Raw genomic sequence first — 144,179 nt, forward strand, 5'->3', positions numbered from 1 at the left:
ATGAAGCCGGCTACTTCCACACTCAAGTCTGTATTAGCATCCAAAGGGTCCATGTCAGGAACCCATGGGAGAACACGGTACACGTGCCTGGCAGAACTACAGACACTCATCAGTGGACATCAAGTATTCAGGAAGTGTTTCTACATTTGCTACTCTGTCATTGAAAAACAAATCCCAGGAAATCAAATATTTAACTGCTTTACTTAATAATGTCCCCAATCAGTCTCCCTGCCCTCAATGGGCTGTAAGCAGGCCTCTACTAGGAGCTCTACATGTCATTCTTGTCCTCCATACGTCTGGTCCTCAGGATGCTGGAGGCGGGAGGAGCAGGGCCTGGGTAGTAAGACTGGGAAACAGCTCCTGCCCAGGCCTTTCACTCTGTGAGGGATATGATGGCCAGAGTGGGGAAAATATAGAAAAGAGGAAGAAAGGGGAGAAAATGAAGGGAGAAAAAGAAGTAATGAGGAGACACAGATGCTGGGGAAGGCTGAACTCTCACTGTGGTAACCGGAGATTCCAAACCACTAATTCAGCCATGTGTCTTCCAGAGTTCAAGCATATTTATGGGAGTAATGGATGAAATCTGTAATATGAGTACAGGTAACACCCGCTGGGAAATTGGGCTAGGGGCTTCTTCTAGAGCTGAAAGCACATTTGAGAATATTTACTTAGGTTTGTTTTTATCTCATCGTTATTCAGTTTCTTCCTCTGTATGCTTTGTGATATATATGATATATTAATATAGTAGTATGTATATATCATTTATAAATAGATAAACATACTTATGTTGAGAAGGATGGACTTCCCTGGCTGCTCAGATGGTAAAGAATTAGTCTGCAATGCAGGAGACCCGGGTTTGACCCCTGGATTGGGAAGATCCACTGGAGAAGGGAATGGCAATCCACTCCAGCATTCTTGCCTGGAGAATTCCATGGCCAGAGGAGCTTGGCAGGCTATAGTCCATGGGGTTGCAAAAATAGGACACAACTGAGCGACTAACACTCACTTTTTTTCATGTTGAGGAAGGTATGCTTAAATTTTTTCTATTGATGGGGTACATGATCGAAAGAGCTTAGAGACTACTCAACCAGAACGATCACAAAAACCATCAAAGACCCCACCATGCTTCCTAGGAAGGCCTGGGGCCTCATTAGGGGCCTCTGCCAGGTTGGCTTAATATAGAAGGAAAAGTCAACTCTCAGCTTTTCTCTAGTGCCTCAGGATCATTTAAAGAGTAAAATCATATGCATTTTGGTGAAACAGAAAAAAATATTATTATATGACTGTTACTATCTAAACTCACAACCAGCATCTAAAAAGAGTTGTATCATCATGGGCGTGCCCTATGCAATTGCGGCCCCTGAAATGCAAGTGGAATTGGAACACAGCCCATGTCCTGCTCACCATGTGCCTTGAGAGGGGTGTCTCTGCCCTCAGGAAGGGGAGTCATTTACTCTCATAAAGGTGTTGCATGGATTACCAACAGCCCTGCTGCTTTTTCTTTCTTTATTTGAATATAATTTTCTAATGGGTTTTGCTTTCATAAATACAGTTTATTGCTTGGTTTGTCTTTGCCTAACACTAATTTTGAGTTTCCAGCCATGGAGGGTATGCCTCATGATGGGGGTGGCAGAATGGGGTCCCAGCTTCAGCAGGTGCAGCCCTTCAAAACACAGTTCCCCACCCCCAAGGCAGAGAACTCAAAAGCTGAATATTATTTTTGGCCCCTGTGTCTCAGAGACATCCCAGTCAGATATCTGACCAAGCAAGTTGTTCCACAATGGAAACACAGCTAACACTTCAGTCCAGCCTGTGTCAAGGGCAGCCTGTTGCCTGTGGCCTGCGTCAATCTCCACTGGACACAGCCATCCGGTTGTGGAAGGTGCCGTTTCACTCAGCTGAAACCACCGTGGAATAATGCAATCCTTTCTAATACAGCCCCAGGGGCTCAGAGCTGTCCACACAAGTCCCCACTCACTCTTATCTTCCTGCAAACTCCACTGATCTATTTATTGGGAAATGTGATGTTTTTCCCCTCCAAATGTTGTCTACCCTCTTAGGGAGTGATGTTGCTTCCTGGCTATCGGTTAGCAGCAAGAAAGGCAGCAATGCTGGGTCTCTGCAGGCGGTCTCTGTGGTTCCTGGGATCCTCAAGCGTCAATCTTGGGTTCCTTCATTGATTTGACAAACTCCTTGACCTCCTCTTCCAAGGCCTTGTTTCTCTTCTCCACATCCTCCCGGGAGCGTTCCACGTTGCGGAGGCTGATTTCCAAGGCTGCTGACTTCTTCTTCTCATTCTCCAGTTCTTCATTGAGCCTCACCACCTTAGCCCACACGTCATAATTTTCCTTCTCGAGGCTACAAAGAAGGGAAGAAAAGAATGGGATGACAAGGCATGACCTCTAGACTCTCCCTACGGCCTTGCCCACCGCCACCCTGTCCATTTCACCTTCCACATCACAAGGCCCATCTCCAGCCTGTGCCTCCTAGTGTGTCCCACCCCGGACAGGAGGACTTCCCAGTAAACCTGAACTCCCAGAGCGTGTTCCTGCTCCTCTTCTGTCATTTATCATCCATCCTGTGACATCTTGTGTTGTTTTTCATGTCGTTTTGTGTTTTGTATCTTCCACCACACTATAAAGTCTTTGAATGAAGATACCACCTCTAATATTTTCAGCCCACTAGAGCCTTACATCTGTCCTGCTCTGTGGAAGTGTTGATTAACAGCTGACTCTCACCCAGATTCTGTGTGTACGGATCACCAGCCCCTGTGTACACACGTGTGCCTTCTCATCCTGCTCCACGCAGACCACGGACCAGAGCCTTCTCTCATGAAGGCTCCTGGAGACCAAGATTTGGAGAATCCAGGGAGCTGCTCTTAGAGAGCAATGGTCTTGCCAGCCCCACCCACCCTTCTGAATCCCACTCAAAGTGCAAAATCTGCTGGATTCCTGAATTCCCAGGATTTTCACTGTTATTGCCCCAAATCGTAGTCTCATCCCAGGTGCCTGTCTGTCCCCCTTCAGGCTGTGCTGAATTAACCCTTTAAAATGAGCATACATGTTACATTTTAAAACCACAGTAGGGAATTTCAGGCCTGTGAGGAGAATGTGATTAGAAAAGTTGCTTCAGAGTTTCATTCTGTGAGATAATGCCTCCATGCTACTCAATAGCAGAAACATTCTTAAATGGAGACTTGAGCTCCTGTTTGAGCCCATCCCTGGGCTCTGTTGGTGGCTCAGATGGTAAGGAATCTGCCTGCAATGCAGGAGACCCATTTCTAGCCTGTGCAGGAGACCCCGGTTCGCTCCCTGGGTTGGGAAGATCCCCTGAAGAAGGGAATGGCAACCTACTCCAGTATTCTTGTCTGGTGAATTCCATGGACAGAGAAGCCTGGCAGGCTATTGTCCATGGGGTCGCAAAGAGTTGAACACAACTGAGCAACTAACACTTTCACTGGCTTCTAACTTCAAGGGCCTAGTCGATGCTGCACGTAATGGCCTCTCATCAGAGCATTGCCTACCTCTGCCCATTTCTTCTTAAAGCCAAATTAGACATTCCTCTGGAATCCACATTGCAGGAAGATTCTTTCCCATCTTCCCTAGTGGCACAGACAGTAAAGAATCTACCTGCAACGTGGGAGAGCCAGGTTTGATCCCTGACTTGGGAAGATACTTGGCAGGAGGAAATAGCAACCCACTCCAGTGTTCTTGTCTAGGAAATCCCATGGACAGAGGAGTCTGGTGGGTTACAGTCCATGGGGTTGCGAAGAGTCAGACACGAGTGACTGACTAACACTTTTACTTTCTGGAATCCTGCTCATCACAAATCTAGTTTTCTTCTCAGAGTTCTCCACATCCCTCTTGCTTAGAGGGCAACCTCACGAGACACTGCTAGATCTTGGCCACTGATTCCAGTGGTGGAGACGTAGAATCTGAGTGGGCTTGGGAGGGTGGCTGACCCAGGTTCAAATCCCAGCCCCATCAATGATTAGCTGTGCAACCTTTAAGAACCTTTTTATACTTCCCAAACTCTTATTTCTTCTGTAAAATGAGGGTTTTACCTATTTCACCTGATTACTGAAGGGATTATATGAGAAGGGATGTCTGAAGCGTGAATATTAGAGCAAGTATCATAGACTGAGTCCTCTTTCCTCTCCCACGGAGGAGTGGGGAACCCCCACTCCCCACCCAATTTTGGATTCAGAGGACTTTGTCCCCTTCAGGAGGAGTGGCCACCTTAATAAATATTTGTAGAGTTGGTGAATGACATTAATACAAAAAAGTTTTGAAATTTCTCTTAATGTTTTAAGGCAAATACATGAGATTCTTTGTGATCCCATGGACTACAGTCCCCTAGACTCCTGTGTCCATGGAATTTTCCAGGCAAGAATACCGGAGTGGGTTGCCATTTCCTCCTCCAGGGATTCTTTCCAACTCAGGGATCGAATCTGCCTCCCATGTGTTTCCTGCATTGGCAGGCACATTCTTTACCACTACTTCACCTGGGAAGCTTGTATTAAGGCATGTTGATGCTTAAAGAATCACTTTTTGGAAATAGCTGGTTAAGCTACTTAAGCTACATACTTACTTTTCCATGACTTTAATCTAAAGTTTAGTGTTTTCACTAATTTGGTCATCTCCTCAATCCCTTTGCCCTTGTTCTTCATTAGGCCAGACTACTTACTATAGAAACTGTTGTCTATAATTGAAGTTTCATGATGTCACTCCTTTGGCAGAGAAAAATCCCTATTTGCTTTTAATATGGAAACAAGTGGCTGCCCAAGCCCCTCTGGGGATGACTTACTTTTTAATCTCTTCCTCATACATTTGCTTCTGTGTTTCTATTTCCTTTTGCAGCTCCTGGACCATCCTCTGCAAAGATTCAAGTTCCTCTTCACCAGAGACTTTTTTCCCAGGCCCAGTTTCAGAGTTTAGGCTGGCAAGAGCATCTCTCTTGGAGTCACAGGCCTGGGGTGAGAGTGCACTGGCTTCATCCCCAGGGGACCCGGGCTGGGTGGGGACGTTATCATAGGTAGAAGTCCGCTGGGAGTCGAAAAACTGCGGCATGCCTTGAGACATCGTTCTCCTGTGCCCATCCCCAGCCTTTGCCTCCAAAGAAGATGACCAGAATTCATTTTTAAAGATCTCTGCTTTGCAGCTGTTGGCACCTTGTAAAGCGGAGGTCAAGAAACATTTCCGGTTTGGGAGTGTCTGAGTCCTTTTTCGTGATTGCAGCTTCCAATCTCCTGGCTTGTCCCTGGATGTTTTGTCTTCTAGACACCCGTCGTTCGGCTGTTGTCCAGTGGGGCTGGTTGCATCTGAGTCACTGGCCTAAAAAAAAAAAAGGCCATGGATGTTACATGGGTTTTTACACAAGTGTCATGTTCTCAGGATAAGGATGAGTAACTTGAAAGAAGGTGCATCTGTGAAACTTCAGAAGACCATCTCTTTTATGTCCTTGGTATTTTCTTTATTATTGTATTTTAGATTAGAGGATAACTACTTAACCATTGTGATGGTCTTTGCCACACATCAGCATGAATTGGCCATAGGTATACATATGTCCCTTCCTTCTTGAACCCCCCCTTCCATCGTCCACCCCATCCCACCCCTCTAAATTGTCAGAGAGCACTGACTTTGAGTTCCCTGCATCTTACATTAGACTCCCAGTGGCTATGTATTTTACATATGGCAATGTGTATGTTTCAATGCTATTCTCTCAAATCATCCCCCTTCTCCTTCCCTCACTGTGTCCAAAAGTCTGTTCTTTATGACTGTGTCTCTTTTGCTGTCCTGCATATACGACTGTCAATACTATCTTTCCAGATTCCATATATATGTGTTAATATATGATATTTACCTTTATGACTTGCTTCACTCTGCAAAATAAGCTCTAGGTTCATCCAGCTCATTAGAACTGACTCAAATGCATTCCTTTTTACAGCTGAGTAATATTCTATTGTGTATATGTACCACAACTTCTTTATCCATTCATCTGTCGATGGACATCCAGGTTGCTTCCATGTCCTAGCTATTGTAAATAGTACTGCAATGAGCATTGGAGTACATGTGTATTTTTCAGTTATGTTTTCCTCAGGATATATGTCCAGTAGTGGGATTGCTGGGTTGTATGGTAGTTTTATTCCTAGTTTATTAAGGAATCTCCAGATTGTTCTTCATAGTGGCTGTATCAATTTGCATTCCCATGAACAGTGTAGGAGGGTTCCCTTTTCTCCCCACTCTCTAGCATTTATTGTTTGTAAATGGTCATCATTTTTGATGATGACCATTCTGACTGGTATAAAATGATACCTCATTGTAGTTCTGATTGGCATTTCTCTAATAATGAGCAATGTTGAGCATCTTTCCATGTGTTTCTTAGCCATCTATATGTCTTCTTTGGAGAAATGTCTGTTTAGGTAAGAAGACCATCTCTTAATTTGTCACATTAGTTGATTTTCTGCCTGGCATTTTTTTTTCAGAAGAATATTACATAAATACTTGAAGGAACTCATGCTCTAGAAGTGAAATGCTGAATAAAATCAATTGCTTGTGGGAAAGAGTCCTAAAATAGGATCTTTTAAAATAACCTTAGAATGGGGAGGCTTTTCCATGACCCAAATCCAGAAACCATAAAAGAAAAGTTTGATAAATCCAATCTACATGGGTTTCCATGATCTCCCAAATTAAAAGTAAGCCACAGAAATCACTATATGCTAAATCAAACAAGAATTAACAAACTAACAAAAATATTTGCAATGCCTATCACAGACAATAGGCTATTTTCCCTAATACATTAAGTTCATAAAATTTGAGAAGAAGAAGACCAATAATCAATAGAGACATAGGCAAAGAACAAGGTCAGATGGCTTATGTAGGAAAATACAACTGGTCCTTACACATAAGAAAACAATGTTTGGATTCTCTTATAACAGTAAAACTTCAAAATTAAAATTAATGAAATATCAGTTCTTTCCTATCAGATGGGAACACCCACCCCCTGAAAGCTAACATACTCTGCTGGGAAAAGTGTAGGGAAATAGATTATTTCATGCATCACTGGTGGAAGTACAAAAGAGGACAACCACTATTTAACAATTTTAATTCAAATTACATATTACAAATCTATTTACTCTCTGACTCATCAATCCCACTTCGAGGAATTTATCTCAGAAATATATCTGTCTGAGCATGAAATAAAGCATGGCCAAGATTATTTGTGGCATCCTTGTTTGTAGCATAAAGGAATAAAAGTAATCTGCTCATCTATTGGGGTTGGCTGAGTAGATCATGATACATGCACAGAATGGAATACCATGTGTGTTAGTCACTCAGTCACATCCGACTCTGTGACCACATGGACTGTGGTCTGCCAGGCTCCTCTGCCCATGGAATTCTCCAGGCAAGAATATTGGAGTGGGTTGCCATGCCCTTCTCTAGGGGATCTTCTTGACCCAGGGATCAAACCTGGGTCTTCTGCATTGCAGGCAGATTCTTTACCATCATACATCTGCCAAAAACACAGTTTATGAAGTTGCTGTCCAGGGTATGCCATTAAACAGAAAAATTCAAGATACAGAGTAGCATGTGTATATGCCTCTGTGTGTGTGTGTGTGTGTGTGAAGGGAGAGAATGAGTATGTTATACCTTGTATAAAAAGGGAAGTAACTAACAGTTTACATTCATATTTACTTAAGTTTTCATAAAGGAACATTGGGAGGACAAAATAGGAACTGATAAAGGCAGGGAAGAATGAGGTGGGTGGAGAGAGCAGAGGGAGCTGAAGTTCTAAACATATCTTTTTCTTTTGTTTTGACGTTTTTGTATCATGGACATATATGTTTAGATTAAATTAAGAAGAAAGAGAAAAAGACTGAGCCCTAAGTGTAAAATCAGAAAGTCAGGGCTCAAGCTGTCATTCGAGGCTTCCAGCTTATCACCTGCGTCAGCAACCCCACCTGGAATCAGAAGGGCCTGGGCCCTGAGATGCAAACTGGGTCTAAGTCCCACTCTCCTGCCATTCTAGTACCATCACCTTGGGCTAGCTGGTCGACCTCCCCGAGACTCAGCTCCTCAGCTCTAACATGTGTAAGATAAATTCTGCCCTACAGAGGAAGGGTGATGACTCCAGACGTGATCTATTTAAGGTCTCCAGCACAGTGCCTCTCTTTAGTGTTACACTAAATACAGAAACCTGTCAAATGAGCAAAATGGCCACTCTCAAGGATGTCCAGGATGATTTCACTACATGAAGTAGGAACATTTCTAAATATTAATTTGATTTTAGAGTATTAGTAAGATGCACTGTATCCAGACAGGCATCACCCAAGAAAAATCACAACCACCACCACCTTTTTTTGCAATACGTTCTTCATCATCCACAGGATTAACAGTACTGTAGGCAACGGACAGCACCTGGTCAACTGGGAATTCTAGATCCATGACTTGGTCACACATCAAGAATCAAGCTGCTACGTAAAGTTCACATGTTCTTTTAAAAAATATTTGTTGCTCTAAAGATGTGAAAATAGTTGAGCTTTGTAAATTGTTGGCCTTAGTCTAAATTTCAGAGTCTGCAGAGTTTTTTGACATTGTGAACGTGAGCCGCAATCCTTCAGTACAGAGGAGGGGGTTGACATTGCTGAGACAGCTTATCAGGGAAAGGGAAATAATACACAAACACATCACATACTCTGAGAAAGAAATCACGTTTCATGGCTTAGCAGGAAACCAGTTCTCTCTGGACTTTCACCCGGAATTTTCAACAACTCTCACTGAAACGTTTACACTGTGGTATACATTAATTTCCCTATCAAACTTCCCTGGACTGTATTTGAAAGAGTTTCCTTTTTAATGCGGGCTTCAGTGAGGACTCCCGTTGCTCAGTCACTGGGGGGTGGGCACACACGTCACTAATCCATCTCCAGGATACCAACAGAAACTAGGTTTTGAAAGAGGCCAGGCTTTCAAGATGCATTCAAATGAGTCTATACCAGCTGCGTCCATTGCCACAGCATCTCCCAGGACTCCCCAGATTGCCAGCCCAGAGCAGCTCTTACATGGAATGACCTGGACTGAAGGAAGAGTTGGATGGAAAGAGGAAGGTTTTCTACACCTTACCATGTTACTTACACTGTCTGTCCTAGAAATTGGAGGGTCCTCAGTGGCATCCCAGCCCACAGAGCTTCGTGCAACTGGAGGTTTCTTGGGGTCGTTTTGGGGGGCAGGGGGGGATAAAGGTGCATCCTTGGACTTGGGGAAAAGGACTTCATGGTCTCTGATCATCATAGTCATCACTCTTTGGATTTGAGGAGTCCCTGAAAGAAAGAAGAAAGAGATTTGTAGTGCAAGACCATGGGTAGGGGGCAGGCAGTCCTCAAGGGTCTCCACCCATGAGATGTCACTAAACTTGACTCTAAAACCACATGGCCCCCAAGGACTTCAGCTATTCTTCACAGGACCCTTCTTAATTACTTGGGATAGGGGATCCTGAAAAGGATGAGACAGAAGCATATGGGACCAGGGTGAAAAAGGGTTGTTTTCAGCCTACAGTCCTCTGCATCGTCTTTGATTAGGAAATAGGGAATACAACAAGAAAGAAAATAAAGACATCTTTCTCTCCTAATGTGGTCCTCAATATGACATCTGATTTCTTACTGCACATATACCTAATGTGTGCCAAGCATACTGTCTCCCCGAAATCATGGCAGACATCAATACTCTGTGTCAGGACTCTTCACTGAACTAAGACACAGCCTCAGAAGTCTTTTCAACACAGCTTTACAAGTAGCCTCTTTCTGAGGTGTCTTATAAAATTACATTTGTTCGCACTCTCTGGTTCAGTTCAGTTCAGTTCAGTTGCTCAGTCGTGTCCAACTCTTTGCGACCCCATGAATCGCAGCATGCCAGGCCTCCCTATCCATCACCAACTCCCGGAGTTCACTCAGACTCACATCCATTGAGTCAGTGATGCCATCCAGCCATCTCATCCTCTGTCGTCCCCTTAAAAGTCCTCCTGCCCCCAATCCCTCCCAGCATCAGTCTTTTCCAATGAGTCAACTCTTCGCATAAGGTGGCCAAAGTACTGGAGTTTCAGCTTTAGCATCATTTCTTCCAAAGAAATCCCAGGACTGATCTCCTCCAGAATGGACTGGTTGGATCTCCTTGCAGTCCAAGGGACTCTCAAGAGTCTTCTCCAACACCACACTTCAAAAGCATCAATTCTTCGGTGCTCAGCCTTCTTCACAGTCCAACTCTCACATCCATACATGACCATAGGAAAAACCATAGCCTTGACTAGACGGACCTTAGTCGGCAAAGTAACGTCTCTGCTTTTGAATATGCTATCTAGGTTGGTTATAACTTTTCTTCCAAGGAGTAAGCGTCTTTTAATTTCATGAGTGTTTAAAAATACTAAAAGACTAAGAAACACCAGCTAAATGTTTTTGTGCTAGCCTACCATACTGTGTGATAACTGGTAAATCTCTAACCTCTCTGCTCTGTTGTGACGCAGAAAATAAACTGCTTGCTGATTTCACAGGGTTATTTTACAGCTCAGATAAGATAATCTACAGAAAATGCTCAGCAAATTGCAGAGCAATTTGGTAGTGATGTCACTGTTATTACTTCCTTTGCCCCTGCCATCACCATGGGACCAGCGGTACCTCTCATGATCACAGCAGGGTCCTCAACCTTCGACCTGATGAGATTCACACCAATCACAGTAGCCAGATTGTCCACGCTCATTTTGTTAACTCCACAGTTCAGCTGGATTTCATGGAGGAACCTGCGGGCAGCCAGGATATCCCAGAGTGGGAGACAAGAAGTTGCCACAAGGAAGTACTTCCAGGTACCAACAAGATCACAGAGGTATGTCTCAACTCTTTCCTCCTGGTCTCAGGAATGGGACCAGTCTGCTTTGACTACAGGAATTTGGCTTTGTCTAGAAAGAGTCAAGATCAAGGAAGACGAGAAACAAGCAGCCCAGCTGCTGAGGGTGGTGTAGGGGCCAAGGGTGGATAGGAAATTACTTTGGCATGAAGCAGGGCCCAGTGCAAGGAGCTAAGAGGAAATGAGAAAGACTAAAATGGGTGCAGACCATGACTAGTCTTCACTTTACAGGCTTATCTCCCAGGCTCTCTGTACATCCCAGCTGAGTCCAGAGAAGAAAATGTTATAGTGAGATTTCATAAATGGGAACTCATGATCCCTCCTTGCTCTCATCCTCAGAGTACACCACTGAGCATCTCAAATTTTCAGCAGGTACTCAAAAACTAACAATGAATTTTCACTATAATTCTACCCAGTTGAGGCATGAAGCTCTCAGACTCATTATTTAAAAAAAAAACACACACACACAAAAAAAAAAAACCCTGAAAAGATCAGCAAAGGGATTTCCAAATACTATCTCTAAAAAACACTTTTAAAGGAATAGGCTGAAACAATATAAAATTCCCAATATGGAGAAATTCTCAGAGAAGGGTGTGGTGTCCAAATGAGGAAACTTTATGGAATATTACCGAGTCATATATAACCCTATTTTGCGACATAGGAAAATTCTCAAACTATAATGTTTAGCCAAAAGAAGCAGGTTACAAATATATATATTATTAACATATATACATATTTCTAATTTGGTATAAAAATTGTTTCCTTATTATTTATATTGATAGATGTGAAGATCTAGCACATTCAGAAGGAAACACACTCAAATGTTAATAGTGATTTTTGCTGGGTGAGTGGACTTGGGGTAATTTTTGTTTATATACAGCACTTTGTATTTTGCTGGTTTCCAAACCAAGCATCTATCTCTTTTATAATTGGGAAACAATAGAAAATATTTTAAAAAAATAAAGAGAAATTCAGCTATGTCTGAGATGGAGATCCAGGTTCCCAACTCAGCCTGATCTGGGTCAATCCACATACCATGTGTTGCCACAAAGTGAGCACACAGCAGGTCCTCAGAAAGGGAACTAAGAAAGATGGCCTGGAATGAATGCCTCTGGGTGCTAAGCTGTGATCCAGAGTCAAGAAAATGGGAGATAATTCTAGAAAAATTATAAGGATTCTGGGTTCTAATGCCTGTCCCAGGATTCTGGGCAGCCCTGGAGTAGGTTTGAAGGAGGATGTATGTTTCCTTTTTATGTTGATCAGATTTTCAGGGGATCCTTTAAATTATCTTGGGGTCACAGGAAACTACCTCAGTGGTATGTGAATAGAGTTGATCTTCCAAAGGTCTGAAACAAAATCTCTTGAGTTCACAGAGATACTCTTTCCTCCTCTAAATGGGGGCTTCTTTCTGGTGTGGCTGAAAATTATGGAGCTGATTCCAGGGGCCTCTTACCTGCAGATGTAGCTCAGGAGGCTATAGTTGTCTCGGGGAAGAAGAGAGAGCTGTTTTATCAACTCCTGCTGGGCCTGGGAAGAGATTTCAACACCAGTGAATGAGGCTGCTCACTTGCCAGCAATGGGACCCTGGAACATAATTGGGGTTTATCTCTGCAGGAGTAACACTTTGGCAGTCAATCCTGTCTGTCTCCATAGTTTTCTATGTTTTTTGAAAAAATGTTTCATTTTGAAATAACTATAAGTCCCCAGGAAGCTGCAAAAACAGCATGGAGATGCTCATTGCTTTTTGTACAGTGTATTTCTTTATTCATCTGCAATTATGCTCTCCTCCCCACCTCGGAGCTACTCTAAGGCAAGAACTAAGTGATAACAATACTCACAATAATTGTTTCGTAAATGCTAGAGATGTAACACTCCAATAAAGAACTGGACCAGAACCAAATGCCCCCCAAGTAACTTCAAATGTATTGAGAAGGAGGGTGCTTCTGAGAACTGGGATTTCAAGCAATATGGTTTTCCTGGAACACACCGGGACACAAGGCCAGGATTACCAGCCTGGAGGGCAGGTGAGAGGTCTGAAGGTTAGAGCTCCATGATGACACTGAACGTCAGAGAGAGTCACACAAGGCGTGCATGTGCCATGAAGAAGGACTGAAAACTTTCTTTCCTCTTTTCACTCATAGTACCTGCAGGGGTTGCCGTCACTATTTTCTTAAGATTTTATTTTAATGTAGATCATTATTAAAGTATTTATTGAATTTGTTACATTGTCGCTTCTGTTTTATGTTTTGGTTGATTCTGACTGCAAGGCATGTGGAATCTTAGCTCCCTAACCAGGGATGGAACCCACATCCCCTGCATTGGAAAGTGAAGTCTTAACCCCTGGACCACCAGGGAAGTCCCGAATCAATAATTTTAAAATGTGACTCACTTGTGACACATATCCCTTGGTTCTCAAAATGATCCTGTTATGAAATCTAAGTTTGTACTGTCTAACACGACAGCAACTTGCCACATGTGACTATTATAAAATATAATAAAATTAGAAATGTCGTTCCTTAGTTACACTAGCCACATTTCAAGCACCTAGTGGCCACATACAATGAGCAGTTACTACATTGGACAGCATAGCTATGTAACAGTTCAATCATTGTAGAAAGTTCTCTTGGTCTAAGAACATAAACTGAGTCTTACAGAAGATACATCATTTGCTATTAATAAACGGCAGAATCAAAGTTAAATTTATTGCAAGTTTTTCTGTGCACCATTTTGCCAGAGAGAGCTTTTACCTTAGTAGTGCTAAACACAAATCTCCCCCCACCCCCAATGTGGGGAGTTAGACCCCTTTAATAGCTGTGTAATACAAACGCATTCATGGACCATTTAGTTTTGCAAATCTTGATTAAAAACCATGAAGGTTTTATCGTTGTCAGTAGGGTTTTACTGGTTTATTTGCTGGTTGGTTAGTTTGTTTAACATGATTCTAATGTGGTTAACTGTTGACTGTAAGGCCTTTAAGGAAACAATTTACCTGAGGATCAAAACTCCTGCTGGTGAAGACCTTTGTGATGCAGTTCCTTTGCAGACAGGAACTGTAGGCCCTGCAGGCAGCTGTGGCTGAAATGAGCCAAGGAAAGTTCCTGTCCTTCCTCTCCCTGGCATATGTTCCTCATATACCCACGCCTGTCATGCATGGTATCACAAAGCTAGAACACTCAGGCCCCGCATCTGCCCTCTAGGTTGATCAGTCTGTCTTTCTGTTCCAGCTGGTTTCAGCAAGGCCATATTGCTTGAAACCTTCTCAGAAGCATTCTCCTTCTCTTACTGGCTTTAAGGTGACTTGAGGGTATTTGATGATAGTCCAATTCTTTGTTGGAATGTGACATCCCATAAAGACTGTCACCGTGATTGGTTTCATTTGACTTTTTGCTGTTGAGAAAGTTCTAGTTTAACAAAGTATCTCACCAAAAGGTCCACCCTGACCCATTGTTGCTTGCCTACCAGACTAGTGTTCAGTAACCATTACCTTCTTCCAAATTAGGACAACTTACTCCAATGACATACAAACCTTTGCCTCATCTGAATTCATGAGCTGCCCACAGAGCAGGAACCCATCGTACTGGCTCCAGGGAACCACGGGCTCTGGGAGGTCTCGGAGGTAGAGCTTCAGCAGGGAGGCCACCGTGTGGACATCTGTATCTCTGGAAGAAAATAAGCAATGCTTTTTGAAAGTAAAGTTCCAGAATTCTCCTCACCTCCCTGCTGGTGATCCACTGAATAAAATCCCAGATCCTCAAAAGGAAATTTTGCAAAGGAGTAGACTTAGCAACATCAGCAGCAGAGTTTAATAAAGACACATTTGACTAAAATATTTTTGCTACTCCCCCTTCTGGAATAACAATCCCCGACACCATTTCCTTTATCTCTTCTATCTAAGTGCCTCAAAGATAAGTTGAAGGTCTACTTTTCCATTAAACCTGTTAAACTGTATAACCTTCATTGCTTTCTTCTTTCTCTAAGTCACTTCAGTTCAGTTCAGTTCAGTCGCTCAGTCGTGTCCAACTCTTTGTGACCCCACGAATTGCAGCACGCCAGGCCTCCCTGTCCATCACCAACACCCAGAGTTCACTCAGACTCACGTCCATCAAGTCAGTGATGCCATCCAGCCATCTCATCCTCTGTCGTCCCCTTCTCCTCCTGCCCCTAATCTCTCCCAGCATCAGAGTCTTTTCCAATGAGTCAACTCTTCACATGAGGTGGCCAAAGTACTGGAGTTTCAGCTTCAGCATCATTCCTTCCAAAGAAATCCCAGGGCTGATCTCCTTCAGAATGGACTGGTTGGATCTCCTTGCAGTCCAAGGGACTCTCAAGAGTCTTCTCCAACACCACAGTTCAAAAGCATCAATTCTTCGGCTAAGTCACTTAGTATACTACAATTTAGCATTTTCTATGTAGTTTATAGTTTTTCATGTGATAACTCATTTATAGCTCTGGCCCATTGCTCTCTTTAATCCCTCAGAGAGCTTAACATAGTTCTGGGGTTCATTCATATATTTACATGATCATTTATTCAACACTTGCTCTCAACAGCAAGTGTTGAGAGAACCTACTAGGTTCAAGATACTAGGTCAGATATAGGGATTTCAGCAGTGAACCCTGAAATACCTGAAACACACAAGACACCTGTCTTCATGGAGTAACAAAGCTGTATAGACTCAAATGTTACCAAGTCATTATAATACTATGTGGTTAGTGCAAAGACAAGGGAAGTTCAGGACCTGGGACTGCATCGAAATGTAGAAAAGGGATATCCAACATAGAATTGGGGAGTCCTGGGAGACGCATCAGAAAAGATTTGAAGAATGATGAGGAATTAGGGCATGGGCCAGGCAGCACATTATCAACAAGGAGGATGGAGGCAAGACTGGGTAAACCATGGCCCAGAAGCCAAATCTGGCCCATTGCCCTTATATGTATATCCTGTGAGCTAAGAATGGGCTTTACATTTTTAAATGGTTGGGGGGGGGGGGGTGTCAAAAGAAGAATATTTAATGGCAAGTGAAAAATCATATGAAATTTGAAGTTCAGCATCCATAAATAAAGTGTTATAGGAGCACAGCCATGCTCATTCATTTTTGTATTGTCTTCAGCTGATTTCATGCTATAAGAACAGAGTTGAGTAGCTGTAGTAGATACTGTCTGACCCACAAAGCCTAAATATTTTATTTGTGGCCCTTTAAGAAAAGTCTACTGATCTCTGGGGTTTATGGAGCTATTGAATTTATCCCACAGCTCTATAAGAGAAAATGAGTCTGAATATACCATAAACTTGAAGCTCAATAGTGAAAAAACATATGCTTATTTCATTCATATCAAGAAAAACTGGTCATGCACCCCACTGTTCATAACAGCACTATTTATAATAGCCAAGAAATGGAAGCGGTCTAAATGTCCATTGACAGATGAATGGATAAAGAAGATGTGCTATATATATGCACAATGGAATGTTACTCTGCCTTTAAAAAAAATCTTATAATGCAATTTGCAGCAACATGGATGGATCTAGAGATTATACTAAGTAAAGTAAGTCAAATAGAGAAAGACAAATAGACGATATCACTTATATGTGGAATCTAAAACAATGGTACAAATGGACTTACTTACAAAACAGAAATAGACTCATAGACATAGAAAACAAACTCATGGTTACCAAAGGAAGAAGGAGAGTTGGGGTAAATTGGGAGTCTGGGATTAACATATACACACTGCTGCTGCTGCTGCTAAGTCACTTCAGTTGTGTCCGACTCTGTGCGACCCCATAGACAGCAGCCCATGAGGCTCCCCCGTCCCTGGGATTCTCCAGGCAAGAACACTGGAGTGGGTTGCCATTTCCTTCTCCCTCCAATGCATGAAAGTGAAGTCACTACTACATATAAAATACATAAACAACAAGGACTACTGCATAGCACAGGGAACGACAGTCCACATCTTGTGATAACCCATAATGGAAGAGACTATGAAAAAGAATAGATATATATGTGTGTGTGACTGAACCACTTGGCTGTGCACTTGAAACACTGTAAATCAACTATGCTTCAATTAAAAAAGAAAGAAAAAGAAAAACTGGTGTTTGTAAGAGACAGCCCCAGTAGTATTTTGAAAAGCTGTGATGTGGTAAAAGGTTCAGCTGATCTGAGTGCTTCCTGGACATCAGCAATGGGGGATACAGAAGTGGATGGGCTGGGTGGGAGCCACTCTTGGAGGACGGCCAGGAGGGGTGGATTTGTGCATGAGGAGGTGAAGGCAGGCATTTGAGGCCTCAGAAACCAGAACATCACGGCTTGACTGTGGAGCTCTCGGTCTTGACATTTCATGTAAATGTTTTCTCTTTGGTTTGTTTTGACGGCTGGTGGTTGGGGCTGCCTTCTGAAAAGACTCCAGCCTTTGCGGCCCGTGAACTCTAACTCCAAAGCAGAACTCCAGCAAGCACAGAGCCCTGCCTCTGCTCCACTGCTGCCCTCAGGAAACCAGGGGTGGGGACTATTCACTTAAAGGTGGGGATTCTGGAAAAGACTTCCCTGCTGAGTCACTGCCTAAAAATACCTTGGCAAAGCCCTCTCATCAAAATGCAGGAGAAGTTCCCCAGAAAACAGCATCTGACACTTTGCAGAGCAGCATTCTCCTAAGTCCAGAAATCTCCTTTGTCCCAAGGCCCCTGAATCACTGTCCACCCAATGGGCATCTCTGGTTTGATTGAAGCCCTTCCCCTTCCCCACATCCTCTAATCTTACTCTGCAAGTGCCCCTGGAATGCCTCTAAGTCCTGCCCCTCCTTTCCCCGCCCTGTTCCAGAAGGCCATCGTCTTTTGCCAGGATTCTGCCCCAGCCCTTATTTGGCTTCCTGCTGCCACGACTCCATTCTCCAATGCATCGTCCGTCATGTGGCACAGCCCCCAAAACTCAGAACACACCCACAGAACAAACACAGAAAACAAAGAATTTGAAGTGAGAAAAATAGTATAGATAATACATCAAGATCCAGAAACTTTTGAAGATAAACACAACAACAAAAAAGTCAAACTTTATAGATAGCTCAATTAGGAGAAGGTAATAGCCAACATTAGAAAAGAGAAAGGGACTGTAACCACAGATACAGGATTGATACTTCAAAGTTATCATCAAAAAAACACAATTAGCCATCTAAATCATCATAGAATATTACAATCCACTGAAAGCTTTCCAGTTCATTTTGTCAGGGGAAGATAATTCCACTTGGCTTCGCTAAATCCTTAGGCTTGTTTATTGTATCTCAGATTAAGTGCCATTTTGTGGTGAAAGCAAGAATACTGGAGTGGGTTGCCAAGGTCCCCCTCCTCCCAGGGGATCTTCCAAACCCAGGGATGGAACCCAGCTCTCCTGCATTGCAGGCAGATTCTTTACTGTCTGAGCCACTAGGGAAGCCCCCTAAATCCAGCAGATCATGTCAAAAGCCCCCTGCTGAAATGAAAAATGATTAAAAAGTGAAACTAAAAATAGATGAAAAAAAATACTGTCAATTTTTCATTTTGGGAGCACTTAACACAATAGAACTATACAGTTTTGTCTCTAAATTTTTGGTTTAATGTCTGTGCCCCCATGGTTACAGGAACTGGCTCAAATATCATGGTTATAGTCTAAATTTCCAGCATGATTTTTCCTGAGTTTGCTTTTTCTTCAACCTAATGAAATGTCCTCATATATATTTATTTTTTTAATCAAAGACTAAAAACAAGTCAGGAGCCAAGTGACTTCTGAGTTCAATGACTGACCCATCAGAGATTAGCCAAGGCCTCTCAGATGGTCTGCCGACCCTTGCATCGTAACATTGACTTTATAATGTGGCACACTTGTCCTTTTCTCACAGAAATATAGGTATGGGAAGTGAATCATATATGGGCAGTATCCAGCCCAGAAGTAACGAGACAAAGACATTTTCAAATTCTTATTTATATGTTTAATGAGAACCAGATACATCTGCAGTAGAACCTACCAAATAAGAGCACCTTTGTTTTCCTTCTTTCTAGTGAGGTAATTCGGGGGATCTGATGGTGGAACTGCACACAAGCCCAATGTAGAGGCTCTAGACAAGTACCCTAGGGGTCACGTGGCCCCAAGAGTCGGCTCTGAAGAGCCTCAGGTGACCCTTCTTACTTTGAATGTGTAAATTCTATTCCTCATTCCTAGGGGGTGGAGCAATCAGACAAGGTGTGTGTAACTCTCCTTCCTCCAGCCCCAAATATTTCACAGGAATCAAAGACTCAACTCCAACCACCCAGGCTGACTTTATAGATGTAGGAGCTCAAGCCTCGGGCAGGTGTTTGGCAACTCCCATAATCACCTCCAGTCCTCCTGGCTGACTCTCATTGCTTTAGCAATAAGCCATCTGCATCTTTTGATCCATGCAAAGCTAGCTAAAAACATAAGAAGAAAAGTCAGTGTGAAGGTAGTGCACTTGATTGAACAGGTGCCTGATGGTGAAATGTGATTTATGGTCCTCCCAGAACGCTCTGTAAATTTGATGCCCGTAACCTGCTCTCATTCCAGTAACATCTTCGCCTGTTGCTTTCTTGTTAAAACATAGCACCTTGATAAATTAACCTGTTGGATGTCAAGGACAGCAGAGACAGACATGATGCTCCAAACCAAGACACTGGCTGAGAATGGGGAGAAAGAGACGGGTCTCAGCAATGCTTCTGAAGGAGAGTGGGCATCATTGGTGACTGGAGTGGGAGGTGAGGGAGAAGGAGGGTGAGATGGGCGACACAGTACCACACTTAGCCGTCCATGGTTGTCCCAGGATCAGCCCTAGTCCTCCATCGTAAACAAGCTCCTGGGGGGATTTCAATCTTTGGAGACTGGTGAGAGTTCAGGCTCCGCTCACTAAACCTCGGTTTATGGGCTGCTGATTTGGAAAGAACAATGGCTCTTTCTTGCCGGCAGGACAAGCGCGTGCAGGCAACTGAGCAAGCATTGCACAACAGGTCAAAAGTATCCAGTGTCGGTGGGGGTTGCGCGAGTTGAGCAGGGCAGAGAAGAAAACTTCAGCTGTGTAGATGCAGTGGTTGTGGGGGCGGGGGGGGCGGGGGGGGGAGGGTGGAAGAAACATCACTACACCTGAAATGCCCCAAACAGGGCTGGGCAACCTCCACAGACGAGACTGGGAAAACACCAGGCTGCCATGATGTCAGTCTGTACTCCCTCCCTAAGGGTTCTGAATTAAGTTCAGAGTTGCACGGGACTGTGCTCCCGCAAATAAGCAAGAAGTCCTGGCCCTGGCCATTTCTGGAAAGCCAAGGAAGACCATCGGAACCCTTGGATATTGACACAGTACCTAATCCACCACCCCAAGTCTGCCCAGCCAGCTCTGCCATTCTCCATCCCTCGTCTGCTTCAAATCATGCGCCTTGAGCTAGGCCCCGTCTTTCTCCCTTAGTCCGCGTTCCCCTCTCCCCATATCCTACACATCTCTTGACTGACCTGCGAGGCCCTAGTCCTAGTTCATGTCCTCTCTCACATAAACGGTCAGCATGCTTCTCTAACCATGCTCCAGGCTCCCAAGTTTAGAGTTATGAGCAGAACAAAAGGCTTTTTCTGTTGCAAGCCAGGGATTTGGGAAGCATCTATGCAAGTCCCATAGCTCAACTAGTAGACAAAGGTGCTCTCAGCCAAGCAGGCCACAGGGGCGATGAGGTGAGCACAGCATACCTGTCAAAGGAGGGCCGCTCCCCCGCGTCAAAAGCATCTCTCAGCTGCTTCACCAGGTTGTCCTGCCCAGGCAGTCGGAAGATGCCCTCTTCATTCAGACCATGCTCCAGGATGAACTCGGCACACTTCTCCACCAGGATGGGCACCAGGTGGGGGCCGAACTTCTGCTCATAAGCCACGGTCTCATCCAAGCGCTGGCCAAACACAGCTGGGAAGAGAGAAAGCAGGGCCTGCCCGTCACTCCGATTTCCCTTGGCAGAACTGAGCAGTCAAAGTGATAGGATTTTCTGCAATGATACTGAACAAAATATACAAGACAAACCACACATCATATTTTCTGGGGCTATAAAGTGGGGGCTGTCCATTTGAGGCTGTCGGTCAGTCTGTTTGTCTACATTTATAGTATTTAAAAGAGCAACTCACTTTTAATGACTGCTTGTTTTGTGCTAGGAATTGTGCTAAGTTTGAACACCTTTCCTCACTTAATCTCGACAGCCAACTCCATGAGATAGTATTGTTATACCTGTGTTACTATTAAAGATATGGAGCCTTAGAGGCGCTAACGAACTTGCCAAGGTCAGGTGCCAGGACACAGAACAAGTCAGAATTCACACCCAGGCAGTAAATGAAGAGGAGCAAGTAGGCCATTCTGAATTCTGCTTGTGCCATTTAGCATTAAAGCATAATAGTCTAACATCCATATGATGTCTCGTACTGTATCAAACCATTGCAGCGTTTTAAATAATTTATGTTGTTTTCTATGTTCTACTGTTGTTAACACTGCCACAGTGAACATGGTCACTTGCCTAGCAGAGTTCCTGGAATGTATCTAGTTCAATGTATAATTTCTAATTAATTGATTAATTAACATTTGGATTGGATGAACATTGGTTTTTCCTCCTTTTGAACTCTTTCCTTAGGGCCAATTCTCACATGTGGAATTACTAGGTCAAGCCGTTTGAACATTTTAATGACTATGGTAGGCATATTGCTTTCCAGAAATATTTTTCCGAATTACACTGCCTCCAGCGAAGCATGTGTGGACCAGCTCCACCCAGCCCTGCCAGCATCTGGCTCTATAATTTCCCCACCCCAGCAGTGGAACAAGGTTAGTTTATGAATCAGGACACTGGCTGACTACCCATTTCCCGACCAGGGCCCCATGCCCTTCATGTCCTGGAGGTCAGAAGACAGTCATGGTTTCATTTCTGTCCTGCCTGGTTTTCTCTCTGGCATCATTAGGGCTCTGCTACACTGACTACTCCAATCCCTAGGACACTGTGCCCAAAGTCCTTCGGTTTTCCCCATGATTCTCTCTCTGGTGGGTCCCCGTTATTTGGTCTCTAATTAATGTGGATCCCACATGTAAGAGCTGCAGCCATATCTCTGTGACTGGGGTCCTCCTTAGTCCCCACTGCCCGAGGCCAAGCTGGACACCTCCCTTCTCTACCTCTGCTGTGGTCTCCTTTCCTGTAATTGTTCAAAATCCTCCTGCTAGTTACCTTTATAAACAACTGGCCTACCCAAGTATGCTTCCATTATTAATAGTCATCCACTTCTTCCCCAGTTGCCACGGCAGCATTTTTCAAATTACCCCTCAAAGCTCCAGGGGATCCTCATCACCTCAGACCTGCTGGGCTGTTTTCTGTTTTACTTACAGCATTCCAGTGAGACTGTCTGCTTAAATATTTCTGTGGGTAAAATTTGAAAACCAGGGCCAGCATCCCTTAGGTCAGCAACTGGGCCAGCCCCCACCTACCTTTCTGGCCTGACTTCCTCCCATGCCCCGAAAGGCACCTCCCTCTGATGGTCTCAGAGCCCACAGTACTCACCAGACTATACACCCTTGGACGGTCTCTTCTAGCTGCCCAATCTGCTCATCTCCCTCTTCCCTGTCTACTAAGATCCTATGTCTTCCCTGAAGTGAAAGTGTTAGTCACTCAGTCGTGTCTGACACTGCGACCCCATGGACTGTAGCCTGCCAGGCTGCTCCGTCCATGGAATTCTCCAGGCAAGAATACTAGAGTGGGTTGCCATTTCCTTCTCCAGGGGATCTTCCCGGCCCAGGGATCGAACCCCAGTATCCTGCATTGCAGGGAGATTCTTCACCATTTGAGCCAGAAGGGAAGCCCACGTCTTCCTTGGCCCAACTCAAATACCATCACCTCTGCCAAGACTTCCCTGACCCAGCCGGAGGCACTCCATCCTCGCTCAGTGCACCCATATCCCTTCTGTACCATCCCAATCCTTTCTCACTGAGTTACTATCACGTACCTGTGCTGTGCCCCCTGCAAGACTGTAGGCTCCCTAATGCCAGGAGGAGTCCAGGAGAGTCCCCTGCCCTCGGAGCTCCTACTTCTTTCTTGTCATTCATGTAATCTCTCAATCCAACTCAACCTGATTTCACCCTTATGTTTAGCATGGGGACAAGGCAGACAGTCAAACAATTTTGCTGAATTACTTAATGAGCTTTGTCATCTTTAAGCAAGTGCTTTCCAAGATTAATGACAATTTGGGCATTTCTGTAGTTTAAACCCTAATAGGGATGCCCTCAGGAAGTGATTTCAGCCTCACACTGGCATCTACTGAGTGCCCTGCATGTATCAGCAACAGGTCATGCGGAATGGGTTCTATAGACAAGGGCCTGTATGAGGTGACTCTCGCTTTCAATTAGCCTACTACCAAGTTATGAAAATGAAAGGACCCATGCAAAATGATGAGAAACAATTAGAGGGTGTCAGGAAATATATAGAATTAGGTTTCTAATTGTCTGTGAAAGGAGCTAGATAGATATTTTCACCAAATTGGAAGGAAATGATTAATTGATCTGACTTAAAAGATGCTTACTCCTTGGAAGAAAAGTTATGACCAACCTAGGTAGCATATTCAAAAGCAGAGACATTACTTTGCCCACTAAGGTCCATCCAGTCAAGGCTATGGTTTTTCCAGTAGTCATGTATGGATGTGAGAGTTGGACTGCAAAGAACGCTGAGCGCTGAAGAATTGATGCTTTTGAACTGTGGTGTTGGAGAAGACTTTTGAGAGTCCCTTGAACTGCAAGGAGATCCAACCAATCCATTCTGAAGGAGATCGGCCCTGGGATTTCTTTGGAAGGAGTGATGCTAAAGCTGAAACTCCAGCACTTTGGCCACCTCATGTGGAGAGTTGACTCATTGGAAAAGTCTTTGATGCTGGGAGGGATTGCGGGCAGGAGGAGAAGGGGATGACAGAGGATAAGATGGCTGGATGGCATCACTGACTCGATGGACGTGAGTCTGAGTGAACTCCGGGAGATGGTGATGGACAGGGAGGGGTGGGATGCTGCAATACATGGGGTCACAAAGAGTTGGACACGACTGAGCAACTGAACTGAACTGAACGCATAGACAATGGGGCATTTAAAAAGTTTCCTTTGAGAGTTCTAGGGAGGGCACCTTAGACGGAAAAGCAGATGTGTTTCAGAGCAGTTGACATTTGGGCTCAAGGAGCCCACTGGATCACAATAGAGAAAGATACCCCAAACACAAAGATGTCAGAGCTGTCAAATGTAAGCTCTGTTTCTGAGGTCTTGAGGCAGATGATCTGAAATCAAGCTCCTTCTTAACACACCTCTGCACAGCCTGTCCACCAGCTTTCCTCCTCGTCTGAGTCTTTCAGCTTTGTTCCTGTGCTCATTGTCTCTTCCTCCCATGGTCCACAGTCACGACTTTCAATGTCATTCTCCCCAGAACACACATTTCCCAACATCCCTTTACTCTCCAGCATCTCCTTGGGTCCAAATCTTCACCACACCCTTGAACCCACCACCCATCCCCTCCCCTCTGTCTTAGCAGGTGACCTTGTCTCCTCTTGTCCTTATCTCCCCAAACAGAGGACATCATGAAAGAAACTGTGATCTCTAGTCCCTGCCTTTCCTATCCTCCCTCCTCTGTCCATCTGCCTGTCCTCTCTTGGAGGAAGAAAAGTACCCTGTGCTTTTGTCTAAGATGAAGTTTCTTAAAGTGGGGTACCCTCCTTTTCTGTCTTTTCTAGGACTTCATTCTTCTTTGATATCTTAAATTGAAAGAGCATCTGCATTTAAGTCTTTACCAGTTTATTAAAGAATCATTTCCCACCCCAGCTCTCCTGCAATCAATAAATACTTCCTTTCTTTTCTTCACCAATATGCTTACAGAGAAACATGTATGCTTCTGGAAAGAGTCATCCGCACTCATGGCCTCCATTGTTTCCCTTGTTATTCATGTAACCTCTCAATCTATTTCAATCTGGTATCCTCACCAGCATCTTCTCATGCCCTCCTAATAGCCAAGTCTGACAAACCTAGACAGCATATTAAAAAGAAGAGACATTACTTTGCCAACAAAGGTCCGTATAGTCAAAGCTATGGTTTTTCCAGTAGTCATGTATGGATGTGAGACTTGGACCATAAAGAAAGTTGAGTGCTGAAAAATTGATGCTTTTGAACTGTGGTGTTAGAGAAGACTCTTGAGAGTCCCTTGGACTGCACAGAGATCAAACCAGTCAATCCTAAAGGAAATCAATCTTGAATATTCATTGGAAGGACTGATGCTGAAGCTGAAGCTCCAATCCTTTGGCCACCTGATAAGAGCTGACTTACTAGAAAAGACCCTGATACTGGGAAAGATTGAAGGCAGGAGGAGAAGGGGACGACAGAGGATGAGATGGTTGGATGGCATCACTGACTTGATGGACATGAGTTTGAGTAGGCTCCAGGAGCTGGTGATGTGACTCTTTGGTCACAAAGAGTCAGACACAACTGAGCGGCTAAACTGAACTGACTTTCATTCATTCCACAATCTGCTGGTCTTCTCTGAAGACCAATGGTATTGATTCTCCTTCCTTCCTCAAGACTTCCTCCCTACGTGGCAATGAAACCATCCACCTTCATTTTAGTCTCCTCCCTGCAGGCTCCTCTGCAGGTTCCTGTACTTGCCCATCTACCTGTGCTTCAATGTGTCATTTCCTAGCATCCCAATTCAGACTTCTCCTCACTCTAGATGTTATCCTTGGGAAAGTTCATACAAGTCCATGCATTTGGATAGCACCCATAAATTGACACAAATTTGCATATCTGGTCCAATCTCTTTCTATAGATATCATCTCTGCCTCTAATTTCTTTCTCTCTCTCCTTTATTCCTGTAAGCCCAATGTCTGATGGCAGTTCTCCCACTGTCTTCTCCAATCTCACTCTCATCCCACTCCCAACTCTCCCAAGTCACTGCTCCTCCTATAGACTTTCTCACAAGCAATAGCAATTCAGTCAATCATTCAAGCAGTAGGCACTTTCCGAGGCATTGAGAATACAAAGCCATTAACACAAGGTACTAATTATTGTACATTAGAATGATGTGCAACACCCCTTCCTTCCTTCTTAACAGATCAGGACATTTTCAATTCACTTTAAACTGCCTCTCTTTTCAATCCTCACTCGTACTGCAAACATTGTTGTGATGGGTGCTTCAGCAATTCTTTTTTTTTGAAAACTCCTTCCACTGGAATTCACAAAATCATTTGGCAAATATAGCCTGAGCATCTGCTGCAGCCCAGATTCTTTGGTAACTGTAGATTATGATAGAAGGGAAACCAGCCTTCCTCTTGAAAACTCTGGAGTGAAAGCCCTTCCTCCTCCCCACCAGGAAACCTGATTTTCCTGCAGCCTGAACTCAAATGCCTTCTCCTAAGAGGGAATTGGTTATTCCCTACATTGTGCTCACGGCACTCCCTGTGTATACTTCCATCACTTCTCATGTCGTCTTATGATGATTTATTTAAGTATTTCTCTTCCCCTGGACTGTGGGTTCCTCAGAGGCAGACAGCCTGTCTGGCTCACCATCTATTTTTATCTCCTGGCACAGAGCCTGGCACATGACAGACTAGTCCTCAAAGAGCTGTTACCTGCTGTCTCCCATGCCTGTTCCCTGTCCCTTCTCTCCCAAATGCACTCTGGTCAGCACTTCCCCGAACTTGCACTTGTCAAGGAAACCAATTTGTTACTGTTGTTCAGTCACTATGTCTGACTCTTTGCGACCCCATGGACTGGCAGCACACCAGAGTTTGCTCAGATTCACGTCCATTGAGTCAGTGATGCTATCTAACCATCTTATCCTCTGCTGCCGCTTACTCCTTTTGCCTTTAATCTTTCTCACCATCAGGGTCTTTTCCAGTGAGTCGGGCTCTTCCCATCAGTGGCCAAAGTATTGGAGCTCTAGCATCAGTCCTTCCAATGAATCTTCAAGACTGATTTCCTTTAGGATTGATTGGAAAGGAAATCAATGGCCTCTGCATTTTTAAAGTCCGGTGATCACATTCTCGGTCTTTTTCTGAACTGCTGCGTCAGCAACACGTGACACAGCAAATCATCCCTTCCTTCTTGAGACAATTTCTCACATGGCTTTCGGTTCTCCATTTATTTCACCAGCCTCATTTCTCAGCCCCCTTGGATGACTCCTCCTTTCTCCTGTACACTAAAGGTTAATGTCTCAAGCTTTTCCTTCCGCCTTTACATGTACTTTATAATCTCACAACTTTAAATACCACCTATGTGATGAAGACTCCAAACTTTCCAGCTCCAGCCTAGAAATCCGTGCAAGCCAGTCTTACCAACAAGAGATGACCACTGCCTGCTCTGGAGACACCAAGACCCCACAGATCCCTTCTAACATGAGAGAAAGGGCAACCTTGTTTCTTCAGTTTGTCTGCATCAGCGTTTGCCACTCTTCATCTCACATCACATGTCATGAGTTTAGAGTCCAAAATATTCCTGGAACTTCAAAGACCCAATCCTGAGTTCTACCTGCCTCTGAATTCTGTATCCTGATTGCTAGAGTATCCTGACTTCTTTGATCCTGGGTGGACAAAGAATTCAAAGATCCTGAATTCTTTGATCCTGAGTAGACAAGAAATACCTAGCTATAAGGGAATAGATGAACTGAGAAGTCTAGGGAAACAAGTGAAGGATCAGTGAAAGGGGAAGACAACAGACAGTGGGTTAGAAAGTACTCAGAGACCATTTCCTACCCTATGGATACTAAGAGGAGAAACCCAGCTCCCTTTTCTCTGCCCTCCTAGCTTGCACTCAGCCCTTCAGGGAACTGCCCTTTCTACCCTCTCCAACCACTCGTCCACTCAGAATTGCTCATTACTTTGGACCCATTACCATTAACAAAAGCATTTCCATCTAAACAGGTACAAATCTTAAGTAATTATAATATGCTATATAATTATTAATACATTTAATTAATTAAGCTAATTTTATGACAAACTACCTTAAAATTTTCATGTGCTCTTTCATTTAGTCCTCTTAAGAATAATAAAGTAGCTATTATTGTCCCATTTTACAGATGAGAAAACTGAGACTCAGGTTACAAATCTGTCCAAGGTCATATTAATGTTTACCCTGGGATTCTAAAACCAGTACACTTTAATCTTTCTTTTGTAAAGTCAGTGGAATAAAACTGTCCAGGTAAAATTTCAGACATCCAAAAAGCTCAAGGAAACAGAGAAAGGGGTAAACTGTCTTGTCTCCTCTCACAAGCCATCCTTCACTCCTTACTTCTCTAGCTTCCACCCCAGATTTGCTGGAAAACCCCTGAACACTGTATTGATTCTGTTAACCACAAGTAGGATTAGCTGTCACCTCCTTTTTAGTCTCATTCCTCCTTCATCATTGCTCAAACACTCCTGGATCCAGGACAAGAGCCCTCCCACCCAGCCTCCGGTCCAGCCCAGGTCACAGAGAGGCCCCTCTCTGCCTCTCTCTCCCTGCTCTCCCCTCCTGTCCCCAGAGGCTCAGTCCTAGGAGCATACCCCTCTCAGACAGGAGGGAAAGGGAACACTGGGCAAAGCGTCTTTTTGTGGAAGAAGCAAATCACAAAATTGGAAAGAAATACCTTTCTTTTGGAGCTTGGGTGTTTTCTTCCTGAAATTCCAGCAAAAGAGCAGTGCCAGGGCAGGAAAGCCACAGCCCAGCTCCCACCGCGGCATCCTGGGGATACGAGGCATGATGGGGGCCCAGGAATCGTACTTTCTGCAGGGCCAGCCTCAGACCTTCCCTCCTCCACAAGCTGCAGGAACCATTCTCTCTTGTTTCCAGATCAACACATGCTTGTAAACACTGCTCAGGTTCTGACTCCAGCACTGAAACCATGGGATCTGTCGGCACCTGCCCCGGCCCTCCCTTCCTCCTTCCCACACATCTTCTCCTCCCCACTCACCTTAACACACATGACTCTTGGCTTTTAAAGAGTGAACATAAAGCTGTCAAGGCCCCCGCAATAAAAATAAGTGCCCCCTTTTACTTAGCAGCTAATTGTCAACTGCCATTCAAGGAGTACCAGGGAGGTGCGTTTAAAAAAAAGAGAAAGAAAGCCCACACACAGCCCTTCCCAGCATCGCTCCATATATCAAAGCCTCTGGCAGGAACACAGGATTTCACTTAGCGCTGATGAAGCCAGCCCACCCTTCCCTGGAAATGAGTTGCACGTGGCTCAGTTGAGCCTTCAGAGAAAAGGATCTTGGAGGTGGGTTGCTGGGTGAAATGAGAAGATTTCCCCCCTCCCACTGAGAAGACTCAGCAAAGAGTGCAGCAAGCCAGCTAGGCGTGCCCAGGAGACTTGAAATGGACTCTCGGCGTCAGGGGGAAGACAGGAAAGGGCAGGGAAGGACTGCCAGGTAGGATCCTGGACAGTGTGATGCTGCCAACCAAGTTCATCCCTCCATGCACTCATAGAAACGGAGCGCTCATCTTTGATACCACATGCTCTTTAAGTATCAAATTCACTCCCATGTCTGGGCAATGTTACCATGGAAACAGTATGCAAACCTGCTTACTTCTCTCCATCTCCACCTTCCTTACCCTCATCCAAACCACCTTAGCATAAAGACCCAGCTTTAACCAGGCTATCTCCACTGTTCACACCTTCCTCTCACTCCAGAGCCCATTCTCCTTTCTGCCACAGGACCTTTGTATATGCAGTTCCTCTGAGACACTGTGCCTCTTCCCCCTTCTTTGCCTAGTTGGCCTTTTCTGGCCCTTCAGATAGAAGCTGAATCATCATTAGTTTCCTGAACTTCTTAATAAAGACATCCCCCCCCACCCCCGCAACTATGGCATCATGAGTTTTATTCTTCATGGTACTTTATGCAATTGAAATTTTATGGGTTTCCTTGGAGTTTTAACTTCTTTTCTATGTCTTTTACTAGACTATGAAAGTAGAGACTTTGTCTTTTTTTCTCTTTTTCTCTCTCTCACTGTTGTACCCAGTGCTGGCACAGTGCTTGGCGCATGACACATGCTCAAGGAATATTTGTTGAGTAAATAAATATTTGTTGAGTATCTGTCAAGTGCTGAGGCCTCAGGGGAAAGGAGGGGAAATAATTAATGAAAGAAACAGAGACCATCCCTTGTAACGTCCCATTTAGCTAGAGAAAAAGAAGCAGGGCACATGGGGTAACAGTGAATTACAGAAACCACACTCCCTTAGGCAACACTGGGCTGAGGGTTGTGAAATTTTGCTCTGAAGGCTGCAGACACAGTAAGAAGAGAGGGAGAAAAAGAACCCAAGGAATAGAACAATTGCATATTTATATGCTCCATGCCTAGTGCTGGCAAACACACAAAGACTCTTAAACCGTGGGACCTGCCCCCAGGGTCTTATATCCTGGTTGGGTGGAGCAAAACGATACACAACCTAGAGCAGCGCTTCTGTGCCCAGCAATGGCTCAGGAAAACCTCAGAGGCCAGCCTCCAGAGGAAGAGGGCAAAGCAGGTCCCCACCGAGGAACAATTTGCAAAGTGGCTAAAGGCCTCCTGGGGATGGGCCGGATCCAGGGAAGGCAGAGCCTTCTTTCTAAAGGGAGGAGATGGTTTGAAGAAAATGGGCAGCTGGGAGCCTGGGGAAGAGTCATTTAAAGTTAAGGTGTAATCACTTCCCTTTTTGTTCTCCTTAATTCTAGAAAACTCTAGAATTGCATCCAGAACTTCCAGGAAAAATTAATCTAACTTTCCAGACAGACCCTTAGGAAAAGCATAGTTAAAAAAAAGGAGGGGGGAGGAGGAGAGAGATAAACTGGTTGTCTAGGAAGGAAAAAGCTGGAATACCAAGGTGCACCAAAGTGTCGCTTTCCAAGGTGCAATACTATGATTTATAATAAGAAATATATATTTGCTCTTCCACCCATTTCCTGGCACAGAGTTCCAAAAACTCTTGGAATTTCCTGAGATAAGAGTGATCAAGTGTCTTTTGTTATGTTAAAGAGGTAATTTTTGGATCCTAGCTAAGGATGGGGGCTGGTTGCTAGGGGAACCAACCATGTGATTATTGGTTTGGAACTTTCAGTCTCAGCCTTCTCAGCCTCCCTGGAAGGGGAGGGGCTGGCAACTGAATTCAATCACCAGTGACCACTGATTTAATCAATCCTGCCTATGTAATGAAGCCTCCAGAAAAAAACAAACAAACAAAATGAATTCAGAAAGATGTCAGGTTGCTGAACACAAGGAGAAACTGATAGAGTGGTGTGGGGAGAGGGCTTACCCACACCTTTCCTACACATATCTTCTACTTGTCTGTTCCTGAGTTTTGTCCTTTTATAATAAACCAGTAATCTAGTAAGTAAACTGGTTTCCTCTGTTCTCTGAGCCACTCCAGAAAATTATTAGAGCCCCAAGGAGGGGCTGTTGGAATCTCTAATCTCTAGCTGTTTGGTCAGACGCACATGGTACAATGTGCACTTGTGGCATATGAAGTGAGTGTGTGCTTGGGAGCAGTCTTGCAGGACTGAGCTCTTAGTCTGTGAAATCTGAAGCTCTCTCTTGGTGCATGTGTGTGTGCTGTCACTCAGTCTTAGCTGACTCTGCACCCCAAGGACTGTAGCCCACCAGGCTCCTCTGTCCATGGGGTTCTCCAGGCAAGAATACTGGAGTGGGTTGCCACTTCCTCCTCTAGGGGATCTTCCCAACCCAAGGATTGAACCCATGTCTCCTGCATCTCCTTCATCGGCAGGTGGACTCTTTACCGTTGTAGATAGTGTCAAAATTGAGTTCAACTGTATAGCACCTAGCTCCTGTAGAAGAATTGCTTGAACTTGTGGGGGAACCCTCCCCCTCCCCACAACACATATCCACCGAAGTTGGTCCCAGAATCAGACATGGTTATAGGCGTGTTCAGAATCAGTTCCGAGGCAGGAAGAGCCATGGGGAAGAAGTTAGGTTTGCGTGGGAACCACGTGGACTATCTCTCCCATCACGGGAGTTAGAAAAGGAACTGGGGCAGGAAGAAGCCTCAGCCCTGCAGAACTGTCATGAGAATGACTTGATGGGAAAAGGGCTTGATATTAAGTGGGACGATTGGGGCAGGGCTTGCTGACACTTCAAGCAAGGACCTGAGCAAAGCAAGGGACCAAGCCACACAGCTGTCTGAGAAAGGAGGATTATGGACAGAGAAAGCAGTAAGTCCCAGGGCCCTGAGACAGGACTGTGTCCAGGGTGTTTGGGGAAGAGCAAGGAGGCTGGTGAAGCTGGAGTGAAATGAACATGGGAGAGGGTTCCAGAAAACAAGGTCAGAGAGGTCACAGGGATGGGGGCAGATTGTGTACGGATTCATCCTAACGCTTCTGACTTTTCCTCTGACAGAGAAAGGAAGCTATTGGACTGTGATGAGTAGAGCAGGATCTTGATATGACAGAGTTAACAGGCTTGCTCTTCTGCTCTGTTTTCAACAGACCATAAGATGGAGAGGCTGAAAGCCTGGAGAGAGCGTGCAGATCAAAGCCACACTTCGAACAAGACAGTCTGGCATCTCAACCAGGGTGGCGGTAGTGAAGGTGGTGAGATGTGATTAGGTTCTGGGTGAAAAAAAAGCCATAGAAAGTTTCATGAAAAGCTGCGAAAAGACAGCAGCAACAGATCTCAGTGTCTTCCCGGTGTTTGAAGGATGCGCCCTGGGGATCCAGTAGACCCAGATCCGCGGCACTTAACAAGGCAAAGGAGGGCCCCCTACAGGGACAGTGGCCTTGCTGCTGCCCCTTGATACCTGGGCCCCTTGGAAAAATCATTTACTTCCTCAGGACTGGACTGTCCTAACTGAAAAACAGGAAAGACAAATGTCTGACTTGTCCCATGGCCTCAGACTGGACTCTGCTGTCTTCAAATGCCTTCTCATCCTGAGATCTCCAAGTTTGGTTCAACAGAAAACTTTTAAGGGTCTGAGATGCCACATCAAATCCAAACCTTGTTCTCTGAATAAATAAATAGTGCCGTGCTCTTATTTTTGCTCCCCTGGACTTTCCTCTGCCTACAGGACTTATGCCTGACTTGCTTCTGATGGCGGCGGCCTCCAGGTGGGGTGAGGAAGAAATCCCCGTTCGTGTTATGACTGTAGCAGCAGTTCACCCTGACAAGGCTGAGCAGAGCACCAAAGGGGCACAGATGCTGGTCACAGCACAGCCACAGCATTCTGACTCAGAACAGATACATATTTTAGAAGGCATCTACCACCCTTGTCAGTTTAGTCAAAGCACTGGATCAAAGAAAGAAAAGGTCAACCATCTCACAATCCAGGTCAGTTAAGGAGGGTCACAGATAAGACCAGCCAGGGTGAGCATCACCAAATAGACATTTAATAAATAAACATCTCATCTCTACTTGATTAGCACCCCCCAAAATGCCATATTTAGGAATTGGGAAATGATTAATGAAATCACACTCTTTTTTTTTTTGGTAATAGGTTACAGCTCTTTGCAGGAGGCAGGCACTCTTGAGTTTGGCTGTCCCATTCAAGTCACTTCTGTTCTCACAGCCCACCCCTCAACCCCCCATGCAGGTTATAGGTCATAGGACAGCATCCCTGCCCCTGATCCTGACCACAACTGAGCCAGGAGTTTGGAATGGGGCAGTGGTAGAATCTGAGCTCATACTGTTCAAAGGGTTCTCCAGGGAAGAACACTGGATGGGTTGCCATTTCCTTATACTTTATCAGAACTCTTGACTATGACCCATCCATCTCGGGTGGCTCTGCAAGGCATGGCTCATAGCTTCACTGAGTTACGCAAGTGCCTTCACCACAGCCTCTGCTGCCACCCCATTCACTGGAAGCACTGTTGCTGAAACTGAAGCTCCAATATTTTGGCCACCTGATGTGAAGAGCCGACTCATTGGAAAGGACCCTGATGCTGGGAAAGATTGAAGGCAAAAGGAGAAAGGGGTGACAGAGGATGAGATGGTTAGATAGTACCACTGACTCAATGAACATGAATTTGAGCAAACTCCGGGAAATACTGGAGGACAGATGAGCCTAGCGTACTGCAGGTCCATGGGGTCGCAAAGAGCTGAACATGACTTAGTGACTGATCAACAAGAGGTTGAGCTCAATCTCCACTGGTAGTTAAGGGAGAAATACAGGAAAGCTGGGGCTAGCTCAGCAGTGTTTGGGACTGGCGTGAGTGCTAGAGGGTTGTTAACTAGATGAAAACAGACAAGCAGGCAGAGGAAAACAGAACGAACAGCTGCATGGCCCCTCAGAAACAAACAGGATAAGCTCATGCTGATCAGTTCTCAGTCTCAGCTCCTTGAGTCCTCCTGGAAGTTCCTGCCCTTGGTTTCCTGAAGGAGCGACTACAGATGCCCAGTGTTTCTTGTTTAACATCATTTGCATAAAATTTTCCAATTAAGATTATACAGCCATTTTAGAAAATTAAACTAGAAAACAAAAGGTATTGAATTGCATATAACCTTTGTTTATCATCCTGGGGAAGAAGTGTGTATATATGAACACCGGCTGAAAGGAAAATATAAAAATATCTTCGGTAGCCTTATGGGTGGTTATTTTCCTATATTTTTTCAAATGTCCACAAAGTTGTTAAGATGCTTATCATTTTTGAAAGAAATAATTGGGCAATTAAAAAATATATAATATTTGAGCTGTAAAAGCACCCCCCCAAATGATTTATAAATCAGGCAGCATAACTGATAAATAATCATGTATTACACAGTTATCCTGAAGCTGACAAAAATGAGTGTCTTCTTAAAAAAGTTGAATACACTCATTTGTGTTATGTGGTCCCTTGAGATCATGTCCACATCAGTTCTTTCATATTTTTTATGACATGAAAAATCACATACTGGATTCACCTCTTTGTTAATTTCATATTTTTCTCACATTAGTTATTCACAGGCAGGACTCCTGGTGGACACAGCATCAGGTTTCTCAGAGAGCTCAAATACTCAGGCTTGTAACCTTGAACTTGAACTTGTACACTCAAATACTTGTAAGCCAGGAAAGTGTTCAGTTCTGAATTCACTGCATATCTATAACACTAGACACAAATTCAGAACCTCTTCCCAGTCTGACTCCCATAGCAACTTTCCTTTCCTGTGCTGATCAGCCTTACTTATGTGTTTAGCATAGATCCTGCCATCAACCCTTTTAGGTTCCAAAGTCCCTATAACTGGGCAGACTCTTGGTACCGCTGAAGGTTAGTGCTGCTGGGGACGGGTCAGCTGCTCCAATCCATTCATTTTACAGACAAAAGCACTGTGTCCAGAGAGGAAAAGGACCACTTCAGGGCATCACATACATTTGTTGATGAGTGCAAACAAAGGTCTTTCCAGCCAATCTAGAGTTGGCTTTGATATCACTGGGGGAGGGAAGTTACAGCCTTGGCAATGAACATAGCCTCAGAGTTGTCCCCTCGTGGTCTTCTTTGAACACTGTTCCAGGAAAGATCATGTCTGAAACTACTTCCTTCCCATCTCTGAGATGTCACAGACACCTGTTCAGAAAAGCCTGCAGGGGTCCTTACCTCCAGAGGGCGTGCCAGAGACTCTCCTAAGGAATTTAACCCACTCCTCCATTTCCGCCTGGGAGCTGGCCATGAGGACATAGGAATCCTGTCCTGTACGACTCTGGTCACATGAGGCTGGAGGAAGAAGTAACACTAATGAAGGTCTCACATTTGTCAGGAACTAGAGCAAGGGGCAGCAAGGGGGAAGTCAAGCCTGAATTGCTTTTTGGTCTAATTAAACAATTAGTCAAACAACAGAAAAGCATCTACTTATTCCCAGAACTGAATATCTGTGCACCTTTGCTGTTTTTGCTGAAACTCCCAATTCTATAGATGAATCACTGAACTCGGTGGTTTGCAATTGAGTTGATTTGGGCTGATATCTGCTCCCTTGAATGACAGAAGCCATTTCCTACCAAAAGTAAGAGGAAGCGTGAGAGGCAATGTCAGTACTAGAGGAGACAGGCTCAGCCCGTACAAGTTTTGAAGACTTCAGTCTATCACGCAAGCCATGGATACTTTCTTCAGCTGCCCTGAGCTCAGCTGTGGGTGTGGGAAAGGAAACAGCAACTCAGGAGGGAGGGACAGTGAGCACACAGGTGTTTTTTGTGAATCAGTGCTTCTTGTTCAGAATCACTGCTCTCCTGCCTGCATGAGACATTGCAAACAGTAGCTCTTGATACATGGTTGACAAACAAATGAAGTCTGTTAGGACTTATTTACTGTTTTCACTTTAAACCCAATATTATAGACATACATCTATAGTATGTCCTGGGTTGGAGTTGTCAAGTGGACAAAGGGTAGAGGAAATGACGAGGGGGCAGAGTAGGGACGGGAGACCGAGACAAAGAATGAGAGAAAGTGACAGAGACAAGTAGGGAGAGAGAAGGAGAGGCGTAGGAGAGGGAACCCGTCAAGCATAGGTCTTAAAAACAACAAGAAAATAAGGGCAACGACAAGATACTATTAAATTTCAAATTGTTCTAGGGGATATCAACCCATTCTTTTCAAAATATCAGGGTATTTCCTCCAAAAAGAGTTTGTTCTACTACCATATGACCCAGCAATTCCACTCCTGGGTATTTATCAAAAAACAAAACAAAAACACTAATTTGAAAAGATACAAATACTTCAATGTTCATAGCATCATTATTTACAATTACCAAGATATGGAAGCAACCTAAATGTCCATCAACAGAAGAACAGATAAAGAGAATGTGGTATATACATACAATGGGATACTACTCAGCCATGAAAAAAGTATGAAATTTTGTCATTTGCAGCAACATGGATCAATTTGGAGGGCGTTATGCAAAGTGAAATAAGTCAAACAGAGAAAGATAATTATTGTATGATATTGCTTATAGATAACATCTAAAAAAATACACTAGACTAGTGGATATAACAAAAAAGAAGAGAAGCAAACTCACAGAAAACAAACTAGTGGTCACTAGTAGGGAGTGGGAAGTAGAGAGAGACAATAAGGGGTAGAGGATTAAATGGGACAAACTATTGGGTATAAAATAAAATAAGCTACAAGGATATATTGTACATCATGGGGAAGATAGCCAATATTTTCTAATAACTATATATGGAGTACAACCTTTAAAAATTGTGAATCACTATATTGGACACCTGTAATTTACATAATAATGTACATCAAATAAGTGCAATTTCTTTTAGATGTCAGAAAACATAGTCCCAATTTTATTTGCTTTTTCATTTATTATTTTCTATTTGAGTATTATTGCTCTATAATTTTGTGTTGGTTTTCTTCTGTACAGCAAAGTGATCAGCTATATGCACACATGTACCCCCTCCCTTGTTAGCGCCCCTCCCCCGCACCCTCCACCCTACCCCTCTAGGTCAGCACAGAGCACTGAGCTGAGCTCCTTACGTTATGCGGCAGCCTTCCACTAGCTATCTATTCCACACGTGTTAGTGTCTGTATCTCAATGTCACTCTCCCAGCTCATCCCACCCTCCCCTTCCCCCACTGTGTCCACGTGTCCCTCCTCCATGTCTGTGTCTCTATTCCTGCCCAGCAATAGGTTCATCTGTTTTTTTAAAAAAAACTTTTAAAAAGAACCTATTATATCTGCCCAGTTGGGTTCAAACCTGTATTTTCTTTCATAGCAACAGAATACTTCCAAAGTTCCTCTGTTTCCAGTCTCTTGAATGCACCTTAAAATTACCCAGTCTCACTTTTTTTATGCTTTGGAGAAACCTGATTCTGTATCTGGCTTGCTACAGTCCATGGAGTCGCAAAGAGTCAGACGTGACTTAGTGACTCAACAATGACAACAAACCTGATTCTGAATCCATCTTATCATTGTATCGCCAACAGCTCTTCTGGTCTCAGTCCATGGAAGCACTGGCTATTGAGGAACATCAGATGTTCCCAGAAGTAAAATGGGCAGTAAAAAGCGCTCGGGGAAGAACTAAGGAATCCCAAAGGAATCCCAATATCCCTTTGAAGTAGAATAAGGCTCTACTATCATTTCTGCTCCACAGATAAATGAAGCCCAGAGGTGCAAGGGGCCTTGCCCATTGGTACCCAGTAAGTGCTAAGTCACTTCAGTCATGTTCAACTGTTTGCTATGGACTCTAGCCCACCAGGCTCCTCACCCATGGGATTTTCCAGGTAAGAATACTGGAGTGGGTTGACATTTCCTACTCTAGGGGATCTTCCCGACTCAGGGATCAAACCTGTGTCTCTTATATCACCTGCATTGGCAGGCAGCTTCTTTACCACTAGCACCATGTGGGAAGCCTATAAGTTACCCAGTAAGTTACCACCAAACTCAGGGCAAGGCTACAGATCTTTCTCTCAAGAGTCTCCATTAGCCCATAGTGCTTCAGATTTGACCTTGGCCAAAATTCATCTGGTGTCTTCCATAATGCCTACACTCCAGTCTGAGAGAACATGCCTTTCAATTCACACTCATTCCTGAAAGCCTCATTTGGCTGCATCATGGCAACAATTAAGAAATATCCAGATCTTGATGTTTCTAAATAACTAGAGCTTCTGTGACTGATCTTTCTGATCAGAAGAGCTGATGACAAGATGGATTCAGAAGTAGGTTATCTCAAAGGCTAAGGAAAGTGAGGCTGAGTGAGATTAAGATAGATTTGAGAGACAAGAACCACAGGGAATTTGAAAGCTCTTGTTGCCCTACAAACAAATAAGTGTTTAGACACACTGAGGTGCTAGGAAGAGCTGTCTTTGAGAGAAACTGTTTGACATTAATACAAAGCCCAAGAACAGCAGCTCTGCCCTCAGACACATACTTTCTCTGACTTAAACAGTCGGTTCAGTATGTGTCACCTATTGGGCTGTTTCTCTTGTTAGAGAGGAACCTGCCTTCTTTTCTTCCCTTGCCTAAGGAACTCCTAGCCAGCCTTTAAAGTCAAAGTTTAATTGCTCAGTTGTGTCCGACTCTTTGTGACCCCATGGACTGTAGCTCGCCAGGCTCCTCTGTCCGCAAAATTCTCCAGGTAAGAATACTAGAGTGGGTAGCCATTACCTTCTTCAGGGGATCTTCCCCACCCAGCGATCAAACTCCAGGTCTCCCTCATTGCAAGCAGATTCTTTACCATCTGAGCCATCAGAGAAGCCCATCCTTTAAAATCTAGCACAAATGTTATTTTCTCTAGGGACCCTTCCTTCACATCTCCCCTCCCATTCCAAATCTAGTGCGGAGTCTTTTTTCTAAATGTCTTAACATCCTATCCTTACCTCTATGGAAGCAGTAGCTAAATTATCCTGAACATTGTTTTCCTTGTCATTAAAACTGAGTTAACTACTTAATACTAAAACAAAAATACAAAGCTAAAGCCTTGATCTTCTACATGCACAAATCTCAGGAAAGCCAGCTTTCCTATTGTTTGGGTGAAAACCTTGGAGTCAACCTTGACTTCTCTTTGCTACATTTAATCTGTCAGCAAATGAAGTACTCTCTGTCTTCAAAATGTGTCCAGAAATTGCTTATTTCCCACCCCTTCATTGTCTCTATCACTCAATTGTATAATTGCAATAACCTCCTCTCTGCTGCTCCTGCTATGTCTTTGCCCCTTTTTAGCCTCAACTCAGAAGAGTTTTAAAACAAAAGTCAGACCATGTTACTTCTCTGCTCAAAACTCCCAATGGCTTTCCATCCTTCCAGCACAAAAATCAAACTTTGCACAGTTACCGACCAGTGCCTGTGAAACCTGGGCCCACCCCTGACCAAACTGTCTCCTCTTCTCCCCTCTTAGCACTCCACTGTAACCACCCTGACCTCTTTGCTGTTTCTTTCTTTTTTTGGGGGGGGGGTCTTGTAGGTCTTCATAGAACCGTTCAACTTCAGCTTCTTCAGCATTACTGGTTGGGGCATCGACTTGGATTACTGTGATATTGAACAGTTTGCCTTGGAAACGAACAGAGATCATTCTGTCGTTTTTGAGATTGCATCCAAGTACTGCATTTCAGACTCTTTTGTTGACAATGATGGCTACTCCATTTCTTCTAAGAGATTCCTGCTGCTTTTGAACTGTGGTGTTGGATAAGACTCTTGAGAGTTCCTTGGACTGTCTCTTTGCTGTTTCTTGAACATGAGAAATAGGCTCAGAGACTTGGCACCGGCTGTTCCCTTCCCTGGAATGCTCTTCTCCAGATACACACTTGGCTCATGTCTTCACTTCCTTCAGATCTTGGCTCAAAGGTCACCTTCTCGATGATGTCTATTCTGCCTGCTCTCCTTCAAATGATAAATCAACAATTGCCATCCCTACCTCACCAGAACTTCCTCTCTCTTACTTTGCTTTCTTCTTATAGTACTGATCACATCATAAAACTATACAAGGTACTCATTTATTTGGCTTGTTGTCAGTCTCCCTGCCTTGATTCTAAGCTGCTTAGAGGCTGTTTCATTCATTGCTGGGTTCCCAGTTCCTACAACATGTGCAGCTCATAGCAGGTGCTCAAGAAATGTGGTGTCACATCTCAGAAAGCAGTATGAGAATTAAATCCTACATGTTCCACAGAAGGAATAGCCCCCCTCTGCCTGATGATCCCCTTTGGGTGGGAGATTGTTATTCTGCTTGAGTTAAGTAGGGAAGGGAAGCTTGCCTCAAATCTTTGCCTGCTCCAGATAAAGAAAAGCAGAGCATAACAACAATGGAACGCTTCTCTGTGGGTTTTGTACAGCTAACACCGGTGATCACAGAGAGGGGGCCCTGATTAGGAAGGCCATTTCTTATGCCAGGGTTGGCCCCTGAGAATCATCTCATACAAAAAGATGACCAAAAAAGGAACTGAAAATTCTCTACATTGTAACAGAAAGCATTGTCTCATTTCAGGTTAGGTGAATGACGACATGTTTGGGAAAGTGGCTCCCTACCTTACTGTTGCTTTATAAGTGTTGTTTTTCCTTATGTGATGAGTGTGCGCGTGCACCTACGTACGCGTGTGAATCTGCCCAAGAACTGCCCCAGCAGCCCAGGAGACAACTGCAAGTGTAGGTTACGATGAGAGGACAGATCTTCACCCCAGCACAGCAGGCTCCAATGGCACTGGCTTCTTGGTGCAAAGCCCACAGTAAAATTTCTAGTTGGAACTCTCAGTAGGGTCACCCTATATTGAGAAGTCAGGCTATGGGACACAAGTTATCATAAGCGGCTGTGTCTTATGATTTGTGCTGGGAAAGGGGCCCTAGAAAGAGAAGAAATTCTGTGGGAAAGGGGTGGAGTTCTCCCAGAAAGGAGAGATTGGAAAAGTAGGCTCTTCCTTTCAGAAGGAAGAAAAATGGATAGCTCCTCAGATAAAAATCAAGGGAAGGCATATGAGGTGGCCACTTAGGAAGAGCTGAACTTAAAAAAAAAAAATCCTATTTTTCTTTGTTTTCTATAAACAGTCATAGCCAGTTTGGAGATTGATTTCTGAATTTTACAATTTCCTCTAGTTATTGCCAAAATATCAAACACTGACATGACACTGTTACCAGGCACTATACCAAGTGTGACATATATATTTGTTTACTTAATCCTCACTATATCATCATTGTCCCTATTTCACAGGTAAACAAACAGAGGCAAGGAGAAATTAAATAATTAGATTCAATCACTGATCACAATTACACACATAGCAGGGGCTTCCCTGGTGGCTCAGATGGTAAAGAATCTGCCTGCATTGCAGGAGGGCCCAGGTTCGATCCCTGGATCAGGAAGATCCCCTGGAGAAGGGAAAGGCAATCCACTCCAGTATTCTTGCCTGGAGAATTCCACGGACCTGGTGAGGTCACAAAGAGTTGGACACGACTGAGCAACTTTCACTTTACTCTATCACACACGCAGCAAATGGCAGGGCCAGACGTGGTCCCGGGCAGGCTGGCTCCAGAGAGCGCACGTCCACCCTCTCTGCTATACTGCCTTCCCCCTCAAGCTTCTTATGCATATGACTGACTTGTGTGAGGGTTAAAAAGAGAATTAAGGGAAGGGGCACCCAGGACACTTGGGGCCTCTCCTGCTGTGTCACCAAGGCAGCAGCCAAACATGGCTGCAGAGCTGGACCAGCAGCCCTGGAGTTCCTGGTGGGGCAAGAGACGGGCAGAAGCAGCTTCAGAGGGACACATCAACTCCCCTTGAGACGAACAGACAAATTCCCCTATTCCCTACCTGCGTTCCAGGAAGGTAACTCCTGATTAGAAAGAGGCATCTCCAGCATGCTGTTAACTTGTGTGATAGGTGAATTACAGCACCCGACACGTAATAAGTACTCAGGAAGCTGGAGCTATCATTTCTTACTAGGTCACATCGCACCATATGAGACTGCTGATTATCGACCATTTTTGACCTACCAACACGGCAGTTTCTCATGGTTCTATTTATACTTTGTTCATTTTATTGTCCCACTCATCTTCAAAGCTAAGGTCCTTTTCATGTTGTTGCTTAGTTGTGACCTCATGGACTGTAGCTTGCCAAGCTCCTCTATCCATGGGATTTCCCAGGCAAGAATACTGGAGTGGGTTGCCATTTCCTTCTCCAGAGGATCTTCCTGATCCAGGAATCGATCCTGTGTCTCCTGCATTGGCAGGCAGATTCTTTACAAACCACTGAACCACCAGGGAAGCTCCCTTTTAGTTAGTGAGGGTGATATACTTTCAGATCAGTGTCCCAGTGCCTAGTGAATACCTGGCTCCAAGCAGGTGCCCATGAAATGCTTACAGAGCTGAATCAGATGCACATCCACTTAGTTTCCATGTTATTAATGAACTAGTATAGGATCATTAACTATATATAGAACTATTATGCATTCTTACTAGGTTGGTTGGTTAGCTGGTTGACAGACTCACTGAATGTAGCCTTGACTTCTGGGATCAGAAGTAACCAGGGAATGTAATGAACATCTCTCCCACTTTTTGTCACCTACCTGGAATGACTTCGAAGACAAATTTCCCTGCTTCTTCTGGATTTGTGGCGATCTCCTTGATTGTACTTCCAGGTAGATACATGCAGCCCTGAAAGATTGAAAGTGAGGCCTTTAAGATAAACATAAATGTCATCAGCTTCAAACTAAACTTAAGTTGGAGGACAGGCAGGACAGTGCTGGGCTGGTGGAGAAGAACATGAAAGCGAGCATCTCAGCTTCGAATGGGGCCCTTTGGCTGTTCAGACCTCGGTCAAATTAAGTGGCAGCTATGTGAGCACAAGGGAGGTGCCTGAGGAGACAAAGAGGACAAGGTCTTGACCAGAGAATGAGCTGAGAGAGTGCTGTCAACAACCTGTGTCTCTACCTACTTTTCCAAGAGCCCAAATTCATGGCCAAACCAGACACCTGATCTCTGTGGAGGCCATGTTGAGGCTGGGGGGATCCTACCACCTGCCAGGTCGCCGGAGGGGGCACTGAGGACTGAAGCGAGGTCATTAAGGAGACATAGCACTTAGCAGCAGCACACTCCAGGAGTCTGTGCCTTTGCTGTACTTAGCAGCAGCATACTCCAGGAGTCTGTGCCTTTGCTGTACTTAGCAGCAGCACACTCCAGGAGTCTGTGCCTTTGCTAAGCACTTCAGCTGCATATTTTTCACTTAGTCCTTTCATCAATTCTCCAAGTAAAGTATTGCTACACAAATTCACAAGTGAGGAAATGGGATCAGAATGGTTCTGTGATTTGCCCAATGTCACAGAGCTAGGAAGTGGCAGAAATTCATCTCAGAAGTGTGTTCACAGCCTGTGCTCTTGACCATTACAGCTGAGGTGCTGAGACGCTTCAGCATAATGTCCCTTGAAGGGACACGGGAGGAGGATCATGGATTCACGGGGGCGGGTGGGGTAGAAGAGTGAGGGTGGAACTTGTGACCTCACACATGAAAATGTCATCAGAAAAACAAGTCACCTCCACCACGCATACACACACTGCTTCACCACTGACAGTGCACCGCCACACTCAGTATCTCCTTAGACCTCAGAACAGCCCCAAATCAAAACCCATTTCACAGATGAGGAAACCAACGCTTTCAAAGTCTAAGCAACTGCAGGAAAGGACATAACTAATTTGTCCTCGCGTCACTCACTCATAATTTACATCTCACTGACTGTAATAGGTAGTGTCTCTGATTCACAGTTGAGTAAACATGGACGTCTTATTTCTAGAACAAACCACGGATGAAAGGATTGGCAACAGAGAAGCTATAAAGAAAGAGTCTTAAGCAGCTCTCATATCAGCTCAGAATCCCGAAAGAATAAATGTTCCTCGGGGGTCTAGAAATGAAAATGTCTAAGACTGAGGAACAGAGTAGGAAAAAAAAAACAAGAGGAGGAAGAGGAAGGGGAGGGGAGAAAGGGGAAGAGGAGAAGGAGGGGGAGGAGGGAGGCAGGGGAAGAAGGAAAATGAAAAATATCTGCTTATACTTCTCTAATTTTATTATTTAAAAATAGCCACCACCTACACACTCCTCATTATCTTTAAATATCAGTGGCCCCAGGAAAAAATTGACCCTGAGATTATGCTGCTGGATAGTATATGCAGGACTTTTAACACAGATCCCAGCACTGAGTAACTGTTCAATAAATGGTACTTACACATTTTGCATTTTATTTGTACTCTATTTGGATTAAATTTATCAAATAATAGTTTAGAGATGTATTTAGGAGAGACAGATACCTCTGAAATGACATTTTATTTTTCTTCCTACTAGGCAGGGCTTCCTCCTGTCTAAAACACAAGTTTGTTCCCATAGCTCATAGCCATTACTAAAAGTTAAATTATATGAACTTTCAATGAAATATTTTGTATTAAAAATAAAGAGTACTATGCAGAATTTATCATTTTCCAAATCTCTTTTTCTTTTTTTTTTTCCTTGCAGTTCTCCTGAGACACAAGTGACATACCACACTGTCCAAGTTCAAGATACACAGCACAATGATTTGACCCACAAATATCATGAAATGATCACTGTAATAAGTCTGGTGAACATCCATCATCTCATATAAATATAAAAAAAAATTTCTATTTACCTAATGTTTTGCTATATTTTACTATCATTTTTCTTCATATAGTTATTTACATGTAACCAGTCTGTGTGGTAGAAATAGTGCCTAACACCGTGCTACTGTACTTCCGTTCTCAATTCTGAGTTCAGAGATGCTGATAGCTTGAATCAGCCATGGTGGGAGTGTTTACACCACAGAAATTGGCAAGTGCTTCCTCCAAAATAGTTCCTCTACCAGCAGGCTGCTGGTTAAATACTTCCCAGCTTGCCCCTGATAGACAACCATCTGTTCTGACTTCAGGGAAAGCAGATGAAGCAACAGGACAGCTATACCAGGATTGTCTAAAACCATCATTGTAGCAGAGACTTGAGAGCAATTCACTGAGATTCTGTTTTAAACAACTTCCTTGACAAAGAAATTTTGGAATGAGTTATAGAAAACTAGGTCATGGACTTACAGGGCATTATACTGTCAGAGCTGGACAGACCTTTCTGAGAACTCAGAGGAAAAAATGTACAGATTGCCTTCTCCCAAACCCTCCCTGGAAGAGCATAAATAAGAGTCCATTACACAGGGCTCTGTAATTTACTTAATCATTCTCCTTTGTCAGACACTTCATCCAATGTTTCTCATTACAAATAGCACTGCACATATCTGATTTCTTTTGAAGAGCTTCTTAAAACCAGAATGAAAGGGTCATTCCGGATATATTTTTGGCTCTTAGAAATCTAGCCAAATTGCTTTCTAGAAAGGCTGCACGTACTCATCATCAGTACACATGAGGGCCTTTTTCATATCACTACTCTAAGATGATTGCAGCATTGTTGTGTTCTGAGTGTTTTAGGGATGTGTGTTCTTTTTAAATTTACAACTAATTTATATTTTAGTCATAGATAAAGAGAAAATTAAAGTTTTGTGTAACTCCAGTACTCAGATAACTCAGTTAACACCTCTGTGTATTTCTTTCCAAGTCTTTTCCCATAAATTACAGATTCATGATTCTTTTTTCCCTCAAAAATGGGATTAGCATATAAATCATCCTCTGCTGTTAAGTGCTTTTTTTCAAAGCAATTAAATTATTAATGTCTTTCATTTTCAAAAAGTATCAATTTCAGCATCAACAGCTGAATTATATTCTATTGTATAAATATATATAAGTTTCCTGATACAACTTAGCCCCTTTTGCTATATATTCTTTCTATGTCACTATTATAAACCCCTACGTTAGGAATGCAGGGTCAAATAATTTGCATTTTTAAAGAGGCTTATTACTCTCCACAAAGGTTGTATAGATTCTCATTTCTACCAATTGTGCATGACAATTCCTGTTCCCTAGTCTTCACTAATATTGGAATTTCTAGAAAATCTTTGCCGGTTTTATAAAAGGACAGTGATATCTCATTAACTTCCATTACATGTCTTTAATTACAACCGAGAGTGAAATTTTTTACATATGCCTTTTGGCTATTACATTTCTTTGGGAAATTGTCCATTTAAGTCCTTTGCTCATTTTCCTATTGCTGTTTCTTATAAGTTTGACAGTACTTTAGATATGAAGAATATTTACCAGATGTATATGAACAGTTTTTCCTGTTTGTTCCTTGCCTTTTCACCTTGTTATTTTGGTTTTTAACATCGAGAAATTTCTATTTATATAATTAAAATCAGCTTAAGAAATTAAAGTGTGCTTAAGAAAAATCTGCTTCCCAAAGATCATACAGGTAATTACACTTTCTTCTCGGATCTTTATGAATTGTTTACACATGTAAGTCTTTAATCCATCCAGCATCATGAATGGTGTGAAACAGGGTGGAAATAGACCTTTATTTTTTCCCATGAATTTATTTGATAGCTTTCATTTCAGTTCAAGATATTTGCAATGTCTATGGATCCCAATGGAGAAGGCAATGGCACCCCACTCCAGTACTCTTGCCTGGAAAATCCCATGGACAGAGGAGCCTGGTGGGCTGCCGTCTATGGGGTCGCACAGAGTTGGACACGACTGAAGCAACTTCACTTTCACTTTTCACTTTCATGCACTGGAGAAGGAAATGGCAACCCACTCCAGTGTTCTTGCCTGGAGAATCCCAGGGATGGGGGAGCCTGGTGGGCTGCCTTCTATGGGGTCACACAAAGTCGGACACGACTAAAGCGACTTAGCAGCAGCAGCAGCAGCATCGATCCCAAAACAACGTTAAATGATAGTATAATAAAAGTTCTTCAGTTTGTATAGATTTTTCTTTATCTTAATGAAATAATGATGGATATATGAAAAGTCTACAAGATGTCCACTTAATTCTTGTTTGTTACAGTAATATAGAAACATCAGCCCAAATTCTCAACTAATTTCTCGGATGAAATTGGTTAAAAAAATTATAGAATGTCCACATAAGAAATTATTTTGCCACCACTAAGAATTACATTGTAGAAGGATATTTAATAATAAGGGACAATATTCATGACATATAGTTAATTTTAATTAAAATATTATTATACTAATTTTGCATTCAGAATAGATATTTTTAAATGTGTATGCATAGAAAAAACAAAGAATTGGGAATTTGGGTAGCTATTTCTTCCTGATGGGATAATTTTTATTTTCTACTTTCTGATTTTCTGCATCCTCCAAATTTCCTACCATGTTCCCATATGGCTTTTGTAGTCAAAATGTTCATACCCATATAATGTAAAATATTCCAAGAAACTATCATTTTATTACTAAAAGCTTTTTAAAAAACTTTTTATATCTGAAATGAGTTTTGAATTTTATCAAATTCTCTTTTCAGCCATCTCTTTAGGGGTTGTGTAATTTTTCTCATTTGACTTCTTGATCTTGACTTATTGGCTTGATACATTAATAGGTTTCCTAAAAAATAAGCCACACTTGTCATCCTCGAAGCAGCTTTACTAATTTAATCCTGAGAGGATTCTGAGTTTCCTCCTCCCAAGGTAAGGGAGAAAAGTTAGGACCACCAATAATTGATTTTACCCTTTGACATCAGTTTTTGCTTTTACAAAACAACTTTTTACAGGTGCTTCATATAATCCTGTGACAGATAACTGTCTCATTTTACAAAAGAAGAAAGAGGGGTCTAGAAAAATTAAATAATTACACGGCCAGATGGTAGTAGAACCAAACATAAGCTCCCCCACAACACCTCAGTGAAGTAAGTCTCACTGAGCTGCCCTTTCTGCTAATTTCAGAAGGCCAAAGCATTGCTATCTCCCTTACTCTTCGCAGATGGGAAGACTTCCTGCCTTACTATTAATGCACTAGGAACTCCCTCTTAGCCTGTAATTGCTTGACTCTGATGGGGTCTGTTTGTCAAGTGAAGAAGGTCTGGTTTCTACACACAGGACACTGATCAAGAACTCAGTCAGTGGTGGGGTCTCCAGCCCTTCTCCAGCCTCTGCAGGAACAAACCTGCAGTGTGGAGGGCCAACACATTGCCGATGTGTTACAGAGCCTCAAGCCTGCTCTTAGAGAGAACTGTTCTCTTCCAAAAGAACCTTCTCGTTTCTTTACATACCCTGTCACCCACTTCCAATATCTTCACCCTTCTTGGGGATTTTTTTCCTGCCTCCAGAAGGTTCTAGATTCTGTTCCAACCCCTTCCAGCCAAGCCTACTCTTTCATCTCCACTGCTCTAGGAGAGGGTGTCCAGCCTTCCTGGTTGCCTTGAGATATACAATTTACACCTGGGGCCTCTCAGCTGTTACTAACATCTCCGTTTGCTCTCATTCACCACAATGGCCATGAGGCTGGAAGAAAAGACCCAAGCCCAAGATTTAGGATCAAAGCCCTCTCTAGCCCCATCCACTCCACCTGGAAGTCCCGTTTACTGTACTTTCAAAGTATATCAGGCAATCTGGTCATTTTCCTGCAGCCCCCAACTCCTACTGAGATTTTAAACATTATAGCCTCTCATCTAAATCACCCTTATGCCTCTCCACGTCCTTGGATCTATTTTGGACCACGGTAGCCAGAGCCATCTTTTTACAACACACAACAGGAATGACCCCTTTCTTCTGGAAACCTTGTTAGGCCTCCCATTTACTTCAGTATAAAGGCTCAAGTCCTCACAGAGGCCTACCGTGTCCTTTGCAATTTGCACCCCCACCTCTTGCCTTCTCTCTGACTTCATCCTCTCTGATACTCTCATTCTCTAACTCTTTCATCCCCACTCTGCCCTCCTTGTTATTTCCCACACATATCAGACACACGCTACCTCAGGCCTCAGGCCTCAGGGCCTTTGCATTGCCTGTCCCTGCCACCCAGAGTGCTCTTTCCCCAGAGATCTGCCTGCCCAGTTACCACTCCTCCTTAATCTTTGCTCAGATGTCCCCCTCTTCATGAAGTCATCCTGACCACCCTTCTTGAAATAGTACCACCTCCCTCAAATGACCGATCCCCCTAGCCCACTCTATTTTTTTCCTCATAGAAATAGTCGTTTTCTAACAAACCACATGCTTTTCTTAATGATTATGTTTATTTTCTGTCTTCCCCACCCCATCTTCTAAGTTCCACATGGCAGGGTTTTTTTGTGTGTGTTTTTTTTTTTAATCTGTTTTACTCACTGGGGTTATTTCAATTCCCCAAAACACTGCCTGGTGCAAAGTAGATGCTCAACAAATACTGATTGAACAGACAAATAAATCAAAGCCTCAGATCAATTTTCCTGAAGCCAAATCTACTCTCCCTGAGCCCTTGTGCTCTGCATCCCCATCAAGATCATGCTGTCACGGAGTCTCTTTCGCTGTTCACCAGAAACTATCACAGCATTGTTAATCGGCTATACCCCAATACAAAATAAAAAGTTAAAAAAGAAAAGACCATAGCTGCCAGGCTTGACTTAGTGCTGTGTTTAGGAAGAGCCCCAGTGATCATCTTGGGGCTCCGTGGAGGATCATCACCCTGTCATCTCTGAAGCCCAGTTTATATTATCTTGACAAGGGTGAGAAAGACAAAGAAGTGCTTTCGAATGGACAGGATGTTATCCTAGTGAGAAGCCCCCTGAGAGTTTATACGAATCTCCGGCGCTCTATCCGCCTCCCACGCCCGGGAGGGGACAGCTGTAGGAAGAAGGTGCAAACAGCCTGGTTGGTACCTGTGGCTTTACGTCCTCCTCGTCCTTGTAGTAACAGAGCTGCTGCGCCCTCAGCACGAAGTACCTCTGCTGCCAGTTTCTCACGATGGACCTCTGCTTCTTCAGCCAGCCCATCTTGATGGGCCTTTCCAGCGGGTTGGGGGTTGATGCAGGGTGAAAGGCCGCCATCTGCTCTCCGGTCATCACGCTCCTTGACCGAGCTGTGGAGAGGGACAGACAGGCGGGCTGACCTGGGCTGTGAGCAGTGTGCAGGGAGGGCCCGGGAGGCACTGGGCCCCAGCCTGGCCGGGCTCAGGGCTCCAGATCTGCTGCAGAGAGGATGCCCCGGGACCCAGCGAACCAGCCGAGGGGCCCACTCCCACCAGCGCCGGCCCTGGGGCTCTCCACCCACAAGGTCCGGCAGCTGGAGGCTGCTCCCTCCTTCTACAAAGCCAGAGATTGGCTGGAGCCGTCTGAAGAGGAAGTGGCCGCAGCATCTGACAAAAGGTGCTTCCTTTTTCCTGCGTGGGAGTCAATATCTGACAAGAGAGGGGAGAAAATAGTGCCTCTTGCTCTCAGGGTTCAGGGTGAGTCCCACGCAGCTGCAGAGCCCGCAGAAGCTGCCTGACTTCTTCCACAGAAGGAGTTGCTGTGTTCCGCAACCTCACTGTCTGGTTCTGCCCTGCCCCGGCTGCCCCCGCAAGCCCCTCACCCCTGACCTTACAGCCACCATGCAGGATGCGGGCACCTCCCAAATCCTTCTGCCCAGGGTCGTCAAGTGCCTTCTATCCCCCTGCCCACTGGGCGAGTTCACAGCCCTTTCTGCTGGACCAAGGGCCTCCCTGTGGCTGCCTTCCCATTACCCTTTCGGTTGGGTTGCCCCTCCCGTGTGGCTGACATCATACAAGCATTTGAAGGGAACATGAGTCTGTCAACAAGACACAGAAGCAGAATTTGAATCCAGACCCTTCAACCCACTGCACTGTGTAGCTTCCTTTTGCTTTCACAGGAGAGCTCTGCCTGTCATCAGATTAGGTCCAGGCGACCACAGCTTGTCTCCACTGTGACTCCCACTGAGGATAACTCTCTCCTTCCCTCCTTTCCACAGCAGTCGGTCAGCCAACCTGGGGTCCCCCGCGGGTCAGCATGTCCTTTCTCTGTTTCTCCCTTCCTTCTTTCCCAGCTGGTTCAACAGTGCCCTTAAAATCATGTTGGAGCTCCCTGTCTCCTCAGCCTTGTGCTAAGTGAACTTCATACCTGTCAGTTTCCTGTGTCTGCAGACTCCTCCTTGCTGGAGGAAGTCTCCATCTTATAATCCCTTGATCTAGCTTTTGTCAGTCCCCAGAACGTTCATGACGTAGCTGAACTAAGCCAACTCCTCTCTCAGCCCATCTCATCTAACCTGGTTATAGACCGGTTTTTCCTTTCTTGGATCTTTCAGCCTGGATACATCAGGCAACTTCTCTGAGCCTGCTTCCTCACTTGTTAAACTAAGATCATCATAGCCCCTATTCTATGGAATTGCTGTGGAGATTAAATGAATATATATATATATATATACACATATATATATATATACACCACTTTGCACAGTCCCTCATCCAAGGTGAACAATGTTACTCATTATTTTTATCAACAGAGGACTTTACTTCCTACTTTGAAGATGGAGATCACCATTGAGGATCTCCTAAACTTCCCTGTTCGTTTCAAAATGTTGCTCCATCATCAAATCTTCCTTCTTCCTTCATTCCCACCTTCAGTGCATTGAAGTAACAACTTCTCTCCTGGCTTTTGATTCCCTGTTGGTTTTTTGTCCTGTATTTCTGTTCACGACATGCTTTCAAATACCAGAATTGTATACAGCATTACAGAGTCTTTCTTCCACTGACTCTAACTGGATCCAGAGTTATCACCCTATTTATATATTTCATCCTGTATTGCTGTCTGAGATGGACTCTTTCCTAACTGGGCTTTCTTGACCCCACAAAGGTTCTGCGTTCCTGTCACATACTGTCATTCCCAAAGTGCAGCTTGCAGCATCAACCCTTACCTCTCACCAGGGACTGGAGAGATCAGCCTATGTTGTACACCAGGATACAAGACATTCTTAATTCAACCTCCTTTGCACAGACATCATAACAGTGCAGATACCCCACTGTAGTAAAAAGTAACTTGACATTCTGATGACAATTCAGCAGCATGCTAGCAACACATTTGCTTTATATCCATGTGTCCTGGCCATGCCAGTTAAGGATTTTATCTTAGATCTTGCTCTTCCCTTTACTGCTGTCTTCAAGGTCTTCCATCTGTAACTCAAAGAACAGCCACTCTGGGGCTGGTCACTTGCTCTAAGGCTGTTTCAATGATCTGAGGGAACCAGAGGAGGGTCTGGGTAGGAGTACCATGGGGAGGAGGGAATTTGAAGTGTCTCTCTAGGCCAGAGACTGTCACTTGGAAAGACTCATATTTGTACTAGAAAGAGGGCAGAAGTGGGAAGAAGGGTTTGTATTCAGAATTTTGGAAGAAGACTGAAGAGTGAGGGATTCTGACGCATGCACAGGGATCTTCTCTCACCTCAATAGCCTCTGTGTAGCCCAGCTCAATGGGATTTATGTGATCATTCAGCTGAAGCAGCACCAGACTTGGGAGGGATGCCATCCCTCCTAGCAAGTGCTTAGTGAGAAACCTTCATATGGCTTCTAGGGTAATGCCACTAAAGGCAGCCTGTGCAGGAGAGGAGGGAATCAGGTGGGTGCCATGTGGTGGTTCTGAAGACTCCGGTCTCCCCAGACTCAGGCTATGCCCCGCCCCCGCGAGAGGTCCACAGAAACTGTTAGAACTCCTCCAGGAGGTAGGAGAAACCAGAGGACTCCAGAAGCACTGAAGAAGAGCAGGACGCCAAAAGACACTGGAGAGTGAAGAGAACCAACTCAGGGAAGAAGAATTCAGATGCTGGGATAGCTCTGGGAAATTCTTCATGCTCTGTAGTGGCAAAAACTGTGCCAGTTGGACCACAAAGAAGGCTGAGTGCTAAAGAACTGATGCTTTCAAACTGTGGTGCTGGAGAAGACTCTTGAGAATCCTTTGAACTGCAAGGAGATCAAACCAGTCAATCCTGAAGAAAATCAACCCTGAATAATCATTGAAAGAACTAATGCTGAAGCTCCAACACTTCAGCCACCTGATGCGAAGGGCCGATTCATAGGAAAAGACCCTGATGCTGGGAAAGATTGAGGGCAGGAGAAGGGGGCGACAGAGGATGAAATGATTGGATGGCATCATTGACTCAATGGACATGAGTTTGAGCCAAGTCCGGGAGATGGTGAAGGACAGGGAGACCGGGTGTGCCACAGTCCACGGGGTCACAAACAGTCGGACACAACTGAGCAACTGAACAACAACAAGACTGACAAAAACAGCAATAACAGAAACAAACACGTGAAGCTCCACACCTTCCCCTAGAAGCACCCGTGCATTATAGAATAGCCTGGCAAAGAAGAGTAGATATATGAAGCTCATATCCTCAGACTCGGTTAAGAGGGGTCTTGATGTCCTGGTGACAGGTAAGTGACCACTTTGACTGCACATGTGGGATCTAGGCCTTGGCTGACCATCTGTTATATTTCAGAAATGATCCCATTCACCCATATGTCCATCAAATGTGATGTGAGTTGGAGCACTGGGCCATGAGTACAGATGGTTCAGGACAAATTCGCACTGCTAGAATCAGGCCTGAATACTGGGGAGAAGATAGCAGAGTTTCTGATGAGACAGTAAAGAAGCCGGGGCTCCCTCTGTCCCACATCAGAGCTGTCTCCCACCTCGGCCCTCAGTAAGACCCCTCACCCAGCCCGCTTATCATCAGATGAGTCAAATACCAGAGAAGAAAGCCTGATGGGCCCCAAGATGGACTTGGTTTTAACTACATTTCCTGATTTTTCCCTTTGAACAGTATCTCTTCTCTGTGGGTGTGACTTAATCTGTTACTATTTATGGGGATTTTTTCTCATAATGAAAATAATAAGTGTGATAAGTTTTGCTTGTAAGCCAGTCATCACATACTAGTGCATGCTCCCAGCCCTTCAGGCAGGAAGTCTGAGCTGGAATGTGGGCTGGAGAAGGGGTGGCGAGTAGCCAGTGAGGCAAGGTGGGCAGTTGGAAGGCAGTTGTTAAAAGTTTACAGAATACTCTAGGGATGTGGGAAACCCACCTTTACTCTCATAGATAAAGAACGAATAGGCCCCAAGACCTCCACTGACCAATAATATAGTAACTACTTGTTATGACTGGCTACATACATCAAAATGAATTAAAATAAATTAAATTCAGTGCCTTGTTCACACCAGCCACATCTCAAGTGCTCAACAGCCCTTGAGGCTAGTAATAGACAACATAGAATATTTCCATCATCACAGAAAGTTCTGTCAGTTGGCACTTCAAGCATGATATGAAACAGGCCATAAAGGTGGGAGTATCATTTCATCAAATAGAGAAATGAAACGAGGGTCCAGAGAAGGAGTGGCTTCTGATGGCAGAGTTAGAAGTTCAGCCTTGATCTGAGAGATTAGAGGGAGCCAGCTCACCTACCTGAGCAAGAGAGGTCTGTGATAAAATCGACAAGTGATTTAATTGAACTGAATAGGTTGAACTCTAGTCTGCAGGTGAGGGAGGGCGAAATGAGACACAGAAAAAAAGACACAGAAGAAGTTCCATATTCTCAGTGATGCAGTTTCTGCAGTGGAAGTTAGCTGCTTTTTGCCCCAAATTGGAATGAGAAAAAATTAAAGGAGGAAGTTTAAACAGAGAAGTCAGCTGGGGAGGCATTATCACTTCCTTTCTTTATCTTCTCATCTTCTGACCCCTCCCCCTCCAGATAATCAATCACAAAATCTTCTAAGGTCTACTTCGCAGATGTTTCTTCCAACTTCTCTCAACTCTGCATCCGTTTAGATTCTATTTTAGAAGCTGTGAACATGTGAGTGAGATGGGAATAGTTCGGTCAAAGCCAGAAATCTCTGAAGATATTTTCTCAATATGTTGATCTGAGCAGTGCATGAGTCTGGGAACCCTGTTTAAATAAATTTGAAAAGGGGGTAGAATTTACATGGCCGCCCCCCAGACACCCTCTCCTGAGCTGTGGACTCATCTACCCGACTGCCCACATGTACCACCATGAAGATCTTAAGGTCATGTGTTGCTAGTTGAACTTACCACTTCCTCCCCAATCTCTCACCCATTCTTTGGGTTGTGCAACAGACACATTCAAACCTGCTTTTCTATGGTTTGTTGTGACTGACCTCTTCCCAGTCAACCAGCCAATCCAGAAGGCTTCTCCATTCCTACATCCTCACAATCAACAGCTTTCTTTCTCTCTGATTCCTCCTCTTTACCCCCACCATTTTGGGGGGCCCATTTATCCTCTCCCTGGGTTTCTGCAATAGTTGCCTGACCTGTCTCCCTCCCACCAATCTCACCTCTAACCCACTGATAACATTGTTTATGACACGGATCTTCTGAAACACAAGTCTAACCATGTCACTCTTTGACCTAGAAGCCTTCAATGACCCTCCAACATCTTTATCCCAAAAGATGAAGGCTAAACTACCTACCGTGGGATTCAGAATCCTTTGTGATTCTCCTATTGTGTTTCCTGCCCTTCCTCCATACCCATCCTGAACTTTATCCATGACAATATTCTAGTCTCTCTGCTGGAATATTCTCCCACCCATCCTTAGCCACCCCCAGTTGGACCTCTTGGAATGTTCTTCTTCATCCTTTAAGACTTCTGGCCACACCTCCCACAAGAAGCCTTTTCAGCCCAGGCAGACTGAATCAAGCCCTGGGCTCTGGTCCCTCTTAGCTGGGGATGCATGTCCTTCAAAACACTTATCATGCCTTCTGGTCCTTTTCTTATTCTGTCTTCCCTCTCCACTTGAACTCTAAGAGGACAGGTGCCAGCTTGGGTCTACCTCTTAAAACATGGGCATTAAATGGAGGTCATAATTGTTAGCATTATTATCATAGTATAGATTTGATTTCATATTAAATGAGAGAAAAGATAGAAGTGATGAAAGGAAAGAGATGAAAGAAGGAAGAGGGAAGGAGGAAAGGAAAAGGAGAAAACTAACTGGACAGTGCACAATATTCTGGGTGAAAATCCAGAGGTCAGAATTAGGATGATGTCAGCGGAACAGAGAGCATAGGAGAGGCAGTGGTGAGGTGGATCACTGGAGCCCCACACTCCGCTGAACAGGAGGTGGCTGTGAGGTTTGGGGTTTGAGTGGCTCAGGTGGGGGGGGGCCTTCTCCATCCATTCATTCTATGCATATTGGCCAAGCACTTGGCACAGACTGCAAACAGTGACTGGATCTGGGATCTAAGATCAGCCAGACACAACCCTTCCTCCAGATAGCTCATAGACCTCAGAGGCCCTTTTGTAGATGCAGGGAAAGAAGCAGAGAGCATGGTGGGTTGGAATGGGCAGGAAAGTCCTGTTCTGGGTGTGATGAAATGTAAGAGTGGGCTGGTGACTGCAGCCATAAAATTAAAAGATGCTTACTCCTTGGAAGGAAAGTTATGACCAACCTAGACAGCATATTAAAAAGCAGAGACATTACTTTGTCAACAAAGGTCCATTTAGTCGAGGCTATGGTTTTCCCAGTGGTCATGTATGGATGTGAGAGGTGGACTATAAAGAAAGCTGAGTGGTAAAGAATCGATGCTTTTGAATTGTGGCATTGGAGAAGACTCTTGAGAGTCCCTTGGACTGCAAGGAGATCCAACCAGTCCATCCTAAAGGAGATCAGTCCTTGGTGTTCATTGGAGGGACTGATGTTGAAGCTGAAACTCCAATACTTTGGCCACCTGATGCAAAGAGCTGACTCATTGGAAAAGACCCTGATGCTGAAGGTAGGAGGAGAAGGGGATGACAGAGGATGAGATGGTTGGATGGCATCACTGATTCAATGGACATGGGTTTGGGTGGACTCTGGGAGTTGGTGATGGACAGGGAGGCCTGGCGTGTTGCGGTTCATGGGGTCACAAAGAGTTGGACACGACTGAGTGACTGAACTGAACTGAGAGCTTTTGACTTCCCCAGAATTCTGATTTTGACAGGTGAGGCCTGTGTGTTCAGAAAGAGGTTATTGGGGGAAAAGAGGTACAAGTGAAAGGATGTGAGAATCTCCTATCTGGAAAGTAACATAACAGATGTTCAGAAATCAAAGAAAAGTCTGAGCCCAGAGGAGACTAGCATTGAGGGAAACATTTTAAAATCAGGGTGCTGGATACAAGGCAGAAAAGGTTACTGTTTTCCCTCTCTTTACAGAGAGCTTGCACTAGGTGTAAGTCTGGAAGAAGAAAGTACAGCAAGAAAATCTACTCTCCCCAGGAGTTCAGCGATCGAGCAGTGGTTGCTGCCTGGAAGGGATGTGAAAGGAGAGGCTGTCACTCCATGCTAAGCAAAGATCCAGGGCCAGTATTGGCCCATCTCATACCCCTGGGCCAGGAGCTGTCCTGGAGGAGCAGATAGTCCCCCTGGAGGGATGGATGTAGCCACTCGCCAGGTAACAGCTTCATGAGAGGAACACTGGCTGGGTTTCAGCCCTGATCACTCTTTCTGCCAAAACTTTCGACCACACACTTACACAAACGTCTGTGTTCTGTTAGAGGACCCTTAAGGATACAAATACAGGACTTCCCTGGTGGCTCAGATGGTAAAGCGTCTGCCTACAATGCGGGAGACCTGTGTTCAATCCCTGGGTCGGGAAGATTTTCTGGAGAAGGAACTGGCAACCCACTCCAGTATTCTTGCCTGGAAAATCAAATGGATGGAGGCCACAGTCCATAGGGTTGCAAAGAGCTGGACATAACTGAGCGAATTCACTCACTCACTCAAGGATACAAGTACTGTTCAAAAGCAAGAGGTCCTTTAAAAAGAAGTATTTGAGCTTCTGATTTCAGTGTTCACTTTCAGAAAAGCACATTTGGCTGCATAGGTGAGCAAAGGCCCCATGGCTTGGAAATAAATATCTTTTTTAATTCATATTTTTATTGAAGCCTACTTGAATTATAATGTGTTAATTACCATTGCACAAAAAAGTGACTCAACTACATATATGTCTGTGTGTGTTAGTCACTCAGTCATGTCCGACTCTTTGTGACTCGATAGACAGTAACCACCAGGCTCCTCTGTCCATGGAATTCTCCAAGAAGAATGCTGGAGCAGATTGCCATTCCCTTCTCCAAGGGATCTTCCTGACCCAGGGATTGAGCCCGATCTCCTGCACTGCAGGTAGATTCTTTACCAACTGAGACACCAGGGACTCATGTGTCCATATTCCTTTTCATATTCTTTCCTTTTTCTTTATGGTTTATAACAGGATATTGGATATAGTTCCCTGTGCTATACAGTAGAACCTTATTTATCCATCCTATATTTAATAGTTTGCATCTGTTAACCCCAAACTCCCAGTCCATCCCTCTCCTTCCCCCACTATCCCCTTGGCATTCAGAAGTGTGTTCTCTCTGTCTGCGAGTCTGTTCCTGTTTTGTAGATGGTTTCATTTATGCCATATTTTAGATCCCACATATAAGTGATATTATATGTTATTTGTCTTTCTCTTTCTGACTTACTTCACTTAGTATGATAACCTCTAGTTGCAGCCATGTTGCTTCAAATTGTATTATTTTCATTCCTTTTCATGGCTCAGTCTGAATTTGGCAATAAGGAGTTCATGATCTGAGCCACAGTCAGCTCCTGGTCTTGTTTTTGCTGACTGTATAGACCTTCTCCATCTTTGGCTGCAAAGAATATAATCAATCTGATTTCAGTGTTGACCATCTGGTGATGTCCATGTGCAGAGTCTTCTCTTGTGTTGTTGGAAGAGGGTGTTTGCTATGACCAGTGCATTCTCTTGGCAGAACTCTATTAGTCTTTGCCCTGCTTCATTCTGTATTCCAAGGCCAAATTTGCCTGTTACTCCAGGTGTTTCTTGACTTCCTACTTTTGCATTCCAGTCTCCTATAATGAAAAGGACATCTTTTGGGGGTGTTAGTTCTAAAAGGTCTTGTAGGTCTTCATAGAACCATTCAACTTCAGCTTCTTCAGTGTTACTGGTTGGGGCGTAGATTTGGATCACTGTGATGTTGAATGGTTTGCCTTGGAAATGAACAGAGATCATTCTGTTGTTTTTGAGATTGCATACAAGTACTGCATTTCGGACTCTTGTTGACCTTGATGGCTATTCCATTTCTTCTAAGGGATTCCTGCCCACAGTACTAGATATAATGGTCATCTGAGTTAAATTCACCCATTCCAGTCCATTTTGGAGAAGGCAATGACACCCCACTCCAGTACTCTTGACTGGAAAATCCCATGGACGGAGGAGCCTGGAAGGCTGCAGTCCATGGGATCACTGAGAGTCGGACACAACTGAACAACTTCACTTTCACTTTTCACTTTCATGCATTGGAGAAGGAAATGGCAACCCACTCCAGTGTTCTTGCTTGGAGAATCCCAGAGATGGCGGAGCCTGGTCGGCTGCCGTCTATGGGGTCGCACAGAGTCGGACACGACTGAAGTGACTTAGCAGTCCATTTTAGTTCACTGATTCCTAGAATGTCGACGTTCACTCTTGCCATCCCCTGTTTGACCACTTCCAATTTGCCTTGATTCACGGACCTAACATTCTAGGTTCCTATGCAATATTGCTCTTTACAGCATTGGACCTTGCTTCTATCACCAGTCACATCCACAACTGGGTATTGTTTTTGCTTTGGCTCCATCCCTTCATTCTGGAGTTATTTCTCCACTGATCTCCAGTAGCATATTGGGCACCTACTGACCTGGGTAGCTCCTCTTTCAGTATCCTATCATTTTGCCTTTTCATACTGTTCTTGGGGTTCTCAAGGCAAGAATACTGAAGTGGTTTGCCAATCCCTTCTCCGCCAAATTCAAACTTAAATTGAAGAAAATAGGGAAAACCACTAGACCATTCAGGTATGACCTAAATCAAATCCCTTATGATTATACAGCGGAAGTGAGAAATAGATTTAGGGGACTAGATATGATAGATAGAGTGCCTGATGAACTATGGATGGAGGTTCGTGACATTGTACAGGAGACAGGGATCAAGACCATCCCCATGGAAAATAAATGCACAAAAGTAAAATGGCTGTCTGGGGAGGCCTTACAAAGAGCTGTGAAAAGAAGAGAAGTGAAAAGCAAAGGAGAAAAGGAAAGACATAAGCATCTGAATGCAGAGTTCCAAAGAATAGCAAGGAGAGATAAGAAAGCCTTCCTCAGCAATCAATGCAGAGAAATAGATGAAAACAACAGAATGGGAAAGACTAGAGATCTCTTCAAGAAAATTAGAGATACCAAAGGAACATTTCATGCAAAGACGGGCTTGATAAAGGACAGAAATGGTCTGGATCTAACAGAAGCAGAAGATATTAAGAAGAGGTGGCAAGAATACACAGAAGAACTGTACAAAAAAGATCTTCACGACCAAGATAATCACGATGGTGTGATCACTCACCTAGAGCCAGACATCCTGGAATGTGAAGTCAAATGGGCCTTAGAAAGCATCACTACGAACAAAGCTAGTAGAGGTGATGGAATTCCAGTTGAGCTCTTTCAAATCCTGAAAGATAATGCTATGAAAGTGCTGCATTCAATATGCCAGTAAATTTGGAAAACTCAGCAGTGGCCACAGGGCTGGAAAAGGTCAGTTTTCATTATAATCCCAAAGAAAGGCAATGCAAAAGAATGCTCAGACTACCACACAGGTGCACTCATCCCACAAGCTAGTAAAGTAATGCTCAAAATTCTCCAAGCCAGGCTTCAGCAATACATGAACCGTGAACTTCCAGAGGTTCAAGTTAGTTTTAGAAAAGGCAGAGGAACCAGAGATCAAATTGCCAACATCTGCTGGGTCATGGAGAAAGCAAGAGAGTTCCAGAAAAGCATCAATTTCTGCTTTATTGACTATGCCAAAGCCTTTGGCTGTGTGGATCACATTAAACTGTGGAAAATTCTGAAAGAGATGGGAATACCAGACCATCTGACCTGCCTCTTGAGAAACCTATATGCAGGTTAGGAAGCAACTGTTAGAACTGGACATGGAACAGACTGGTTCCAAATAGGGAAAGGAGAACATCAAGGCTGTATATTGTCAGCCTGCTTATTTAACTTATATGCAGAGTACATCATGAGAAACACTGGGCTGGAAGAAGCACAAGCTGCAATCAAGATTGCCGGGAGAAATATCAATAACCTCAGATATGCAGATGACACCACCCTTATGGCAGAAAGTGAAGAGGAGCTAAAAAGCCTCTTGATCTAAGTGAAAGAGGAGAGCAAAAAAGTTGGCTTAAAGCTCAACATTCAGAAAATGAAGATCATGGCATCTGGTCCCATCACTTCATGGGAAATAGATGGGGAAACAGTGGAAACAGTGTCAGACTTTATTTTTTGGGGGCTCCAAAATCACTGCAGATGGTGACTGCAGCCATGAAATTACAAGACACTTACTCCTTGGAAGAAAAGTTATGACCAACCTAGATAGTATATTCAAAAGCAGAGACATTACTTTGCCGACTAAGGTCCCTCTAGTCAAGGCTATGGTTTTTCCAGTGGTCATGTATGGATGTGAGAGTTGGACTGTGAAGAAGGCTGAGCACATAAGAATTGATGCTTTTGAACTGTGGTGTTAGAGAAGACTCTTGAGAGTCGCTTGGACTGCAAGGAGATCCAACCAACCCATTCTAAGGGAGATCAGTCCTGGGTGTTCATTGGAAGTACTGATGCTAAAGCTAAAACTCCAATACTTTGGCCACCTCATGCAAAGAGTTGACTCATTGGAAAGGACTCTGATGCTGGGAGGGATTGGGGGCCGGAGGAGAAGGGGACGACAGAGGATGAGATGGATGGATGGCGTCACTGACTCGATGGGCGTGAGTCTGAGTGAACTCCGGGAGTTGGTGACGGACAGGGAGTCCTGGCATGCTGCGATTCATGGGGTTGCAAAGAGTGGACACGACTGAGTGACTGAGCTGAACTATGGCTCAGTAGTAAGGAATAAATATCTTTGTGCTTTTTATTGCATGTCTGCAGGTGCTAGAGCTATGAAGCAGTTCTTCATAAGGACCATGTCTTATTCATTTGGTATTATGAAGGAGCACCCTCACTGTGTCTTGCTCAGAAAAGCTAATTGGAAGTAACAAAGAGAGAGGAAGAAAATGTGTGTGTGTTAGAAGGAGAGAAAATAATGTTGAATAAGGCTCAGCAGGTAAAGAATCCACCTGCAATGCAGGAGACACAGGAAGTGGGGGTTTGATTCTTGGGTCCAGAAGATCCCCAGGGGAGGAAATAGCAACCCATTCCAGGATTCTTGCCTGAAAAAAAATCTCATGGACAGAGGAGTCTGGCGGGCTACAGTTGAAAGAGTCTCAATGAGTCAGACAGGACTGAGCTACTAAGCCTACACACAGGCAAAAGATTCATAGGATATGTTCTCTTTAACAAAGAAACTTATATCCTTTAAATTAACCAACCAGAAAATTTTCTTGGGCATTTCCTATGTGCCGAGCATGGTGCTAAGTAATGTGCAGAGTTTAAAATATAGAGGAAACCCTCTAAATTAGTTAACTCAAGACTTATGAGGCTTCAAACATTTGCTGTGCAGCCTGGCACATAAAAATACATTCTACTGCACCCTGATGTCTATAGTTGACTCCACTCTGACCTAGTTATTGGTGGACCAGAGCCCTTTCATATTCCTCTTGTATAAAAAAGGGGATTCATTATCGATCACAAACTGCAGAGTGTGAAAAGACAGAAGTTCAGGTGTGAGAAAGTAGATTCCCAGGAACAGGGATTTTTATAAAATTTTTTTTTTCACCAGTCTAACCACACCTCCTAGAAAAGCATTTGGTCAACTAAAGGTTCTCAGTTAATATTTCTTGAGTGAATAAAATAAATATTTTAGTGAGAAATGTGAGTCACCACCAGACAGTGTATATATTTGCAACCAAGGGATTTCTAGATATGTTCACTTGTGCCCACGCAGTCAGAGCAGCCAGGGAAGATGGAATCCCTGATATGAAAGATCCACACAAAAGTGCTGTATTAGTGAGGCCTTAGCTGTGCCAGCCACCATGCAAGCACACCATCAGGGTCAAGTCCAGTGTGCTTGAATGCTCACCCTGTGTCTTCATGGAAAGCTCTATGTTTTACAGACCAGGAACTGGAGCTCAGAGAAGTGAAGTGACTGGCCCAGGTACACAGCAAGAAATCTAATTTCAAAGCCCAAAATCCATACCTAGGCACACGGTCCGTAGAGGCACATGTGCTGTGCGCGAAGTTGTTTCAGTCGTGTCTGACGCTTCGTGATCCCATGGACTGTAGCCCGGCAGGCTCCCCTGTCCATGGGATTTCCCGGGCAAGAATACGGGAGTGGGTTGCCATTTCCTTCTCCAGGGGATCTTCCTGACCCAGGGATTGAACCTGCGTCTCTTAAGTCTCCAGCATTGACAGGCGGGTTCTCTACCACTAGCACCGCCTAAGAGCCCACAGAGAGGCACATATTCTAGTGGCAAAGAGAGACTCCAGGACTGGGAATCGTGTGCAAAAATTCAGAGCTAGACAGAGGGAAGTGAAGAGGAGACCGTTTCCCGCCCATCATGGGAGACACCTGCCTCGGCCTCCACCCATTTTGCTGCAATGTTATGTGTAAACCACTCTGCGCTACTTTTTCCGTCCAGTGTAAGCTCTGCAGGGCTCAGCAGCCCTTGGTGAAAGAGCGATGGGGAACAGTAGCACCGAAGCTGCCACCCAGCACCAGGGCGGTGCTGACACCCCGATGGGAAAATGGACATGTTAGGCAGTCCTGCTGCACCTTACTGGCTCTCTGCAAAGCTCCTTAGAGGAGACCTTGGCAGAGCCCAGTGGGGCTGAGACCTGGGAGGTAGGAACTTGGAACCAACCCCAGGGGGCCCAGCACTCGGCCCACAGGGCAGCTCATGGCAGATCCCCCACGTGGCTGAGGGGCAGCCCTGGGAGCCACGAGGAACAGTAGCCCCCCATGGCTGCCTCCCTGGAGATGGTCACTAGGGGTCATTAGGCCATTGCCTAGACCCTCCATACACCCTGCACACACCCCCACACACTCATACACACCCACACACACTCACTCCCCCCTTCACACCCCCACACACTCACAGTCACCCCCTACACACTCATACATAGCCACACATATTTGCGCACATACACACACCCACACACTCACACCCACCCCTTCCACACTCATACTTAGCCACACACATTCGCGTATGCACACACACACACACTTACACCTACCCACACACATATACTCCCCACACTCACACATCCATCCACACTCACACACCCACCCACACACTATCCGCCCCACCACATATGCAGACCCTCAGCTATCCAGTTAACAGACTGTGGGAAGACAGCTTTCCTAGAAAAAAAATGACGTCTTTTAACTTCAGAACCTCCAGGTCCACTTTTTCTCCTGCTCTTCTCTTTTCCTTCTCCAAGGCAAACTGACCTCTGTTTTGAAACACCCATTATTTAGGGAGGTGAGGAGCTTTAAAAAATCTTTCCACTTTCAAAACCTGGCATTTAGACTTTAGAATACATTTATCCTGTGATTACTCTCCTGGAATTTTGTCATAAATTCTCAGTTTCATTTTTAACTTTGGCTTGAAAAATCTTTGCTCCACCCCCACCGCTGCAAAAGGTAATGAGATCTAAGACTGAGGACAGCTCTGTGCACCCAGAATGAGGTCACGTGGGCCTACAGGACACTGGCCTTGAGACAAATTCATACGACAGAATTCAAAGAAATACCTAAAGCTGTTCTTTGAATACCTGCCTCCAGACCCAGGAACTGAAGGTTTAATGCTCTCGGGTTCTATAGCTCAGAGACATTCATTGTTTGACAAGTGAGTCTTTCAATCTAAGAAAGCAAACTCTGTCTTGCAAAGGGGCGTAGCACACACAGCTACGTCTTTTGTAGGAATAAGTAAGAATGTGGCCTGCATAGATTATGAAGAAGAGCAAGTGTCGTCAGGCTTTCAAGGTCTACACTTTGAATTCACCCGACCTAGGCTGCCTCTCCAGGGCCACCCCTCTGGTGTTCACGTTCTGGAACTTGTGTGTCTCTTGGGAATGCACAGAGCTGTTGCCTCTTGTGGGTGTGTGTCTCCATCCGTTGCAACACTTCACGGCCCCCTCGGCCGATCTTTGCATAACAGGAAGCCAAGCATAAAAACAAGAAGCGCACAGAATTGTGAGTGCTTCCGAATAAACACTGCTCAAGGCTGCCTCTTCCTCAGCTCATGGTGAAGAGGAGATTTGGCAACAGAGTGGCACACGCACCCTGGAGTACACACTGGGGCCCCTTCACTGTATCTAAGCTACCTGGCTCCCCAGACATGAACAGAAGGAAGCACTCTGATCATTAACACCGGTAGGACATTAGCACAGTCAGATGTGCTCTTTAGTATTGACCCTTCCACTGTCGAAGTCAGTCATGTGTTCTAAGCAAGGGGTTTTGCTTAGTCACTGGCATTCATAAATAAGTAGTGCATTAGAATGCTTGAACTATTTGCATTTTATAAGCCCAAATAAATTCTGTGGCTCCAGTAACTCACAGTAGGGACCCAGCCAGGGCCATGCCCTAGGGCTGGCCCCAATAATCAAACACTAGGCCCTGATGATGCTACAAGCCATTGACTAGCCTACAGATATCACTCCAGTCTCTTTCTAGGGGCCCTCTATGGTCCTTGGGAATAGTGATTGTTAACATTACAGTTCTATGAAGAATGTTAACAATGAGCGGTTCTTAAAGTGGGATGTTTCTCTTACTATTGTTGTTCAGCTGCTAAGTCATGTCCAACTCTTCAAGATCCCTATGGATTGCAGCACACTAGGCTTCCCTATCCTTCACAATCTCCCAGAGTTTGCTCAAATTCATGTCCATTGGGTTGGTGATACCATCCAACCATCTCATCCTCTGTCACCCCCTTCTCCTGCCCTTAATCTTTCCCAGCATCAGGGTCTTTTCCAATGAGTTGGCTCTTCTCATACTGTACAATCTGATAAAAAGATTCTATTAAAAATGGAGGCAATTAGATTATGGATGGAAGACAAAGGATATTATTAATTAGTTTCTTAGATGTAATCAGGCATATGGTTAGGAAATTAAGTGTCCATATTTTCAGTGGTGTGTACTTAAGTAAGGGGAATAAAGTTACACAGTGTCTGGGATTGGCTTTAAAATATCTCAGCAAAAAAAAAAAAAAGAAAAAGAAAGAAAGTAATAGAGCAAATGTGATAAAAATCTTGATAATTCTGAATTTCAGTAATGGATATACATGGTGGGGGGTCATTATTCTTATTCTCTATTTTGGTATTTGAAATGTATGTATAATTTTTAAAAAAGACTCCTTCCAGGTTCACTAGTCTTTAACAATAAATTCTTTTAAGCTTTTTTTTTTTTTCACACATCAGCTGTTGCTCTGAACTTCAACTTGTTGGTTTTCCCAGGCCTGCATTTCCAGACCTGTTGGTTGTTCCTCTGAGCGTCACAGAATGATGTTAGACAGATGTTCCACCACACACGTACGCATTCCCCTCTGGACGGAGCTTTCCCCTCCGTTTCCCAGCTCTGTCGCTTTATCAGTTAATGAAGGGGAAGAACCCAGGAACCCCTGACGCTTTCAATTTAGGATAATATTTCCTGTAAAGTCGGCTTTTACTCAGACTGTTAGTGGTGGTGATGGTCTGCGTGTGTACATGTACATACACACACACATAATTCCCCAGGGTCACAGAAGGAGCTTTAGAAACAGCTGTTGCAAGGCAGGCAAAGAGGCTTTGTCTTGCTTGACAGTTTCTACTGGCCGGAAGTAACGTCTGGGACGTCAGATGCCTAGTTCAAGATCAATGGAAAGAATGGAGTGACTGATCATCAGCGTTTACAATAACAAAAATTGGAGGAAGTGCTAGTCCATAGGCTACTGAAACCTGGTAACTCATTACACTTGATGATGGTGACCCCAGCCTGCAGCGGACAAGCCGGCAGGCAGTCAGCCTAGAGCAGTGAAAGGCCATCTCATTGGGCGTCAAGAGACCAAAGCTCAAGTTCCAGCTCAGACACAAACCAGCTGTGTAATTCTCTGGGCCTTTCTGAGTCTTCATTTCCTCCTTTGTAAAATAAAAGGATGAGAATAAAGCAACTGGAATGCTTTTCCAACTCTAAATTAAAAACAATTTTTTTCAACTCTAAATTTTTCTGATTGGCCTATTAAACATTTTTCAGCCAATTACTTTGTGCTGTAATTCTGCTTTTCAGATGCAACATGTCTAACAATTTGCCAACCCAGTCAAGACTGCATATCAAAATCTCTAGCAATGCATTTATGTAATTGATTAAGAAAAATGAATATGGAAAAAGAAATAATCTGGTGATGTTAATCAAACCAGATGATTTGGCACGCTCTAGTTACAGTGCTAATTTCAATAGAAGGCTAACGAAGATTTCTCTGAGAAGTCCCAGTAATAATACAGGGTAGGAAGCACATCAAGGCTGTATATTGTCACCCTGCTTATTTAACTTATATGCAGAGTGCATCATGAGAAATGCTGGGCTGGAAGAAGCACAAGCTGGAATCAAGATTGCTGGGAGGAATAACAATCACCTCAGATAATGCAGATGACACCACCCTTATGGCAGAAAGTGAAGAGGAACTAAAAAGCCTCTTGATGAAAGTGAAAGAGGAGAGTGAAAAAGTTGGCTTAAATCTCAACATTCAGAAAAAGGAGATCATGGCATCTGGTCCCATCACTTCATGGGAAATAGATGGGGAAACAGTGGAAACAGTGTCAGACTTTATTTGGGGGGCTCCAAAATCACTGCAGATGGTGATTGCAGCCATGAAATTAAAAGACGCTTACTCCTTGGAAGAAAAGTTATGACCAACCTAGATAGCATATTCAAAAGCAGAGACATTACTTTGCCAACAAAGTTCCATCTAGTTAAGGTTATGGTTTTTCCAGTGGTCATGTATGGATGTGAGAGTTGGACTGTGAAGAAAGCTGAGCACTGAAGAATTCATGCTTTTGAACTGTGGTGTTGGAGAAGACTCTTGAGAGTCCCTTGGACTGCAAGGAGATCCAACCAGTCCATTCTAAAGGAGATCAGCCCTGGGATTTCTTTGGAAGGAATGATGCTAAAGCTAAAACTCCAGTACTTTGGCCACCTCATGTGAAGAGTTGACTCATTGGAAAAGACTCTGATGCTGGGAGGGATTGGGGGCAAGAGGAGAAGGGGACGACAGAGGATGAGATGGCTGGATGGCATCACTGACTCGATGGACATGAGTCTGAGTGAACTCGGGAGTTGGTGATGGACAGGGAGGCCTGATGTGCTGCATTTCATGGGGTCACAAAGAGTCGGACACAACTGAGCGACTGAACTGAACTGAACTGAGGAAGCACGAAGACAAAAGCCACTGTAACTATTCCTCAAGGACTGACAGTTAAACAGGCGGCATGATCAATTAATTCTGGAGTGATACCTTAGCTCCCAGATATTATAGACCCATAATAGATGGACGTTTTCTGGATGCATCTCTCCAACTTTAAACCTTGCTTTCCATATCAACATCTGCAGATATACCCATGCCTTTTGACCAAGAAGCCTTCTACTAATTTAGTTAAGGAGACAATAATGTAAGTAAAGATACTCACTGCAGCATTATTGTTAAAAAATGTAAATATTAAATGTTCAACAACATGGAATCGGTTAAAGGAAGTATGGTGTCCCATAAAATAAAATGCTATGCATTAAAGTTGATGCTTCCTTGGGTTATAATGACATGGAAACATTGAATTTATATATTGATAGCTAGGTTAAAATCTACTTACTCCAAAATAGTATATGACTTCACTTTGTTAAATACACACACATACACATTATAGTGCAGGAAATTCATAAATATGTGTGTGGTATAGCACAGAAAAACATAATGCAATACTCACACCAGACTGATGTAGGGTTATGGGTTATTTTCCTGGTAGGTGGAATTATGGGTAATTTTTATGTCTTCTACCTGCTGTCATTTTTTCATAAAGAAAACAAGAGTTATTTGTAAAATCTCTACACTGGCTTTTTCTTCAGTGATCTACAGGCTATCTCTGAATTTAAAATTTTTAAAGCTTACTGTGTGTGAGTCAAGAAAGAACTGACTGAAACTTTAGAATAATTCATTATTATTCATAAACAAGATTGGCCATGTGTTGAAAAAAGAAAGAACTGAATGAGGGGAATCTGTCCCAGTGTTAGAAAAATTTCCATAATCTAAACCAAAGTAAATTCCAAAAGTTTTCAAATAAAGCATATCAGACACTAGTATGTTATCTTGGGCAAACTCCCCTTCCCTGCCTGATGGTATTATTTGCCAGCAGGATACAATATATAAATGCCCTATACAGGAGGGATAGGACATTTTGCTTATTATTATCCTTATTAAGCAGGCTTCCCAGCTACGCTAGTAGTGCTAGTGATAAAGAATCTGCCTGCCAATGCAGGCAGAAGAGACGTGGGTTCAGTCCCTGGGTTGGGAAGATCCCCTGGAGGAAGACATGGCAAACTTCTCCAATATTCTTGCCTGGAAATTTCCATGGGCAGAGGAGCCTAGTGGGATACAGTTCAGGGGGCCTCAAAGAATTGGACAACTGAGCAGCTGGGCACGCACACACACACACACTCACACACACTCACACACAACACTGTCATTAATAATTTCTGCACATCTTGGTTTCTACATATTTTAAATGAAGTGGTTGAGCAGGAGTCTTGCTACGGTCCTCCTCAGCCCCCAAATTCTTCTACTCTCTGTATCCAAGCAGTTTCTACTAATACAATATGAACACAGAGTACAGAATTAGAGAAAAGGAGAGCAGAGCAGTCTCATTATTTAGGAAAGAAAATAAGAGAGAAAGCACTCAGGGAAGAAGGGAGATCAGTATAGTTTGGAGCTGCCAGCCAAGACATCACAGAAACCATAGAACCTGAACAAATTCTTTGGGGCTAAGAAGGGCAGGGCTTGGGGAAAAAGAAGAGGCAACCTGAGGGATCCTAGGAAGGAAGGATCCCCTGGAATTCTGGAAGATTTGACCCTATGGTATAACAGCCCCATTTCCAAATTTCCCCTGAAACGACCAAAGAATGACTTCGGTAATAAGGGGACATGTGAAATGAAATTGAAACTGAAGAAGGAACAGTGTCAGCTACTGGTGGTGAAAAGGAGTTCTGTGACCTGGAGGCTAAGCAGGACTAAACTGAGAGAAGAGTTGACCAACCCACAGTTCAGTGTCTGTGGAGGAGCAGTTGTCCACGAGATGGGGATGGTTCCCCAAGGAATCTGCCCGCCTCCTCGAGCGGAACAGCAGCACTGGAGAGGGGAGCAGAGGGAGAGCCCCAGAGCACGGAGGCCTGGCTGGGCAGGCTATGCCATCTCCAGCTTACACCAGTCCTGCCAGAAAAGCAAGGGAGGTCCTGTCTTGCAGATGCCTAACCTGGGCCACTGAACCAGTGAAAGCAGGGGAAATTTTTCAGCTAACCTGGGGCGGCCCCAAAGAGGGAAAAAAATATTGCACATGAATAAAGCTGAATCTAAATTGAATGCTTCTTTAAGAGTTACAGGTAAGCTTTACCATGCTTCCCAGCAATTCCACTTCTAGGAATCTACTCACGATAAGTGAAAGCACATGTCCACAGATTCCTTGAATTCAAGTGTTTCCAGTAATATTATTCATAATGATCAAACTGGAAATGATCCATAATCCATCAGCTGCAGGATGGATGAAAACAAAGCCACGGCTGTGCAATGCATCACTGCCCCACAAATAAAAAGGAATGGAGAACTGATACAGGTTGCTACATGGTGACCCTCAAGAGCCTTATGCTAAGTGAAAGATGCTGAATGCAAAAGATAGCATGCTGCAAATCCATGTAAGAAATATCCAGAAAAGGCAACATTATAGAGACAGAAAGCAGATGAGCAGCTGCCTGGAGGTGAGAGTAAAAGTGGAGATTGAATGTGCATGGTCAAGAGGGAACTTTCTGGAAAGATGAAATTGTTCTAAAACTGAGTTGTGGTTAATTACTGTACAAGGAATAATTCCTAACTCATGCTATAGTGAAAGTCTCTCAGTCGTGTCCGACTCTTTGTGACCCCCATGGACTATAGAGTCCATGGAATTCTCCAGGCCAGTATACTGGAGTGGGTAGCCTTTCCTTTCTCCAGGGGATCTTCCCAACCCAGGGATCGAACCCAGGTCTCCCGCATTGCAGGCAGTTTCTTTACCAGCTGAGACACAAGGGAAGCCCAAGAATACTGGAGTGGGTAGCTCCACTCCATTTTATAATTCCATTTTTTTAACTCATTTATAAAGGCTTGGAGAATTCCATGGACTGTATAGTCCATGGGGTCGCAAAGAGTCAGACACAACTGAGTGACTTGTACTTCACCATTTACAACAGATCATTAAACTCCACAAATTAAGCAATTTGCCTGTTTTCCCACTTAGGTAGTCCAAGTGTCTAGAATACTCCAGGAATGCAAATATTTCATTATTAAGAAAATTATACAATGGTTTATTACAGCAATAAAGAATTGAAAAGCCATTTTTAAAATATTTTGAATTTATATTTGATAAATTAACAATATCAATTGATATTACAAAATTAATTATCAACAATAGAATACATTCTTAGGTGGTAAGAAAGGTCTATCTCAAACCAGAAACAGGAAGCTGAAAGGATACTCTACATTGCCTAAAATTCAACTACTGAAAATTGAAAGCATCTTTAAGAAAACCTCAAAAAAGAAGTTCTTAGGAGCAGGGCCAAATGTTTGGTGTTTAGCTGTGTAAGGAAAAGTGATGAAGCTGAGAGTTCCAAAGAAACAGAGGATGACACAGCAGAAAATTTCTGACACTTTTCCTGGGTCGTATAATCGAGGGCTGTGGAATGTGTGAACATTTCCATTGCGGTGACAGTTTACAGTTCCATTAAACATTTTTTTGAGGATCAACAGAAGAAATTACTCTAAAGTCCACAAAACATAATCCAATAGAAAAAAAATTAATGTCAAGGTCTCACATAGAGCTAATGAAGTGGGAAATCACTGAGATTTTACTTTTTTGTGAAATAATATTCTTTACCACCATTTCTATCCATTTCAGGCTATGCATCGCAGTATCTGAGTGAGGCTTCGCAGAAGACAGAATTTCCCCTGTGACTCTGCTGCTGACATCCTACAGTTGTTTCCTCTTCAAAGCTGTCAAACGTTATCAGCTGTCTGAAAAAAAAATGCTCAAGGGGGTTTCCCTATTATCGCTCAAGGTCCTCACAAAAATGTTAGGATTTTTTCTGAAAGCATCGGTGTGAAGTGTGGGCTTCTTTGACAGGCAGACGCAGACCTTTCCCTTGATCACTCTCTGTGGCTGACCGTTCCCCGCCCCGCCCAACCTTGATTGTCCTCCCAGCCTCTGCACTACATCTCTTGTCCATAGAAGATCTAGAAAAGCATCACTTTTCTTTCTTCCTCCATTATCCATTTGTTTGCTTTTAGCCAATGGCTACTGGAAGACAGACTAAGCCTTGAAGTTGTAGGTGCACAAGCTGAAGAAACAGGAAGCCCAGACGGATAAACAGGAAGCAGAAGACAGGGAACCACACATGGGTGACTTGGTGATTGGTACTATGACACGCAAGATTTGTCCCCAGTTCCAAGTCCCTCTGGTCTGGCCCATCTTACAGCATAAAACGTAAAAAATCACTTATGTGTGCATGAGGTTTTGTTGAAAGGGAATGATTTCATTCAACTCAAGGTATGCACTAAATAAAGATAAAATAACTGACATGTTTTATAATGAACTTCCATGGAGTTCATTCCATCTTAATGTGGAATTTTAAACATGGAAGAAAAGATTTATTCATGTGCTCAAGAATGGATCACACTTTTTTCTCCTGCAACTCCTTAACTCCACCCTTCCCCTCTCTTCTTCACTTTTCTGGCATTTCCTTAGTTTGTATCAGCTGTGAAATGGGAGGACTTCAAATCTCACCTAAGATAGCGACAGGAAGCTGTACCCAGACTTAAAAATAGCCCCCCAAATCATCTGTTCCTTTGAATATATGGAAAAGATATTTCAAAATACAAGTAGACAAACATAGCTGATTAATTCACTTGAACATTAAATCCCATTGACACAAAGTGTGAGCTTTGTTACACAAGGGATGGATGTATTTGCAGGGACAAGATTCCAGAATGCCATTTTTACTTGCATAAGTTTGAGAAAGAGGCTTCACAATGATGTTCTGGACTGTTTGGCCATTAAAAACAGCACTGACCATTCCGATCTCCAACACTTTCCTCTGCATGATAAAAAATACTTTGGAAAATGTGACTTCTGTGATCATTGGGAGGAGGCCTGGAAAGGGAGGGCTGAGCTTTCAGAGTGACACAGGAAATCTGTGCTTGTAATGCTCAAGTGTGTGGGTGTGTTCACATGGGCAGTGCTGGAGAGGAAACGTGAAAGAAAATGTTTGCAAACCATTGCAGGCAGGAGCTGAATGAGAGACTCAGAGTCTATAACATTTACAAAACATATTTGATATCCATGGAGTATCCTGGGTCAGAGTTAGCGGAAACTACTCCTGCCACCGAAAGCACAGTCTAGAAGAGAAAAAATTGATGGTGGCTTTCGTCAAAATTAAAACCTTTAGCTCTTTGAAAGGCACTAAGGGAATGAAAAGCAAGCCACAGATTGGGGGGGCGGGGGAATGTTTGCCCATCATATATCTGACAAAGCTATTGTACCCAGAATACATAAAGAATTCTTAAAACTCAACTATAAGTAAACAAACAAACCAATTTTTTTAAATGGATAAAACACCGAACAGATAATTCGCTAAATGAAAAGATGCCAAACATCATCAACCATTAGGAAAACAAAGGAAAACCACAAGAGGTACCTTTACAATCATATTAGAATGACTGAAATAAAATTTCAAAACAAACAGTATGGACTGGTAATGATGAGAAGCAACTGGGACTTTAAAACCTGACTGGTGGGAATACGAAATGGTTCAGCTACTTCGGAAAACAAATTGGTGGTTTCTTACAAAGCTAAACACACACTTACAATATGACCCAGCAGTCCCACTACTCAAAATTTACCCAAGAGAAATGAGACATTATATTTACACCAAACCTGTAAGCACCATATTTATAGCAGGTGATTCATAACCTCCAAAAATTGGAAGCAATCCCAGCGTCTTTGAATTGACAAGTGGCTACATCTATACGATGGAATAACACTCAGCAATGAAAAGGACGCAACTCTTGATAGAAGTAGGAACCTGGATGGACCTCAAATACATTCTGCTGTGCAAAACAGATTGGACTCCAGACAGGCTACCTCCTAAACAATTGCATTTATACAGCATTTAGGACAAAGAAAAACTATAAGGACAGAGGATAGATGAGGGGCTGCCCAGGGTTGGCCACGAAGGGTTGGTTAAAAAGAGATGGTGCTGGACCTGTCTATATCTTGACTGTGATGGTTATCATATGACTCTAGGCACTTTTCAAAATGCATACAACTGCAGACCAAAGTAAATATGTTTCACTAGATGTGAATTTCAAAATAATTCTTTCATCCACTCGCATTTGTTGTATGTTTGTTACACAGAACCACCTGACATTCTCACTTCCTCCTGACCTTCAAAAGTTTCCATAGCTAATATAAGTTCTGAATGGAAAAAAAAGTGACTCCTGCCATCCCACAGTGACTTGGGTGAGGTGAGTGACCTCAAAAAACAAGGGAATGTCAGGAGGACCAAAATATTAAGCCAAATCTCCCCAGACAGTAAGGGAGCAGGATCACAGGAAGGGTGGACGGTAGCCCTGCAAAGCCTGGTCCACCTCATGGCCCGCCATCCCCAGCACCAAACCTACATCCAAGGAAGAAAGTCTAACCATGATCCTCACCCAGATGACTAATTTTGGTGTCCCAGGCTAACAAGGCAACACAGCCATGCTGTTTCCTCACCTCAACACCATTTCTTCATTCCAGTGTTACCATGTTGTAGTACAAGGGAGAGCACGATGATAGGCAAGCTGGGGGGTGAGAGACCCCTAAAAGGAGTTCTCTGGTGGCAAGCAGCAGAAGTCCCACTGGGTAATGTTTCTGAGGCCTGATTTTCCAGGCCTGGTTTTGCTGCTAACTTACTGTGCTCTTATTTGAGCAGTTTACAGAATTTATTCATGTTTTATCATTGTCTTACCAGACTTTTTTTTTCTTTTGGCTGCAAAAAACAGACTCTGAATCAAGCTGGTTAATATAGATAGATAATAGATGGATAGATAGACACATATGTACATACATACGTATATACACACAAACACACATACATGAACCAATAGCTAGATCAATCAATCGTTCTTAATGGGGGATGTTTTTACCCCGGGGGATAGTTGGCAATGTCCAGAGATATTTTGTTTGTCACAGCTTGGAGGGTTGCTATTGCCATGAGGTGGAGAAGTCCAGGGATGCTGGTAAATAGACCACAGTGTTCAGGGCAGCCCTCCCAGGAAACATATGTCCAGACCAAAATGGGCCAGTGCTGAAATTGACAAACCCTGATATAGACACATGTATATACATAATGTATGTATGTGCACGTGCGCAAAATTTTTTTTAGGATGGCAAATTATTTTAAAAAACTAAGGCAATTTGGGGAAAAAGACCATGGCTCAGGATGATTAGAAATTAAGATACATTTTGCAAGTTTTGAGCTCTTAGAGTTCAAGGACCTTTCTCTCAGCGCCCTACAGTTTGCAGGGTCTTATTGCAAATGCTCATTGTCTGTGAACCTCAGGCTGAGAGAGAACAAGCTAGATGCAGCTTGAGTCAGCTCTGTCCAAGGGCAGACCTGCAAAGGCTGGGCCTGTGGCCACCCATGGAGATGGGCTAGAAGCCAAGAGGGGGAGCTGGGAATACATCCCCCAAGACGTTATTGATCGTATCTGTAAAGTGATGACAAGGACACCTACCCACTAGAAGCCTACCATTAGATAAATGACCGTGCTTCTCAAGTCCCTTGGAAGTAGAAGCAATAGGTTTCTCCTTGAAACGGAATTCATAAGCTTTCTTTTTTCGCCCTTGAAGAACAGTTTGCATTTTTTATGCTACTATACAACAAATGGAACCATAACTTATGTTCCCCTGTTTGCATAATTGACCACAAACATTTATAAGTTTTGCTTGCTTATGTCAGTCCCAAGTTTTACTCTCTTAGAGCTATCAGGATATGAAGGGTAATTTTCCACCTGAACTTTATGGTTTAAGGACCAAGTGAGTGTACAGAAAGTACAGTCAGCCCCCTCCCCAACATAGCAAGTGGGGGCCAAAATCAGTCATCTGCAGCACAAGACCACGTTATTTTGAAGCTAATGAAATGGCAGGGTGGCCTTGAACCAGCTCAGCTGCCCAAGGGTGCTCCAGAGGTCTGGCTGGGCCAACACATCCGCTCCAGCTGCAGCTGGGTGTGCTGCCCTCTGGTGGCCACAGTCCACTTCAGCTTACACATCCATGACCGGGATGCGGTCCAGGATGCCAGGACCTGCAGGTCAGCAACAAGAAGCAGTTCTAGGAACTTCCCAGTTAGTTGTCACCCTCAAATTGCCCCAGGCCAGGAACGCTGTGGGGCCAGGAAAGGCTGTGAACTAGGGAACCGTGTGGCCTTTTCCCACCACTCAGTCTTCTCTCCTTTCACTCTCTACACACGACACCCAGAAAAACACCCTTGGACAAGACAGAGGACGGACCCATGTGCCCACCACATTGTGTTTAATTATCACCAGGTTCCTTACTGAGGGTTTGTTTTTTTTTTTTTAGTGCTTGGAAACATAAAGTAGTGATTTTAGCCTTTGTATAGACTCCTTTGAGAATCTGCACGTATAATTTTTCATAAAAATTTGGGAGGGTTGTGGACTTACCCAAGGCAGTCCAGGACACAGTTTGTCACCCTATTCAGCAGCTTAAACCCTGTGACTTGGTCCTGACCTCTCTTGAGAACAGCTGACGCTCAGTCACCTGCATGTTCTTCCAAAATAGCTTCAGAAACCAAAAGTTCTACTTCCTTCTCTTAAAGAAATTCAGAATCGTCTCTCTGAATCAAACCATTACTCCACATTAGTAAGGGAAGCAGAAAAAACATGCATTGATCTTATTTTTACTCACGAATTTCACTGGGGTGGAGAAAAGTTAGCAGGCCACAGGACAGTCCCCAGATATACCACAAAAATCTCCAAGGTCACCTGTTTAGATTCCAGGCTCTGTTGTTGGCAGCAATGCCCTAAAAGTGAGGGAAATAGACAAAGCCCTTCCTTCAAGGCGCTTATAGTCGAGTAGGAATTGGAGATCATAAAATGAAATCAAATAAATATCATTTCTGGTACTAAAGTGATATAAAGAAAATAGAATAAAGTAATGAGATAAAGAGAGACTGGAGTAGGGGGATGTTATTATACTAGATACTGTGGGCAGGAAAGACATCTTCAGAGAAAGGCTATTTGAACTGAAGTCAAATGGACAAAAGGTCATGGTAAGAGCTGGGGAAGGGCATGTCAGAGAGACGGCGGCAAGACAGACCTCTAGGTGACCTTGAACTCCAAGTGTTTAAGGAACTAGAAAGTGAGTGTGGCTGAAGGGCAATGTGAGAGAAGCAGAGAAGCAGCAGGTGGGTTGGAGAAAATGGGTGGGATCAGATTCCATAGGCAGGTCTCATTGGTTTGAATCTCATTCTAAATATACTGGAGAAAGCATTCCACAAGTTGATTTCTGCTTTTAAATTCTATTGAGGGGGCAGTTATTCAATGTTCTGAGAAATCAGGACTGATGTTGTAAAAAATCATCTGGATAACAACTTCATTATATTAAAGCAAATAATTGAAGGGGGAAAAAAGAAAAACAAAAAACCCACAAAAACCACAACTATTGAGACTGGCCACAGTGCAGAGTGTAAATTGTACAGGACGAGATGGGAGACACAGGAAGTTAGCAAACAAATGCAGAAGACTTGGCCAGAAATGATGGTGTTTACAGTATCAGAAATAATTTTTAAAAAATCAGATGGGGAACCCAAATCAATAATGAATCCAAAAATTTTTTTCTGATGGGTTAGATGCAGGGTGGGAGAGAAAAAGCTGAGTGGAAGATGACTGTAGGTGGAAGCTTGAGCAACCTGGTGAAAAGTGGGGTCTTTTATTGAGACCTGGTAAACAGGGTGGGGAGGAATGGGAAGAGAGAATTTTGGAGTCTGTGTTGGACGTACTGGGAGAGCAAAGCCTGAGAGGGATCCAAGTGGAGATGGTGAGCTGTCTAAGACTAGGGTGAACATAGAAAAGGGTAGATGAAATTTAAAGCCATGGGAAGGGATGAGAGCACCCAACAAGTGAGGATGGATAAACAGAAGATGAGGGAAGTGAGTCTTGAGGCCTGGGTTGGCCTCACAGACACACAACCTGCGAGGTTGCACGGGGCCCCACATCTTAGCACCTGCATCAGCGCCTACTTGAACTGCTCTTCAAGTGCACCATCTTGAAATTCTTCATAACTGGGAATAAGGGGCTCCACATTTTCACTCAGCACCAGGCCCTTAAAATGATGGAGCCAGTTCTGCCTTGAACATCTCAAAGCTAAGTGTCTGGTGGAGAAGGAGACTCCATTAAAGAAGACTCAGAAAGAGTGGCTAATGCAGTAAGGAAGGCCCCGAGTGTGGCATCTAGCCAGCCTGGAGAGTATTTCAAGGCGGAAATGGCCAACTCAGTTAACACTGCAGGGTAGTAGAATGAAACAAGGACAGCCATGCACCCTTAGCCAAGATACCAACAACCAGTGATGCTGACAAGGACATTCTTAGTGGAGTGGGGTCCCCAGTGATTACCTTGGCTGGCTGTAGATGATAAGTGGCCAGGTTTCTACCACCAACCTTGGAGAAAGTGTGGCAAGAATACAGATAGAGGCCCCGCATCGTATAGCCCACACCCTTTCTCCTCCCAATCCCAGCTCCATTTAGCAGAGTGTGGGGCTTCACATACACGCATGTGGACACACCAGCCCAGACATCCAAGCTCTATTCTGGGCCTCCTTGCTAACAACTATCTGCAGAACAGCCACTGGGGGGGGACCCAGGAAGACAGCTCTGGCCATCCTTGTAGGAATCTCACATTCCCAAGTGCTCTCGATAGCATGCAGGGCCCAGGCTACAGGTGGGAAGATGCCTTGTCTTATGAGGAGGAACACGGAGCCAGACCTGAGAAGGACCCTATAAGATCCAAGTCTCCAAATGGGGGTCCCATGTCCAGATCTAAAGGGAAGTTCTTGAGGGGAAGATGGGGGTAGATGTGGGTAGACAGAAGCACTTGGTGGTAGGAGAACAAGGTGGTTCTCAATCAGTTGCACACACTTTTCTCTAAGAAATGTAAAAGTGAATGTGACTGTGGGAAGTAGGTGTTAAGGCATTCAGAAAAGAAAAAAATGTTTTGGCAAACAGGAAAGGAAATTTAATAGGTAGGCATAGCAGGCTTTTTTGGCTTGGCTGAACATCCACCTAACATGATCGATCACAAATTTTAAGTAAATCCAGGCAGCTCAGTGGCCTGATTTTCCCTACCAATGATTAGATGCCTAAGGCACCAAGAAAGTCAGTTGTTGAGTTTAAACATAGGGAAGGGTTTTACCAGGTGGTTATCAAGGCAAGATGGAAGGGCAGAGGAGTCGAGTGTGTTTGTTTAACAGCTCTGCAATCCCAGAATCTTCTTCTATGTTAAAGAGAATATAATGGATGATTGATGGCGGAAAAGTGGTAGAACCAATGGAATGGGAGGAATTGCTGGAGTGCGTGGCCCGGGCAGGTAAGATGTGGTGGTCACATCACATTTCCACATGGGAAGCCTGCAAGTGAGACTTCAGAAAGGGTACAGTGATAAAGAATGACATGGTTTATTTAGGACCACGAGCAATTCCTTTCAAGAAACAGGTATTATCTGGAACTCACTTTGTATCTCTAAAGATACAAAGGTGGCTTTTGTTATAATGCTGGGTATTTCAGGCCACAGAGGAATGAGATATGGGGACGACTTTATGATGATCACAGCCTGGTTAAATCCAGGGCTTTCTAGAGAGAAACCAGGAAAACAAACCGAGTTTGTTGGAGATGTAGCTATGTTGTCTGTGGGCGCCCTCTACTGGCACTTAGTCAAAATAGCCATCTGGAGTTGGAGGCTTTTGCGCGGCGGAGGCGGGGCGCGCGCGTATTATAATTAACAAGTGAAAACTTGCCCCTTGTAGATACTTAGGGGCTGTGGTTCATTTGGGGCTAGGAAACTTTAGTTACAGAACAAACCCTGCGTCACCTTTTTAAATGTTACAATCGCACTTACGTCATTTATGACTTTCTGATTCTCTCTGATGGGAGAGCCCTGCTTTCCTGTCTCTCCAATGAGCCTGAGCTCCTTAAAGTGAGGATCAGAGTGTTTCTTATCTTACATTACGAGCCTAGCACAGTGTAGGTGTCTGATAAATGTGTTCGTCAAAAGAGAAGCAAAATGCAACAATTTCACACAAGAAGGGGAGATTAATCTTACTTGGGCAATTTCACGAAGGCTTCCAGAGGGAAATGGGTGGTGGTCATAGTGGTGGGGAAGAAGGGGTAGAATTGAAAGAAAACCCAGAAAGCATAATGGCAAACCCAGGGGCCAGATATAGATTCCACAAAGGGGGGATTTTTGTGTCATTCTGGGAAGACGTTCCTTGCCATGACTGACAGGTGTGGTTTTTAATTCTTCAAGAGAAAGTATGAGCAAGAAATTTAAAATTTCATGAAAACAGAGGAAGTTAGCATGGCAGATTCAGGTAGCCTGAAGGAAGAATCTGGAAGGACTTTTGATCATAAGTACCAAAAAAAGAAAAAGTCAAGGTTTAAAGATGTTTCTTTCTATTTATTTTTACCTTAAACTGTACAACCTCATTGGAAATCCAGTTCAATGAATAGAGAGACTATTAGAATAATGACAATTTTCTGTGAAAACATCTCAAACTTAGAGCATGTGACTAGGGTGACTTTTCTGGTTTCTATACTGAGTGTCTCATATTTCAAGAACCCCTTGAGTTCCAGGCAAGTCAGGACAGCTGGTCACCCTAACTGAGTGGGAGAACTCAGGATGGCTCACACAGAGACAAGGGGTGCCCAAGCTGGTCTCAGGACAGAGCACAAAGAGCCCCGGCTAAGAATGGACTGACAGTGATAACAGTGCCCTGTACCTGTGGTCCCAATAACTCTGGGTTGTATGCCTGGTGAGATTCCTCATCTACCAGCAAAGTGGGTTTCCAGTATCTAAATGACCAAATGCCCAGAGCAAAATGCAGAAGGACAGGGAGGGGAGAATACACTCACAAGAACCCTTCAGTTGCAACAGCAGAATTGAGGCCGAGAAAGACAGAGATCTCATTTAGAAGGTCCTGCTCTTTCTTCACTTGTATCTAAAAATAATGATGTGGAAATGAATAGATGGCCATGTGCAGGATTCTTACAGAACTGGAAAATCTAGTCTGCTGCTGCTGTAACTCACATGTAAGTGATCACAGACATTAAACATTGACCCGAGTGAGGCCCAAACAAACAAGATGCAAGCTCACATCAGAGGCCAGAGACGTGTGATGTGGGAGATGCCTGCAGCCCTGGAGGAAGCAGCTTCTCAATAACACAGTAGGAGCTCTTCCAGGTGGTGTACCACCCAGAGTCACTCAGTCTTTTCCCACCCAGAGTTAAGAGAAGCGTGAGGAATGGCCCCATCACGACCACATGGAGACTGAACTTTTGACAGCAGGCATCCTACAGGCAACTTACCAGAAGCTCCTCCTTATCCTTACAGGAAAATCACAACCCAGGTTCTTTACCAACTTGGGAAAGAAATGTCAGTAAAAAAGGAGAGAGAGAGAGAAAAGCAAGAAGAAGAAAAATGACAAAGTTACATAAACATATTGGATAAAATTTGTATGTCTTAAAGAAGGATTGCAGATTGAAAGCCTGGCAGTAAGGGAGTCAGAAACAAGACATGCCAGGTGACCAACACTGGGCAGGAAAGTGGGTCAGCAGATGTTGCAAAGACCATTTGTCTAAAGAAAATAGAGAAGAACTAAAATGGACCAAGACAAACCAGCGTGGACTCTAGCATTGCTGGCTGTGGCCTTCACCAACGACTCTGCTAAAAGGCGTTGTAGTGGAATATCTAGACTGTAGTAATGCCCTTGATGGTGATGATGATAAGTGATATTTATGAGACACATGTCACTGTCTGCTGTTAAGCTAAGGATTTTTACCCAGATCATCTCCTTTAATCATTGCAATAGTCATATGGGTTAGCACTGTGACTATGCCCATTTGACAGATAAAGAAAGTGAGAACCAAAGTCACACGACTAGCAACAAGTGACAGTGGTATTCAAATTTAGGCAGTCTGACTCCAAGGTAACTTTCTAACTGCCATGTTAGTTGGCTCATGCCACTGTAGCTAGTCCAGAGTTTGTTATAAATTTATTTGGTAAACTTTATAAAATTACTTGTAAATATTAAAAAAATCTTTTATATAAGCATCAGACACATAATACTGTACCACTTCCTCTTTCACTTTGAAACCCCCAAACCAACAAGGAAACATACAGATGGTTCAGAAGTCATAGGTCAGAGTTTCAGCAGTAGAGTGTCACCAGCCCCATCTGGAAACAAGATCTGTGTGTACACATTTTGGGGGTGGATCACTACGAACAAAGCTAGTGGAGGTGATGGAATTCCAGTTGAGCTATTTCAAATCCTAAAAGATGATGCTGTGAAAGCGCTGCACTCAATATGCCAGCAAATTTGGAGAACTCAGCAGTGGCCACAGGACTGGAGAAGGTCAGATTTCATTACAATCCCAAAGAAAGGTAATGCCAAAGAATGCTCAAACTACTGCACAATTGCACTCATCTCACACACTAGTAAAGTAATGCTCAAAATTCTCCAAGCCAGGCTTCAGCAATATGTGAACTGTGAACTTCCAGATGTTCAAGCTGGTTTTCGAAAAGGCAGAGGAACCAGAGATCAAATTGCCAACATCCGCTGGATCATCAAAAAAGCAAGAGAGTTCCAGAAAAAAACATCAATTTCTGCTTTATTGACTATGCCAAAGCCTTTGACTGTGTGGATCACAATGAACTGTGGAAAATTCTGAAAGAGATGGGAATACCAGAGCACCTGACCTGCCTCTTGAGAAACCTGTATACAGGTCAGGAAGCAACAGTTAGAACTGGACATGGAACAACTCCAAATAGGAAAAGGAGTACGTAAAGGCTGTATATTGTCACCCTGCTTATTTAACTTCTATGCAGAGTACATCATGAGAAATGCTGGGCTGGAAGAAGCACAAGCTGGAATCAAGATTGCTGGGAGAAATACCAATGACCTCTGATACACAGATGACACCACCCTAATGGCAGAAAGTGAAGAGGAACTAAAGAACCTCTTGATGAAAGTGGAAGTGGAGAGTGAAAAAGTTGGCTTAAAGCTCAACATTCAGAAAATGAAGATCATGGCATCTGGTCCCATCACTTCATGGCAAATAGATGGGGAAACAGTGTCAGACTTTATTTTTCTGGGCTCCAAAATCACTGTAGATGGTGATTGCAGCCATGAAATGAAAAGACGCTTGCTCTTTGGAAGGAAAGTTATGACCAATCTAGACAGCATATTAAAAAGCATAGACATTACTTTGTCAACAAAAGGTCTGTCTTGTCAAGGCTATGGTTTTTCCAGTGGCCATGTGTGGATGTGAGAGTTGGACTATAAAGAAGGCTGAGTGCCAAAGAATCGATGCTTTTGAACTGTGATGTTGGAGAAGACTCTTGAGAGTCCCTTGGACTGCAAGGAGATCCAACCAGTCCATCCTAAAGGAGACCAGTCCTGGGTCTTCATTGGTAGGACTGATTTTGAAGCTGAAACTCCAATACTTTGACCACCTAATGCAGAGAGCTGACTCATTTGAAAAGACCTTGATGCTGGGAAAGATTGAGGGCAGGAGGAGAAGGGGAGGACAGTGTGTGAGACGGTTGGATGGCATCACTGACACAATGGACATGGGTTTGGGTGGACTCCGGGAGTTGGTGATGGACAGGGAGGCCTGGCGTGCTGCAGTTCATGGGGTCGTAAAGAGTTGGACACCACTGAGCGACTGAACTGAACTGAGTAGCACAGGGAGGAAGTGAACCAGCTATCACTAGGCATGATATTGAGGATGCTCCTTAAAAGGGTCTATAATGTAAAGGTGAGCAAATAAATGTTACAAGAATGAATGAAATTAAAGTGCTTGGTCTTAGTGTACTGAACACCATGATTTGATATAAGTAGTGAAAAAATATGAGTGATCATAGAAATGTGCTTTCATTTAAGAACTAAAAGAATTGATTCTCAGCACCAATATTCTCTGAACACTGGTTTTAGAAAAATTACAATACCCAGTTGCCACTAATAAGTAGGAAATCTGCTCCCAGGATATCTGAGGAGGTATATATTGATAGATCGCATATACTTATACTCTCTCCTTAAAAGAAAAGACTTCATGGGTTTTTCGTATTCAAATAGAAAACTCATTTGCCATGAACACATAAATTCATATCAAAGACAAAGGAAAATATGCATGCTAGCTGCATGGGTGAAAGTTGTGATGGAGCTTCAATTTAACTCTGAGCTTTGTGGCAGCCAAGATAAAAAGAGAAATACAGTCAGTTTCACAACTGTCTTAACAGAAAGGAGGAAGAATGTCAATCCCTCAAAGGAGACAAAGTACAAGCACTGAATTCTCAGCGAATTTTCTCACCTAGAATTACATCTAAGAGTCACCTGCCTTGTTCATTCCTTATTCTCCTTGTTACAAAATAATCAGGAGCAGATTTCAAGAACTCATTACCTGCGGTGGTGATCGAAACCGATGGTGTGCCAGTAAAGCACAGCTCGGTAAGCTCCTCTCACCGAAGGTGCCAAGGGAAGGCAGCCCTAGTACAGCGTCTCATTTGATCTGAGGTTAGAAATGAGATTATCTATAAAGAAAGGAAACAGGTGTTTGCTAAACATCTGCTGTGTTATATGGATGAAATTTCTTCCTCTCAACATATGTATTATTAATTCTGTTTAATAATGAAGTGAATGTTTCTGCAAGTCAGAAAAGGCATCCCAAGCTCATGCACTGTCTTTAGTTCCACATACACCCTCTTGTTCTCCTACACTCCTATCAAGAAAAACCAACGGGCAACTCATCCCTTAGACACACTCCAGTCAATGCCACTTTTTACAGACAACTCAAGTTAATTCTCTCCAGGGAGGGCCTAGAGCACTGGTGTTGCACATTACCGATTAAGGAGAAATGTCTTTGTTTAAAACCCAAATGATCAGTTAATAGGTTTGAATCATATCTTGAATGTTTAGGAGCCTTCACTGAGTTCACCACAAAGGAAGTCTACAGTTTCTAGAGCGGTGAGGGTCTCTGTTTAAATGGGCTGGGAAAGGATTGCTATATTCTCCTTCCAGTGATTTGCAGGCTCAGGCACTCCCAGGGGACAAGACGTTCACACTATGACTAAAGCATGATAGAGTTTCGATTTAGCTCTGAGCTTCCTGGCAACCAAGACAAAAAAAAAGACACACAGTCAGTTTCACAACTGTCTTTACAGAAAGGAGGAAACATGTCAGTCTGTCAAATGAGATCAAGGGAGGGCTAAAACATGAGCAGGAATCGAGTGGTGGTTAAGGGAGCCCCGAGGAGACAGGCTTCCACACAGATGAGAAGGGGCAGGAACTGCAGGAGATGTGACTGGGGGTCTAGAGTGTGTCTGTGTCTGCCTGGGGAAGCAGGTGCTGCAAGAGACAAGTGGGCAGGAGTAATCCGTCCACAGGGAGGAGCTACACAAAGTTATCGAGCTTTTTTCTTCTCTGAAAGAACAGAGACCATGTACAGGAACATCAGTGTGAGAAGGATGGCAAGTCTGGGACTCACTGAAGAAGATATGCATCTATATATTAAAGAAAAGGGATGGCAGTGATGGGAGAGAGGTGGCAGGGCCAGAATGCAGATTCCTAGGCGCCCTCCTATGGCTCCCATGCCTGTTCTCATCACAGGGCTTGTCTTGATGTCCTGTGATTCATTGTCTGTGCCCCACTAGCCTGTAAGCCTTGCAAAAGCAGAGAGCAGGACTGACTGCCTTTATATTTGTTTGCCAGACATACGGGCATCATTTTTTTGCAAAATGATTTTGATTTTTTAGAACATTTTCCAAGGAAAAATCAAGTTTTCAAGGAGAATAATGGTGATGAGTAAAGTATCAAGAAATGTAAATTATCTTCTCTCTTTGTAACTTCTGCATCTCAGTTCCTGTCTGGGGATTATACAAAATTTACATACCACGCTCTTGCTAGAATCCCTCCCACTGGCCTGTGCCCCCACGCTGGTTTTCCCTTCGGTATTTCCCTGAGTCTCTATGAGTGCCCTTTGGTGTCAGTTACTGTGGCCACAGCTGGGGCTTCATAAAAGCTGCTTATACACTCCCTTCTCATATCCAGTTAATCAACAACGGAGCTGCCTCATGAGAGATTACACTTTTTTTTTCTTTCAAGCTGTCTTGTGTATGGTGGGACCATTATCACCAACTTAGTCTTCTTAATCAGTCACAGGATCTTTCTAACTGCCGTATAATGAGTGTCCTTTTCTCAAAGGACCACGCTCCAGCTGTGAAGGGAAGGGGCAGAGTTTCCCTAGTTCTCCCGTAGGATGCTCTCTGCCAATGCTTTATAAACAGAGAGCCAGAGCCGACAGATTGACCATGCCTGGAAGGTACTTAACGTCTGCATATACCATGCCTAGGTGTATGTTTAGGCACGTCTCACCCTAGACACATTTTTGGAATTTCATGTATCAAGAGCAACTGAGCTCACCTCTGCCAATCCAAGGGCACTTGGCTCCAATCTAACAAAAATGCAGAAGCCAAGTCAGAATCTAAGTCAGCCTTGCCTAGTGTCTGCCAGGAGGACTTTATCCATAAGTGAGCAGAAAACAAGATTTTGACTTCCCATCATTACTCAAGTTGGTCTTCGCTCTGCTGCTGTTTAGGATGACGTCAGCCCCCATTCCCCAAGTGGTCAGGAGTCTCTCGACCTCAGCAGCAAGAGGCATGAAAATTAATTTGTATCTAAAGGTAAGTCAGTGACTACATAGGAAGAGACATTTTTACTGGAAGAAGGAACAGAGACAGGGGTGGGTCCCGAGAGGAGTACCTTTGTGTCAAGGGCTGAGGAATCAACACTCCTTTGGACTAGGCCTGCGTGTGTGGGGGCCCCTTATGCCTCAGGGACCAGGAGCTGCTTGAGGTGTGCAAAGGCAGCCACAGCATATAGTCCCATACATTTGGGCCAGACCCCAGGCTGGTCTGGATGAGCACTTTGGAAGTTTGGCAGTGAATTATAAAGAAAGCCTTCACCAGAGCCGAATGCCACAAACATAGACCAGTCACCACAGGCTACATGATCTTGGTTGTTCCAACCTGGGGAGCTCAACCAGGCTGGCCTGGTCATAGAGGGACCATGTAGCTCCAAGAAAACCCTGTATCCCAGGGCTAGAGGCCCAGGAAGTCTGCAGATGGCCATGTATAAGTAAGTCCTGGCTGGTTGCAACCTCTGCAGCTGGAGGAGGGCTTTGCAGCTGGCTCTAAATCACCAGAGAGCCTGTGCCACCTGCCAGACCTCATGTCAACCCGCCTGGCCAAGCACTGGAATTTGTTTTGGGTGGTTCAGTGGTTACGAATCCACCTGCTAATTCAGGAGCACCAGGAGGCATGGGTTCGATCCCTGGGTGGAAAAGATCCCCTGGGGGAAGAAACAGCAACCTACTCTAATATTCTTGACTGAGAAATCCCACGGACAGAGGGGCTTGAAGGCCCACATTCCATGGGGTTGCAAAGAGTCAGATACAACTGAGCACCCACACATTCTTAATGATGTAGTTATTAATAATATCTGTTCACTATAGAAACTCTGGCAAATACCTATAATGTAGTAATACATATATGTGTGGATGTACCTCAGCCATAAATCCTTCACCCATAATTAGCTACTATGCTTGACCCTTGAACAACATGGGTTTGAACTTGGCATGTCCAAGTATAGGTGATTTTTTTTTTTTGATAAATATAGTTTCTGTGTTTTCACTTTGCAGATCTTTAAATTAACTAAATGTAGCAAAAAATTTGTGTCCAATTGGAGATTCTTTTCCTGTTTCAATATCCTGCCTCCTTGGGTAAGTCATTTATCGATTCCTTTGTTCTGGAGGCAGAGATAACAGTACCCAGATTTCTGACTGCCCAGAATGGGGAGGGAGGGCCCTGTGCCCCTAACCCCCACCTTGTTCAAGGGTCAACTGTATAAACAAATTGTATACCTCCTTCCAGATTTTCAAGGGTTTATTTACACCTCTCTTTCTTTGTTCATTTTATACACATTAATAAAATGCCATCTTGCGTGCCTACCAATTAAGATTAGTTAGGTACCTTTGTTGTTGCTGAGTCGCTAAGTATGTCTGACTCCATACCGGCTCCTCTGTCCATGGGATCACCCAGGCAGGAATAGTGGAAGGGGTTGCCATTTCCTACTCCAGGGATTCTTCTCACCCAGGGATCTAGCTCACATTTCCTGCACTGGCAGGCAGGATCTTTACCAGTGAGCCATCTAGGTACCTTTGGAGTTTCCAGATGCATTTCCTGCTCTTTTCCCTCCGGAAGTAACAACCACCCAGAGCTTTATGTTAATTGGTTTCTCTGTTTCCCTTATAGTTTTGCCATATACATACATAGATGTACATAATTTTTAAGTTTCTTATAAATGAATCCCCATTCTGATTTTGTGACTTCCTTTTTCTGTCTAATATTGAGTTTTTGCCATTCAGTCTCATTGAAATACATCACAATTCGTTTTTTGCTCTTGGATAGTATTACATTTTATAAATTTATTATAAATTTATTTTCATTTTATAAAGATACTAAAATTTATTTTTCTTTTCTTTTATTGATGGGCACTTTGGTTGTTTCCTGTCCCTTGTTATTTCAAGAAATACCACTGTGGAACAGCTATACCTCTTTTCTTGTTCATACACACAATATTTTCTCCAGGGGGCACTCTCCAGAGGGAAATGACTACTTCATAGAGTTTGTATATCATCAGTTTCACTAAGTAAGTAAGTAAAAAGCAAGTAAAGTCACTCAGTCGTGTCCGACTCTTTGTGACCCCGTGGACTGCAGCCCACCATGTTCCTCAGTCTATGGGATTCTCCAGACAAGAATACTGGGGTGGGTTGCCATTTCCTTCTCCAAGGGATCTTCCCAACCCAGGGATTGAACCCGGGTCTCCCGCATTGGAGGCAGATGCTTTAACCTCTGAGCCACCAGGGATGTCAAATTGTTTTCGAAAGTTGTTATTAGTGTCTGAGAGTTCCTATTGCTCCACGTCCTCAACAATACTTGGTATTGTCAGACTTTTTAATTTTAACCATTTTGGTGGGTGAGATTAGGTATATCACTGTACTTTTAATTTACGTTTCCTAATTACTGTGATTAACCATATTTCTATGTATTTATTGGAATCATTATTCCTATTCTGGAAAATGCCTATTCATGTTGCTTGTTCACTTTTTAAAGCATTTTTATGGATTCTTGGACTTATTTATATATTTAGTTCTCTCTGTCAATCTATCTATCTATGCATCTATCTATCTAAAACTATACTTCCAAATCTAACTTCTTTAAACAAGAATAATAACTTACACTGGAAATTGATCTAGATCCAGGGCCTTAAGTAACAAATATTTTCATTCTCCTTATGCTAATTTTATAAAGGACAAAACTAGATCCCATATCAGAAAAATAGTGATTTATCAAGTGGGGAAAAAACCCTCCTCTACTGTCATTATTCACTTTACTACTTGGGAGAGTAAAACAATGAATTTTTGTTTCTGAATAAGTTTTTCTCAACATTAAATTTCAGCAAGAAAAAAAAGTTGAGTGGACTTTCCTCTCAGTCCAGTGGTTAAGATTCTCCACTGAAGGGGCTTCAGTTTTGATCCTTAGGTGAAGGAACTAAGATCCCACATACTACCACAGTCAAAAGATAAATAATAATAATTTTGTTTTAAAAGTATAGCTCATTCACTTTGGTGTACAATAGAAGCTAACACAGCATTGTAAAGCAACTATATTCCAATAAAAATTTTAAAACTATATGTCCACACACAAAAGAAAGTTGAAAATAGTAGCCCTCCATAGTCACTTCTTTTAAAAAATGTATCTCAGAGTCATATGCTCTCTAGGGCCCATTCTCCCCTAGTTCGGCTTAGGGTACCTGAGAAAAAAGTAAGATGTGCCTGCAACTGGATGGATACAGTGTAGTCCTGAAATTCACCCAGCCGTCTTTAACTAAGCACTTTCCAGCCGCAGGGCAGAAGGGGCTTCCCCTCGATGGTCAATACCTTCTCAATAGAGCACCTACATTCCATCCATTGGATGTGCCAGACCCTTGGACAGAGTGCAAGAAAGGACACTGCATTCTAAAACCACCCTTCAGGGCTTACAATTCTGTTAGGAAGACAGATACGTGATAGAACATATTTGCAAAGAATAAGACAAAACACTGCAAGAAAGCAACGGAAAGCTGTCTCAATTTTAAGTGTTGGACTAAAACCAAAGATGACAAAGAATCAAAGGAAGAAATGTGTGCTCTTGGCTCCGTCTCAAGTCAAGTCATTGGCTCAGCATTTCCCTTACCTCCAACCCCTGTTCACTCCCAAGACCAATAGATCAGATTCAGGGTGGCCTGGGTCAGGTTCTCCCACACATCCAGACCCATGGTGTGGTCTTTCATCCACCTCCCATTCACTGAGGTCTCCTCAGTCTCTGAGATGGAAGTATAGAGTTGCCCCTCACATTGGAAATTTTCACTTTCATTCAAGCCTCAGCTCAGCACTCTCAAGATAAGATTTAGGGGAACTGGAAGTGCCACTCAGCAAAAAGATACTGGGCCCTTTCCTGGGCCACATCAGTGTCTTGCTGTTTCCCTAAACAAGTGCTGAACCTGGTATCCTTCTAGGGTACTGTCCATCCCCGAGGTTATAACTTACTAAGAGCCTCTTGAAAGTGCCTTGACAATGAATCATGAGGTGGTAGTTGAATTCCAGATCCAAGTGGCCTGATAACCACACCTTCTTGATGATAATCTGCTTCAGTGATTTTCAACTAGGAGAGCTGTCTCTTCCCAAGACATCTAGTAATGTCTGGGGATATGTATGGTTGTCACACTAGTGGTGGTAGGGGAGTGCTACCACCATCTACTGGATAGAGGCCGAGGATGCTACTAACATCCTAGAATGCAGGGGTCCCCAAACCCCAGGCCATGGACCAGTACTGGTCATCATACTGGACAGCATACCAGTCCCCAACCCCCAGGCTTAACCAGTCGGTTAAGAACCCAGTCACACAGCAGGAGGTGAGCGAGTGAGTGAAGCTTCATCTGTGTTTATAGCCACTCCCCACTGCTCACATTACTGCATTATCACAGTGTAATAATAATAGAAATAAAGGGGACAATATATGTAACCCACTTGAGCCATCCCAAAGCCATCCCCAACTCAGCCCATGGAAAACTCTCTCCCATGTAACCAGTCCCTGGTGCCAAAAAGGTTGAGGACCATTGCTATAATGCAGAGGATAACCCCCATCACAACAATCAACCAGCCCCCAAATTTGTAGTGTTCAGCTTGAGAAACTGATCTACTCCTGACTAGCCCAGGCTGGAGAAACTACAGGTCACTGACACCCAGACATGACTCTCAGCTCATGTCTTAATAGATATGAGCTTCATTGGTTATTCTTAAGCCAGTTCCTACAGTCACACCTGGACCCAGGATGCTGGAGAGGGAACCGGAGGTCCTGTGGCTGAGTCAGTGACTCTCCTCCCTCGGAGGGCTCAGTTTGTGATTTGAATTCTCACCAATGTGATATTCATGAAAAGTATTCTGGCTGCAGTCCAATCCTTGGGGTGACAAACTTGTAAATGGCATAGATAATGACAAGGGCTCCTCTGCATTTCATCTTGTGATTATGATTTTTTCGTTATTACTGTTGTTTAGTTGCTAAGTCATTTCCAACTTTTTTGCAACCCCATGGACTATAACCCACCAGGTTCCTCTGTCTATGGGATTTCCCAGGCAAGGATACTGGAGTGGGTTGCCATTTTCTGCTCCAGGTGATCTTCCTGACCCAGGGATTGAACCCTCATCTCTTATTTGGCAGCTGGATTCTTTACCACTGATCCACCAGGGAAGCCTGATATTTTCATTAAATAGTACTAAACAATATCATCTGCTTATACTCAATCATTCATTCAGTTGACAAATATTTGCTGTGTGCCCACTGGGACCAAGCACCATGCTGTATAAGATGAATGGCAATTTCCCAAGTCCACTGACTTACACCACAGCCTCTACAGCAGGATTTTTTGATGAGGTGAGATGGAGGGCTGGGGGCTTATTAAATTGCAGATGCTTGGGTATCCCTTCAAAGATTCTGATTTTATAAGTCAGGATGATGCTCAGGAATCTATTTTTACCTAACACTTGTGGTGACTTCTGACACAGGCTAACTGGACCATGGTTTAAAAAACATTGGTTGATATCACATGAAATCTACGCAACCTAATCCCAAGTCTGAGAGTATGTAGACCTGCACTCTAATGTGGTAATGTCCTATATGCTGAAAAAAACCCTTAATTATTTAATCAATTAATCATTTAACCATTAATTGTCTCATTTGCCATTTTTTAGACAGAAGGAGAATAAGACTGAAACACAGATGAGGAGAGGGTAGAATGACCCCACACAAATAAAAGCAAGACACTTTCAAAGGAACAGAACTATAGAAATTTTACTTCTAAAAGCAAATTTTTATGACATACAATAGCATGAGCATTAGCCAAGTACCTTGCTATCAACAGTAGTTAGGAGAAAAATCTCTGATTATATAAAATCTCTCCTTATTCTCTGAACCAACCTGCAATAGTTCCCAGCTTGATTAGAGACCACTAATCCTCTCTGGTTACCGAGATAAATGGCTTCTCTGATTACTCTCAGTTTTTTTTCAAATCTTTTCTTAGACCTGTAACATTAACACTCAGATATGTGACTTTTTGCAACAAACCCTTTATTTTAGTAGCACATTAACCATCATTAGAAGTTCAAGTTAGACCTGTTTCAAACTGAACATTTCTAAGTCATTAGAAACACCTTAACACTTGTCTATGTCTAGTATCAAGGACGTCATCTCTCTATACATGTATAGGGGTAAAACACAGGGAATCATTTCCAACCCAATTGCTCTGTGGTAAATTACTGTGATCAATTTAATTGTAGAACAAACCCATATAAAGAAACTGATGATAACAATTATGGAACAGATTAAAATCAAAGGATCACATGGTGGACCTAGAGATAATCATACTAAGTAAAGTAAGCCAAAGGAAGACAGATATCATATGATACCGGTTATATGTGGAATCTAAAAAAATGATATAAATGTATACTCAATACCTTATCATAACCTATAGTGGAAGATGATATAAAAAAAATACACACATACACACCCCCAAATCATTTTGCTGTACACTTGAAACTAACACAACATTATAAATCACCTGTATTTCAATAACAATTTATTTTAAAAAATCAATATATCACCAATATTGTTAATGAGAAGGGGCCAGAATTAAAGGCCAGAGTATCTCAGAAAGCATACCAGAGTCCCTTACTTTAATTTATCTAGAATGCATCTATTTCAACTCATCTAGATTTCCCTTCCATTCTGTCCTTTTTAATTAAAAGTGTCTTTGCCTTCAAATGCCTGTATGTTCCTGTTTTGTCCACACTGTTTACTTTTTACTACAAGTAACACCATTTCAGCCCAAGTCCACAAAGGTCTGGCGACCCAGTGGGCTCACAAAACAGAACAGATCAAGCACTTCCAAGACTCTGTCAAAATCCACCCATACATGGATGTGTCCAAACAGGAGGGAAATTATCCTTCCAAGATAAACAGAGAAAAACTCACCATGTTTTGTGAGATCGGTAGCCTTAGTCCACGCCAAGTACCCCAGATCCCACATGCCAAGAAGCTCCATTCCCACCACCTCCAAACAAACCAAAAAAAAAAAAAAAAAGAAGAAGCCTTCCCCTGGTGCTTGGGGACTTTGAGCCAATATATCAATCTGAATGCAAATTTCACCCCACACCCAGCTTTGCCCAGAGATCCATTTTTAAGCAGACTATGCTCCCTGCAGACCAACATGCAAATGGTGGGAACTCAAGTGTAAGAACCACAAAAGCAGCAAAAAGACGTTGACCATACCTATTTTGCCAGCCTCCCCTCGCAGGTTGAAATCCCAGTTTCTTGGCAACTTCAGGGACATTTTGCTTCTGGTCTGGGTGAGTCGCTGCTGAAGCGGGGAGTCTGCCACAATTCGCGCCCTTCTTGGCTTTTTGGTCTTCTTGCCTCTCGAGCTTGTGTGTGTGTGTGTGTATGTGTGTGTGTGTTTTCCCCTTTACGATTGCTTCACAAGCAATCTTGGGTTTGAGGTTGATCTGCCCAAGTATCTTCTCCTTTCTCAGATGAAAGGTCCATCCATCTGTCACGGGGGGTGGCACCCAAGCCCTCCCACGGTCCCTCGGGGGGCTGGTGTCTTGTGAAGTGTACACCCTGCTTCTCTTGCTTTCAGTATTACCAGAAATATCCCAGTTGACACTTCGCTCTGCGTCATGGGAAGCAAAGCTCCTGTTCAAAAGAATCTCAGGCCTCACTGAGGCGAGGTCGTGATAAACAACGGCTGCCTCTTGGCTTTTTTTTTTTTTAACTGTCTGCTTCCTTGCATTTGAGGAAGTGGGTGGCTGTTCAGTGTAGATGATACATTGAGCTCTGAAGCTCTTTCTTCAGAGAATAGGTTTCAGAAGTGCTTATATAAGTAGAGTAAGTGCTGTTGGGCTATAAACATTATAGGTTTGATTAAAATTCAAAGGCTCTGGCCATATACCTCTAAGCTTCCTTTCTCACTGAACAGACTGCACTTCCAAAAACGATCAGTAAGACAATCAGCACTCCCCCAAAGGCACCCTCTTTGAGTTCTTCCTGCTATAAGGCCCACATAGTAAATTCTCCACCTGCTCTGGGTAAAGGTGCCAAGTGATCTCAACCTGATGTCAGGAGGATTCTGATGTATTTAAGTCAATGTTAGCTAAGTAGACCCACTTAGGTGTTACAACGGTCCTTTGACCTTGTGTACAGGCTCTGGGTTTGGGAATCAGACTGATGAGGGTTCAAAACTCAGTTTTTCCACTTTTTAGCGCTATAGCTTTTAATAAGCAACTGAATCTCTCTGGGCCTCAGTATCCTTAGCAGTAAAATGGGTTGATAATAACCATGACTGCACAGAGCTGTGAAGGCACCTAGTACACACAGTGGGTGCATCACAAACGTATTTCAATCCTTATTCCATTTAGTTCGGTTCCATAACAAGCTTTCATATGTTCAACTGCGCTGGACTAACTTAATGATTAAGTGCTTGGGCCCAGAGCCCGACTGCTTGTGTTTGAATCCTGGCCCAACCACTTTCTAGCTGTATGCGTTTGGACAAGTTTCTTGACTACTCTGTACTTCAATAGTCTTATCTGTAAACGAGGTGAACAATAGGACCTACTTCACAGGGCTGTCATGAGGCTTAATAAGGATAGTAGGTAATAAGACTAATGAGGCCATAAGGTAATGGGGCTAATAAAGCAATAGGTAAGAAGGCTCACAAGAGTTGCTACTGGCCAGCATACTAGCTGCAAACCTTTGGTTCATTCCTTCTTCCACTCTCCTAGAAGACTCTGCCGTACTTTCTTCTCTGCCTCCCACGTGCTCACTCGGTTGGTGACCTGGCTTCCTGTTTCACTGAGAAAGTTGATGCAATGGAGGAGAATGCCTGTAAGCTCCCACCACTGTAGGCCCCACCTCCACGCAGGACGGCTCACACGCTCAATCTTCTCCTGGCTACAAAGGATGAGTTGTGTCACCACTCTTCCATGTTTGCCGCATCATCAATTTCTTCTCTCTTGGATCGTTCCTACCAGCATTCAAACTTATTCTTTTTCATCCTATAGGTTTTTTTTTTAATTTTTTTAATTTTTTTAATTTTAAAATCTTTAATTCTTACATGCGTTCCCAAACATGAACCCCCCTCCCACCTCCCTCCCCATAACATCTCTCTGGGTCATCCCCATGTACCAGCCCCAAGCATGCTGTATCCTGCGTCAGACGTAGACTGGCGATTCGATTCTTTATCCTATAGTTTTAAAAAAATCTCTCTTGATGCTTCTTCCCCCTTTGGTTATGGCCCTATTTCTCTCCTTCATTTCTGAGCAAAGTTTACGTAAGAATTGTGTGTATTTGCAAATATCTGTCATTATTCTCTTCTGAATCTCTTTTGTTGATCTTTTGATCCCATGACTCCCCCAAATATATTCTTATCAAGGACATTGATGACATCACTGTCACTGAACCCACTGGTCAGTTCCGCCTGTCATTTCACTTTGGATACACTTGATTAATTTCTCCAGCTCCAGGCCCACTCTCCACTTGGCCCCTAGGACTCCTTGCTGGCATGGTTGTTTGCCTGTCTTTCTGTCCTATCTCCATAGCCTTGCTGACTCCATCTCATCTCTCTGAATTCTAAACATTGCAAGAAACCAGGACGCACTCAGTGAATTTTTTTCTGTCTATACCCACACCTCAGTGAGCTCATTTCAAGGCTTGCATGCTATGCATCTGCTGACCCCTCCAGTGTAGATTTCCAGCCCAAATTGCTCCCTGAACCCCCCAGTCATACACATCTCTGCTCATATAATGAATAACCATCTCAAACAAAACTGTTCCAAAATGTATGTTTGGGGAATCAGGCTGAAGGAGCAAGGGTGAGCTGAGGCATATCCTTCTTGTGAGTGAAAAGACCGTAAGAGGGAAGAACCACAGGAGCACATTTAAAGCTTCTGTTCTTATCATATCTCCTCACATTCCAGTGGCCAACACATATCACATGACCACGTCCAAAGTCAGTAAGATGGGAAATACTCACAGCCCTGATGGGGAGGGGGAAGAAGGGAGGAGAGACTAAAAGAAACTGATCAATACTCCAATCTATCCCACCAACCTGGCTCATTCAGCCACCTTCCACCTTCCAACCACCCCAGGGGTGCTGGATTCCTCTGAACATGACTCAGCCAACTGCACATTTCACAGCCTCCACTCTGCATGACTGCCTGCCCAACCCAAACAACATTCTTTTTCTGTCCTCACTTGCAGGGGGCACGGGGAGGGGGCACAGGCAGATAGCCATCCTGAGCTCAGCCCAGCAGCATCTTGACAGGGAACTTGATATCACCCAAAGTTTCAGTCCTGAGACCTTAAACTCAAGGACTCTGAAAATATCTTAAAGGTAGCATGTAGAAACATGCAGAGAACTTCCCTTACTCTTCAGGGTACGTTCCTATAAGTCTTGGAAAAACTCGTGACTGATGGGGAAGTTGCTTGTGAATACTTAGAAAGGCAGCCAGCAGAAAAGCACCCCGGAAAGGCCCAGCACAACTGCCTGGCCTCCAGAAGCCTGCTCTGGGGCCTTCCGCTGCCAGGGTAGAGGACATCACCACTGCAGTGGTGCTCCCTGATTCCTGGGCTCCAGAAAATGAAGAACTAGATGTCTTGTCTGGTTCCAAAGATTGAATCAGCATCTGCAACAGCAAAAGGAAAAGCAAACATTCATTCATGTATTTGCTTATTGAACGCTAACCAGCTATTGAGAACTTAATTTACATATGAATTAATATACAGTATTTGTCTTTCTTTTTCTGACATATTTCACTCTAAATAATAGGCTCCAGTTTCATCCATCTCATTAGACCTGGTTCAAATGCATTCCTTTTTATACCTGAGTAATATTCCATTATGCATATATATCCATTCATCTGCTGATAGACATCCAGGTTGTGGTTCATTTTTAAAATCTTTATTGAATTTGCTACAATATTGCTTCTGTTTTATGTTTGGTTTTGGGGGTATGCTGCTGCTGCTGCTGACCAGGGATCAAACTCGCACCCCTGCACTGGAAGGTGAAGTCTTAACCACTGGACCATCAGGGAAGTCCCAGGACTTAATTTTTTACTGGATATTGGAGGAATGTTCATGTTCAGAATGTTAAACAAGCCATTCTTGTTTCATATTCAACTTACAGTCTGTTGAGAGAGAACAATTAGGTAAACAATTAAATATGACACAAGAAGGGGTATGTTGAATTGAAAGTTTGGGAAGCATGAGACTTTACCTTGGAGGGGCCTAAGCGGGCCTTAGGGAGTTAGGGAAGGCTTCCTGGAGGAAGTGTCTTTTAAGGCTTCATGAATGAGTTAGGGAAGCAAAAGGGTTTAAATATTTTCTAGATGAAAAAAATAGCATGCAAGAGGCACAGAAGCAAGAAAGAACTCATCAGGTTGCTCCTAAAAAGGATAAAAGAAGAGGGATGGAGGAGAGGTGAAGCTGGGGAGAGAGACCAGGGCTGGATCAGGGCTGGATCCCTGGAAAGAGGTTTGACTTTACACTGGAGGAAATAGAAGCCACTGGGGAGCTTTTTAATTGGGATAAGGATGGGGAGGCTGGGACAGACATCCAAGGGAGAGTGACAGTGAAGGACGGCAGGAGGGAAAACAAGGTAAGAGCCAGCCAGGTGGTAAGATTGATGGCACCCGACGAGTTCCTATGGGAGAAAAAAGATGCCCATGGTCCTGACCCCTGTCCCTGCAGAGATGGAGGCTCCAGTCACAGAGATGAGGGGTGGACAGAAAGAGTGAGGGTTGCTAATGAGGAAGGCGAGATACCCCAGGGAGAAGACGGTGGGCTCTGTCAGTCCGGGGCAGGTTGGAGCTACTAGGTGCTAAGAGCAGATGTTCCGCTGGTGTGAGAGTCCAGAGCTCACATTCATTGGTTCCCCGCTTCACTCCATAAACATTTATCCAGGACTGTGCTGGATGAATGCTGAGTAAACAGGATGATTCACAACCTAGCTAATCCTCAAATGACTCAGGAGAGAGAAGAGTAAACATCATGGCAATGTCACTGGAGGCATAAAAATAGTGCACACACAGGGTAGGGTGAGAGCCGGAAATGTGAGCTCTGCTTGGGTGGCCAGGGTGGCTTCCCAGGAGAGGTGACCCAGGAGAGACCAGCAGACAAGGAGCAGGGTCGGGGCGCGGGAGGAAGATGTTCTGGCTGATGAAAGAGCAGAGAGCTGCTACAACAGGAAACCCATTTAGGGAAGTACCCGGAGCGGTATATGGCCGCGGGGTAAGGCTGGAGGAAGGAAAAAAGGGCCAAAGGGGCAGGGCCTCAGGCACTGGCTGAGGGGTTGGACTCTACTCTGAGGTGAGAGTCAACAGCGGATTTTTTAAACATTTCTTTTATTGTTATTTTTACCATTAGAGATGTCTATGCAAGTTTTTTTAAATTTATTTAATTGGAGGATAACTACGTTACAATATTGTGGTGGGTTTTGCCATACATCGACATGAATCAGCCATGGGTGCTCCCAAACCCCCCATCCTGAACCACCCCCGCCACCTCCCTCCCCACCCCACCCCTCTGGGTTGTCCCAGAGTACTGGCTCTGTTGGTCATTTATTTTACATATGGTAATATACATGTTTCAATGCTATTTTCTTATATCGTCCCACTCTCGCCTTCTCCCACATCATCCAAAAGTCTGTTCTTTACATCTGTGTCTCTTTTGCTGCCTTGTATATAGGATCATCATTGCTGTCTTTCTAAATTCCATATATTTAAATAAGTATAAAGACAATAAAAGTCACTGTTAGTGTTTAAGATGTAATGAAAATGCTTCTCATTCTCTGTCTTCTCTGTGGATGTGTATGTGTATATGTATTTTTATCTTTATTAGGGAATAATCGACAAATATAATTACTTATATTTGTACACTGAAAGTGTACAATGTGAGGATTTGATATTCATATACATTCTACCTGTGTGATTACTAAGATTAAGGTTATTCACACACCCATCATCTCACATAGTTACATCCCTACTCTGTGTGTGTGTGTGTGTGTGTGTGTGGTGAGAATGCCTAAGGTCTACTCTTAGCAGCTTTCAAATATGTAACATTAGTTACAGTCACCAGGCTGTACGGTACATCCTGTGTATGTTTGTGTGCTAAGTTGCTTTAGTCGTGTCTGACTCTTTGCGACCCCATGGACTGTAGCAAAACAGGCTCCACTGTCCATGGGATTCTCCAGGCAAGAATACTGGGGCGGGTTGCCATGCCCTCCTCCAGGGGATCTTCCTGACCCAGGGATCAAATCTGCATCCCTCGCGTCTCCTGCATTGGCAGGCGGGTTCTTAATCATTGTCACTACCTGGGAAGTGTCTGTATATATATTTATGTATAGTTTTAATTTTTAAAACATTAGAATGCATGTTGTTTGATAAGTGCTAACATCCCTTGACAAAAAAACATGAGTAGTTATCTTGACGTGTTTTCACACTGTCCTCCAGAAGGTTCTACCAGTTCATGTTCACATCAGTGCTATAGGAGGGCTCCAGTTTCATCAGGGCCTTGCTAACAGCTGGCATGTTCTCTTTTTAATCACTGCCAATTAAATAAACAATGTTTTTATTAACAGTGAAACTGAAATTACTTTTTAATATGCGTATTGCCCATTTGTAGGGTTCAGCTATGCCTAGGTATCTATGTGTCTGAGCAATCTGGAGATCGCTCAAGGGGGAGATTATCTTATACCTTCACTCGTGACTCGTTACCCTGGCCCTTGGATCTCCAGAAATTCCAGTTAGCCACCTGCTAGCTCTTTGTTGCCTCTTTGTCTTTCATTTTGTCACTTCTGTTACCGTCCTCCACATTTTGAGGCAGTTTCTCACGTTTGTTCTTCATTTCACTGATTTGGTTGTTTAACAGCTTTATTGAGATATGATTTATATACCACACAATTCACCCATCTAAAGTGTAAAATTCAGTGATCAGTGATTTTTTTTTTTTTTACTATATTCATAGAGTTGCGCAAACATCACCACAATTTTAGAGCAGACCCTCCCTATTCCCCCAACCAGCCCCAGGCAACCACTAGACTACTTTCTGAATCTATATATGTGCCCATTCTGGACAGTGCATATAAATGGAGTAATATAATATGTGGTTTTTTAAAAAATAATACTTTCACCTGGCATAATGTTTTGAAGGTTCATCAATGTTGTGGCATATATCAGAATTTTATTTCTTTTTATGACCAAAGAATATTCCATTATATGGACACATTTTGTTTATCTGTTCATCAGGTGATGGAAATTTGAATTATTTTTACTTTGCAGATATTACGATAATATTGCTGTGAACATTCATGTGCAAATTTTCATGTATATATGCTTTTGTTTCTCTTGGGTACATACAGAGCAGTGGGATTTTTGGATCATATGGTGACTCACATTTAAACTTCTGAGGAACTGCCAGAATGTTTTCCAAAGTGGCTGCCTCATTTTATGCCCCCATTAGCCATGTCGGAGGGTTCCATTTTTTCCATGTTCTCCCTAACACTTGTTATCATCTATTTGAGCCATTCTAGTAGGTACGGAATGGTATCTCATTGCAGTTTTGATTTACATTTTCCTGAAGGCAGTACTGTTTCCATCTGTTTATTGGCTGTTTCTGTTTTTTAAAGCTTAATTTCTGCTTCTTAAAACATCCAAAGAGGTAGCTACAAGAAATGTACATTTCTACAAAACCACATTCAGTTAAAACATGACTTCCAGTTTTGATTGCTTCCAATTTCTACTACTTTGTTTTGGTTCCTTTAAGCCCTTCTTTAAGGAGAAGCTGACACATATCTTGCTGAATTTCATTCCAAATTTCTGGCAGTCTTTTTCCTATGTACTTCTGAAGTACCACTTTCCCCTACCTGCTGAATGATGAAAGTTTAAGTGATGTTGGGTCATCTTACCAGCAGTGATCAGGTCTGCTAGAGAGAATCCTTTGCCCCCTGCTTTCTCCCTCTCTTTCCTCATCACATGCTCCAGGTTGTGTTTGTCATCATCATCCTCATCATCACTGCTATTGTAGCTATATTTTCTGCAGGGATTTGTAGCAGTGCCTGGAGAGAAGAAGGGAGGATGATACAGTAGCCACCTCACTGATGAGCATCAGAGAGACGTACAACAGAGAAGGCAGTTCAGCTTTCCAGATTCTCCACAGTGTGTGTCTCTGAGTGAAGAACAGACTCCAGGAGAAACACCTGAGCATCCCCCTTTGTCAGGAAGTCTCTGCCTATGAGACAAAGTCAGGGAGGCTTCTCTGAGCCCAGATTCTTGGCTTCTTGTGAAACAGGGCAGTACCTTTGGACTTCCCTGGTGGCTCAGGTGATAAAAAATCTGCATGCGATGCAGGATATCTGGGTTCGATCCCTGGATCACGAAGATCCCCTGGAGAAGGAAATGGCAACTCACTCCAGTATTCTTGCCTGGATAATTCCCCGTACAGAGGAGCCTGGCAGCCTACAGTCCATGGGGTCACAAAGAGTCAGATACAACTGAGTGAATAACACGTGCACACACACACACACACACATACACACACACTGGTGATCAATAAGATTCTCCTTAGGAGGAACAGAGAGAAGCTTTGTTGCTAGTGCTGGCCCAGTGGTTTTCCTTAATAGCATTGCTTGTATATTTTGGGAGGTGGGATATAAACAAAGATAAATCTTGAGCATCTTGGCATTGGAAGTGAAACAAAAGAGGCCTTCCATTTCACTATTTAACAATAAAATCTTGGAGTCTAACAGGAGGTCAAGGATTGGCTGCCATCCCACGTGTTTCCCACAGTCCCTGAAGAGATGCTTCGTAATAATAATAATAATAATAATGCATTGTCCGTGGTGGCAGATCTCTGAATCTAATGTCTTTATTTCTCAGTAGTGAGTGTGGGGTGGGGCTGGGGTGGGGAAAGGGAGCAATGGGAGGCCCCTGTCCTAAGCAGACAATAGATGTCATTGTCTGTGGAGAATTTTAAAAGTATAACAAAATTAAAAGCCATCTGCTTTTTTTTGTTATCATTGTGCATGATAATTCTAAATAATATATGTGCTAAAACACTCCTCCCCTTAGTTGGACCACTTCCAACCCCACTTTGGTAGGCCCCCACAACCCCTGCTGATTTTGATTCCACCTCATCCATGTGAGAATTCTCTCCTTTCTGTGGAGAAAGGAGAGAACCCCACCCAGGGCTCATGAACTTTGACTGCCCACCTGCAAATATTAACACCATCCCCAGTCCTTTCCGATCCTTCCCACTCCAGCTGCCTAAGGATTTGAACCTCTATTCCAGCGCCTACCCCACCTTCCCCAGTCATCATCTATAACAACCCACCTCATCTCATCAGCTTTTCAGTGAGCATGGAATTTGAGTCAGATGGTTCAGCTTAGAAAACCATTCAGCAGAAGCTCAGCAGGGGCTGCCCTGGTCACGTAGGTAAGGAGTGCCGAGACTCTTCTGCTCCAGAGAGGCGGGGCCAGGTGCCATTTGCTGTCACACTTGTGCTGGTGCTTTCCTCAGTTCCGTTCAGTCGCTCAGTCATGTCCGACTCTTTGCGACCCCATGAATCGCAGCACGCCAGGCCTCCCTGTCCATCACCAACTCCCAGAGTTCACTCAGGCTCATGTCCATCGAGTCCATGATGCCATCCAGCCAACTCATCCTCTGTCGTCCCCTTCTCCTCCTGCCCCCAATCCCTCCCAGCATCAAAGTCTTTTCCAATGAGTCAACTCTTCGCGTGAGGTGGCCAAAGTACTGGAGCTTCAGCTTTAGTATCATTCCTCCCAAAAAGAAATCCCAGGGTTGATCGCCTTCAGAATGCACTGGTTAGATCTCCTTGCAGTCCAAGGGACTCTCAAGAGTCTTCTCCAACACCACAGTTCAAAAGCATCAATTCTTCGGTGCTCAGCTTTCTTCACAGTCCAACTCTCACATCCATACATGACTACTGGAAAAAACCATAGCCTTGACTAGACAGACCTTTGTTGGCAAAGTAATGGCTCTGCTTTTCAATATGCTATCTAGGTTGGTCATAACTTTTCTTCCCAGGAGTAAGCATCTTTTAATTTCATGGCTGCAGTCACCATCTGCAGTGATTTGGAGCCCCAAAATATAAAGTCTGACACTGTTTCCACTGTTTCCCCATCTATTTCCCATGAAGTGATGGGACCGGATGCCATGATCTTTGTTTTCTGAATGTTGACCTTTAAGCCAACTTTTTCACTCTCCTCTTTCACTTTCATCAAGAGGCTTTTTAGTTCTTCTTCACTTTCTGCCATAAGGGTGGTGTCATCTGCATATCTGAGGTTATTGATATTTCTCCCAGCAATCTTGATTCCAGCTTGTGTTTCTTCCAGTCCAGCATTTCTCATGATGTACTCTGCATAGAAGTTAAATAAGCAGGGTGACAATATAGAGCCTTGACGTACTCCTTTTCCTATTTGGAACCAGTCTGTTGTTCCATGTCCAGTTCTAACTGTTGCTTCCTGACTTGCATACAGATTTCTCAAGAGGCAGGCTGGTGGTCTGGTATTCCCATCTCTTTCAGAATTTTCCACAGTTCATTGTGATCCACACAGTCAAAGGCTTTGCCATAATCAATAAAGCAGAAATTGATGTTTTTCTGGAACTCTCTTGCTTTTTCCATGATCCAGCGGATGTTGGCAATTTGATCTCTGGTTCCTCTGCCTTTTCTAAAACCAGCTTGAACATCAGGGAGTTCACGGTTCATGTATTGCTGAAGCCTGGCTTGGAGAATTTTGAGCATTACTTTACTAGCGCGTGAGATGAATGCAGTTGTGCGGTAGTTTGAGCATTCTTTGGCATTGCCCTTCTTTGGGATTGTAATGAAAACTGACCTTTTCCAGTCCTGTGGCCACTGCTGAGTTTTCCCAATTTGCTGGCATATTGAGTGCAGCACTTTCACAGCATCATCTTTCAGGATTTGAAACAACTCCGCTGGAATTGCTTTCCTTAGGCTAGATTAAAGAAGAAGAGTATAATACTTTGCACTCCTGTCTCATTCTCAGTTCATTTCAGTTCAGTCACTCAGCTGTGTCCAACTCTTTGTGACCCCATGGACTGCAGCACTCCAGGCCTCCCTGTCCATCACCAACTCCCAGAGTTTATTCAAACTCACTCTAGAATGTCTCATTCTGAAGTGGGGAGAATAAAGGTAGTCTGGGCAGGTCAAGACATTTGGGAGAAAACATTTCTTTGTGGACTTGAGTGAGCTAGTCTCACACACTTATATTCCTTGCCTGTCTCTCATTGGCGCTGGGATGTGTGCCCCGTATTGGGGGTGCGCTCGACCAGCAACTGTCCTTTAAGTTACTACTCAAGTGAAGCGAAAGTCGCTCAGTTGTGTCCGACTCTTTGCGACACCATGGGCTGTAGCCCACCAGGTTCTCTGTCCATGGAATTCTCCAGGCAAGAATACTTGAGTGGGTTGACATTCCCTTCTCCAGGGGATCTTCCCAACCCAGGGATCAAACCCAGGTCTCCTGAATTGCAGATGGATTCTTTACTGCTGAGCCACCAGTGAAGCCCTTGCAGGGTTAAAGGCTGCACCTTCAGGGATATATCTGATTCCGCAGAAGGTGTGTTGTGGAGTGTGGTATTTAGAGACACCAACAGAAATATCGTGTTTCATATGGATTATAATAGTCTGTACCTTTAAGACAGTGAAATTTAAAAAGCACAAGTTCAATGTCTTATTTCTTTTCCCTTGGCTACATGAGTAAAATAGATTTTTAAAAAACTCCAGCCTGGCAGAGAAAGAGACTCTGCCCTCTGAACACACTGTTTGGGTCAAGGGATGCAGACAAGCATCTCTGCTGGGATCCTTGTTCCTCCAGGCCTGAACTGTGAGGTCAACCTGCCCTACTGATACTGATACTGATCTCATCTTTTCCAAGGCTCTAGTGTTGATTTTGATGGTTTCTCATAGTTTGATAGTCTATTAACCTTCATTGATTCCAACTATCCCATAAACATATATATATATACATGGATATAGAGATAGAAATAGAGCTATATAATGCTTTTTGATATAATATATAATGTTTTTTGAATATATTATTTTTAATATATTATTTATATTATATACAATATTAATATAATAATATTAATATATTATTACATAATATATTTTATTTAATATATTAATAATATAATACATTATTATTTATACTATTTTTGAATATAATATATTATTTTGAATTTTACCTAGAGGAAGGTTGTTCCATGTATCATAGAATTAGGAAGACAAATGTCCATTTAAATGGGAAATTTGTCACCCAAGGATTACACACAGAATCTTAAGTTTTTGAATGGGAGCACACAGAGCAAACATTATGTGAGGAAAGTGTTCCCCCACATAATACGTCCTTTGGGCCAAACATGGGTTACATTGTATTAGACTGAATGAACTGCATGAAGTTCCTGATATTTGACCACTTTTAACCTGTAAAAGCATCTTGATGAAAGTGAAAGTGGAGAGTGAAAAAGTTAGCTTAAAGCTCAACATTCAAAAAACGAAGATCATGGCATCTGGTCCCATCACTTCATGGGAAATAGATGGGGAAACAGTGGAAACAGTGTCAGACGTTATTTTTTGGTCTCCAAAATCACTGCAGATGGTGACTGCTGCCATGAAATTAAAAGACGCTTACTCCTGGGAAGAAAAGTTATGACCAACCTAGATAGCATATTGAAAAGCAGAGACATTACTTTGCCAACAAAGGTCCATCTAGTCAAGGCTATGGTTTTTCCAGTAGCCATGTATGGATATGAGAATTGGACTGTGAAGAAAGCTGAGCACCGAAGAATTGATGCTTTTGAACTGTGGTGTTGGAGAAGACTCTTGAGAGTCCCTTGGACTGCAAGGAGATCCAACCAGTCCATTCTGAAGGAGATCAGCCCTGGGTGTTCTTTGGAAGGACTGATTTTGAAGCTGAAACTCCAGTACTTTGGCCACCTCATGTGAAGAGTTGACTCATTGGAAAAGACTTTGATGCTGGGAGGGATTGGGGGCAGGAGGAGAAGGGGATGACAGAGGATGAGATAGCTGGATGGCATCACTGACTCGATGGACATGAGCCTGAGTGAACTCCGGGAGTTGGTGATGGACAAGGAGGCCTGGTGTGCTGTGATTCATGGGGTCGCAAAGAGTCGGACACGACTGAGCGACTGAACTGAACTGAACTGAACCTGCAAAAACAACTTCATATATTTCAGTGTAAAAGTCCCACTGTGCTTCCTGCCACTCACTCACTCAACAAACAGCAAATAAGTTGTTCACCTGTGATGTTCCAGGCACTGTTCTAGGTGCTAGGATAACAGCCAAAATCAAGATAGCCAAAACCTCCTGCTTTTGTGAAGTTTATTCTGGTGAGAGGAGAGAGAGATAACCACAATAGTAAGTAGAGTGAATGTGCTACGTTAGACAGGGGTGAGAGCTGTAGGGGAGAGTAGTTGCGCCCTGGGAAGGGAGAAGTGGTGCTGAGTTTCAGGAGGGGGTGGCTGCAGCTGTAAATGGGTGGATGTGACCCACTTGAGTAAAGACCTGAGAAAGTAAGGAATGAGCCAGATGCGTATCTGTGGAAGAACATTCCAGAGGAAAGGATAGTGAATGCAAGGGCCCCACTCAAGTACAACTGTGAGACAGCCCTGTACATGGCATGAGGGAAGAAAAGGAGATCATGGGGATGGGTTGATGAGGTAACAGGGGGCTGACTGCACAGGGCCTTCTAGAACCCGGCCAGGACTCTGGCTTATGCTTGGGGTGAGGTTTTGAGCAGAAGAGTAACTTGACTTGTAGTTTTAAAAGACCACTATGAAAAGATGCTCAACATTGCTAATCATCAGGGAAATACAAATCAAAACCACAATGAGCTATCACTTTGCACCTGTGAGAATGGCTACCATCTAAAGAACATAAGTAACAAACGCTGGTGATGATGCGGAGCAAAGGGACTCTCATGCACTGTTGGTGGGAATGTAAATTGGTGTGGCCAGCATGGAGAACAGTATGGACATTTCTCAGAAAAACTTAAAGTAGAACCATCATGAGTGAGTTGCTCAGTCGTGTTCGACTCTTTGCGACCGCATGGACTGTAGCCTACCAGGCTCTTCCGTCCATGGGATTTTCCAAGCAAGAATACTGGAATGGATTGCCATTTCCTTCTCCAGGAGATCTTCCCAACCCAGGGATTGAACCCAGGCCCCCCACATTGTAGGCAGACACTTTACCGTCTGAGCCACCAGGGAAGTCCAAGAACCATCATAAGACCTATTAATTCTACTGTTGGCTATCTATCCCCCCCAAAACACTAATTTAAATGTTTATAGCAGCACTGTTTACAACAGCCAAGATACAGAAGCAAACTAAATGTTGATCGACAGATTAATGGATAAAGAAGATATGAGCAATATATATGTAATGGAATACTATTCAGCCATAAAAAAGAATCAAATTTTGCCATTTGCAGCAACACAGATGGACTTGGCATCACACTAAGTAAAATAAGTCAGACAGAGAAAGACAAATACTGTAGGACATCACTTAAATGCATAATCTTTAAAAAGTACAACAAACTAGTAAATATTTTTTAAAAAGAAGTGAATTCATTGATAGAGAAAATAAACTAGTAGTTACCAGTGGGGAGAGGGAGGAGGAGGGGCAATATAGGGGTAGGGAGTTAAGAGGGACAAACTACTTGGTATGAAATAATCTACAAGGAGGGGTTGCACAGCAACAGGGAACATATCCAGCATTTTATAACTATAAATGGAGTACATCATTCAAAAAGTGTGAATCACCATATTGTACACCTGTAACTTATATAATATTGCATAGCAACTGCACTTCAGTAAACAGAAAGAAAAAAAGATCACTGTGGCTTCCATGTTGAGAGCTGGGAAAGAGGGGATAAGAGATCCCAGCTTAAGTAGGTGGGAAAGAAACAAAAAGGGGCAAATTGTGTGAAGGCTGAGAGGGCAAGGACAGAAGCAGAGACTTCAGAGGTTGACTGCAACAATGCAGGTGAGAGGGGATGGTGGGTCTGGATTGGTGTGGACCAGCCAGCACACCACACATGGTTGTGCCGTTGACAGTTTGCAGAGGCACCGGCCATACCAACAGGTTGAAGGGGTCCTGGGATCCAGCCAGGGCCTGACTATGGTGTTGCATTCCTCCAGAAGAAGGGGAACCATTCCTTTCTCAAAGGCTCTGTCTACCCATTAAGTCATGAAGTGATATTTTTCTAAATATTACAAAAGCATCACCATATGGACCAGCACAGGCTCTGGCAGTGGCCAAGGAGCTGGTGAGAAGGGCTGAGATTCTAAATGCATCGTGGGCCAGTCCTGTCAGTTCTATTAACAGATTGAGTGAGGGGTGTAAGAGAACGAGGGGAATCATAGGAAAGTACAGGGGTCTTGGCCTGAGAAAATGGAACAATGAGGCTTCCACTGGCTGAGATGGGGAAGGTTCAGGCCAGGAAGAGAGGGTGGAGGTCAGCACATCATGAGCTAAAGACACCAGATAAACCTCCAAGTGGAGATGGTCCAGTGGGCAGTTGGGTGGGAGTCTGGTGCTCAGGGCTGAGATCCATTGGATGGATATTTTACATCATGTAAACAAACACTTCCTTGACTTTACACTATTTTGGTCCTCCTAGTGGCTCAGGTAGAACATCAGTAAGTACAGTTGGTATTAACCTGAGGGCCTCAGAAGCTCCTGGCCCTGTTTTCCCTGCATCCTGCAGAGATAATGCACTGTGGGCCTTGCCCCCGTGGGGATGCTCCCCCAGGTTGTTCTCCTTTTCCCTGGGGCTGGCATGAGAGGTCTTGCCCAGGAGATATATACCGTTTAGGCTCAGATGTCAAGCAGGCTCATATGTCAAGGGGTCTTAGGGACAGCCCAGGTGTTCAGGGGGTTGGGGGAAACATCCGCTCCTTAACTGGGAGAGTCAGGGCCCCCAGTCCAGTGGGAAGTTGAGTCCAGGGGGGCCTCAGCCTCTCCCACTGGTAGAAGAGAAGCCCCATGTTTCCCGGCCATGCAGTCTCCACCGGACATCCCTGCTCAGCTCTAATTCGGCTCTCTGACCCTAGTAGCTCAGCACGCAGGACATAGCTCTGTGGTGTCTGGATTGGGAAGTTACCCTACTCCACCACCTCCCAGTGTCAGGCATGTCCATGGTCAATCATCTGGGGTCTTCCATTCCTTCCCAAGTGAGTCAGGTGATGTGTGCCTCTCTTTGGAGCAATAGGCTCAGAGAGGAACAAGGAGTTTCCATCCTGCCACTAGAAGAAACTTCTAGAGGCCAGAAAGTGTGTTCGTATAAACCCACGCCCATCTTCAGGTCCAGTTTGTGTCCATCCCAGACTGACTGGCTACAAGCAGTACTAGAGCCTGTCTCTTCCCAGTCCCCCTCACTTAAGCCCTTTTACAAATATCTTACAGTGAAAGCATCAACACCCAGGAGGAGAGGTCAGAGCAACTCGGAGGCTAACATGGCCAAGCAGGCCTTGTGAGCAAGGGACAGAGGACTAGCTCTCCCACCCCTCCTTCATCCACTCTCAGGGGCCCAGGGGCCTTCCCATGACAGAGGAACCTGGGCCTCATGATTGCCTCCCAGGGAGTGCCTACGGACCAGCATTTCCCAAGCACTCAGCTCACCCCAGGCCCCAAAGATGGGTGGAAATGGTTGAGGTGCCAAGATTTAGTGCCCTTTATTTCCCCTCACTCTTCAAACCCAGTGGGGAGTAGGGGCTCGCTGATCCCTAGAGGGAGCCCTAGGGCAGGAAGGGAGTCCTCTTGCTCTTTCTCCTCCTTGACTTTGACCGTGTTCTCGATGGTCACCCTCCCTCTCATACCTGCTCGAGGTTTTTAATCTGTTCCTTCTTACTCTGTCCAACTATCACAAGAGAAATTTCTCAATAAATGTGGTCCATTCCTGTCATTTTTGAGAAACGGCCCATCCAGGCTTGCAGGGAGCCCACTGGCTTTCTGTTTCACAGCTGGTCCCACTGTAGGGCCACAGGTCTGGACAGACTGCCCAAAGAATCTAGCACGGGCAAGCTCACCCAAATGCCCCTCACTGGGCTGACAGCCCTGCTTCCTTCACTTTGGTTTTGCTGAGCCTTCTTTGCTATTAACCAGCAGCCACAGTGCTGGCACCTAGGTGGCTGCCCACAGGCTCTCTGAAGCCCAGCTGGGTCCCCCTGGCCTTGAACACAAGCCCGCTGCCCTATACAGAGATGGACAGAACTCAGGCACGCATGCCCGGGTTCTCCTGAGACTCTGCCAAGCCTGGTTCCCCTTTCAGGCTTTCAGCACTTCCCCCTATGGTTTAGGAATTGGAAACTCCTCCATTTCTTGTCTAACAAAACTGCTCGTAGCCCTCCTGCTTCAGGTGAGGGCCTCTCATGGCGATTTGACCCAAGCTCCCTTCTTGGGCTTTCTCTACCCTTTTTACTCTCTTTCCTAGATGGAGCCCTGGGGGTTGTACCCATTCTACCTGGGATTTCATAGTGCAGGCTGAGCCAGGTGCTGCCTGTGGTCTTGGCAGGACTGTGCAACTTTGCATCCGGGGTTTCCCATGTTCCCCACATGAATATGTAAATATATCCACTGTGAGTCCAGTTTAAGACTGAGCTGGGTGTGGGGAGAGAGGGGGAGCGGCAGTATAAGGATAAGGGGTCAGTAGGCACGAACTATTGGGTGTAAGATAGGCCTGATACAACCACTATGGAGAACAGTATGGAGATTCCTTAAAAAACTAGGAATAAAATTACCATATGATCCAGAAATCCCACTACTGAACATATTGTTATGCCCAGAGTCCGAGTCCCCAAAACTGAGAGAATAAGACGTCCACAGCAATGCAAAAGCATGAAGGGGTTTTATTTCTAGCTCGAGCTAGGGCTCCCGCCACATCCAAAGCAGTGGAGTGGAGCAAGGAGCCCCGAGCCCAGATTTACAGCAGTATTTATAGATGTTAGAACAGAGAGTTGGCAAGGGCTGATTGGCTGCAGGAGCTTCCTAGTATTTACTAATTGGCTAATCTTTATTGGCTACAGGGGTTTGCTGGTATTTACTAATTGGCTATTGGCTGCAGGGGGATGTCTTTTATGTCCTGATAAACTCAAACCAGGTTACGGGGTGTATGCTGATTAGACAAGTCCTGACATCCTGGGGGATGACCTCACTGGGCAATGACTCAGCCTTTCCCGTGAGTCCTACCTTAGTCCCTGAAGCCTATCATGGCATTTGTTAGGTCCCAATATGTATACCTTGAGAAAACCAGAATTGAAAAAGACACATCTACCCTAGTGTTCACTGCAGCACTATTTACAATAGCTAGGACTTGGAAGCAACCTAGATATCCATTGGCAGATGGATGGATAAGGAAGTTGTGGTACATATACACAATGGAATATTCAGTTCAGTCAGTTCAGTCGCTCAGTCGTGTCTGACTCTTTGCGACCCCATGAATCGCAGCATGCCAGGTCTCCCTGTCCATCACCAACTCCTGGAGTTCACTCAGGCTCACGTCCATCGAGTCAGTAATGCCATCCAGCCATCTCTTCCTCTGTCGTCCCCTTCTCCTCCTGCCCCCAATCCCTCCCAGCAGCAAAGTCTTTTCCAATGAGTCAACTCTTCACATGAGGTGGCCAAAGTACTGGAGTTTCAGCTTTAACATCATTCCTTCCAAAGAAATCCCAGGGTTGATCTCCTTCAGAATGGACTGGTTGGATCTCCTTGCAGTCCAAGGGACTCTCAAGGGACTCTCAAGAGACAGTTCAAAACCATCAATTCTTCAGTGCTCAGCCTTCTTCACAGTCCGACTCTCACATCCATACATGACTACTGGAAAAACCATAGCCTTAACTAGATGGACCTTAGCCGGCAAAGTAACGTCTCTGCTTTTGAATATACTATCTAGGTTGGTCATAACTTTTCTTCCCAGGAGTAAACGTCTTTTAAATTCATGGCTGCAATCACCATCTGCAGTGATTTTGGAGCCCCAAAAAATAAAGTCTGACACTGTTTCCACTGTTTCCCCATCTATTTCCTATGAAGTGATGGGACCAGATGCCATGATCTTCGTTTTCTGAATGTTGAGCTTTAAGCCAACTTTTTCACTCTCCTCTTTCACTTTCATCAAGAGGCTTTTTAGTTCTTCTTCACTTCTGCCATGAGGGTGGTGTCAACTGCATATCTGAGGTTATTGATATTTCTCCTGGCAATCTTGATTCCAGCTTGTGTTTCTTCCAGTCCAGCATTTCTCATGATGTACTCTGCTTATAAGTTACTCAGCTATAAAAAGGAATGCATTTTAGTCACTTCCAATGAGGTGGATGAACCTAGAGCCTATTATACAGAGTGAAATAAATCAGAAAGAGAAAGACAAATATAGCATATTAATGCATATATATGGGATCTAGAAAGATGGTATCAACAGTCCTACACGCAGGGCAGCAAAGGAGACACAGACATAACAGACTTTTGGACTCAGTGGGAGAAGGAGAGGGTGGGATGATTTGAGAGAATAACATTGAAACATATACATTAACATAAACATATACAAAAATATGTAAAATAGACAGCCAGTGGGAATTTGATGTGTGATGCAGAAAACGCAAAGCCAATGCTCTGTGACAGCCTGGAGGGATGGGGTGGGGAGGGAGGGAGGAAGGGATTTCAGGAAAGAGGAGACACACATAGGCATATGGCAGATTCATGCTGATGTGTGGCAAAAACCATCACAATATTGTAAAGTTAGTGAAAGAAAGTGAAAGTCACTCAGTTGTGTCCGACTCTTGGCAACCCCATGGACTGTATAGTCCATGGAATTCTCCAGGCCAGAATACTGGAGTGGGTAGCCTTTCCCTTCTTCAGGGGATTTTCCCAACCCAGGGATCGAACCCAGGTCTCCCACCTTGCAAGAGGATTCTTTATCAGCTAAGCCACAAGGGAAGCCCAAGAATACTGGAGTGGGTAGTCTATCCCTTCTCCAACAGATCTTCTGGACCCAGGTCTCCTGCATTACAGGTGGATTCTTTACCAACTGAGCTATCAGGGAAACCCCTAGTAAAGTAACTATCTTCCAATTAAAATAAACAAATTTTTTAAAAGATGCATTAGTGATGCATTGTACAACACAGGGAGGATAGTTAACATTTTGTGATGATTGTAAATGCAAAATAACCTTTAAAAATTGTATTAAAATGAAAAAAAAAAAAAAGGCTGGGCCAGGTGTGTCTGCCCACTCTTGATTGGCTAGTCTAGATACTTTATTTTTCCATTAAAAAAAAATGCCTACATTAGCCCTTTGCTGCCTGTCACTCCACAGGACAGAGATTTCATCTAGAGATTCTGGTGGCTCACAACTTGGCGACCCCAGTTCTCATTCTCTCAGAGGCTAGACAGTGTATTCATCCAGTAATTGCTCCATCCAAGGGAAGTATCTTGGGTCCCGTTTTTCCCCTAGTCCTTCTGGATTGTGAGGACAAGCAGAGGGATGGAAGGCCTGCAGGCTGATGGCCCCAGTTCCCCCAGGTGGGGAGTCTACCATGCATGTCCACCAGACTGCCACCCCTTCTTACCCGCTCTCTCAGGGATTTCAGTGGTCTGCTGACATTGTGGCCACTCTGATTACTGCTGTCTCCTGACCTGCTAGCACCCTTGGGGTGCGGGAGACATCTTTCCACCCTGGGGACCCCCTCCAGCCCTTCTGCACACCTAGTTGGGCAGCATTTACTAAAACTTAACACACTTTACCGAGAAAACACTGGTTCCATCACTTGTGCAGGGTTGATCATGGGCAGGAGGGTCAGTGGGTACCCAGGGTCTCCCTCCTTTTGGCTGCAAATGTAGGATTTGCTCTACGGGGGTGGGTGAGGGGTCCACTTATGAAAACTAAAAGTACTTGGAATAAAAATTCACAAGGAGCTTTGGGTACAGCAGCCATGACAGTGAGCCCATAGCACCCAGAGGCCTACAGGATCTGTGCTCAGAACCAGCACCCAGGGGCCTACAGGATCCGTGCTCAGAACCAGCACAGTGAGGGAACAGCCACCGAGGACCAGGAAGGCCAACTAGGAATCTATCAGATATAGAAACGCATTGTCTGCCAGCTAAGTGAGAAGGCCTCCATCCTCAGGGGTCTGGCCAAAACAAGCAAGTGAACTTTCCAGGCTCCCTGCTCCCGAACAGGGGGCTTCACTTTAGGCCACAGAATTGCCCATCTCTCTCAAATGGATGGCCACACACTGTTGGACAATAAATGACCCCTTTTATCATGTGCTGGAAATCTCTGACCAGAGAAACTCCATTTATGACCACTCCTCCCAGTGGGCCCAGCATCACGGAATCTGCTGTCTATTCCACTCTCCTTACCATCTGCAGCCATGGGGCTAGGTGAGCACTGGAATAGCCAGCTCAAGAGCAAAACATAGCCATTGTCACACTTGCCCATAAGGAGAAAGAGCAAAGAGGTGGTGGTGCCCCTCTGCTGGAACACAGGCCCACATGCCAGCTGAATCCAGGCCAAGTGCACTCCCCTCAGTGTGAACCAAGGCCAAGCTCAATCCTCGCAGTGTCAGCCCAGGTTGAGCTCAATCCTCACCGTGTGAGCTCAGGCCAAGTTCACTCCCCTCATTGTGAATGCAGGCCAAGCTCAGTCCTCTCAGTGTGAACCCAGGTGAAGCTCACTCCTCACGGTGTGAACCTAGGCCAAACTCACTCTCCTTAGTGTGAACCCAGGCCAAGTTTACTCCTCTCAGTGTGAACCCAGGCCAAGCTCACTCCTCCGTGAACCTAGGCCAAACTCACTCTCCTTAGTGTGAACCTAGGCCAAGTTTACTCTTCTCAGTGTGAACCCAAGCCAAGCTCAGTCCTCTCAGTGTGAACCCAGGCGAAGCTTACTCCTTACAGTGTGAACCTAGGCCAAACCCACTCTCCTCAGTGTGAACCCAGGCCAAGCTCACTCCCGTTGGTTGAACCTAGGCCAAAGTTTACTCCTCTCAGTGTGAGCCCAGGCCAAATTTACTCCTCGCAGTGTGAACCTAGGCCAAAGTTTACTCCTCTCAGTGTGAACCCAGGCGAAGCTCACTCCCCTCGGTGTGAACCTAGGCCAAACCCATGCTCTTCAGTGTGAACCCAGGCCAAGCTCACTCTTTTCAGTGTAAACACAGGCCAAGCTCACTCCTTGCAGTGTGAACCCAAGAGAGGTTTACTCCCCTCAAGTGTGAACCCAGGCCAAGCTCATTCCTCTCAGTGTGAACCCAGGCGAAGCTCACTCCTCACAGCGTGAACCTAGGCCAAACCCACTCTCCTCAATGTGAACCTAGGCCAGGTTTACTCCTCTAAGTGTGAACCCAGGCCAAGCTCACTCCTTTCAGTGTAAACACAGGCCAAGCTCACTCCTCGCAGTGTGAACCCAGGCCAAGTTCACTCCACTCAGGGTGAACTAGGCCAAGCTCACCCTCCTCAGTGTGAACCCAGGCCAGGCTCACCCCCCTCAGTGTGAACCCAGGCCAAGCTCAATCCTTGCAGTGTGAACCCAAGAGAGGTTTACTCCCCTCAAGTGTGAACCCAGGCCAAGCTCATTCCTCTCTGTGTGAAACCAGGTGAAGCTCACTCCTCACAGTGTGAACCTAGGCCAAAGTTTACTCCTCTCAGTGTGAACCCAGGCCAAGCTCACTCCTTTCAGTGTAAACACAGGCCAAGCTCACTCCTCGCAGTGTGAACCCAGGCCAAGTTCACTCCACTCAGGGTGAACTAGGCCAAGCTCACCCTCCTTAGTGTGAACCCAGGCCAGGCTCACCCCCCTCAGTGTAAATCCAGGCCAAGCTCACCCGCCTCAGTGTGAACCCAGGCCAAGCTCAATCCTTGCAGTGTGAACCCAAGAAAGGTTTACTCCCCTCAAGTGTGAACCCAGGCCAAGCTCACTCCTCTCAGTGTGAACCCAGGCCAAGTTTACTCCTCTCAATGTGTACCCAGGCCAAAAACATTCCCCTCAATATGGACCCAGGCCAGGCACACCCCCTACAGTGTGGACCCAGGCCAAGTGCACTCCCCTTAGTGCAGAGAGTGGGGAAATGGTTCACCTACTCCCCATCCGCCCAAGGGCATCCACACCTACTGGCACTGGCTGGTGTTTGCCCTGAGTCTTTGGCCCAATGCTTCACAAAGCTGTCCTTGAGGGCTCAGGAACCAGTCACTGATGTGGAAAGATTGGTGGGGGGTCGGGGTGGGGTGTTGGGAGGGCCAGGAGCCTGAGTTGGGGTGGGAGTCACCATGGGGAGCAGGGCCTCTAAAGCCAACTCCCAGGTTAGAATCCTCCTTGCTCACTAGTCTACCTGTGTGACTGTAACCATGTTAATGAACCTCTCCAAGCTTGTCTTCTCCCATGTACAAAATGAAGGTAATGACATCTATCTCATAGAGCTGATGAGATGATCAGATGAGACAATACATCAAAAACACTGAAGATAGTATCTGCCACACAGCAAGTTCTTAATAAAGGCTGAAGAAGAATATAATTTGTACTGGCAAAATGATGCATCCCAAAGAGTCCTTGAAGTTCCACTTCATGTAATTTAATAAGAAAGTAAGCTGATGGCTAACAAGGTAACACATGCTGTATCAGCTACCACTTGGGGAACAGGAGGGATCGGCCTTGTTTCAATGGTCTATGAGGCTGCAAAGCCAGCTTGGGTTGGTTGTGGAGGGGCGTGGACAGGAGTGAGGAAGGGCGCTGTCTGTCCACAAAGCACTGCAGGGCTGAGATGCTGAGAGCAGTGACCTATTCTGGACCACAAATCAGCATTGTGGTTTAAAGTGCTCCCTCCCCCCAACCCCACAGCAGCCCAGCACGTGGGCAAACAATGACACACCCAATTCTACCAGCCTGGACACATTGGAGGAAGGAAGTGGTGTTGTGGGGAGGGGGTAGCGTTCTAATCCCAACACCGAGATAAGAGAAAGGGATTCAAGTTGCAGAAAGGTAAACGTGTTGTCTCTTGTCTACCTGGAGCTTTGCCACCAAGAGGAAATCTAATCCAACAGTTGGGCAGCTATATTGTTAGGCCCATCCTCTGTCAGCCAGCTTCTAGTCCCTGGAGATCACAAGATGTTCAGCAGGGTGCTGCCAGAACAGGAAATGACAAGAGCAGCTGATTTCATTGGTGATATAAAACCCACGGTTGACATTGAGTAATTACACACAGTACAGCCAAACCCTGCTGAGGGAAGGGAAGAACTGGTGTGAGCGTGTAACTTTAACTCCACACGTTGGTGCTGAGAACAGTTTGACTTTCACACCCATTGCAAACCCATTTTCCCCTCATGATTTTCATAACAAACTTGTACAACTCATCCCATTTTACAGATCAGAAAGCTGAAGCGTGGACTAGAGAGCTAACTTGTTTAAGAGTAAGGTCAGACACGTATGTTTTGTCCATGAGTTGTTGCAAACCTTAATAATCCCAAAACATACAACATAATCCTTAAAAGAAAGTATAAAATGCAAAATAAAGCAAGGGAATCATTTCTTTTTTTAATTTTAATTTTTTAAAAAAAAAATTCTGTTGAAATACGGTTGATATACAATGTTGTGTTAGTTTCAGGTGTACAGCAAAGTGATTCAGTTTTATGTCTATGTATATATGTATACTAATACATATAAGAACATACGCATATTCTTTTTTTACATTCTCTTGCCTTATACATTATTATAAGATATTGAGTATAGTTCCCTACACTATACAGTAAGTCTTTGCTGGTTATCTATTTTATACATAGGGGTTCATTTCCTTTTTAAAGTATTTATTTGGCTGCGTGAGGTCTTAGCTGTAGCACCTGGGATCTTTCATTTTCATTGTGGTATGTGGAACCCTTAAGTTGGGGTGTTCAAACTCTTATTGTGGTATGTGGGATCTAGTTCTGCAACCCCTGTATTGGGGGCATAGAGTTTTAGCCACTGGACCACCAGGGAAGTCCCAGGAATTCATTTCTGGTTGCTAGTTCTGATGGGAAAAAGAGCAGTTCAGTAAAATATCTGAGTTTTGGCCAGTTTTAGAAAAAGAGTCGACATACTTTATATGCTATTCCAGAAAAGCTTTGTTTATGAAATTTTACATAGCCAGCACAAATTAAAACTTGGACACATTTTGAAACATCACTCTTTTCAGTGTTAATGGACAGATGGTAGTAAAGTTGTCACCAAGAAGTTTCATGTGCAGTTCCAGACACCTGGGCAGAAAAAAGAATGAAGACTTTAACCCATGTTAAGACCTTGGAGCCTGGGCATATCGTAAGTGTTTCTGCATTCAGTATGTAAGCACAGCTGGATTTCTACAAAAGCTTATTTCAGGTTTGAAAGATAATATTGCTCAAGCAGAGGAGTCCAACAAGATCACCTTCAAATATTCCAGAATGTCTGGTGGGGAGTGGGGGTAAGTGTATCAGAAAAGAGCCTACACATTTTACAGTCGCATAGATTTTGCCCACCTTTGCCAAAGGATGTTCGAATCCGGGGGATGGGGCAATCCTGAAAGCAAACTGTGGTCCTTGAACTTGCCCTTTAAATGATCCCAATAACAAGGTGATTATGGCCACATATTGAGAGGAATTTGACCTCTGCCCATAGCACAGCTTCTAGAGCAAGGGTAAGAGCTATTTTTTACTTAGAAAAACAAACAAACTGAAACGTCTCCATGTCAGCCACCTCTGTTCTGTCCCAGCTTCATTCTTCTGCCCACAGTTTGCCTTGGAAGTTCATCAGAGAGGCATCTCACAAGTTGCCTCCTGCCAAGGGACAGCATTTCTGACTTCTGCAATTTTAAGGATGGAACCTTTCCTGTCTAGGTGTGTGATTTCTAGAAATGGGCTGATCACTCAGTTGATAGCGCACAGGAAGTCATTTGGGCTTTTCACCAAAACCATCACTTTGGTCTTTGAATAACATTTCAAAATTTCTTCTCAAAATTAACATGGGCTTTAAGATCAGTGGGCATAACAGGAAACTGGGCAAGCTTGGATTCATCACTCGTGCTGAGTTAACAAGCCAGGTACCAAGGGGTGCTCAGTAGGTCTGGACTCATGAGGGGCTGGGGAACAGCCTCTGTGTTACTGTGATGTCTGAATCCAAGACTTCTCATCTACAAGGACCAGACAATAATATCTACTATGGGCAATTCTTGTGACGATTAGGCTTCATGGATGTAAAGTGCCAGGGCATAGCAGGCATTGTTAAATAGTGACGTCCCAGGTGATGCTAGTGGTAAATAACCTACTTGCCATTGAAGGAGACATAAGAGATGCAGGGTCAATCCCTGGTGGGGAAATCCCCTGAAGGAGGGCATGGCAACCCACTCCAGTATTCTTGCCTGGAGAATCCCATGAACAGAGGAGACTGGCAGGCTATAGTCCACAGAGTCGCAAAGAATCAGACACAATTGAAGTGACTTAACATCAGCATGCCCACAATGATAATAAGGCTGCTGCTGCTGCTGCTAAGTCACTTCAGTCGTGTCCGTCTCTGCGTGACCCCATAGATGGCAGCCCACCAGGCTCCTCCGTCCCTGGGATTCTCCAGGCAAGAACACTGGAATGGGTAGATCTTTCCTTCCCCAATGCATGAAAGTGAAAGTGAAAGTGAAATCGCTCAGTCGTGTCCGACTCTTAGCGACCCCATGGACTGCAGCCTACCAGGTTCCCTCGTCCATGAGATCCTCCAGGCAAGAGTACTGGAGTGGGTTGCCATTGCCTTCTCTGGATAATAAGGCTAACTTTCCCTAAAACAATGTCTGATGATGTGGAAGGCTGAATAGTTGTCAGCCTATAGATGTCCACATCCTAATCCCCAGAAACTGAAAATATGCGAAAGGACTTGGCAGGTGTGAGTAAGTCAAGGATCTTGAGATGGGAACACAATCCTGGACTAGCCAGGTGGGCCCAGTGTCAACACCAGGGGTCTTCTAAGAAGGAGACGGGGAGGTTATGTGAATATGGAAGCACCGGTTGGAGTGAGGTGAGAAAGGCACCACAAGCCAAGGAATCCAGGTGACCTCTAGAAGCTGGAAAAGGTAAGGAGACAGTCGGTCTTCCCTCAGAACCTTCAGAGGGAACTAGCTCTGCTGAAAGTGAAGACAGTGCAAGTCACTCAGTCGTCTTCAACTGTTTGCGACTCCATGAACTATTGCTCACCAGGCCCCTCTGTCCATGGGATTCTCTGGGTGAGAATACTGGAGTGGGTTGCCATGCCCTTCTCCAAGGGATCTTTCTGACCCAGGGATTGAATCTGGGTCTCCTGCATTGCAGGCAGATTCTTTACAGTCTGAGCCATCAGGGAAGCCCTCCTAACACCTTGAATTTAGCCCAGTGAGACCGGTTTTGGAGTTCTGATCTCCAGTATTATTCAGAATAAATCCAGGTTAAGTTACGGAGTTTGTGGTAATTTGTCATTAGAGCAAGCAAAAATTCATACAAAGATTCTAAAACTGATTTTCTTGGGTGGTTCATAAGCTAGCTTGGGCCAGGGAGGCAATTTCCAACAAAACAACCTTTCCCTTTTTTTCAGAACAAGATTATAACATATCCATGACATAGCTCTTTCAGTATGGAGAGTGGGAAGAACAGAGGCCTTAAAGCAGACCACAGAGCAGTGACTCTCAGACTTTCTGTGACTTTGACTCATCAGGGTTCTTGTTAAAATGAACCTTGTATGCACCCCCTCACCAGACCAGTGGATCTGCTTGCTCACTTCCTCTGGACTTCAGGCCTCAGCTCTCCTCCCGAGGGACCCCCAGCGCTCCTGTCCACTGGCAGCTCCTGCACCCGAGGAGCCTGCAGGTGCACCTCCCGCAAGGAGAGCTGCTACTTCTGCTGCCCTGGAGGCTGGGTGAGTGTGCCTGGGGCCACATCTGCAGAGGGGCCTTGGACAAGCACAGCTGCTCTGCCTGATGCCAGGGAGAGCCTGCCCCAAGTGCCAGTAGAGCAACCGCAACAAATCTGCATTTTATTGTTTTTTATACAACCTGATCATGTGCTACATTCCTTCTTCTATGAAATATGTGAATTGTAAGAAAAGTTGTTGAACTGAAAATAAATACACTGAACATTCCGATTCAGGTTTGGGGTGAGGCCCGAGATGCTGCATTGCTAACACATTCCAGATGATGCAATGTTGCAGGTCCCCCGATCAGCCTTTGAGTAGCCAGGCTCTCTAGAGGAACATGCATTTTTAAAAATTGAAGCATTGTTGATTTACAATAGTGTGTCGAATTCAAGTGTGTGGTAAAGAAAGTGATTCAATTATCTATATATTTTCAGATTATTTTTCATGATAGGTTATTACAAGATGTTGACTATATAGTTCCCTGTGCTATATGGTATTTCCTTGTTGCTTATCGATTTTATCACATAGTAGCTTGTAACTGTTGATCCCATACTCCTAATTTATCCCCTGTTCTCTCTTTCCCCTTTGGTAACCACAAATTTGTTTCCTATGTCTGAGTCTGTTTCTGTTTTATACATAGATTCATTTGTATTATTTTTTAGATTCCACATATATTTGTCTTTCTCTGTGTGACTCAGTTCACTAAGTACAATGTTTTGTAGGTCCATCCGTGTTGCTATAAATGGCAATATGTCGTTCTTTTTAATGTGTGTGGGTGCATATACACGTCTTCCCAGGCGGCTCAGTGGTAAAGAAGCCACCTGCCAATGCATGAGCCACATAATGGCACCCTAGTCCAGTATTCTTACCTGGGAAATCCCATAGACAGAGGAGCCTGGCAGACTACTCCACGGGGTCACAAAAAGTCAGACATGACTGAGTGACTGAGCCTGCACACATGTGTATATACACACACACACATATATATACATACACACACATATATATGTGTGTGTGTGTATGTGTATACATATATATATATACATATATGTGTGCATATATATATATCTTCTTAAGCCAATTGTCTGTTGATGGGTACTTGGCTATGTCTGGGCTATTGTAAATTGTGCTGCTATGAACTAAGGAGAATTTTCTCAAATTAGAGTTTTTGTCTTTTCCAGATATACACTCAAGAGTAGAATTGCTGGATCATGTGGTCATTTTATTTTTAGTTTTTAAGGAACCTCCATACTGTTTTCCATAGTGGCTACGCCAATTTACATTTCCACCAACAATGAACAAGGACAAAGGGAATACATTTGCTTGGCACCTTCCCAACTCTGTTCAGCCCTCTATAAAACTTTGACAGGTGTCTGAGGCATGCCCAGGGCAGATCACATCACTCATTTCCACTCCTAACAAGTATATTCTATGTATAAACTCAGTTGGCTCTGTTCCCAAGTGAGTGCATCCCAAGGCAATACAAGCTGTACTTACTATTCTAATTATAGGATTAAGTTGATTACCTAAACCAATGAAATATGAGTGTGAAGAAAAAAGGAGAACTCTTTTTATGAAAATTAAGTTAATGGCTTTTGAAAGAGAGTGAATGTATGTCACTATCAAATATGTCAAATCACAGATGGATAAATGCAAGGGAGAATCGTAAAAATCTCTACACTGAGTGTTTTAAAATGTGCCTTTAAATTTTCACTCTCACTTTAAAGAAATCAAAACTTTTCTGGCAGTACATTACAGACAAGGTTTAGACAGACAAATATGCATCAGGAATATGCATCTACTTTTTAAGTGAAAATTTAATAGATCAAGTGATTGTTGCCACTCTCAGTGGTGGGAATGGTGTACTCACACTTCAGACCTTTGATTTTTCTTACACAACATTGCAGTCAGTTTTGCTTACCACCCCGTCAAGCCTCAGCACCGCAAGCCTGTCAGAAGCTGCGATTAATCTCTGTCTTTTGCAGAGGAAGAATCTGAAGGTCAAAAAGAAAGGCATATATTGACTACGTTCTAGAGTTAGAAAAAGCCTCTCCATCCTGGCCGATCCTCAACAACCCAGGGTTGCGCTTCTAAACAACAGAATGTCACATTCTGACCTTTACAGAGAGAAGAAGAATCACATGGATTGCTCCGTTATGATCAAAGTGTAAATTGAAATAGGTGCAGCAAAACCACATCAGATTGAAAGATGTATAGATTGGAAAATTATTCTATAAAGTAGAATACAGATGCCTATCCAAAATGGCTCTAGAGAGATCCCATGGTGATTTTTCAACAGTGTAAGTGCTACTTCAAGATTACATCATGTGATAACCTGTATGGGGAAAGAATCTGAAAAAGAATGACTATATGTATATGCATAATTGATTCACTTTGCTGTACATCTGAAACTAACACAGCATTGTAAACCAGCTGTACTCAGTAAAATTAATAAATAAATCAATGTATGCTAAAAGAGATTACTTCATGTGGTTGAGGGTTTGGATAAAACTATACACACATTTTTAATCCTCTTGTGCTAGACAGTTGAAACTTCAGTTTCAATTACTTCTGGGAGGGGAGGATGTTGTCCCAAGCTCCAGGAAACGGCAGAAGCCACACAAGACAAGCTCAGGAGCCCTACTGGGCTTCTCTGCTGCCACACTGACTCACGGCAGTAGTCCTGTCTCTCTTGAAGGATCCACATTTTGGGAGAAGCCACAGCATGAAAAAGTTGAGCATAATTTCCACATATGGAAATGCCTCACAAGGGTTACATGGATGTCCCAGAAGAGACCACTCTGAACAGCTCTCCTCTTTCTCTATGCACTTCCTCTTTCTTTCTCCTTTTGAAATGGGTTACCAGGGGAAATGGGTGTCAAGTCTCAATAAGAGCAAACAAACTAGGACTTCTGATTCAAGTCGGCAAAGCTAACTAAGCATATTCTTTTTCTTGCTCTGCTCTTCTCCAATCTCATCTAAATGACAATAAAGAAAACCAGGAAGAATGGAGAGCATAGGAGAGGATCAGCAGACTGAGAATTTTCATGACTCTCTGGAAGCGAGCCAAGAGTTAGAATTAGAGGGATAGACACTGGCAGAGGGATGTCAGCTCAGATCATGTCCAAGAGAAGCCTGCTGCAGAACAGGGGCACTGGACTCAGGGATGAAAATGATTGAACAGATGTTTATGAAATAAATGGCAGAGTAGGTCCATTCGCCTGTCCTCTCTCCTCCCCCATGCATACAACAAAAAGTCCACGGGAGGATAATTTCAGGATGGTTAATTTCAGAGCCGCAGGATATCATTAGGACATCAGTTCTTTCCACCTCTCAACTCCGCCCTGTTCACTCTGTCACTTCACCCAACCACCAAAAGATGCCACGGGAGTTCCATACTCTCTCCTGGCAGAAGGACGAAGGGTGGCTCCCATTCTTTCATGCATCCCTTTTAAGAGAAAGCACTCTTTTCCCAGAAGCCCCTCAGACAAACCTGCCACATCTCAGTAGCCAGAACAGGGTCACATGTCTACCCTAAGCCAATCGTGGGCAAGAGGAATGTGATTCTGTGGCTGATTTAGGGCAGTACCTCTCAAACTTGAGTGTGCATCAGAATCGCCTGGAGTATGTGTTAAAACACCCACCTCAGAAGTTCTGGTTCAGTAAGTGTCAGGGTTAGGCCAAAAACTTGCTTTTCTGAAGAGTTCCCAGGTGATGCTGATAATGGTGGTTACTGGGTTTGAGGAAGCAACCAACAGTGAAAGGGCCCATTCTCTTTCAGCATTTTAAGGTTTCCAACCTGACTTCCTGCCCACATGTTTTAAGTTAAGCCTTCTAGTGCTCACGGTCCACTCTCATGCTTAGAGCTTAGTCATCTCTCTCATTCAGGGAAGTTATAATTGTAACCATCAGATGAACTAAAAGCAGAAATGGTCAAAAGTGGCTGCCTCTGGGGAGCAGGTGGGAGAAGAGGGGGTGGAAGGAAGTAATGAGATATTTTATTATGATTATGTGCCCATCTGAACTGATTGGACTTTTCTTTTCATCTGTATTATTGCTTTATTAAGAATGCTTTTGTAACACATGTTTTTCTTACTAAAGAATATTTTCCCTCTCTTCCTCTTTCTAATCATCCATTACTGTGTATCACTATCAAGGTTGTGAATGGAGCTTAATGTACCTTGGAGTAGCTATTGAGTTAAAATCATCATCATGAGCTTGAAAAAATATTTTTTATCATTTTTATTTTATTTATTTACTTTGACTGCACTGGGTCTTTGTTGCTGTGTACAGGCTTTCTCTAGTCATGGTGACTGTGGGCTACTCTTTGTTGCAGTGTGCAGGCTTCTCATTTCAGTAGCTTCCCTTGTTGTGGAGCGCTGGTTCTAGGCACATGGACTTTAGTAGTTGTGATTCAAGGGCTCTAGAGCACAGGTTCAGTAGCCGTGGCGCACTAGCTTAGCTGTTCCAAGGCTTGTGGGATCTCTCCTGGACCAGGGATCAAATCCATGTCCCATGCATTGGCAGGGGGATTCTCAACCAATGGACCATAAGGGAAGTCCTGAGGTTGACAAAATATTAACCTCTGGTTTGCACCAAAATTCATCTGAGGAAGAAGACTCTTCTCCTTTGGAAAAATAATTTGAAAAGAACCTGAGGAAAAACATCACCTCCACTGCTACTCAGCATGAAGCTCCAGCAAGGCCAAAATGAAGGCTCAAGAGGAAAGGGCTGAAATGACCTACAAATGAAAGGAGAAATCACTGGACCTCTTCAGGAAATCCACTGGAAAGCAGAGAGGAGGAGAGAAAGTTGGATGCCATTGAGAAGGAGTAATTGCATTTTGAGCTGTGAACTCTCACTTGGATCTCCTTCATTTCGCCAGGTCCTTCTTTCTGTTAAGAGTTTTACACATGTTTGTTTGAGTGAGTTTTTGTGGTGGAAACTAAAGCATGTAAGAATTAAAGATTTTAAAATTTAAAAAATAAAAAACTAAAATAAAAAAATTAAAAATAATAAATTTAAATAATTACATATTTTAAAAAAAAAGAAACTAAAGCAGCTCTGTTTCACATTTGGCATGGGATGGCCCATACAACCCAGGAGGAAGCAGAAAGCCAAAGAGGCAGAGGAGACTCAGAGAGCAATGTAAGACTGGTCCACCCTTGGGAAATGTAGCAGAAATCCTGTTTTACTTTCCACAGGCCCAGTTACTAGAAGGTCAAAGGTAATTTAACCTACGTCTTGAGGGGAAGGTCAGCCCCTAGTTGACATCACAGTTCATTATGTAAGAACTAGAAAAAACCACTGAGTCCATATCACGGAACAAATGTTTCACCCAGTTGACTGAGGACTTTGACTTTGAGAAAACTGTTTACCTACTGCAGGGACATCTTCCAGAAAGAAACAGTGGTCTGGGGTATCAACAGTCACCTGAAATGGGAGCAAATGACCAAAAACTGATCATGTCCTTCAGATGGAACAACTCTGAGCAATCCTAGGCTGATGTTCATCTATGCAAAAATCAGAATGCCAAGCCTGACTTATCACAGGGGCTAAGATAAAGTCCTACAACTGTTTTTAGCCTGATTTACTCTAGATCATTATCCCATTCACCATCTAAAGAATAGGCTCTCCTCTTCCAATAATACTTCTGTTCCATTGGTTCTGATCATCATTCTCCACTACTACCCAGGAAATAATCTGAACTTCTGCCACTAGAACAAAATTATTGTCATTATTCCATTTACTCAAGAACTTAATGGATTCTATTCAACAATACGTCTTAATTCAAGTTTTGTATTTTTTTCAAAGTATTTCCATTTCTCTTTACAATTGCAAGGCTAGATTGAATTAATATTTTTTCCTCCCTTTCTATGGCTGATTCTCTTCTTCCTTTAAAAATTATCTATTTAACTCCCTTGTAGACCTAGCATAAAATCAACCTCATGCTATCTGTCCTGAGTAGGACATGCTAGCTGTTCTTTTTATGGATTAGTGGAAGGGCTTGCCACCAGACTTTTCACTAAGTGCAGACTGGTTCCAAATTGGGAAAGGAGTACGTCAAGGCTGTATATTGTCACCCTGCTTATTTAACTTATATGCAGAGAACATCATATGGAATGCTGGGCTGCATGAAGCATAAGCTTGAATCAAGATTATCAGGAGAAATATCAATAACTTCAGATATGCAGATGACACCACCCTTATGGCAGAAAGCAAAGAGCAACTGAAGAGCCTCTTCACGAAAGTAAAAGAGGAGAGTCCAAAAGCTGGCTTTAAACTCAACATTCAAAAAACGAAGATCATGGCTTCTGGTCCCATCACTTTATGGCAAATGGGTGGGGAAACAATGGAAACAGTGACAGACTTTATGTTTTGGGCTCCAAAATCACTGCAGATGGTGAGTGCAGCTATAAAATTAAGCCTGCTCCTTGGAAGGAAAGCTATGATAGATGTAGACAGCATATTCAAAAGCAGAGACATTACTTTGCTGACAAAGGTCCGTCTAGTCAAGGCTATGGTTTTTCCAGTAGTCATGTATGGATGTGAGAGTTGGACCACAAAGAAAGCTAAATGCTGAAGAATTGATACTTTTGAATTATGGTATTTGAGAAGACTCTTAAGAGTCCCTTGGACTGCAAGGAGATCAAACCAGTCAATCCTAAAGGAAATCAACCCTGAATACTCCTTGGAAGGACTGATACCGAAGCTGAAGCTTCAATAATCTGGCCACCTAAGGCAAAGAACTGACTCATTGGAAAAGACCCTGATGCTGGGAAAGATTGAAGGTGGGAGAAGGGGATGACAGAGGATGAGGTGGTTGGATGGCATCACTGACTCAATGGACATGAGTTTGAGCAAGCTCTGGGAGTTGGTGATGGACAGGGAAGCCTGGCATGCTGTAATCCATGGGGTCACAAAGAGTTGGACATGACTGAGTGACTGAACTGAACTGAAATTATAACCCACTGGCTACCCACTCCAGTATTCTTGCCTGGAGAAGTCCATGGACAGAGGAGCCTGATGGGTTGCAGACCATGGGATCGCAAAGAGCCAGACACAACTGAGCGACTAACACTCATGCTATGAAAAGAGCTTCTTCATCCATAGCCACGGGAATATTTGGCAAGAGGAAAGCCCTTGTTTCTCAGCTCCCTCTACTGGCCTATCAGAAAACCACGTGTCCCCTTATTACCAGGGGTCCCGCGCTTTGTATGTATGTGCTCAGCTGCTCAGTCATGTCTGACTCTTTGAAGCTTCATGGATTGTACCCCGCCAGGCTCCTCTGTCCAAGGAATTTTCCAGGCAAGAATACCGGCATGGGTTGCCATTCCCTACTCCAGGGGATCTTCCTGACCCAGGATTGAGCGCGTCTCTTGTGTCTCTTATATTTGCAGGTGGATTCTTTACCACTAGCGCCACCAGAGGGCTATTTTCTTGCCACATATGAGCTGACAGGGAAGTTAGATCCACATCAGTGGGGAAAATCTTCTCAAGAAGCCCAGTGCACCAAAAGATGAAAATAGAAGAGGGGCCTTCCCAGTGATAAATCCAACTAAAATGGAGATTCTCCAGCCCACCCTACAAAGAAGTAAGCCTGAGATGGGCTCAGAGATGTTTATTCTGAAAAAGAATCCAAGATAATTCTATTGGACCTCCTGGTTAGGATCCACAGGTTCTAAAAGTTCTCTTTTATGTTTTACATCTATTCTGGTTGTTACAGATCAAATTTATATCAGTTTTACAGATTTAGTAGAGGTGGAGAAAGGCTAAGCATTAACCTGACCAAATATGCTTGGTTTTTAAAATGGTACCTACAGCCTTGCTTCCTTAGGCTAAAAGCCCTGATTACATGACCCTCTCTTCACAGTTCCTATCCTCCTGAAAAATTCTCAGAAACTAATCATAGCAATTTGGGGAGGCATTCAGCACTGCATACACTCAAACTTCTGAAGTCTTGCCGATTTCTTATTTTTGGTTTTCTCATTTCCTTTCCTTAAGGGTTTTGCTAGTATCAGTACATTCCTTCTGAAGCTGGTGAGGAGTCACCCAAAAAAGGTCATATCTCCCAACCTGCTCAAGCTGTTTATTGTTCATGATGACCAGGAAAATGAGGCATGGTGCTGAATGACACACACAGCATCCTGAGCCCACAGTCCTGAGGTCTATACATCAACCCTATCCCTGGCAAGAGAAGAAATCTTGGCGTGTCAGCTCAGCGACTGAGAGGCTGCTTCTCACTGATCAGGGCTTGACTTATGCTCAAATCTATCAATATTTTACCTCAGAGCTGCTATGAGAAACACAGTTTCAATGTTCCAGGTATACCCCTGACCTTAGCTAGATCCCTTGCAAATGTATAGTCTTGGTTATTTTCTACCAAGGGAAATAACTCAAAATTTGTCTCAATAACCAAAGGTTAGTCAAAGTACACACAAAACAAGAGAAAAAGCATGTCCATAATTAGCTTTATCTAGGAAAATATACACACATAATATAAAAAGGAACCAGCCAGAACTGAAGAATAACATACCTGAAGTGAAAAACACATCAGAAGGAACTGACAGCAGAGGAGATGAGATAAAAGAATGCATAAGTGATCCAGAAGATAGAAAAAAAGGAAATTAATCAATCAAAACAGAAAAAAGAAAAGCAAATTTAAAAAATGAAAACAGATAAAAACCATCACAATATTGCAATTATCCTCCAATTAAAATAAATAAATAAAGTTTAAAAATGAAAACAGTTTAAGGGATCTCTAGGATGATATCAAGCATACCCACATTTGTATTACAGGGGTCCCAGAAGAAGAAGAAAGACAGACGTGGTTCAAAAGTGTATCTGATGAAATTGCTGAAAACCTCCTCAACCTGAAGGAAACATACCCAGGTACAAGAAGCACAGGGAATCCCAAACAAGTGAACCCAAACAGGCTTACACCAAGACATAATCTGTAGTAGGAGTGACTGGATCTGGTATTCTTTCAGAAAGCGTTGAGTACTACTTTAGAGGGTAGTTGAAAAGAACTGGAAATCCGGAACTCTGGAGTTTATCACAGTTATATTATCAAACTCTCAATGGTGTTTTTTAAATTGTCTTGTAAAATAAGGATTTTTCTCTTAGTGGTACAAAAGTTTTCCCCTAGTTTGTAAGAAACATCTTTAGTCTTTAAAAAGATAAAGACAAAATGTTACAGGCAGCAAGAGACAAACACACAGTCATACACAATGGAGCCCCCATAAGACCAGCTGCCTTTTCTGCAGAAGGGCCTTTGTAGGCCAGAACGGAGTGACACGGTATATTTTAAGTTCTGAAAGGGAAAAAAGTTTAAACTAGGATAAGTAAGCTAGGATACTCTACCCAACAAGAATATAATTTAGAATTGAAGGAAAGATGAAGACAAGCACAAAACAAGAGTTCAACAGAATTAAACTGACCCTAAAAAAGTTAAAGGGTCTTCTCTAAGAAGAAAAGAAAAGGCTACACAAAGAAGGAAGCCTCTATAGAAAAGGAAAAATCCCTCTAGTAAACACAAATATATAGTAAAGGCTGAAGAAGAGCAATCTCTTAAACAAGCTAGTACAAACATTAAAAGACAAAAAAAAAAATTGTAAAATCAGCCATAATGATAATAAACAGTAAAGGGATAAATATAAAAATGTAAAATATGACATCAAAAGCATAAGATGTGGGGGAGGGGAGTAAAATGTAGATCTTTTAGACTATGTTTGAATTTAAATGACAACCAGTTTGAAACAAGTAGATATAGTTAGAGGTCAACATATATGAATCCCATGGTAACCACAAATCGAAAATCTACAATAGATACACGAAAACTAGAGAGAAAGGAACACTAGCATACCACCAAAGAAAATCATCAAATCACCACAGAAGAAACTAAGGAAGAAAAGTACAGGGAAGAACTACAAAAACAACCAGAAAACAAATATCACAATAGAAAATAAGTAAACACCTACCAATAACTATTTTAAATGTCAGCAGACTAAGTGCTCCCAAGACAGAGGGCAGTTGACTGGATAAAGAAACAAGGCCCGTGTATATGCTGCTTACATTAGAACTGTGAAGAGATTCACCTCACACTCAAGACACAGACTGAAACTGAGGGAGTAGAAATGATATTCCACGCAAATGGAAATGACAAGAAAGCAGGGATAGCAATATTCATATTAGACAAAATAGACTTCAAAATAAAGTCTGTAACAAAAGACAAAGAAAGACATTATATAATGATAAAAGGATTAATACAAGAAGAGGATATAACATTTATTAACACATATGCACCCAATAGAGAAACACCTAAATATGTAGAGAGCTTCCCCAGTGATTCAGTGGTAAAAAATCTGCCTGCATTGCCCAAGATGCAGATTTGACCCCTGGGTCAGGAAGATCATCTGTAGGAGGGCACTGCAACCCATTCAAGTGCTCTTACCTAGAAAATACCATGGACAGAGGAGCCTGGCAGACTCCACGGAGCTGCAAAGAGTTGAACACAACTGAAGTGACTGAGCATACATAAATATGTAAAGCAAATATTAACAGACATAAAGAAAGAAATTAACAATAATACAATAATAGAAGGGGACTTTGACACCCCACTTACATCAATGACATATCCAGGCAGAAAATCATTAAGGAAACAGTGGTTTTAAATGACACATTACAAGGTTGGACTCTTCATAGATACCAATAGGACATTCCATCCAAAAACAGCAGCATATACACTCTTTTCAGGTGCACATGAAACATTCTCCAAAAGTTCCAACTAAAATGGAGATTCTCCAGCCCACCCTACAAAGAAGTAAGCCTGAGATGGGCTCAGAGTTGTTTATTCTGAAAAAGAATCCAAGATCCAAGATGATTCTATTGGACCAAATGATGTCTATTAGAATCATAAGATCACATGCTAAACACAAGCTTCAACAAATTTAAGAGGATAGAAATTATACCAAGCATTTTTTCAATTACAGTATGAAACTAGAAATCACTTTGCTACTGAAAAACCAATGAGTCAATGAAGAAATCAAGGAGGAAATCAGAAAATAGCTCAAGACAAAAGAAAATAAAAACACAACTCACCAAAACCTATAGCATGAAACAAAAACATTTCTAAGAGGTAGGTTTATAGAGATACAAATCTACCTCAAGAAACAAGAAAAATCTCAAATAAACAACCTGAAGAAATTAGAAATAGAAGAACAAGAAAAGCCCAAAGTCAGCAAAAAGGAATAATAACAATCAGAGGAAATAAATGGAGACCAAAAAAAAAAAAAAACACAAAAGCAAAACAATAGGAAAAAAACCAATGAAATCAAAAGTTTATATTTTGAAACTAGGTCTCCCACATTGAGCTGAGTCACCAGGGAAGCCCAAGAATACTGGAGTGGATAGCCTATTTCCCTTCTCCAGGGGATCTTCCTGACCCAGGAATTGAACCAGCGTCTCCTACATTGCAGGCGGATTCTTTACCAACTTGACCTGCCAGGGAAGCCTGATATTTTGAAAAGATAGACAGAATTGATCAACTTTTAGCCAGGCTCATCAAGAAGAAAAGAGAGAGGATCTAAATAAAATAAGGAATGAAAGAGAAGTAACCACTGATATCATAGAAATACAAATAATCATAAAAGAATACTATGAAAAATTATATGCCAACAAATTGAACAACCTAGAAGAAACAGATTAATTTCTAGAAACATACAACCTTCTAAGACTGAATCAGGAAGAAATAGACAGTCTGAACAGATTGAATGCTAGCAATAAAATTGAATTTGCAAAAACAAAACAAAAAAAAATCCCAGCAAATGAAAGTCCAAGACTAGATGCTTTCACAGGTCAATTCTATAAAAAAACATTTAAAAAGTATTAATATTTATCCTTCTCAAACAATTTCAAACAATTAAAGAAGAAGGAACACTCCCAAACTTATTCTATGAGGTCACTATTACCCTGATATCAAAACCAGATAAAAACAGTACAAAAAAAGAAAATCACAGGTAAAAATTATATTACTTAGTTTTCAAGTATTTGAAGGTGTTTCAGATAGGCTTTTATTTTATTTTATTTTTATTTTTAGTTAAGTTCAATTTGTTCAAAGACTATACCTTATGTAATTTGAATCCTTTGTGTACACAGAGAAATCTCTCTCTCACGGTGTCTACATGCATGCACCATGATCTCTGCACCGTGGTCTCTCTTCAGATCTCCACTGGGCACAGCAGTTTCCCTACCTATGGCTATCATTACTCCTCTAAGCAGATCCTGCTCCAGTGAAGCTCTCCCAGAGATGACCATCACTACCATTCCCCTGGGCTACCTGCTATGAACAATGAGCCATGGAGCACCAGAGTCATGCAGTGTTCTAAAGAGGAATGAGACAGAATGAGTCCCTCTCTTTCGTGTTATGTTTTATATGAGAGATTTCAAAACAGGATTATCTTGCATTTCTGTTCTCTAACAAACTAGATCCTCATAATAGAAATGACTGCTGGGGAGGTGGGTAGAAAGGGAAAGGAGAACATGGTCAAAGGTAAATGCCAAGTCAACAATGCTAGAATTTCCAGAATTTTCCTTGTGGACAAGGAGGGTCAGAGGTTGAATATTTATGCCTTCTTTGATTTCACCTCTATAGTACAAGGAAGACAGGATCTCTGGGAAAGGATCGAAGTTTTTGTTTTGTTTGATAGAGAGGAAGATCCCTCCACTACTTTGTATCTGATAAGGGGCTTTATCCCAACTTCCCTGGTGGCTCAGAGGTTAAAGCGTCTGCCTGCAGTGCAGGAGACCTGGGTTCAATCCCTGGGTCGGGAAGATCCCCTGGAGAAGGAAATGGCAACCCACTCCAGTATTCTTGCCTGGAGAATCCCATGGATGGAGGAGCCTGGTGGAATCCCATAGACGGAGGAGCCTGGTGGGCTACAGTCCACGGGGTCACAAAGAGTCAGACACGACTGAGCAACTTCACTTTCACTTTCAAGGGGCTTTATTGAAAAAATTAAAACAGGAGTGGTATTTCCTGAGGCTGGCACTAACAGATCTCAGTGGCCCTTCTTCATTATAGCTGTGACCAAACCCTTTCTGCTAGAAGTGGCCACAGTGATGACAGCCTTAACCTAGACCATGAGAATCCCTGGAAATGCAAGAACTAATGTGAAATCACTGAGCAAGCGGTCTCAAAGACCTTGAGTGGCTCAACTCATCAGTACCAATGACTCGGGAAAGGTCTGGCCTCCCCTATCATTTGCTGTTTGCCACTCAAATTTCAGTAGGGTATTTACGTAACTATCCAGAACGATCACCCCTACCTAGACAAGAATTTCCAGGTCAGGTCCCTGTGAGAGACAAGAGTGAGATCGTCCTGCTCCAGCTATTGATAGAGTCAGGCTCATCCATTTACTCCTGCTGCTTAAGGCCTAAGGACTCACAGGCCAGGTGCAGAGAGAAGGTCCCAGTCAGTGACACCTTTCTATGAAAGCTTTATTCTCAGATGAGCACCTAGGGGCTTGCCCCAAATCCAACAACACTGAAGATCTGGCTTCTCTCCCAAAATGCTTTACCCCTATGGGGTCTCAGGACAGTAAACAAACCCTTTGCTGCACAGCAGAGCCCAGGCCAGTTGTACTGAGAACAACACAGGCCCTTGATAAATACCATCTGAGGGGGAGGGGCGTGTTTTACTGACCTTTATCTTAAAATCACCATTTGTTGGGAGGCACATCTAAAGGGCCTTTCGTATTAGATGTGTTGATGTCAGTTCCAGATGGGGTCTGCTTGTATCACACTCCTACAAGTGATGAAATATCTGTTTGGAATCAACATTCAGTATTCCGATTTTAAAACAGAGGAACAAATTAAAACATTAACTCAGACTGGATAATAGTTATATGGTCTTATGTCACGTTTGAAGCCAAATATATGCTGTATTGGGCTTTATAGGGTCTTCCCAGGTAGCTCAGTGGTAAAGAATCTGCTTGCCAATGCTGGAGACACAGGAGACCCAGGTTAGATTCCTGGGTCAGGAAGACCCCCCTGAAGGGGGAAATGGCAACCCATTCCAGTATTCTTGCCTGGAGAATACCATGTACAGAAGAACCTGGTGGGTGACAATCGATGAGGGTCGCAGAATTGGATACAACTGAATATGCATATAGGCACGCATTTGTGCTTTATGTTACTGCACGATACCAGGAGCTAACAAACGCTGAACACATGCATGTGTCAGACATATAATATATGATTTCATCTAATCCATGGCCTGCTCCTACCAGTCACTTCCTTCTGCTTCCACTGCAGCTCTCCACACCAGATGGGTTCAGGCCTCCAGGGAATGGACACAGTGCAGAAGGCAGAAAGTAGCCACAGGCTTTGTTCCAGGCCAGTTGGGAATACACTTCTTCATTATGAGCATTTATGCAAATGCAATTTGAATGAAGCCTGACTCAATCACTCAATGGGAAGGCAAAGCAAGAAGAATTCCAAAAAAGCCTTGCAGAGAGGCTGGAGAGCCATGGGTGGTAACTGGCCAGCTCATTTCCTGCCAGAACCTTCTCATCACAGCTCACCACTTCTCTGTCTTTCTGCTTTATCTATCATGAAATGAGAGCCTCATGACAGTTAAGCCCATAGCCCAGAGTTGATGATTAGATGCAATATTCAAAATCAGCTTCAACAGAACTAAGCTCTCACGAAACGGAAGAGGAAGATGGCTTAACTGCTCTGGTTTCAGTTCTTTTCCTGTGAAATGAATTGCTGGACTTCGTTTTCTCTAGATCCCTTAATATTCAAGCCCGTTCCCACCCACCTGACCTAAACCTGAACAGGAGACTGTGTTTTGTGGCAGAAGAACAGAAGATGCAAGTTTGAGTTTCGAGGAACACAGCTTCTGGAAAGCTCTGTAATTAACATGTACTCCCCAAGGGGCTCAGTGGTAAACTATCTGCCTACAAATGCATGAGGCACAGGTTCTATCCTTGGGTCAGGAAGATCCCCTAGAGAAGGAAATGGCAAACCACCAGTATTCTTCCTTGGGAAATCCCATGGACAGAGGAACCTGGCAGACCACAGTCCACGGAGGTCTCAAGAGTTGGACACGACTGAACAACTGACCACACACGTACCCCAAAGCAAAAAATCTGTCCTTCCACCCCACTCCAGCCCCTGACCATAAGTCATTCACAGTATTTCTCTTCTCACTTACTTGCAGTAGAGGAAAGAATAATGAACCAAGGGTTACAAAAACCAGATTCTTATCCCAAATCTCAAGATTTATTTAAAATTAATAAACAGAAAATAATAGCTCATATTAAATAAATGAATAATATGAACAAGTGATATTTTCTAACCAGTTTATTTCCTACCATTTGTATGGGTTCCTCATGAAAGTAATCAAACTCATGGTTACGATGCCTTACTATAGTCTAGAAACTGTATATACTAACTTCTAGAGATTCAGAAATGAGAGATCACAATCTAGTTTGAAAAGGGAGTAAACAGAATAAATGGCAAAAAGCAATGCAGCTGTAGACAGCTTTCCTTTAAATTGCTGCCAGTTCAGTTCAGTTCAGTTCAGTCACTCAGTCATGTCCGACTCCTTGCAACCTCTTTGCAACTGCAGCACGCCAGGCCTCCCTGTCCATCACCAACTCCCAGAGTTCACTCAAACTCATGCCCATTGAGTCGGTGATGCCATCCAGTGATCTCATCCTCTGTCGTCCCCTTCTCCTCCTGCCCTCAATCCCTCCCAGCATCAGAGTCTTTTCCAGTGAGTCAACTCTTCACATGAGGTGGCCAAAGTATTGGAGTTTCAGCTTTAGCATCAGTCCTTCCAAAGAACACCCAGGACTGATCTTCTTTAGAATGGACTGGTTGGACCATCATCAAAAATTCCACAAATAAATGCTTGGGAGAGTGTGGAGAAAAAGGAATTCTCCTACACTGTTGGTGGGAATGTAAACTGGTGCAGTAACTATGAAAAACAATATAGAGGTTCCTTACAAAACTAGAGTTACCATATGATCCAGCAATCCCACCCCTGGGCATATATACAGAAAGAACTCTAATTCAGAAAGATACACACACCCCTATGTTCATAGCAGCACTATTTACAATAACCAAGACATAGAAGAAACCTAAATATCAATTGACAGATGAATGGATAAAGAAGATGTGGTACATACGTACAATGGAACATTCAGTTCAGTTCAGTCGCTCAGTCGTGTCCGACTCTTTGCGACCCCATGAATTGCAGCACCCCAGACCTCCCAGTCCATCACCAACTCCCAGAGTTCACTCAGGCTCACGTCCATCGAGTCAGTGATGCCATCCAGCCATCTCATCCTCTGTCATCCCCTTCTCCTCCTGCCCCCAATCCCTCCCAGCATCAGAGTCTTTTCCAATGAGTCAACTCTTCGCATGAGGTGGCCAAAGTACTGCAGTTTCAGCTTTAGCATCATTCCTTCCAAAGGAATCCCAGGGCTGATCTCCTTCAGAATGGACTGGTTGGATCTCCTACAATGGAATATTACTCAGACATAAAAAATAATGAAATTATGCTCTTTGCAACAACATGGATGGATGTAGAGATTATCACACTAAGTGAGGTAAGTCAGAGAAAGACAAATATTACATGATATCATTATATGTGGAATCTAAGAAAAATAATACAGATGAACTTATTTATAGAAATAGACTCATAGACATGGAAAATAAGCTCATGGTAAATGAACAGGGAAAATAGGAAGGATAAATTAGGGGTCTGAGATTGGCAGATACATGCTACTACATATAAAAGAAACAACAAGGTCCTACTGTATAGCATAGGGAACTATTTTCAATATCTTATAATAAACTACAAAGCAAAGGGAAAACATAGAATTCCTTATCTGAGGCTCCCACTCTTACTTGCTGTAGGGTCGGGAACCAGGCAGGAGGCGCCTATGGGTGAGGGGAATGCTGTTTGGTGCTCCTTCTCAGAGGAGCTGGGGAAGGTGGGCTAGTGTGGGTATTCTTATTTTCTATACTGGTTTCATGGGCAATTTCTCCAGGATCACCCAGCTCCCTAAAAAACTACTGATACAAATCTGGTTATGTTTTCATGGAAAATTCACATTTTTATGGCAAATGCAGAGTAACTAAAACATTCTTTCTTGTGCGTGTGTGTGTGTGTGTGTGTGTGTGTGTGGTGGGGGTAGAGACAGGGCACCATGAATAACTATGTGCCTAGACAGGCTCAGTGGCCCAGAATGGGACATTGGTGGTATTTAGGGGGATCATTTCTATGAGAAACTGTAGAAAAGGATCACAGAAGTCAGCATTTTGTTGGAGGAGCTATATCATTTTGCATTCCCACTAGCAATGTATGAGAGTTGCACCTCTTCCACATTCCTGCTATGTACATTGACTGACTATATATATATATACAGCCTAAACATTGAAAATTACATTTCATTACACAGACTTGCTGAAGACTTGAACCCAGGATAGAGCCTCTCAGATAGCTCTGAGGGACTGTCCCGAAAAGGTAATGGGAAGCCAGGATTTATAGGTTCTGCAAGACAGAAACAACTCAAAAATAAAAAAGCAAAAAAAAAAAAAGGTAGGTAGTGGAACATTGAAATTTTACTGCTAATTAGAGAAGCAGACATCTCAAGTTAATGAATTTAAGTGCTTTGCTATGTATGGGAATATGTCTGGGCTTAATGAAATTATTCCTTTGATATGTACCTTAATGCCATTCCCTGGCTTTTCCCCATCCTGAATTCACTCAAGGTGCACAGTTGGGAGTGGTGGCAGAGGTTGATGGCATGGTGGCCACAGCATCCTCTGTTTAGTGAACTGGCAGGTGAAGCTCTTCGTCCACGTGTATAGTATTGCCCATTTGACTTCACACTTCAGGATGTTTGACTCTAGTTGAGTGACCACACCGTCACGGCTATCCAGGTCATTGAGAACTTTCTTGTATAGTTCTTCTGTGTGTCTCTTGCCAACTCTTCTTTATCTCTTTTGCTTCTGTTAGGTCTTTACTGTTTCTGTCCTTTATCATGATCGTCCATGTATGAAATGTTCCCTTGGTATCCCTAATTTCTCTAGTCTTTCCCATTCTATCGTTTTCCTCTATTTCTTTGCATTGTTCTTTGAAGGCCTTCTTATCTCTTCTTGCTATTCTCTGGAACTCTGCATTGAGTTGGGTATATCTTTCCCTTTCCCCATTGCCTTTTGTATTTGTAAAGCCTCCTCAGACAACTGCTTTGCCTTCTTATATTTCTTTTTCTTTGGGATTTTAGTCTCTGCTTTCTGTACAATGTTATGAACCTCCATCCATAGTTCCTCAGGCACTCTGTCTACCAGATCTAATCCCTTGAATCTATTCATCACCTTCACTATATAATCATAAGGTATTTGATTTAGGTCATACCTGAATGGCCTGGTTGTTTTCCCTACTTTCTTCAATTTAAGCCTGAATTTTACAATAAGGAGCTGATGATCTGAACCAGTCAGTTCCAGGTCTTGCTTCTGCTGACTGTATAGAGCTTCTCCACCTTCAGCTGTAAAGAATATAATCAACATGGTTTGGTATTGACCATCTGTTATGTCCATGTATAGAGTCAACTCTTGTGTTGTTGGAAGAGGGTGTTTTCTATGACCAATGGGCTCTCTTGACAAAACTCTGTTAGCCTTTGCCCTGCTTCATTTTTCACTCCAAGGCCAAACTTGACTGTTGTTCTTGGTGTCTCCTGACTTTTGCATTCCAATCCTCTATGATGAAAAGGACATATTTTTTGGTATTAGTAGAAGGTGTTGTAGGTCTTCATACAACCAATCAAGTTCAACTTCTTTGCATCAATGGTTGGGGCACAGACGTGGATTACTGTGATGTTGAATGGTTTGCCTTGGAAATGAACCAAGATACTCTGTCATTTTTGAGATTGCACTCAAGTACTTCATTTTGCTCTCTTTTGTAGACTATGTAGGCTACTCTATTCCTTTTAAGAGATTCTTTCCCACAGTAGTAGATATAATGGTCATCTGAATTAAATTTGCCCACTCTTGTCCATTTTATTTCACTAATTACTAACATGTTGACATTCAATCTTGCCATCTCCTGCTTGACTATATCCAATTTATCTTGATTCCTGGACCTAATATTCCAGGTTCCTATGCAATATTATTTTTCTTACAGCATCAGATTTTATTTTCACCACCAGATACATCAAAAACCGAGTGTCATTTTCACTTTGGCCCAGCTACTTCATTATTTCTGAAGTTATTTGTAATTGCCTTCTGCTCTTCTCCAGTAGCATATCGGACACCTTCTGACCTGGGAGGCTCTGTGAATACCAGAAGAACTATACAAAAAATGTCTTAATGATCTGGATAACTATGAAGGTGTGGTCACTCACCTAGAGCTAGACATCTTGGAGTGTAAAGTCAAGTGGGCCTTAGGAAGCATTGCTGTGAACAAAGCTAGTAGAGGTGACAGAATTCCAGGTGAGCTATTTAAAATCCCAAAAAGTGATGCTGTTAGTGCTGCACTTAATATGTCAGCAAATTTGGAAAACTCAACTGTGATCACAGGATTGGAAAAGGTCAATTTTCATTTCAATTCCAGAGAAGGACAATGCCAAAGAATGCTCAAACTACCATATAATTGTACTCATTTCACATGCTGGCAAGATTATGTTCAAAATCCTTCATCAGTATGTAAACCAAGAACTTCCAGATATACAAACTGAGTTTCAAAAAGGCAGAAGAACCAGAGATCAAATTGTCAACATTTGTTGGATCATGGAGAAAGCAAAGGAGTTCTAGAAAAACATCTTCTGCTTCATTGACTGCATAAAAGCCTTTGACTGTGCTATCGTTCAGTTGTTAAGTCATGTCAGATTCTTTGTGACCCCGTGGACACTATGGTGTCCCTTTGCACACCAGGCTTAGCTGTCCTTCACTATATCCTGGAGTTTGCTCAAATTCATGTCCATTGAGTCAGTGATGCCACCTAACCATCTCATCCTCTGTCACCCCTTCTTCTGCCCTCAATCTTCCCCAGCATCAGGGTCTTTTCCAATGAGTCAGCTCTTCACATCAGGTGGCCAAAATACTAAAGCTTTAGCTTTAGCATCAGTTCTTCCAACGAATATTCAGGGTTGATTTCCCTCACTGTGTGTATCATAACAAACTGTGGAAAATTCTTAAAGAGGTGGGAGTACCAGACCACTTTACCTGTCTCCTGAAAATCTTGTATACAGGTCAGGAAGCAACAGTTAGAACTGGACATGGAACAACTAACTGGTTCAAAATTGGGAAAGCAGTACAACAAAGCTGTATATTGTCACCCTGTTTATTTAACTCATATGCAGAGTACTTCATGCGAAATGCTAGGCTGGATAAATCACAAGTTGAAATCAAGATTGCTACGAGAAATATCAATAACCTCAGATATGCAGATGACCCCACTGTAATGGCAGAAAAGCAAAGAGGAACTAAAGAGCCTCTTGATAAGGGTGAAAGAGGAGAGTAAAAAAGCTGTCTTGAAGCTCAACATGAAAAAAACAAAGATCATGGCATTTGATCCCATCACTTCATGGCAAATAGAAAGGGAAAAGTGAAAGCAGTGATAGATTTTCTTTTTTTTGGGGGGGGGGGCTCCAAAATCACTGCAGATGGTGACTGCAGCCATGAAATGAAAAGTCACTTGGTCCTTGGAAGGAAAGCTGTGACAAACCTAGACAGTGTATTAAAAAGCAGAGACAGTATAGTCAAAGCTATGATTTTTCCAGTAGTCATGTACAAATGTGAGAGTTTAACCGTAAAGGAGGCTGAGTGCTGAAGAATTGATGCTTTTGAATTATGGAGCTGGAGAAGACTCTTGAGAGTCCTTTGGACTGCAAGGAGATCAAACTAGTCAATTCTAAAGGAAATCAACCCTGAATATTCATTGGAAGGACTGATGCTGAAGCTGAAGCTCCAATACTTTGGCCACTTGATGTGAAGAGCTGACTCATTGGAGAAGACCCTGATCTGAGAAAGAGTGAAGACAATAGGAGGAGACAGCAGAGGATGAGATGGTTAAATAGCATCACTAACTCAATGGACGTGAATTTTAGCAAATTCTCAGAGGACAGAGGAGCCTGGCGTGCTACAGTCCATGGAATCGCACAGAGTTGAACACAACTCAGTCACTGAACAACAACAACAATAGTATTGCTAATATTTTTTATTTTACCCATTCCAGTTGGTCAGAATTGACATCTTGTGGTTTTAATTTTCATTTTCTTAATATTTGATGATGTTTGAGAACATTTTCAAGTGCTTATTAGCACATATGAATCATATATTTTCTTTTGTGAAATATCTATACAAGTCTTTTGTTGTGTTTTATTGGGTTGTTTGTCATTTTTATTGTTAATTTTAAGAGTTGTTAAATACATTTTGGATTCAAGTTCTTGCCAGTTTTTCTGTATCGCAAAAAATTTCTCCCAGTCTGTAACTTGCCTATTTCCTTAATGATGCCTTTAAATGTGCAAAATGTTTTGTTTTGATGAATTCAGCTCATCAAACTTTTATGTTATGTTACTCTTTTCATGTGCTAATAAATATGTTTCTCAGAAAGAGACTCACAGGACTAGAAAATGGACTTATGATTACCGAGGGGTAGGGACGGCTAGAGACTTTGGGAAGGTCATGTACACACTGCTATATTTAAAATGGATAAGCAACAAAGACCTATTGTGTAGCACATGAAACTCTGCTCAATCTTATGTGCCAGACTGGATGGAAGGGAGGTTTGGGGGAGAATGGATACATGTATATATATTTATTTATTTTAATTGCAGGCTGATTACTTTACAATATTGTTGTGATTTTTGCCATACATTGACATGAATCAGC

The 144,179-nt window shown here is 43.6% G+C and overlaps 1 protein-coding gene and 2 long non-coding RNA genes across 9 annotated transcripts; 2 read left to right on the forward strand and 1 right to left on the reverse strand.

Moving 5' to 3' along the window:
* Positions 1-1,492: 1,492 nt before the first annotated feature.
* ARHGAP25 (Rho GTPase activating protein 25) lies at positions 1,493-95,098 on the reverse strand. Of its 6 annotated transcripts, none has more exons than XM_069582961.1 (11): positions 94,585-95,092; positions 49,969-50,168; positions 42,800-42,887; positions 35,411-35,527; positions 20,594-20,801; positions 14,419-14,551; positions 12,346-12,419; positions 10,667-10,788; positions 9,135-9,319; positions 4,807-5,333; positions 1,493-2,358 (listed from the first exon to the last, which is right to left on the reverse strand). In XM_069582961.1, the coding sequence occupies exons 1-11, from the start codon at positions 94,643-94,645 to the stop codon at positions 2,151-2,153; spliced, it is 1,923 nt and encodes a 640-aa protein (XP_069439062.1). In that variant the 5' UTR covers positions 94,646-95,092; the 3' UTR covers positions 1,493-2,150. The 6 variants fall into 6 exon arrangements, with proteins under 6 accessions (XP_069439062.1, XP_069439061.1, XP_069439063.1 ...); XM_069582960.1 differs by lacking the exon at positions 94,585-95,092 and adding an exon at positions 94,288-94,533; XM_069582962.1 differs by lacking the exon at positions 94,585-95,092 and adding an exon at positions 50,667-50,834.
* On the forward strand, positions 31,859-32,877 carry LOC138436794 (uncharacterized). The gene is made up of 2 exons (XR_011255611.1): positions 31,859-32,059; positions 32,333-32,877. It is a non-coding gene; the product is annotated as an uncharacterized lncRNA (long non-coding RNA).
* Positions 95,099-115,798: 20,700 nt separating the features above from the next.
* On the forward strand, positions 115,799-122,501 carry LOC138436793 (uncharacterized). 2 transcript variants are annotated; one of them, XR_011255610.1, is made up of 3 exons: positions 115,799-118,003; positions 119,566-119,687; positions 121,956-122,501. It is a non-coding gene; the product is annotated as an uncharacterized lncRNA (long non-coding RNA). The 2 variants fall into 2 exon arrangements; XR_011255609.1 differs by lacking the exon at positions 115,799-118,003 and having other exon boundaries at positions 118,831-119,687.
* The last annotated feature ends 21,678 nt before the right edge of the window (positions 122,502-144,179 follow it).

Source organism: Ovis canadensis, chromosome 3 (assembly GCF_042477335.2).
Source record: "Ovis canadensis isolate MfBH-ARS-UI-01 breed Bighorn chromosome 3, ARS-UI_OviCan_v2, whole genome shotgun sequence".
Classification (NCBI taxonomy): domain Eukaryota; kingdom Metazoa; phylum Chordata; class Mammalia; order Artiodactyla; family Bovidae; genus Ovis; species Ovis canadensis.

Excerpts from the sequence above, each read along its gene's own strand:
- ARHGAP25 (XM_069582960.1), bottom strand. The coding sequence starts at position 94,357 with ATGGAGCTTCTTGGCATGTGGGATCTGGGGTACTTGGCGTGGACTAAG. Across the intron at positions 35,528-42,799 it reads TGTCTTCGAAGTCATTCCAG|CCTCATGTGACCAGAGTCGT; the intron begins GTAGGTGACAAA and ends TTCTTCCTCCAG. Across the intron at positions 2,359-4,806 it reads TATGAGGAAGAGATTAAAAA|CCTCGAGAAGGAAAATTATG; the intron begins GTAAGTCATCCC and ends CCTTCTTTGTAG.